Source organism: Pinus tabuliformis, chromosome 3_2 (genome assembly GCF_031772625.1).
Source record: "Pinus tabuliformis cultivar Carrire ecotype Pingquan chromosome 3_2, CPIR1, whole genome shotgun sequence".
NCBI classification, from domain to species: Eukaryota; Viridiplantae; Streptophyta; class Pinopsida; order Pinales; family Pinaceae; genus Pinus; species Pinus tabuliformis.
In genome coordinates, this window is record NC_142302.1 from 636028636 (window position 1) to 636172814 (window position 144179).

Sequence of the window (144179 nt, forward strand, 5' to 3'; positions counted from 1 at the left end):
GATCAATTTCAGAGTATCTTATCAAGTGGAAGAACTTATCCGCTGAAGATTCCACATGGGAGGATGAGAATTTTATGCAGAAGTATCTAGAACTACTCAAGCGTTGAGGACAACACTTTTTTGAAGGCGAGGGCATGTTGGGTCCCTATAATATTAGTGATTACCCCATTAATATTTTAGTTATACCCCTTATTTATATTGTTGTGCCCCTATTGCCCCCATATTGTTATTAATGTGCCCCACGGAATCCCTCTATTGTTATTTTTGTGGCTTTATATTATTATTGTTAGGTCAGCTGGATTATATTGTGACTCCTTAGACTCCTATATATAGAGAGGAGGTTTTGTCATTTGAATCATCGAAGAATTGTTCATTTATGTAATGTAAAGGAGGTTGCCCCCTCGAAGAGGCTGAATTCTAAGGCATTGATCTATCTTTTCTATCTTTTCTTGAGCTGGTTTCATAACACAACTTCGTCAGAAGTTGTGCCACCCATCATTACTGAACTAACAATAAAGCCGCCAAAGGGAGTAGTAAATAAATCAACATTTAATCTTTGTGCTTGAGTAGCATAGAATTATAACATAGTAGAGGATATAGCTCAATCGCCATCCACTATATCAAAGCTTGAAGTACTGCAGAATTGCCCCTCCCAAGAGCAAGCTTTATTATCAGCAATAGGTGGGATTGATCCAACGGATTCTAACCTTGTGGCCTTTAACCACAAAGGATATGAACCTTAGTTACCAACCCAACTCGCTTTCCTTATATAGGTAAAAGCCCTCAACAAAAATGTTCATCGGACAATCATTGACAAGGGCACATCTACCTGTATTATGTCAATGAGCTACTGGAAAACTTTAGGCACCACCCTTGTCATGATCATCAATGACATTAAAAGTGTTTGATGGAAGAACATACATGTCGTATGGAATATTAACTAACTTTCAAGTTGAACTGGGGGGAAAGACAATAGAAATTAAAGTCGAAGTTATCAATGGAAACCTTGATTACAATATCCTACCAGGAAGGCCCTAGATTTATGCTCTGGCTACTGTTGTGTCAACATATTTTGGAATGATTGCATTTCCCTTCCAAGGCAGAATTACAATCATTTACAAACTAACCTTTTTTTCAACAGTTCACAAGCTACGGGAAGCATTCCAATGATCCATTGAAGCTCTCAATTACTTCAAAATGTCGGAGTGGGCCTCCTAAAAGACCCTGCCTTAATGGGTACTTTTTCCCTCCCACCTCTAAGTAATTTGGTGGAAGTGGCCGCGGTGGAAACCTGTCATATGGTATCTTCTACATCATCAAAGATTAAGAAGATTTCCAAACATTTTGTTAGCATGGATCATCACCAAGTATTGCCCCCAAGCCCCATAGAAATTTTGTAGCAATCAATTTTTTGAGCCTGGGTGGAAAAACCAAATCAATGCTAATTGAGTGTTTGGATAGACAAGTCTCTAGAGTATGGCACCTCTTCCGATCCTTGGTCTCGTATACATTCTATAGATGAAGGAATCATTCAGTCAATGATGATAGAAGATACACCATGGGAAGATTACCACCGTCGTTCCCATCTTCAAGATAACAACGAAGATTATTCCAGTGACCTTAATGATCCTTCAGTTTTTATTTTCTATCACATACTGTAAATACAGTGGATTTGGAGCGAAATCAACATATCTTGAACCTTCATTCTATCCACCTAATTGCCATGAGTAGTGTGGTGAATGCAACAAAGTTTAGGGGGCATGCACCTTTGTCTATTCTGCAGACGAAGCCAAGGAAGTGTTTTGTATATTCTACCAGTGAAATCGTCCTACCTAACTTTAGTAGTTTCCATATGGTTACAAGAGACTCTACTTTTCATCATGCTAGGGGCATGCAAACATATTTCAATTTCATCTTAATGAGAAAATTTTCGCATGGTGCAAGCTCACTAAAAAATGAACCTACCAATGAGAGACATCTTTAAAATGATTGGCATGAGCAATGTTTCTGCAACGTTCAAGCTCATTAAAAACTAAACCCGCCAATGAGAAATGTTTCCGCAAGGTTCAAGCTCTTTAAAAAATAAACTCACCACTAAGTATAGTTTGTTCCGATTCAAGCTCACTAAAAAATGAATCCACCAGCTCATTCATGAAAGCAAACTGATCATCCGCAACATTTGAGAGCTACATTTCTTTGTTGCCGAGACTACAAAATATGACTCAATCCACACAAATGTGTGTTTTGTGTCAGTTCTGGTCGTTTACTTGGTTTCGTAGTTTCTAAGGACGGGATTCAACTTGACCCATGCAAGGTTCAGGCAATCATCGACATGCCTCCACCTTTAGATTTGCTACAGATTCAAAAACTCCAAGGGAAAGAAAGCTTTCTAAGGAGGTTCATTCCAAATTATGCCAAACTTGCTAAATGTTATACACGTTTTTTGAAAAAAGAAGTGCCCTTAAACTGGGATCAGGTTGTGCAAGCTTCCTTCGACGCTTTAAAGGATTACCTAATAAAAGAATCATTAATGTACGCTCCTGACTATCAGAAAGACTTTAACATGTATCTCTTTGCAACAGATACAACCATCACAATGGTTTTAGTACAAGAAGATGGTGGAATTGAACATCTAATCTATTAGTTAAGCCAAAACTTAAATGATACAAACAACAAGTACTCCTATGTTGAAAAGCTAACTCTAACAGTTGTTCAAGTAGTACAAAGATTTCAACACTATATCCTCTTTCACAAAACTACCATTCTGTCACATTCCAACCCTATGACCCACATTTTATCGCATTAATTACTAGGGGGAAAATATTCAAAATGGATAGCCATTTTACAAGAGTTTGATTTGGAATTCACAAAATCAAAATCAAAGAAATCTCTATTTTTTGCGGAGTTACTATGCGACCTCCCATCGTCATCCAAAAATTCAACATCTGAAGCATCAATCATGGATGAATCACTGTTTTTGATATCGTCAAGCGATCCATGGTATGGAGACGTACTGATCTACCTCCAAACACACAAACCTTTAGGCCTAACACCTCTCTCTCTGAATAATGGCGCACTTGATACCAAGCTAAAGACTACATGTTCGTCGGTGATACACTTTACCATCGTGCTGTCGATACAGTTCTGCAAAGGTGCCTCATGCATGAGGAGGCTGAAAAAGTTGTGAATGATTGTCATTCAAGTGTGTGGGGGGGGCATAAATTTGGTTACGCTATGACAAAAAATATCTTATTAGTGGGTTACTTCTGGCCTAATATATTCAAAGATTACATAATCGCAGTCAGAAGTTTCCATGCTTGTCAGATCTTTGACCGCAAAACCCGACTACCACCCACACTGCTGCATCTAGTAGTTGTTGTTGGGCCATTCACCAAATAGGGCATAGATTTCATGACATGTAACCCCACCTTAGCGGGGGGGCATGAGTACATCATAGTAGCAGTCAACTGTTTTACAAAATGGGTCGAGGCAATGCCTACATTAAACAACAATGGCGAAACGGCTGCTATTTTCTTTTGCAATCATGTAGGGGCCTAACACTAATGGACAAGTTAAAGGCATCAACAAAGTCCTGAAGTGCATGCTGCAAAGGATGATTAGAGTCAAAAAACAGAATGGGCACTTAATTTTGTACTCAGTTTTGTGGGCATATAGTACATCGGTGAGAAATAAGACCGAATTTACACCCTTTCAGTTGGTGTATGGCCTAGAAGCGGTCTTACCAATTCAGTGTGAAATTTCATCTCTCAAGCTCGCAGTCGATCTACTCCCCGAAACTTCAGAGGAAGAGGCTCATTTCTTGGAACTAATCTAATTATGTGAAACCCATCGTGATGCTTCTTTGGCTAATGAAGCTCATAAGAAATGTGTCAAGGTGAAATTTGACAAAAATGTCAAACCCCGTGTCTTCTCAGAAGGTGACTTGGTCTTGCTATATGATCAGGACTTTGATAAATTGGGAGCAGGTAAGTTTGAACCATTGTGGATGGGCCCTTAAATTTTTAAACGAGTATTATAAAAATAACCCTACATGCTAGTAGATTATGATGGGATTCCACTATCGCAACCCCGAAACGGGTTGTATCTTAAGCGTTACTATGCTTGATTAAGTGTAGTAATCTCTTTATAAATATTCTTTTGTTACATTTTTGTTTTCATTAAGAGTCATCATTTTGTTTAGGTAATATACTTTGCATTTGTTTCAGATGTCAGACCTGTCGGAGTCAGTCGTTGGATATGCCAACGGAACTAGTCGTAGTATGAGAAATCTATCTTCTGTAGCCTGGGCCATTTTTTATCCAAGCGGCGAGTTACTGAGTTTTAGAGGGATATGCATTGCTCAATCAATGAACAACATCGCTGAGTATAACACTTTGATGGAGCTTCTCTCTGATGCCATCAGACGTGGCATACACTGACTTGTTGTCAGGCTAGATTCACAACTCATCATCCTACAAGTTTACTAGCGTCTATTCCATTCGGAATACAGCTATCTATCGTATGTTCCTAAGGGTCAAGATTTTGGAAAGACAATTTGATCCTATTCAATATCAACTCATTTCCAGAAACTTAAACACATTAACTGATTCATTAGCAAATTATGTGTTAGATAGATATTTGTTGCAATTATAAAGGAAAAAGCATTTCAATTAACATTTGCATTAGGATCACATCACTTAACCAAAATAAAACTTTGAAAATAAAAAATACATATAACTGTTTGTAGTTTTTACAAATTGTTCTGTGTCCAGGACAAAATTGGTCATACGACCCGAAAACTCAAAAAGGAAGAAAATCACCCTAAGCTAATGGTGCTGGTGATAGCAAGTCATCGCCTGAATGATCATACGTAATAGCTTAGTCCATCGACTCAGCATGCCAGTGGTATGGCACTGTAATCTCAGAGGTAACTCATCAGTCCTCAAATCCTGAATACCAATGGTAAGACCCTCGATCTGATCCTGCAACACTGCAAGGGTTTCTGCTATTTCTAGATCATGAAGGACAACCCTCCCTATAGCCTCTCCTACTGGAACGACAACTGCTACCCTCGGGCGTGTTGTTGGTCACACTGGTCCAACATCTGCACACATATATGAGTTTGATTAGTCTTGATAACATTTTAAAAAACACAAGAACATTATAAAAACTAATAAACAAAGATATGGTAAGATCATTTTACCCATAACACTCCACTACTCGATAGCCGGTAACACCAAATTTGGGTCACCTCGGAAATCCATCCCAACGTATGGATACTTGGTGAAGACCATCTCCTGACGATCAAACCACTCAAAGAAGGCATCAGAGAATGAAATCTCTGACTGGCCGGCATGTTTGGCCATGAGGTCAACCCATCTCTGCATCTGTGGTTCCCTCAGTGCTGGCAATCCTAGTGAAATGTACTGTGGCTGCATCAGTGGAATCCTCTCCAAGGTGAAAGCAATTAGAATGGAACCGTAACCAAAGTTAATGGACCTTCCATTCTTCACCTAGGAAATTTGTTCTTTTATAACCAGAAGTACTGCCTCACACCAGTTGAATACCTTTGGTTCAAGGCATTCCAAGGCGTACTGCATATAATATCTTTTGGCCAAATGAAGAGCTGCGCTACCAGCCAATCTAGAAAAGGTGAATAAAATGGTCGTCAAGGACCAATCAATGACATCTTGGATATTGATATTTCCGTCCCTACTTGGCTAAGATCCATCTCTACAAAACTGGAGAATATAATCCCTCACAGATTCACCCCCACGGGTGGATCCAAATAGTGAGAGAGGGGCACCATGCCTCGATAAACCAGTCAAAACGTAGATATCCTCGACTGTCAAAGGAATGGATTTGCCTATAATCTGGAACACCTGGTTGATTGGATCCCATTCATCGAGAAGATATTGCAAAAAATTGATTTGTTGCCTCATGCTGGATATGCGGAAGAATTTGAGCAAGCCACAGTTTCGCAAAGCAGTAATTGTACCCAGATCATGCAAGGAAATCATGTTCTCTTCTTCATGCTCACATTCATGCCATATAATGACCATATTGATCCGATGAATCTCTGAAACAAAAGTAAAAGATGAATTAGGATCCTGATCTAGGCAAAAACAGGCAAAATTTCATGAAAAAACACTGCACAAACTTTCCCTTCTATTCCCATTGCACCCTGCATGTGTACAGGGTGAGATGCATACTAACTGGACAATGTCCAGCTCAGTATGCATTGCACCTTTCGATGCAAGACAAGTGCGATGGGGAGAGAAAGAATTCTTAAAACCCCTGGGGCCCAGAAAAAGAGGAAAGCTTGCTCAAAATCAGAAAAGGATGGAATGCAATTGAAGAGCTTAGGGTTAGCTCCTACCTAGTCCTGACGGTGCGAAGAATAGTCCACGAGATCTCTAGAAATTAGCTGACGAAATTTGAGGGGGAAAACACCTCCAGAGTTCCAAGAATCCCAAATTTGAATGAAATAGTAAAAATGTGAGGTAAAACTACTTTTATGTTACTATTCACGTAATTCAAGTAAAATGTATGTTTTTAACTCATTTTTTAGGAATGTATTTGTATTTCTAATCAATTTGATGGAGAAATTGAACAGGTGGTATGACCATCAAAAGAATATAGTGTTATTGGTAAATTGAACATCTCTGACTATTATCATGAGCAAAGTTTTGGATGGGGCAAGCTCACTAAAAAATGAACCTACTAATAAGAGACATCTTTAAAATGACTGGATGAGCAATGTTTCTGTAGGGTTTGAGATCGTTAAAAGATAAACTAGCAACTGAACATAGTCTCTTTCGATTCAAGTGCATTAAAAAATGAATCCACCCTCGGTAAATAACCTTTGTGATTGCCTTGCTATCAGCCTTTTTAAGCCTTGGTTGTGTTCTTACAGTCACCTCCATTCTTTTGGCTGATCATACACTTCCACTTGATTGTTACCCTTTTGAGGAATAGCTACGACGAGTGATTCTATTAGCCACCCTCTTTACACTGTCGTGTTTTAGAAGTTCCAAACTTACTTGGAACCAGTTGCTACCTGAAAACATAACTAGTTACTAAAAAATGAGTCTCTTTTAAGCTCTTTTTAGACTCATAAAATATTAAAATATTGCCGAGCTACTGACCTTGACAGCTCGTTAAAGTAAGGGGAAGCACCATCCCTCTACATTTTAATCTTTCTGGACCTGAGGGATCATTCCACAAAAAGATCGAGCGCTTGTCTTATTGGGCTTGCTAAAGCAATCAAAAAGTCATCCATTTCATATTATTTTATACTTTTTCGGAATTAAGGGATTATGCCACGAAGAAGGACTGTTGGAGTTTCCTTTCCATCCCTTTTCAAACTCTCTAAACATGAAAAGGACTGAGTTATCCTTGTCATTAAACTCGTTAAAACAATAGCGACAAACTTGTCCATCCAAACAAGAGCAAGTTTCACTGTCACTAGGCTCGCTAAAACATACCGACAGGTTTGCCTGAAGGGAAAATTATAGAACAATCATATGTTATCCTCGTCAAGCTTGAAAAAAATAAAGAGGTACTGGTCAGCAATGACTGGGGAAAAAGGGAAGAAAACCCGAAGAAATTCATTGGTAGCAGGTCGCTCTTGAACATGACACTTTCACTCCATCACCATGATTGAGTCAGGTTGGGTTATTCCGTTCACATCACCATTGGTCCTCCGTACCATCCATTTCTGGGGTTAACACTACCAATCCATCTTAGTGTCACTGATATGTTCAAGAGAAGTCATTCATAAAATTCACCACCCAGCTAATGCCTCATCCACTGCAATACTTTCACCCTCCATTTTTCATGACTGCCATTCCTGAACCTTGTATCATCAGATCGTTTTCACCTCTAGAAAATCATTCGCTTCGTTTCATGTCATAGATGTTGAATTCATTAAGGCCCTCCTATGACGGGTCACTTCTTGTCGACATTAGCTCATTGTCCAAGAAGTTAACTTAGGAACAACCCTTTTAGTACTTTGAAGCTTGCATGCCTCATGGAAAGTCTTTCACTTCCAGCGATAGGTTTACATCAATGGCCTTCGATCAAAAGATTTTGCATGGTGTTCGACATCAGATCATATGTTCACACCACGTGAATTGTACTGCAGTACCTTGACGGTCATTATCATTATCGGTGTTTCATATTGTGCCTATTAAGAATTTACATCATTGGCTGGTAATCAAGAGATGTCTTTCCGTGTTCTACTTTAGAACATATTTTCACATGGATTGACTTGTACATTGGGAAAAGATTGAATTCCTGCTTGTTTCATGAATGAATTCCTTACTTCCTCCTTCCAGAAGGCCCAGCCCGACCGGCTTACCCATCGTCAGGACCTTTGCGTAATTACATATATAATATATGCTTTGAATCTCCCTCATTCATCCGGCTCTACAAGAATCACCAGTCTACAACAACAGACAATTATTTGTCCTATTTACATGAAATGAATTTATAAAGTTGAGCATGGGAATTCCTGCCTCAGCTAGACCATGAAAATAACATGAAGATGATGTATTGTATTATATTTTATACAAGTCACCTTCTAGTTTGAATACCTCAGATCCTCATGATAAAGCATTTCACCCGACATCAGAAGATTTACAACCTCATGCTTTAGGGGGCAACTATTATAGATATATTTGGGCACTGCAACCCCAATCACATATGTCAATAAACCAAGGGCTCTTAAACCCCTAAAAGTGTTGTTTCACACCCTAAAGTATCATGGTCAGCTGATTACATCATTTCCTAGAAATTCCACTTGAAAAAACACTCAAAATTGGCCAAAACTGGACCATATAAACTACTCCATGCTTAGGGCACGATGCATACTGGCTATTACACCAGTCAAGTGTGATGCATACTTAAAGAGCCTTCTTTGGGGTGAAATGGGCGAGAGTAGACAAATGGCAAAGATAGTTTTCTAAGTGGAAACCCAGAGAATCTTCTAGAAAATTCTCATATGACACTTGCCTCTCTGAATTTGCCCAGAGATGAGTAAGAGATCATGAAATCTCCAAGTGGAACCAAGAACTATCACTGAAATGACACTAATCAAAAGCCCATAAGCTAACTCACCCCTCTACAAATATCTATAAATGGATCCCTCATCTGAGAGGTATAGAGGCTCAAATTTTGTAATTTGTAAGGAAGTAATGTTGGTTTCTCTCTACTAGTCCCACTAAGATGGGTTGCTATCTCAGAAACAAAAAATTCAAAGCACTTCAAGATTTCCTTTATCTATGATAGATAAAAGAGAAGCAAAGGGGACCAACCTGTATCTTTCGCTTGGCTCCTTGCTTGTTTCCTCTCTCCCTTGATAGAGTTTGCCACTCTTCTCCTACTTGTCCTTCTTTAGAGAATACCTATAGAGGAAAATCAACAACACACTATCAAAGCATATCGATCTATTATATCATAAACAATGCAGAATCAGAAATATATTAACCATACAATTGCATCCACAAATAATAAGATTCACAAATACATGATTATATGGAGGAAAACTCAAAGAACATTATTGATAGTAGAAGTATAAGAGAAGATTACAACCCAGTTGTCTGATCCAGCATCATCCTCCCAACATGAAAGCCCTCTTCACCTCATGAAAAGCAAGATCACCCAACAATACAATGTTTCTTCTCAAAGAGAAACCAATAGCACTTCCTTACAAATTACAAAATTCCAGCCTCTAGATCTCTTAGATGAGGGATCCATTTATAGATATTTGCAGAGGGGTGAGTTAGCTTCTGGATTTTTTATTAGTGTCATTTCTCTGATAGTTCTCGGTTCCACTTGGAGATTTCATGATCTCTTACTCATCCCTGGGAAAATTTAGAGAGGCAAGAGTCATATGAGAAGTTTCTAGAAGATTCTATGGGTTTCCACTTAGCAAAGTGTCTCTGCCTTTTGTGTACTCTCGCCCATCACACCCCACATAAGTATATTTTAGTATGCATTGCCCTTGGCCAGTGTAATAGCCAGTATGCATTGCACCCTAAGCATGGAGTAGTCTGTATGGTCTAGTTTTGGCCAGTTCTGAGTGGTTTTTCAGGTGGAACTTCTGGGAAATGATTTAATCAGCTAACCATGATCCTTTAGGGTGTGAAACAACACTTTTATGGGTTTAAGAGCCCTTGGTTTATCGACATATGTGATTGGAGTTGCAGTGCCCAAATATGTCTATAACAGTTGCCCCCTAAAGCATGAGGTCGTAAATCTTCTGATATCGGGTGAAATGCTTTATCATGAGGATCTGAGGTATTCAAACTACAAGGTGACCTATATAAAATACAATAAAATACATCATCTTCATATTATTTTCATGGTCTAGCTGAGGCGGGCATTCCTATGCTCAGCTTTATAAATTTATTTTCATGTGCATAGGATAGATAATCGTCCATTGTTGTAGACTGGTGATTCTTGTAGAGCCATCATCCTTTAGCTTCGATGATCATCTATGAAACTATTGTGTACATTTGATGTCTTTATCTTCCTAAATATATTGCAGCCCAGATGGATGAAACTAGATCCAGGGTCTTCAAATTCATTCAATATTCGCTCGGTGTACAATTCAATCCATGTGAAAAGATGTTTTGAAGTCGAACATGGAAACACATCACCTAATTACCAGCCAATGATGTAATTTGTTAATAGACGTGAGAGGAATCACCAATAATGATAATGACCCTCACGATACTACAGTACAATTCCATGGTGTGATGATAGGATCTGATTTCTAACACCATGTAAAATATTTTGGTCGAAGGCCATTGATGTAAATCTGTCATCAGAAGTGAGAAACTTGCCATTGAGACATGCAAGCTTCAAAGTACTAAAATGGTTGTTCCTAAGGCAACTTCTTGGATAATGAGCTGATGTTGACAAGAAATGGCCCATCGTAGGAGGGCCTTAATGAGTCCCACATCTATGACACATAATGAAGAAAATGATTTTCTGGAGGTGAAAATGATCTGATGATACAAGGTTCAGGAATGGCGGTCATGAAAAATGGAGGGTGAAGGTATTGTAGTGGATGAGGCGTTAGCTGGGGTGGTGAATTCTCTGAATGAATTCTCTTGAACATATCAGCAACACTGAGATGGATTGGTAGCATTAACCCCAAAAATGGATGGTACAGAGGACCAATGGTGATGTGACCGGTGAACGGAATAACCCAACTTGACTCAATCTTGGTGATGGAGTGAAAGTGTCATGTTCAAGAGCGACCTGCTACCAATGAAGTTCTTCAAGTTTTATTCCTTTTTTCCCCAATCTTTGCTAACTATTACCTCTTTATTTTTGTCAAGATTTAGGAGGATAACATATGCTTGTTCTATAATTTTCCCTTCAGGCAAACCTCTCACTATGTTTCAGCGAGCCTAGATACAGTGAAACTTGCTCTTATCTGGATGGACAATTTTGTCACTATTGTTTTAACGAGTTTAACGACAAAGATAACTCGCTCCTTTTCATGTTTAAAGAGTTTGGAAGGGATGGAAAGGAAACTCCAACAGTTCTTTTTCGTGGCATAATCCCTTAAGTCTGAAAAAGTATAAAATAATATGAAAGGGATGGCTTTTCGATCACTTTAGTGAGCAGAATAAGACAAGCGCTCGATCTTTTTGTGGAATGATCCCTCAGGTCCAAAAAGATTAAAATGTAGTGGAGGGATGGAGCTTCCCCTTACTTTAATGAGCTGGAATGGCTAGTATCTTGGCAATATTTTCATATTTTACGAGTCTAAAAATAGATTAAAAGAGACTCATTTTTTAGGAGCAAGTGATGTTTTCAGGTAGCAACTGGTTCTGTGTAAGTTTGGAACTTCTCAAACACGGTAGTGTAAAGAGGGTGGCTAATAGAATCACTCGTCGCAGTTGTTCCTCAAAAGGGTAAAAAATCAAGTGGAAGTATATGATCAACCAAAAGAATGGAGGTGATGGTAAGAACACAACCAACGCTCAAAAAGGTTGATTGCAAGGAAATCACAAAGGTTATTTACCGAGGGTGGATTGATTTTTTAATGAGCTTGAATCAATAGAAACTATGCTCTGTGGCTAGTTTATCTTTTAGCGATCTTGAACCCTGTGGAATCATTGCTCATCCAGTCATTTTAAAGATGTCTCTTATTAGTAGGTTCATTTTTTAGTGAGCTTGCTCCTTGTGAAACTTTGCTCATCAACGGGTTTATTTTTTAACGAGCTTGAACCCTGTGTGAACATTGCTCATCCAGTCATTTTTAAGATGTCTCTTATTAGTAGGTTCATTTTTTAGTGAGCTTGCCCCATGCGAAACTTTTCTCATTGCCTTTTTATGTAGGCTAGAAATGACCAAACTACAGAGATAACTACACTAAATGTTAAAGAACTACTGAGGTTAGGTAGGATAGTTTTGTCTTTTGCCTATATAAAACATTTCCTTTGATTTTCCTGTGTGTTATCGGCAAAGGTGAATGGTAGATCAGACCAATTCACCTAACGTAAGCAGTTGAACTAAAAGTTAAGACAAAACAGTATGAGGTTAGAGTTAAAATCATCACTTTTCACTTGCATAAAAGGGTTTGCATGCCCCCGAGTGTTGAGAAAAGGAGAATTTCTAGGTTACCTTATGGAATTTCCTATATTTAAGCATGATTATTTCATCTGCAGAGTAGACAAAAAACTTACTTGGCTCTGTCCATCGAAATAGACAAAGGTCAATGGTGTGAGCTTCCAATCACATAACGTGTGAGGAGATAAATGTTTCATATTGATCACATATCCTACATGGAGATGGCGTTTCAGAACAATCATATAACCTACAAGGAATTTTTTTTATTTTTTTTTCGATTGGGTTCACCTGCTGAAGCAGACTAGGGTGCATGCCCCCAAGCTTCATTACATTCAACAAATTACTCACAGTAATTAGGTGGATGAAATGGAGGTTGAAGAGACATTCTTGATGCAAAACAACCATTTACGGATGGCGTTTGACTTGTAGTTGTGTTCGAACTGGGAATTGAAAGTTGGTTGACAAGTTGCACCATTCTGCTTTCATGTGGGAAACACATCACTCGAAAGAGTGTGGAAACAATAGCTCCCATGCTATAAACTTAGTCATGCCCAAGGAGTACATTGTAATCTAGTGGCCCTTGGACTACCATCACGTTCAAGTGAATGGTTTTCCTTCCCAAAGTTATAGGCAAATTTGGAAGGATCCCTAACGATCAACTGGTTCCTTTGTTGAAGCCCGACAAATTTAGATTCTCAAGAAGAAGTGATGGCAAACAAAGCTCTTTTCAAGCAGTTGAGGAAAGGATACTCACGGAAGCCCCTTCATCTATGATAGTGCCAGACATGATCATTTTGTAAGCTTGTACTATGATTCATAATGGTACATTAGATGGAAGGCGAGGACCCACTAGTAGATTCCAATCAAAGGAAATGACTAGATTTCTTGGAGGGGGGACCAAATAAATGACTAGATGAATCTCTTGAAATGGGGAACTTCCCTCCTGCCATAAAGGAATGGGTAGATTTCCCCCATGTTCATCGGACTCTGTGTTAACAAAAATAATTTGAATGGTGTCGTTCTCATTCTCTTTGCAAATTGTATCATCTGAAGGTGGACCTTTTGAAGGCAAGACTGGGTTTGTTGCCATCTCAACCTGTTGAATTTAGTCTGGTATGGACTCAGAGGGTTTATCTTCATTGAAGGTGTTTTTATTGACAACTAAGGTATGTTAGTCGAATTTTTAACTAGTGATGGACTAGGCAAGAGTTTCTTGTATCCAAGCAGGAGTCACTACGGTGAGGTAGGACGGTTATCCAAGACACTTTTAGCTTCATCCAGAAAAGGAAAATGGTGAAGGGCATGATTGCCTTCAAACAACCTACAAGGAAATCTAAATCTTCTTTTTTATCCATTGACTTCATTTTCACTAGTCGATGGTGTGTTCTCAACATGATCGACAGAGGTTGATGACACTGGATGGTGCAAGCAGGGAGACCAGTCTCTCAAGATCTACGGAATGCAAGGAAATCTCGATGAAAGTGGTTTGCTTTACAAATTGTGCATGGAGATTTGGGTTTGGAAGGTTCTATGTGCATATTTTCACTGGATGATGCATGGTTGCCCCCTTGCTTGACTTACTTCTTCTCCCTTTCTTCTTCTTCTCAATTACTTGGTTTTTAGTATCATTAGTTTCACCAAGTGTAGAGGAAGAAGGAGAGGGAGAAGCAAATGAAGCATAAGGTGAGGGAGAAACTCCATTATCATCCGGTTTCTGATTCGATTGTTGAGGAATTATAGTGTTTTGAATGACAGAGGTTGAGAATAGCCATACTGGCAGACCAATTGTGATTCCTAGAAGGGGCAATGTAGCCATATATGGAGCACCAATATCTCTCCAAGAAGAGAAAGGACTAGGATTCCCCCCAAGGGGAAATCCTTGATTGGTGGACTCCATTACCTCAACCTAAGATCAACGAAGGAACAGGGATGTTATTCTGAATTAAATAAATTTTCTGATGCTTTGACACAACTATGCTTTTTCAACTTTTAAGAGTCGAGAGAAAGCTAAATATGACTCTAGTCGCCTTCGATTTTTAATGAGCCTAAAGTGACAAGTGCTCAGATGGACCTTTTCTTTTATGGAGTCAAAAAGGAACGAAAGTGACTACTCTGGAAATCTAGACAGAGGGATTACCAAACCAATTGCAAAACTGCAATATACACCTTGGTGGTAAATTAAAAAGAAATTACCAAGGATTTTACTTATAGCAGTCAATCTTCCCAAATGTTGTGTTCAGTGCATTGCGATCGATAGGGAGGCAGGCATGGCTTCCTAAGGATAAAGGATATCAGCCTATTGTGGTCTCCCAATATATGCTCGACGGTATAGGGAGCACAAGCCTCAACTGGCACTTATCGTATGAAAAAGGAGGAATCACCCAACCTTCGATGAAAATGATAGTTACCAGGTTTTATGACGCCAAAATATGTATCTAGCCTAGACTTCTAGATGTTGTGTCTTAGGTTCCAAAGAATTCTTATGTTCATTGAGGTTTATTTTAGAGTTGATCCTTTTTAGAAGCTTGTCTTTCAAGGTTCACCGCATGATGTAGATGTAAAATTCCTAAATATGAAATCTAAAATGATAAACAGTCATTTGTTTTCTTTTAGCAATGAAAATCCTACCTACTAAGGAAAGAAGAGTACGATTCATTCAACAGAGAGAAGAGAGCACACACTAAGTGCACTTTCCCTAAATCATTTTCCACATGCAGTCTAAATGCAAATGCACATGCATGTATTTGTTTTTCTATTCCCTTAATATGAGAATTCCAAAAAGAAAACTAAGTACAGATCTAAACTATTTTCTTCAAAGTGACGCTTTAACGATTTCTTTTCAAAACAAAAGGAAGAGTAAGATGACACTTTCAATTTCAAATGGAAAACTACTTTCGACACTTCAAATATTGATAATTCAAATCAAATGCAATGGCAAAAGTACAATCGATTATCTAGAAGAGGAAGAGTTTATGAAAATCTTCTTTTCGACTCAAAATGACAGCTACGACACTTCCTTTCATAAAAAACGACAGTTCGATTAAGCTACTTTTGACAAAGGAGGACTGTAAATGACGAAAAATAAATAAAAAAACATTCACAAATCCTAATCAATGGAGGCTAAATAATGTAAAATAAGAAGGCTCCAGTAATGATATACTAATCATAAGCAGCAAAACTACTAAATAAAGCTGAAAAAAAGGAAGAAAAAACCAAATTCCATAGAAGGAAGCAGTATCATTTAGTCATCGCACCTGTCCTTAAGGGAGACATGGATGCATCTTACCTGCAACACATGGGAGGTGTGATGCATCCAGGCTACCAGTTACAAATAAGGTGATGGACCAGGGAACGAAACTGAGCTTGGTTTTTCCTCAAAATTTACAAGTAAGTTCAGTGATTTAGGCTGAGCTATGATAGACAATAAACACAAAAGTATAGGGTTATGATCTTATGAGGTTATTGAGCTACCACAAGGGCACTTAGGATGTTTCAAGTCAGATGTTTAGTTCATAAACCAACCCAGAGATTGACTGAAGTAGCATTGATCTACTTTGCACTTGCATAGCAAGGACAGTTGGAAGGCTAGTTGGCTTAACTTCAGGCTTCGTCTGTACTTTATAACGCAAACAACAGTAAAAAATAAACAAACTATTCGCTCCCCAGTGGAGTCACCATTTTGTTTCTAGGAAAACTAGTGTCTTTTTGGTCTGCTAGTCCCAATAAGGCAAGTAGCTATCTTAGAAAAAACAATTCAAAGCACTTCAAGATTTCATTTATGTATGATAGATAAGAGAGAAGCAAAGGGGACCAACCTGTATCTTCTTCTTGGCTTCTTGCTTGTGTCCTCTCTCCCTTGATAGAGCTTGCCACTCTTCTCCTACTTTTCCTTCTTTAGAGAATACCTGTAGAGGCAAAGCAACAACACACTATCAAAGCATCTCGATCTATGATATCATAAGCAATGTAGAATCTGAAATACATTAACCATACAATTGCATCCACAAATAACAAGATTCACAAATACACGATTATATGGAGGAAAACTCAAAGAAATTTATTGATAGTAGAAGTAGAATAGAGGATTACAACCCAACTGTTTGATCTAGCATCATCCTCCAAGCATGAAAGCCCTCTTTACCTCATGAATAGCAATATCACCCAACAATATAATTTTTCTTCTCAAAGATATCTCAGATGACGGATCCATTTATAGATATTTGTACAGGGGTGAGTCAACATCTGAGCTTTTGATTAGTGTCATTTCAGTGATAGTTCTTGGTTCCACTTGGATATTTCATGATCTCTTACTCATCCCTGGGTGACTTCAGAGAGGCAAGTGTCATATGAGAAGTTTCTAGAAGATTATCTGGGTTTCCACTTAGAAAATTGTCTCTGCCATTTGTCTACTCTCACCCATTGCACCCCACAGAAGGCTCCTTTAGTATGCATCACACCTTGCTAGTGTAACAGCCAGTATGCATCGCACCCTAAGCATGGAGTAGTCTGTATGGTCTAGGTTTGGCTAGTTCTAATTGGTTTTTCAGGTGGAACTTCTAGGAAATGATGTAATCTGCTGACCATGATCCTTTAGGGTGTGAAACAACACTTTTATGGGTTTAAGAGCCCTTGGTTTATCGACATATGTGATTAGGGTTGCAATGCCAAAATATGTCTATAACAGTTGCCCCCTAAAGCATGAGGTCATAAATCTTCTAATGTCAGGTGAAATGCTTTATCATGAGGATCTGAGGTATTCGAACTAGAGGTGACCTATATAAAATACAATACAATACATCATCTTAATATTATTTTCAAGATCTAGCGGAGGCAGGCATTCCCATGCTCAACTTTATAAATTCATTTTCATGTACATAGGACAGATAATCATCTGATGTTGCAGACTGGTGATTCTTGTAGAACCATCATCCTTTAGCTTGGATGATCATCTGTGCAGCTACTGTGTAGATTTGATGTCTTTAACTTTCCTAAATATATCATAGCCCAGATGGATGAAACTAGATCCTGGGTCTTCAAACTCTTTCAATCTTCACCCGATGTACCAGTTGATCCATGTGAAAAGATGTTCTGAAGTAAAACATGGAAAGGCATTGCCTGATTACTAGCTAATGATGTAAACTGTTAACGGGCACGAGAGGAATCACTGATAATGATAATGACCCTCAAGGTACTGTAGTAAAATTCACGTGGTGTGAATATAGGATCTAATGTAGAACACCACGTAAAATCTTTCGGTCAAAGGCCATCGATGTAAACCTATCACCGGAAGTGAGAAACTTGCCATTGAGGCGTGAAAGCTTCAAAGTATTGAAAGGGTTGTTCCTAAACCAAATTCTTGGATAATTAGTTGATGTCGATAAGAAGTGGCCTGTCATAGGAGGGCCTTAATGAATCCTACATCTATGACACAAAACAAAGAAAATGATTTTCTAGAGGTGAAAACGATACGATGATACAAGGTTTAGGAATGGTGGTCATGAAAAATGGAGGGTGAAGGTATTGCAATGGATGAGGCATTAGCTAGGGTGGTGAATTCTCTGAATGAATTATCTTGAACATATCAGTGACACTAAGATGGATTAGTAGCGTTAACCCCAAAAATGGATGGTAGAGAGGACCAATGGTGATGTGATCGGTGAACGGAATAACCCAACTCGACTCAGTCATGGTGATGGAGTGAAAGTTTCATGTTCAACAACAACCTACTACCACTGAAGTTATTCAAGTTTTCTTCCCTTTTCCACTAGTCATTGCTAACCAATACCTCTTTATTTTTTCAAGCTTGACGAGGATAACATACGCTTGTTCTATAATTTTCCCTTTGGGCAAACCTATCACTATGTTTTAGCGAGCCTATCGACAGTGAAACTCGCTCTTGTCTGGATGGACAAGTTTATCCCTATTGTTTTAACAAGTTTAATGAAAAAGATAACTCTATCCTTTTCATGTTTAGAGATATTGAAAAGGGATGAAAAGTAAACTCCAGAAGTCCTTTTTTGTGCCATAATCCCTTAAGTCCGAAAAAGTATAAAATAATACAAAAGGGATGACTTTTCGATTGCTTTAGCGAGCCGAAAGACACAAGTGCCCAATATTTTTGTAGAACGATCCCTCAGGTCCAAAAAGATTAAAATGTAGAGGAGGGATTGTGCTTCCCCTTACTTTAGCGAGTTGGAAAGGCCAATAGCTTGGCAATATTTTCATATTTTATGAGTCTAAAAAGAGCTTAAAAGAGACTCGTTTCTGAGGAACGAGTGATGTTTCTGGGTAGCAACTGGTTCCAGGTAAGTTTGGAACTTTCCAAACACAACAGTGTAAAGAGGGTGGCTAATATATTCACTCGTCACAGCTATTCCTCAAAAGGGTAAACAGTCAAGTGGAAGTGTATGATCAGCCAAAAGGTTGGAGGTGATAGTAAAAACACAACCAAGGCTCAAAAAGCTGATAGCAAAGCAATCATAAAGGTTATTTACCAAAGGTGGATTCATTTTTTAATGAGCTTGAATCGAAAGAAACTATGCTCAGTGGCGGGCTTATTTTCTAATGAGCTTGAACCCTACAGAAACATTGCTCATTGGTGGGTGTATTTTTTAACGAGCTTGAACCCTGTGGAAACATTGCTCATGCCATTTCTTATAAAGATGTCTCTCATTAGTAGGTTCATTTTTCAGTGAGCTTGCACCATGCGAAAATTTGCTCATTAAGATGAAATTGAAAGAGGCTTGCATGACCCCAGCATGATGAGAAGGAGAGTCTCCTGTAGCCATATGGAAGCTAGTGAGGTTAGGTAGGATGGTTTCATCCGCAGAATAGACAAAACACTTCCTTGGCTTCATCCGTAAAATAGACAAAGGTGCATGCCCCCTAAGTTTCTTTGCATTCACCAGACTACTCATGGCAATTAGGTGGATGGAATGAAGGTTCAAAAGATACCGATTTCGCTCCAAATCCATTGTATTTACTGTATTTGATAGAAAATCAAAACGGAAGGATGAGTAAGGTCGGTGGATTAATCTTCATTTTTATCCTGAAGATGGGAATGATGTTTGTAATCTTCCCATGGTGTCTCTTCTATCATCATTGACTAAATGATTCCTTCGTCTGTAGAATGTATACAAGACTAAGGATCGGAAGAGGTGCCATACTCTAGAGACCTGTCTATCCAAACATTCGATGATCGTTGATATGGGTTTTCCACCAAGGGTAGAAATTTGATTGCTACAAAATTTCTATGGGGTTTGGGGGCAATACCTGGCGATGACCCATGCTAACAAAATTTTCAAAAATATTCTTAATCTTTGATGATGTAGAAGATACCATATGATAGGATTCCACCATGGCCACTTCCGCCAGATTACTCAGAGGTGGGAGGGCAAAAGTAACCATTAAGGCAGGGTCTTTTAGGACGCCTACTACGACATTTTGAAGTGATTGAGAGCTTACATGGATCATTCGAATGCTTCCCATAGCTTGTGAACTGTTGGGGAAAAAGGTTAGTTGGTCAACAATTGTAATTATGCCTTGGACGGGAAATGCAATCTTTCTAAAATATGTCGACACAATAGCAGCCATAGCATAAATCCAGGGCCTTCCCAGTAGGATATTGTAATCAAGGTTTCCATCGATAACTTCGACTTCAATTTCTATTGTCTTGCCCCCCAGTTCAACTTGCAAGTTACTTAATATCCCATACAGCCTATACGTTCTTCCATCAAATTCTTTTAATGTCGTTGATGATCACGAAAAGAGTGGTGAGCCTAAATTTTCTTAGCAAGTCATTGACATAATACAGGTCGATGCACCCTCTCAATGATTATTCAATGAACAATTTTGTTGAGGGATTTTACCTGTATAAGGAAAGTGAGTTGGGCAAGTAACTGAGGTTCATATCCTTTGCTTTTAAAGGCCACAAGTTTGGAATCCGTTGGTTCAATCCCACCTATTGCTGATAATAAAGATTGCTTTTGGGAGGGCCAATTCTGCAGTACTTCAAGTGTCGACATAGCAGATGGCGATTGAGCTAGATCCTCTAATATGTTATAATTTTGTGCTACTCGAGCACGAGGATTAAATGTCGATTTATGTACTACTCCCTTTGGTGGATTTATTGTTAGTTCAGGAATGATGGGTGGAAAAACTTTTGACGAAGTTGTTGTCAAACTATTAGGTTGATCTGTAGCCTTGTTGTTCGACATCTATGGATTCCTATAATCTTTATTCCTTGTAGATATCAAAGCATCATTTTGCTGCTTAGAGATGGATGAAATAAGCACTTGGGATGGGGAAGCATGATCGATAGGAACCAGATTAGTTTCTGGGTTTGGAAACAGATCAATCAATACTGTTGAGGTGCCTGAAGTTTTTAAAAATTTCTTAACCTCTGCTTGATGTGGAATTTTTTTTGTATAATGGTCCTCATTACATACGAAACATGGATGATTAGGTTTCTTCTGCCTAGCAAGGTTTTCAGAATATTTTTCAGGAGTTGAATCTTCCTATTTCTTCTTTTTGTTTTTCCCTTTCCTCTTGCCCCTTGGTTGCTTCAGTTCTTTGCCTTTGTCAAATGACATGGCATTAACCTCTGAGGCAGGAAGTTTTTCATTTGCTTTTTTACTAGAAAATACAATGGCTTTACTATTTTGAGCCTTTGCATTTTGTGTACTTGAGGTACCAATCACGCCATCACCAGCATGAGAGTCCCTATTTGATTTAGGAGGTGGAGGAATGGAAAATTATCATCTAGGAGCATCAGGGATTTTATCATAGAGCGTGCCAGACTGAGTATAGATCAAGTCTAAATATTGTACATGAGCAATGACTTGCTCTTCAGTGACAACTCCTCCTTTCATCACATCTTTTGTACTAGAAGGTAATAATGACTTAATAAACCACTCAGCTAGATGCTGATCAGGAACATATGTCTTTACCATTCGATGACGACATTTCCACTCATGAATATGATCAGATATGTGAGTGGTTGTTGTTTGTTTAAAGTTGGTAAGGAGTTTTGTCCCAGTTTCATACCTTATGAGTAACTAAAAGTGGGTTAAGAAGGTAATGGCAAGGGTGCTGAAGTTGTCAAATGAAGCTCTAGGCAATTCGATGTACCATTTCGCTGCCAAAACAATTAGCATTCGCTGAAAAGGGAAAAGCCTAATTGAATCATCATTCAGGGTGTTGGATGAACACCACAAATGAAAGGTCATTACGTGATTTGATGGATCTTCACCTAGATTTCCATTGAATTTAGCAATATCAAAGGGAAGTTTATGAGGAATCACTGGCCAGAAAGGGGTGTAAGCAATTGGATCATTTTTTAACCGGTCAAAATCTGGTAATTTCAGAGTTGCTATGAAGGGAAATTCTTGATTTAGGTTTGGCGAAAGATACCCAAGATAAGATGGGATCGCCTGAGCAGCGGGTCTTTGCATGCCATCATAATGTATCTAATGCTGGTAACCTTGATAAGGTTGATGGACATAACTAGTATAGAATGGTTTTTGATAACCATTTTGAAAATGTGGTTGTCCATTACCTAAAGTGCCTTGTTGCTCAGGTACTCAGTAAACTTGTTGTAATTTGGGTTCTTGATATTGCACTAGCCATGGTTGTTGAGCCATTTGTTGTTGCCGAATACTGGATGATTGACGAATATGCAGAGTGATAACACCTATTTGAGCCTGAGTCATTCCAGTTAAGGAAGCACTAATATAAGATTGTAACAGAGCCGTAGAGAGAAAAGGTTGTTTTATTGCAACCTGAGAAATTTGAGGTTGACATACAACAGGCTATGCTTGTACTTGTGACATAGTCACAATAGTAGGTGTAGTAGTAATATTCGACACAGGTTGGTTGGTTGCATTGAATATACAACCCTTGGTTGTTGAGGAAGTATTGTTATCCAACCACCGGATGTAATTCCAGTTTGTCTTGGATTTTGTTGTGAGCTCTCATACGGTTGTTTTCCAGGAGGGAACAATGAAAAAACATACTGCCCCCCGTATGGTGGTAATCCAATGCTGAAAGGATAAATGGGTCTTTGAAGACTAGGCTACCCAAATTGAAACTAGTATGCAGGATCAATTTGCTGAGCTTCAACATAAGAAATGCTAGACAGGGTTCCGGAGGAACCAATGGGAACAGACTATGTCGTCGAAACAGTCTTTGGGTGGACTCCATCTAGTGATTGATAACTAGTTGGGATAGACGGTATACGGGCAAACATTGTATGAGTGGTAGTAGGAAGCTCTACTATGACTATATCGGATGACACAGTCCTAGATGTTGATAGTTGTTCAGACATATTTAGTCTATCCAAAATATTTCCTAGCGATTCGATAGGAACTTGCAATGAAGGATGATTGAAAGAAATAACAACAGGAATAGAAGGACATAAGTGGATCCCAATTCCAAAATGCAATGGAGTACTGGATGGAAGATCCTCTACAACTTGTTCTATATCAATCGGTCCAGGTGGAAGTGGTAGACCGTCAGGTCCGTAAAATATTTTTGGGGCTGAAGAAGGTATAGTTTCTCTAGTGACAGATACTAGAGGGGTGACAGCTTCTGAATTCTGGAATTCAACTCCCAGATGTTTAGGTGAGTGAACTTCAGTTTCTAGATCAGCTCTAGATGGAGCTATTTCAGGTATAGAGGCATCTACTATTACACTAGGATCAGTTCTAATGTCCTCTTGTAACCACATAACATCTTCTGTAAAGGCATATGTACCAAAAATGATCGAAGTAACTGTAGTCTCTGAAGATGTTGAAACAAAAGTTTCAAAGAAACCAGAAGAGGTGGACTCAGTTAAACAAGACCGTTTTACCCCGAATGGTTTCGTTTCCAGAGTCAAAGACGGTTGACTCACTAGCCTCTGTGAATGACAAGGTTTTGATTGACTTTATTCCAAGGTGGAATTATAATCGTTTACCAACTAACCCTTTTTCCCAATAGTTCACAAGCTATGAGAAGCATTCCAATGATCCATGGAAGCTCTAAATCGCTTCAAAATGTCATAGTAGGCCTCCTAAAAGACCCTACATTAATGGGTACTTTTTCCCTCCCGCCTCTGAGTAATCTGGCGGAAGTGGCCGCGGTGGAAACCTGTCATATGGTATCTTCTACATCAGCAATGATTAAGAAGAGTTTCGAACATTTTGTTAGCATGGATCATCGCCAGGTATTGCCCCTAAGCCCCATAGAAATTTTGTAGCAATCAATTTTCTTGGCCTGGGCGGGAAACCCAAATAAACACTCATCAAGTGTTTGGATAGATAGGTATCTAGAATATGGCACCTCTTTAGATGCTTGGTCATGTATACATTCTACAGATGAAGGAATCATTCAATCAATGATGATATGAGAGGCACCATGAGAAGATTATCACCATCTTTCCCAGCTTCAAGATAATGACGAAGATTATTGCAGTGACCTTAATCATCCTTCAGTTTTTGATTTTTATCAAATACTGTAAATACAGTGGATTCCAAGTGAAATCTATCCAATATTGAAGAAACTATCGTCATAAATATCTCAACCAAACCTAATGTTGTAGAGAATATTCATGTTGGCAAATCTTGTTCTTCTTCGGAACTAGAAATATACTCCGCCCTCTTTCGCGAATTCAGAGATGTATTTGCGTGGTCATATGAAGAAATTCCAAGCATTGACTCGAGCATCATTGAACATGAAATCAAGATGTATCCAGATGTCAAACTAGCATGACAACATCTTTAATAGGTACACCCGAAGAAAGCCATTGCCATCAAGGTAGAAGTTGAAAAACGTTTACATGCTGGTTTCATTTACCCTATTCCTTTAACTGATTGGGTATCGAATGTTGTTCATGTGATGAAAAAGAAAGGAACGATTAGAGTGTGTGTCAATTATAGGGATGTAAATCAAGCTTGTCCAAAGGACAACTACCCTACACCCTTCATTGACTAGATAATTGATGAATGTTCCAGATGCAAAATCTTTTCATTCATGGATGGATTTTCCATACATAATCAAAGAAACATCAGCACACAGGACCAGTCGAAGACTGCATTTATATGTCTGTGGGGCACATTCACATACCGTAAACTACCTTTTGCTTTAAAGAATGTAGGGGAAACTTTTCAGAGGGTAATGAACTACGCCTTCCATGACATCAAACACATCGTTCAACCATATCTCGACAATCTACTGGCTCATTCGCGAAAGCAGAGTGATCATCGAAAGCATTCGAGAGCTATATTTCTCCATTAACGACACTACAAAATACGACTCAATCCACACAAATGTGTGTTTTGTGTTGGTTCTGGTTGTTTACTTGGTTTCGTATTTTTTAAGGATGGGATTCACCTCAACCCATGCAAGGTTCGGGCAATCATCGACATGCCTCCACCTTCAAATTTGCTTCAGATTCAGAAACTCCAAAGGAAATCAAACTTTATAAGGAGTTTCATTCCAAATTACATCGAACTTGCTAAAGCTTATACACGTCTTTTGAAAAAATAAGTGCCCTTCAATGGGGATCAGGTCGCGCAAGATTCATTTGATGCTTTAAAGGATTCCCTAATAAAAACAACATTAATGTATGCTTTTGACTATCAAAAAGACTTTAACCTATATCTCGCTATAGTAGATACAGCCATCGCAATGGTTTTAGTACAAGAAGACGATGGAATTGAACATCCAACCTATTATTTAAGCCAAAAATTAAATGACATAGAAAGCAAGTACTCCTATGTTGAAAATCTAGCTGTAGCAGCTGTTCAAGCAGTACAGAGATTTTGACACTATATCCTCTTTTGCAAAACTACCATTCTATCAGATTGCAACCCTATGACCTACATTCTCTTACGTCAATTACTAGGGGGGAAATATTCAAGATGGATAGCCATTTTCCAAGAGTTTGATCTGGAATTCACAAAATCCAAATAAAAAAAATCTCTAGTTTTTGCAAAGTTACTACGCAACCTCCCATCATCATCCAACAATTCAACATCTAAAGCATCAATCGTGGATGAATCTCTGTTTCTGATATCGTCAAGTGATCCTTGGTATGGATACATACTGATCTATCTCCAAACCCAAACCTTTAGGCCTAACACCTCTTGCTCCGAAAAAAGGCGTACTCGATACCAAGCCAAAGACTACATGATTGTCACGGATACACTTTACCATCATGGTATCGATACAGTTCTGTGAAGATGCCTCACGCTTGAGGAGGCTGAAAAAGTCCTAAATGATTGTCATTCAAGTGCGTGTGGGGGGCATCAATCTGGTTACACTATGATAAAAAAGATCTTACGAGCAGGTTACTTCTGGCATACTATATTCAAATATTGTATAATCACAGTCAAAGGTTACCATGCTTGCTAGATCTTCGACCGTAAAACCAGACTACCACCTGCACTGTTGCATCCAGTAGTTTTTGTTGGGTCATTCACCAAATAGGGCATAGATTTCATGACATGTAACCCCACCTCGGCTGGGGGGCATGGGTATATCATAGTCGTAGTTGAATATTTTACAAAATGGTCCAAGGCGATGCCTACATTAAACAACAACAGAAAAATGGTTGCTCTTTTCTATTTCAATCATGTAGTCTCTAGATTTGGTGTTCCACAATCTATATCACAAATCATGGATCGCATTTTCGCAACCACATGATGGTTGAATTGATTGCCAAATTAGGAATGTCCCACGACAGTTATACTCCATATTATCCACAAGCTAACAGACAAGTTGAGGCCATCAAGAAAGTCCTAAAGTGCATGCTGCAAAGGATGATTGGAGTCCACAAACAGAATGGGTAGTTAATTATGTACTTAGCTTTGTGGGCATATAGGACATCGGTGAGAAATTCAACCGGATTTACACCCTTCAGTTGTTGTATGGCCTGGAAGTGGTCTTACTGATTCAGTGTCAAATTTCATCTCTTAAGCTTGCAGTCAATATACTCCCCAAAACTTCAGAGGAAGAGGCTCGTTTCTTGGAACTAATCCAATTGGATGAAACCCGTTGTGATGCCACTTTGACTAACGAAGCTCATAAGAAATTTGTCAAGGCACAATTAGACAATAATGTCAAACCCATGTCTTCTCAGAAGGTGACTTAGTCTTGCTATACGATCAGGACTCCGATAAATTGGGGGTAGGTAAGTTTGAACCATTGTGGATGGGTCCCTACATTGTTAAACGAATATTAGCAAAAGGAGCCTATGAGCTAGTAGATTGCATTCTACTGTCGCAACCCCAAAACGGGTTGTATCTTAAACGTTATTATTCTTGATTAAGTGTAATAATCTCTTTATAGATATGCATTTGTTACATTTTTGTTTTCTTCAAGATTCATCATTTTGGTTATGTAATCCACTTTTCATTTATTGCAGATGTTAGACCTATTGGAATCATTCATTGGATACACCAACGAAGCCAGTCGTAGTATGTGGAATCTATCTTCTACAGCCTGGGCCATTTTTTATCCAAGCAGCAAGTTAGTGATTTTCAGAGGGATATGCATTGGTCGATCAACGAACAAGATCACTGAGTACAGTGCGTTGATGGAGCTTCCCTCTGATGCCATCGCACGTGGCATACACCGACTTGTTATCAGGCTATATTCAGAACTCATCATCCTACAACTTACTGGCATCTATTCCATTCAGAATCTAGCTATCTATCATGTGTTCTTAAGGGTCACGATTTTGGAAAGGCAGTTTGATTCTATTCAATATTAACACATTTCCAGAAACTTAAACACATTAACTAATTCATTAGCAAATTATGTGTTAGATAGACATTTGCAACATGTATATAGGAAAAAACATTTCAATTAACATTTGCATCTGGATCACATCACTTAACCAAAATAAAACTCTGAAAATAAAAAAATATATATAATTGTTTATAGTTTTTACAAAAAAATTTGTGTCCAGGACAAAATCGGTCATATGACTCGAAAACTAAAAAAGGCAGAAAATCACCCTAAGCTAATGGTGTTGGTGATATCAAGTCACTGTCTAGGCAATCATACGTAAGAGCATAGTACATCGACTCGGCATGCCAGTGGTATGGAGCTATAATCTCAGAGGTAACTCGTCGGTCCTCACATCATGAATACCAAGGGTGAGGCCCTCAATATAATCCTGCAACATTGCAAGGGTCTGTGCTATGTCGAGATCATAAAGGACAGCCCTCCCTACAGCCTCTCCTACTCGAAGGACAACTGCTACCCTTGGGTGTGCTGCTAGTCGCATTGGTCCAACATCTGCACACAGATATGAGTTCGATTAGTCTTGATAACATTTAAAAAAAATGCAAGAACATTATTAAAACCAATAAACAAAGATATGGTCAGATCATTTTACCCATGCAAATGTTAATTGAAATGCTAATCTAGAAAACCTGGTTGATTGGATCCCATGCATCGAGAAGATATTGCAACAAATTGATTTGTTACCTCAAGCTGGATATGTAGAAGAATTTGAGCAAGCCACAGTTTTGCAATGCAGTAACCATACCTGGATCATGCAAGGAAATCATGTCCTCTTCTTCATGCTCATTTTCACGCCATGTAACAACCATCTGGATCTGATGAATCTCTGAAACACAGGTAAAAGATGAATTAGGATCCTGATCTAGGCAAAAATAGGCAAAATTTCATGAAAAAACACTGCACAAAATTTCCCTTCTGCGCCCATTGCACCCTGCATGTGTACAGGGTGAGATGCATACTGACTAGACAATGTCCAACTTAGTATGCATCGCACCCTTCTATGTAGGACAAGTGCAATGGGGAGAGAACGAATTCTCCAAACCCCTGGGGCCCATAAAAAGAGGAAAGCTTGCTCAAAATCAAAAAAGGATGGAATGCAATTGAAGAGCTCAGGGTTAGCTCCTACCTGTTCCTGACGGCTTGAAGAATAGTCCACCGGATCTCCCGAAATCAGTCGATGAAATTTGAGGGGGAAAACACCTCCAAAGCTCCAAGAATCCCAAATTTGAATGAAATGGTAAAAATGAGAGGTAAAACTGCTTTTATGTTACTATTCACATAATTCAAGTAAAATGTTGGTTTTTAATTCAATTTTCAGGCATGTATTTGTATTTCTAATCAATTTGATGGAGTAATTGAATAGGTGGTACAGTCATCGAAAGAATATGGTGTTAATGTTAAATTGAACATCCCTGACTATTATCATGAGAAAAGTTTCGAATGGGGCAAGCTCACTAAAAAATGAAATTACTAATAAGAGAATCTTTAAAACAACTGGATAAGAAATGTTTCTGTAGGGTTCAAGCTCATTAAAAAATAAACTTTCTACTAAGCATAGTTTCTTTTTATTTGAAGCTCATTAAAAAATGAATCCACCCTCAGTAAATAACCTTTGTGATTTCCTAGCTATCAGCCTTTTTGAGCTTTGGTTGTGTTCTTACCTCACCTCCATTCTTTTGGCTGATCATACACTTCCACTTGATTGTTTACCATTTTTAGGAACAGCTATGACAAGTGATTCTATTAGCCACCCTCTTTTCCACTTCTACTATTAATAAAGTTCTTTGAGTTTTCCTCCATATAATCGTGTATTTGTGAATCTTGTTATTTGTGGATGCAATTGTAGTGTTAATATATTTTTGATTCTGCATTTTTTGTGATATCATTGATCGAGTTGCTTTGATAGTGTGTTTTTGCTTTTCCTCTACAAGTATTTTCTAAAGCAAGACAAGTAGGAGAAGAGTGGGAAGTTCTATCAAAGAAAAGAGGAAACAAATAAGGAGCCTAGAAGAAGATACAGGTTGGTCCTCTTTGCTTCTCTCTTATCTATCATACATAAAGTAAATCTTGAAGCACTTTGAATTGTGTGTTTCTAAGATAGCTACCCATCATAGTGGGACTAGCAGATCGAAAAAAGACTAGTTTTCCAGGAGACAAAAAGGTGACTCCACTGGGTAGTGAATAGTTTGTTTGTTTGTTACTATTGTTTGCTTTATAAACTACAAATGGAGCTTGAAGTTAAGCCAAAGAGCCTTTGAACTTCCCTTGCTATGCAAGTGCAAAGTAGATCAATATTTCTTTAGTCAATCTCTCAGTTGGTTTATGAACTGAACATCTGACTTGAAAACATCGTAAGCACCTTTGTGGTAGCTCAATAACCTCATAAGATCATACCCCTATACTTTGTTTTTATTATCTATCATAGGTTCACCTAAATCATTGAACTTAGCTGCAAATTTTGAGTGAAAACCAAACTGAGTTTCGTTCCCTAATCCATCGCACTTTCTGTAACTGGCAGCCTAGATGCATTGCACCTCCCATGTGTTGCAGGTGAGATGCATCCCTGTTTCCCTTAAGGAAAGGTCTAATGACTAAATGATACTGCTACCTTGTTCCTTTACATTATTCAGCCTCCATTGATTAAGATATCTAAATGTTTATTTATGTATTTTTTATCATTTACAGTCCTCCTTTGTCAAAAGTAGCTTAATTGAACCGTTGTTTTTTATGAAAGGAAGTGTTGTAACTGTCATTTTGATTCGAAAAGAAGAGTTTCGTAAAGTCTTCCTCTTCTAGATAGTTGATTGTAATTTTTCCATTTTATTTGATCTGAGTTATGAATATTTGAAGTTTCGAAAGCAGTTTTCCATTCGAAATTGAAAGTGTCGTCTTAGTCTTCCTTCCGTTTTGAAAAGAAATCATTAAAGTGTTGCTTAGAAGAAAATAGTTTAGATCTGTACTTAGTTTTATTTTTTGGCATTCTCACATTAAGAGAACAGAAAAAAAAAAATAGATGCATGTGCATTTTCATTTAGACTTCATGCAGAAAATGATTTAGGGAAAGTGCATTTAGTTTGTGCTCTCTGCTCTCTGTTGAAAGAATCGTACTCTTCTTTCCTTAGTAGCTAGGATTTTCATTGCTAAAATAAAATAAACGACTATTTATTAGTTTAGATTGCATATTTAGGAATTTTACATCTACATCATGCGGTGAACCTTGAAAGACAAACTTCTAAAACGGATCAACTCTAAAATAAACCTCAATGAACATAAAAATGCTTTGGAACCTAACGCACAACATCTAGAAGTCTAGGCTAGAGATGTATTCAGACGTCATAAAACCTGGTAACTATCGTTTTCATCGAACTTGTGCTCCCTGTAGCGTCGAGTATATATTGGGAGACCACAATAGGCTGATATCCTTTATCCTTAGGAAGCTGTGTCTGCTGCCCTATCGATCGCAATGCACTGAACACAACATTCAGGAAAATTGACTGTCGTACATAAAATCCTTGGTAATTTCTCTTTAATTTACCATAAAGGTGTATATTGTAGTTTTTCGATTGGTTTGGTAATCCCACTATTTAGATTTCCAGAGTAGTCACTTTCGTTCCTTTTCAACTTCTTAAAAGAAAAGGTCCATCTGAGCACTTGTCACTTTAGGCTCATTAAAAATCGAAGGTGACTAGAGTCATCTTTAGCTTTTTCTCGACTCGTAAAAATTGAAAAACAAAGGTGTGTCAAAGTGTCATAAAATTCATTTAATTCGGAATAACATTTTCCCCTTTTTTAATTTTGAATTGATCAAGTAATCCAAAATCATGGAAGAAAGCCAATCAAAACCTCGTCGTTCATAGATGCTAGCGAGTCAACCATCTTTGCTTCCAGAAACGAAACCATTCCAGGCAAAATGGTCTCGTTTGACTGAGTCCACCTCTCCTAGTTTATTTAAAACTTGTGTTTCAACATCATCAAAGACTAGAGTTACTCTGATCATTTCCATTACATCTACCTTTACAGAAGAAGTTCCACGGTTACAAGAGGACATTAGAACTGATCCTAGTGTAACAGTAGACAAATCTATACATGAAATAGCTCTATCTAGAGTTGATCCAGAAACTGAATTTCGCTCACCTGAACATCTGGGAGTTTAATTCCAGAATTTAGAAGGTGTCACCCCTCCAGAATCCATCGTTGTAGAAACTATAACTTCTTCAGCCCCAGAAATATTTTACGGACCTGATGGTCTACCTCTTCCACTTGGACTAATTGCTACAGAAGAACTTGTACAGGATCTTCCATCCAGTACTCCATTGTATTTTGGAACTGGGATCCACTTATATCCTTCTATTCCCGAAGTTATTTCTTTCAATCATCCTTCATCGCAAGTTCTTCTCAAATCACTAGGAAATATTTTGGATAGACTAAATATGTTTGAACAAGCATCAACATCTAGGACTGTGTCATTCGATACAGTCGCAATAGAACTTCTTGCTACCACTTCTACGATGTTTGCTGGTATACCATCTGTCCCAACTAGTTATCAATCACTACATGGAGTCCACCCAGAGACTGTTTCAACGACATGGTCTTTTCCCATTGGTTCCTCTGGAATCCCGTCTAGCATTTCTTTTGTTGAAGCTCAAAAAATTGATCCTGCATACCAGTTTCAATTTGGGTAGCCCAGTCTTCAAAGACCCATATATCCTTTGAGCATTGGATTACCACCATAAGGGGGGCAGTATGCTTTTTCATTGTTCCCTCCTGGGGAACAACTGTATGAGAGCTCACAACAAAATTCAGGACAAACTAGAATTACATCTGGTGGTTGGATACCAATACTGCCTCAACAAACAAGGGTTATATATTCAGTGCAACCAACCCAACCTGCGTTGAATATTACTAATACACCTGCTATTGTGACTGTGTCGCAAGTACAAGAACAACATGTTGTATATCAACCTCATATTTCTTAGGTTGCAGTACAACAGCCTCTTGTCTCTACAACCCCGTTACAATCTCTGATTAGTGCTCTCTTAACTGGAATGACTCATGCTCAAACAGGTGTTATCACTCCACATATTGGTCAATCATCTAGTATTGGGCAACAACAAATGTTTCAACAACCATGGCTAGTGTAATATCAACAACCCCAATTCCAGCAAGTTTACTGAGGACCTGAGAAACAAGGCACTTTAGGTAATGGACAATCACATTTTCAAAACGGTTATCAACAACCATTCTATACTAGTTATGTCCATCAACCTTATCAAAGTTACCAGAATTAGATACATTATGCTGGTATGCAAAGACCCACTGCACAAGTGATCCCATCTTATCCTGGGTATGCTTTGCCAAACCTAAATAAATAGTTGCCCTTTGTAGCAACTCTGGAATTACTAGTTTTGAACTGCTTAACGAATTATCCAATTTCTTACACCCCTTGGTGGCCAGGGATTCCTCATAAACTTCCCTTAGATATTCCTAAATTCCATGGAAATCCGGGTGAAGATCCTTCGAATCACGTAATGACCTTTCATTTGTGGTGTTCATCCAACACCCTCAATGATTATTCGATTAGGCTTCACCTTTTTCAGTGAACGCTAGTTGATCCGACAACGAAATCGAATGGTAAATACATATGTTCCTAATCAGCGTCTATCTAAGTGGTTTATTAAGTCATTATTACCTTCTATTAGAGAAGATGTGGCGAAAGGAGGAGTTGTCACTGAAGAGCAAGTCATTTCTCGTGCACAATGTTTAGAATTGATCTATACTCAGTCTGGCATGCTCTATGACAAAATCCCTGACGCTCCTAGACCATAATTTTCTATTCCTCCACCTCCTAAATCAAACAGGGACTCTCATGCCAACGATGATGTGATTGGTACCTCAAGTACGCAAACCACAAAGGCTCAAACTAGTAAATCCCTTGCAGATTCTAGTAAAAAAGAAAATGAAAAATTTCCTGCCTCGGAGGTTAATACCATGTCATCTGACAAGGAAAATAACCGAAGCAACCAGGGAACAAGAAGAAAGGGAAAAACAAAAAGAAGAAATAAGAAGATTCAACTCCTGAAAAATCTTCTAAAATCCTTGTTGGGCAGAATAAACCTAATCAACCATGTTTCATATGTAATGAGGACCATTATACAGAAAAATGTCCACATCGAGTAGAGGTCAAGAAATTTTTAAAAACTTCAATCACCTCAGCAGTATTCACTGATCCGTTTCCAAACCCAGAAACTAATCTGGTTGCTATCGATCATACTTCCCCATCCCATGTGCTTATGTTATCTGTCTCCAAGCAACAAAATGATGCTTTGATATCTACAAGAAATAAAGATTACGGGAATCCACAGATTTTGAACAACAAGGCTACAGATCAACCCAGTAGTTCGACAACAACTTCGTTAGAAGTTGTGCAACCCATCATTCTTGAACTAACAATAAAGCCGCCAAAGGGAGTAGTGCATAAATAGACATTTAATCCTCATGCTCAAGCAGCACATAATTATAACATAATAGAGGATCTGGCTCAGTCACCATCCCTATGTCGACACTTGAAGTATTGTAGAATTTCAAGTCCCAAAAGCAAGCTTTATTATCAGCAATAGGTGGGATTGACCCAACGGATTCCAAGCTTGTGGCCTTTAACCACAAAGGATGTGAACCTCAATTACCAGGCCAACTTGATTTCCTTATACAGGTAAAATCACTCAACAAAACTGTTCATCGAACAATCATTGACGAGGGTTCATCTACTTGTATTATTTCAATGAGCTGCTAGAAAACTTCAGTCTCACCACCCTTGTCGTGATCATCAATGACATTAAAAGTGTTCGATGGAAGAACATACTCACCGTATGGGATATTAAGTAACTTGCAAGTTGAACTGGGGAGCAGGACAGTAGAAATTGAAGTCAAAGTTATCAATGGAAATCTTGATTACAATATCCTACTGAGAATGCCATGGATTTATGCTATCACTGCTGCTGTGTCAACATATTTTAGAAATATTTCATTTCCATTACAAGGTGAAATTACAATCGTTGACCAACCAACCTTTTCCCCAATAGTTCACAAGCTACGGGAAGCATTCCAATGATCCATGGAAGCTCTAAATCGCTTCAAAATGTCAGAGTAGGCCTCCTAAAAGACCCTGCCTTAGTGGGTACTTTCTCCCTCCCGCCTCCAAGTAATCTGGTGGAAGTGGCCACGGCGGAAACCTGTCATATGGTATTTTCTACATCATCAAAGATTAAGAAGATTTCTGAACATTTTTTTAGCATGGATCATTGCCAGGTATTGCCCCCAAGCCCCATATAAATTTTGTAGCAATCAATTTTTTTGGCCTGGGCAGAAAAAACAAATCAACACTCATGAAGTGTTTAGATAGACAGGTCTCTAGAGTATGGCACCTCTTTCGATCCTTGGACTCGTATAAATTCTACAGATGAAGGAATCATTCAGTCAATGATGATAGAAGAGACACCATGGGAATATTACCACCATCATTCCCATATTCAAGATAACAACAAATATTATTCCATTGACCTTAATCATCCTTCAATTTTGATTTGCTATCAAATACTGTAAATACAGTGGATTCAGAGTGAAATCGATATCTCTTGAACCTTCATTCCATCCACCTAATTTCCATGAGTAGTCTGCTAAATGCAATGAAGCTTAGGGGGGATGCACCTTTGTCTATTCTACAGATGAAGCCAAGGAAGTGTTTTGTCTATTATGAAAATGAAACCGTCCTACCTAACATCACTAGCTTCCATATGGTTACAAGAGACTCTCCTTTTCATCATGTTGGGGGCATGCAAGCCTCTTTCAATTTCATCTTAATGAGAAAAGTTTCGCATGGTGCAAGCTCACTAAAAAATGAACCTACTAATGAGAGACATCTTTAAAACAAATGACATGAGCAATGTTTCCGCAGAGTTCAAGCCCGTTTGACCTCCATTATTTCGGCCGATCATATGCTTCCACTTGATTTTTTACCCTTTTTAGGAACAACTACGATGAATGATTCTATTAGCCACCCTCTTTACACTGCCATGTTTGAAAAGTTTCAAAGTTACCTGGAACCAGTTGCTACCCAAAAACATCACTCGTTCCTAGAAAACAAGTCTCTTTAAAGCTCTTTTTAGACTCATAAAATATGAAAAGATTGCCGAGCTACTGGCCTTTCCAACTCGTTAAAGTAAGGGAAAGTGCCATCCCTCCACTACATTTTAATCTTTTTGGACCCGAGGGATCATTCAACAAAAAGATCAAGTGCTTGTCTTATTCGGCTCGCTAAAGCGATCGAAAAGTCATCCATTTTGTATTATTTTATACTTGTTCGGACTTAAGGGATTATGCCACGAAAAAGGACTGTTGGAGTTTCCTTTCCCTCCCTTTCAAACTCTCTAAACATGAAAAGTACTGAGTTATCTTTAATTTTAAACTTGTTAAAACAATAGCGACAAACTTGTCCATCCGAACAAGAGATAGTTTCACTGTCGCTAGGCTCGCTAAAACATAGTGACAGATTTGCCCGAAAGGAAAATTATAGAACAAGCATATGTTATCCTCCTCAAGCTTGACAAAAACAAAGAGGTACTGGTCAACAATGACTGGGGAAAAATGGAATAAAACTTGAGAAACTTCATTGGTATTAGGTTGCTCTTGAACATGCCACTTTCACTCCATCACCATGATTGAGTTGGGTTGGGTTATTCCGTTCACCAGTCACATCACCATTGGTCCTCCGTACCATCCATTTTTGGGGTTAATGCTACAAATCCATCTTAGTGTCACTGATATGTTCAAGAGAAGTCATTCAGAGAATTCACCACCCCAGCTAATGCCTCATCCACTGCAATACCTTCACCCTCCATTTTTCATGACCACCATTCCTAAAACTTGTATCATCAGATCGATTTCACCTCCATAAAATCATTTGCTTTGTTTCATGTCGTAGATGTGCGATTCATTAAGTCCCTCCTACAATGGGCCACTTCTTGTTGACATCAACTCATTATCCAAGAAGTTGGCTTAGGAACAACCCTTTCAATACTTTAAAGCTTGCATGCCTCAATGGAAAGTTTCTCACTTTCGGCGACAGGTTTACATCAATGGCCTTCGACCGAAACATTTTACGTGGTGTTCGGCATCAAATCCTATATTCACACCATGTGAATTGTACTGCAGTACATTGATGGTCATTATCATTATCAGTGATTCCTCTCATGCCTGTTAACAGCTTATAGCATTGGTTGGCAATCAGGTGATGTCTTTCCGTATTTGACTTTAGAACATCTTTTCACATGGATCGACTTGTACATCGAGCAAAGATTGAATGAGTTTTAAGACCCTGGATCTAGTTTCATCCATCTGGGCTGCGATAAATTCAAGAAGATAAAGGCATCAAATGTACACAGTAGCCTCATAGATGATCATTGAAGCTAAAGGATGACGACTCTACAAGAATCACGAGTCTGCAAGAGTGGAAAATTATCTGTCCTATGTACATGAAAATGAATTTATAAAGTTGAGCATGGGAATGCACAGCTCAGCTAGATCATGAAAATAATATGAATATAATGTATTGTATTGTATTTTATATAGGTCACCTTCCAATTAAAATACGTCAGATCCTCATGATAAATCATTTCACCCGACATCAGAAGATTTATAACGTCATGCTTTAGGGGGCAACTTTTATAGACATATTTTTGAACTGCAACCCCAATCACATATGTCAATAAACCAAGGGCTCTTAAACCACTAAAAGTGTTGCTTCACACCCTAAAGGATCATGTATAGCTGATTACATCATTTCCCAGAAGTTCAACTTGAAAAACCACTCAGAATTGGCTAAAATTGGACCATATAGACTGCTCCATGCTTAGGGTGCAATGCATACTAGATGTTACACTGGTAAAGTGTGATGCATAATGAAAGAGCCTTCTGTGGTGTGTGATGGGCGAGATTAAACAAATGGTAGAGACAGTTTGCTAAGTGGAAACCCAGAGAATCTTCTAGAAACTTCTCATATGACACTTGCCTCCTGAATTCGCCCAGAGATGAGTAAGAGATCATGAAATCTCCAAGCGGAACCAAGAACTATCAGTGAAATGACACTAATCAGAAACCCATAAGCTGACTCACCCCTCTCGAAAATATCTATAAATGGATCCCTGATCTGAGAGATCTAGAGGCTGGAATTTTGTAATTTGTAAGAAAGTGATGTTGGTTTCTCTTTGAGAAGAAACATTTTATAGTTTGGTGATATTTCTTCTCATGAGGTGAAGAGGGCTTTCATGCTGGGAGGATGATGCTGGATTAGATAGCTGGGTTGTAATCCTCTCTTCTACTTCTACTATCAATAAATTTCTTTGTGTTTTCCTCCATATAATTGTGTATTTGTGAATCTTGTTATTTGTGGATGCAATTGTATTGTTAATGTATTTTTGATGCTGCATTGTTTATGATATCATAGATCGAGATGCTTTGATAGTGTGTTGCTGCTTTGCCTTTACAGGGATTCTCTAAAGCAGGACAAGTAGGAGAAGAGTGGCAAGCTCTTTCAAGGGAGAGAGGAACAATCAAGGAGCCAAGTGGAAGACATAGGTTGGTCCCCTTTGCTTCTCTCTTATCTATCATACATAAAGGAAATCTTGAAGCACTTTGAATTGTTTGTTTTTAAGATAGCTACCCGTCTTAGTGGGACTGGTAGATCAAAAAGACACTAGTTTTCCTGGAAACAAAATGGAAACTTCACTGGGGAGAAAATAGTTTGTTTGTTTGTTACTATTGTTTGCTTAATAAACTACAGATGGAGCCTGAAGTTAAGCTAGCAAGCCTTTGAAATTCCCTTGATATGGAAGTGAAAAGTAGATCAATGCTGCATCAGTCAATCTCCAGGTTGGTCTATGAACTAAACATCTGAACTGCAAACATCCTAAGCGCCCTTATGGTATCTCAATAACGTCATAAGATCATACCCCTATACTTTGTTTTTACTGTCTATCATAGCTCAACCTAAATCACTGAACTTAGCTACAAATTTTGAGTGAAAACCAAACTCAATTTCGTTCCCTGGTCCATCGCATTGTCTATAACTGGCAGTCTGGATGCATCACACCTCCCATGTGTTGCAGGTGATATGCATCCATGTTTCCCTTAACGACAGGTGCGATGACTGAATGTTACTGCTCCCTTCTCTAGAATTTAGTTTTTTTCTTCCTTCTTTTAGCTCTATTCAGTAGTTTTGTTGCTTATGATCAATATCATTGCTAAAGCTTTCTTCCTTTACATTATTCAGCCTCCTTTGATCAGGATCTAGTGAATGCTTTATGTATTTTTGATCATTTACAATTCTCCTTTGACAAAAGTAGCTTAATTGAATTGTCTTTTTTGATGAAAAGGTGTCGTAACTATCATTTTGAGTCGAAAAGAAGAGTGTCGTAAAGTCTTCCTCTTCTAGATAGTCGATTGTACTTTTGCCATTGTATTTGATTTGAATTATCAATATTTGAAGTGTCAAAAGTAGTTTTCCATTCGAAATTGAAAGTGTCGTGTTGGTCTTCCTTCCATTTTGAAAATAAATTGTTAAAGTGTCGCTTTGAACAATATAGTTCATATCTGTACTTAGTTTTCTTTTTTGGCATTCTCACGAACAGAAAGACCAATAAATGCATGTGCATTTTCATTTATACTACATGATGAAAATGATTTAGGGAAAGTGCATTTATTGTGTGTTCTCTGCTCTCTGTTGAAAGAATCATACTCTCCTTTCCTTAGTAGCTAGGATTTTCATTGCTAAAGGAAAACAAACGACAGTTTATCATTTTAGATTGCATATTTAGGAATTTTACATCTACATCACACGGTGAACCTTGAAAGACAAACTTATAAAAAAGATCAACTCTAAATTAAATTTCAATGGACATAAAAATGATTTGGAACCTAATGTACAACATCTAGAAGTCTAGGCTAGAGATGTATTCCGACATTGTAAAACCTAGTAACTATTGTTTTCATCGAAGGTGGGGTGTTTCCTCCTCTTTGATACGACAAGTGCCAGTACAAACTTGTGCTCCCCATACTGTCAAGTATATATTGGGAGACCATAATAGGCTGATACCCTTTATCCTTAGGAAGTTGTGTCTGTAGCTCTATCGATTGCAATGCACTGAACACAACATTCGGGAAGATTGACTGTCGTACGTAAAATCCTTGCTAATTTTTCTTTAATTTACCACCAAGGTGTATATTGCAGTTTTGTGATTGGCTTGGTAATCCCTCTGTCTAGATTTCCAAAGTAGTCACTTTCATTCCTTTTTGACTCCTTAAAAGAAAAGGTCCATCTGAGCACTTGTCACTTCAGGCTCATTAAAAATCGAAGGCGACCAGAGTCATCTTTAGCTTTTTCTCGACTCTTAAAAATTGAAAAATCGAAGTTGTGTCGAAGCATCATAAAATTTATCTAATTCAGAATAACATCCCTATTCCTTCGTTGATCTTAGGTTGAGGTAATGGATTCCACCAACCAAGGAGGGGAATCCTAGTCCTTTCTCTTCTTGGGGAGATATTGGTGCTCCATACATGGCTACATTGTCCCTTCCAGGAATCACAATTTTCCTACCAGTATGGCTATTCTCAACCCCTGTCGTTCAAAACATCGTAATTCCTCAGTAATCAAATCAGCAATCAAATGATACTAGAGTTTCTCGCTCACCTTCTACTTCGTTTGTTTCTCCCTCTCCTTCTTCCTCTTTTCTTGGTGAAACTAGTGATACTAAAAACCAAGTAACTGAGATGAAGAAGAAAGGGAAGAAGAAGAAGAAGAAGAATTCAGTCAAGCAAGGGGGAAACCATGCATCATCCAATGAAAATCCACACACCAAACCTTCCAAACCCAAATCTCCATGAATAATTTGTAAAGGAAACCACTTTCATTGAGATTGTCCTTGCATTTTAGGGATCTTGAGAGACTGGTCTCCCCTCTTGCACCATCTAGTGTCATCAACCTCTATCGATCATGTTGAGAACACAACATCGACTAGTGAAAATGAAGTCAATGGAAAAAAAGGAAGATTCAGATTTCCTTGTAGGTTGTGTGAAGGCGATCATGCCCTTCACCGTTGTCCTTTTCTAGATGAAGCTAAAAGTGTCATGGATAACCGTCCTGCTTCACCGCAACAACTTCTACCTGGATACAAGAAACTCTTGCCAAGTCCATCACTAGTTGAAAATCCAATTGACATACCTCAGTTGTCAGTCGAAATGCCTATAATTGAAGATAAACCCTCTAAGTCCATACTGGACCAAAATAAACAGGTCGAGATGGCAGCCAACCCAGTATTGCGTTCAGAAGATCAACCTTCAAATGATACAATTTCCAAAGAGAATGAGAATGACACCGTTCAAATTATTTTTGTTAACACAGAGTTTAATGAACATGGGGGTAATCTACCCATTCCTTTACGACAGAGAGGGAAGTTCCCCATTTCAAGAGATTCATCCAGTCGTTTATTCCACCCCCCTCGAAGCAATCTAGTCGTTTCCTTCGATTGGAATCTACTAGTAGGTTCGTACCTTCCATCTAATGTACCATTCTGAATCATAGTATAAGTTTACAAAGTGATCATTTCTGGTAGTATCATAGATGAAGGGTCTTCCATGAGTATCCTTTCCTCAACTTCTTGGAAAGGGCTTCGTTTTCCATTGCTTCTACTTGAGAATCGAAATTTGTCAGGCTTGAACAAAGGAACCAGTCAACCGTTAGGGATCCTTCCAATTTTGCCTATAACTTTGAGAAGGAAAATCATTCACTTGAACGTGATGGTAGCCCAAGGGCCACTAGATTAAAATCTATTCCTTGGGCGTGACTACGTTTACAGCATGGGAGCTATTGTTTCCACACTCTTTTGGGTGATGTGTTTCCCACATGAAGGTAGAATGGTGCAACTTGTCGATCAACTTTCATTTCCCAGTTCGAACACAACTATGAGTCAAATGCTATCCCTAAATGGTCTCTTTGTCTCAAGAATGTCTCTTCAACCTCCAATTCATCCACCTAATCACCGCAAGTAATTAGGTGAATGTAACAAAGCTTAGGGGGCATGCACCTTGGTCTACTTCCGTAGGTGAACCCAGCTAAAAAAACAAATTTCCTTGTAGGTTATATGACCAATCTAAAACACCATCTCCGTATAGGATATGCGATTAGTCTAAAACATTTATCTCCTCGTATGTTATGTGATTGGAAGCTCACACCATTCACCTAAGTTGTCTATTTCGATGGAAAGAGCCAATGAAGTGTTTTGACTACTCTGCAAACGAAATAATCCTGCTTAAATGTAGGAACTTCCATAAGGTAACTTTGAAATTCTCATTTTCTCAACACCTGGGGGCATGAAAACCTTTTTATGCAAGTGAAAAGTGACCAGTTTAACTCTAACCTCGTAGTGTTTTAGCTTAACTTTTAGTTCAACTACTTAGGTTAGGTGAATGGTCTAATCCACCATTCACCTTTATCGGTGATGAGCAGGCAAAGCAAAGGAAATGTTTTATCTAGGCAAAAGACAAAACTATCCTACCTAACCTTAGTAGCTCTTTAACATTTAGTGTAGTTAGCTCTATAGTTTGGTCGTTTCTAGCCTACATAAAAAGGCAATGAGAAAAGTTTCGCATGGGGCAAGCTCACTAAAAAATGAACCTACTAATAAGAGACATCTTTAAAATGACTGGATGAGAAATGTTCCTACAGGGCTCAAGCTCGTTAAAAAATAAACCTACCGAGGAGCAATTTTTTGCATGGGGCAAGCTCACTAAAAAATGAACCTACTAATAAGAGACATCTTTAAATTGACTGGATGAGCAATGTTTCTGCAGGGTTGAAGCTCGTTAAAAAATAAACCTGCCATTGAGCATAGTTTCTTTCGATTCAAGCTCCTTAAAAAATGAAGCCACCCTCGGTAAATAACCTTTGTGATTGCCTTACTATCAGCCTTTTTGAGCCTTGGTTGTGCTTTTACTATCACCTCCATTATTTTGGCCAATCATACACTTCCACTTGATTGTTTACCCTTTTGAGGAACATCTGCGATGAGGGATTCCATTAGCCACCCTCTTTACACTGCCGTGTTTGAGAAGTTCCAAACTTACCTCAAACTAGTTGCTACTCGAAAACATCACTCATTCCTCAAAAACAAGTCTCTTTTAAGCTATTTTTAGACTCGTAAAATTTGAAAATATTGCCAAGCTACTAGCCTTTGCAGCTCGTTAAAGTAAGGGGAAGCGCCATCCCTCCACTACATTTTAATCTTTTTGGACCTAAGGGATCATTCCACAAAAGGATCGAGTGCTTTTCTTATTCGGCTCGCTAAAATGATCAAAGAGTCATCCCTTTTGTATTAATTTATACTTTTTTGGACTTAAAGGATTATGCCATGGAAAAGGATTGCTGGAGTTTCCTTTCCATCCCTTTAAAACTCTCTAAACATGAAAAGGATCGAGTTATCTTTATCGTTAATCTCGTTAAAACAATAGCGAAAAAATTGTCCATCCGGACAAGAGTGGGTTTCACTGTCGCTAGGCTCGCTAAAACATAGCGACAGGTTTGCCCAAAGGGAAAATTATAGAACAAGCATATGTTATCCTCCTCAACCTTGACAAAAATAAAGAGGTACTGGTCAGCAATGACTGGGGAAAAAGGGAAGAAAACTTGAAGAACTTCATTGGTAGCAGGTCGCTCTTGAACATGACGCTCTCACTCTATCACTGTGATTGAGTCGGGTTGGGTTATTCCATTCACCGGTCACATCACAATTGGTCCTCTGTACCATCCATTTTTGGGGATAATGTACCAATCCATCTCAGTGTCACCAATATGTTCAAGAGAAGTCATTCAGAGAATTCACCACCCCAGCTAACACCTCATCCAATGCAATACCTTCACCCTCCATTTTTCATGACCGACATTCCTGAACCTTATATGATCAAATTGTTTTCACCTCCAGAAAATCATTTTCTTTGTTTCATTTCGTAGATGTGGGGTTCATCCAGGCCCTCCTATGATAGGCCACTTCTTGTCGACATCAACTCATTACCAAAGAAGTTGGCTTAGGAACAACCCTTTCAGTACTTTGAATCTTGCATGCCTCAGTGGAAAATTTCTCACTTCTGGCGACAAGTTTACATCAATGGCCTTCGACCGAAATATTTTACGTGGTGTTTGACATCAGATCCTATCACCACGTGAATTGTACTGCAGTACCTTGAGGGTAATTATCATTATTAGTGATTCCTCTCATGCATGTTAACAACTTACATCATTTTCTCGTAATCAAGCGATGTCTTTCCATGTTTGACTTTAGAACATCTTTTCACATGGATCGACTTGTACATGGGGCGAAAATTGAACGAGTTTGAAGACCCCAAATCTAGTTTCATCCATCTGGGCTGCGATATATTTAGGAATATAAAGACATCGAATGCACACAGTAGCTACACAGATGATCATCCAAGCTAAAGTTTGATGGCTCTACAAGAATCACCAGTCCGCAACAGCGAACGGTTATCTGTCCTATGTACATGAAAATGAATTTATAAATCTAAGCATGGGAATACCCACCTCAGCTAGATCATGAAAATAATATGAATATGATGTATTGTATTATATTTTATACAGGTCACCTTCCAGTTTGAATACCTCAGATCCTCATGATAAAGCATTTCACTCGACAGTAGAAGATTTACGACCTCATGCTGTAGGGGGCAACCGTTATAGACATATTTGGGTATTGCAACCCCAATCAAATATGTCAACAAAATAAGGGCTCTTAAACCCCTAAAAGTGTTGTTTCACACCCTAAATGATCATGGTCAGCTGATTACATCATTTCCCAGAAGTTCCACCTGAAAAACCACTCAGAACTAGCCAAAACTAGACCATACAGACTACTCCATGCTTAGGGTGCGATGCATACAGGTTGTAAAACTGGTCAGGTGTGATGCATACTAAAAGAGCCTTCTATGGGGTGTGATGTGCAAGAGTATACAAATGGTAGAGACAGTTTACTAAGTGGAAACCCAAAGAATCTTCTAGAAACTTCTCATATGACACTTGCATCTCTGAACTCGCCCAGAGATGAGTAAGAGATCATGAAATCTCAAAGTGGAACCAAGAACTATCAGTGAAAAGACACTAATCAAAAACCCATAAGCTGACTCACCCCTCTACAAATATCTATAAATGGATCCCTCATCTAAGAGATCTAGAGGCTGGTTTTGTAATTTGTAAGGAATTGTTGTTGGTTTCTCTTTGAGAAGAAACATTTTATTGTTGGGTGATCTTGCTTCTCATGAGGTGAAGAGGGCTTTCATTCTGGAGTATGATGCTAGATCAGACAACTGGATTGTAATCCTATCTTCTACTTCTACAATCAATAAAGTTCTTTGAGTTTTCCTCCATATAATCATGTATTTGTGAATCTTGTTATTTATGGATGCAATTGTATGGTTAATGTATTTCTGATTCTTCATTGTTTATGATATCATAGATTGAGATGCTTTGATAATGTGTTGTTGCTTTGCCTCTATAGGTATTCTCTAAAGCAGGACAAGTAGGAGAAGAGTGGCAAGCTTTATCAAGGAAGAGAGGAAACAAGCAAGGAGCCAAGTGGAAGATACAGGTTGGTCCCCTTTGCTTCTCTCTTATGTATCATACATAAAGGAAATCTTGAAGCACTTTGAATTGTTTGCTTCTAAGATAGCTACCCATCTTGGTGGGACTAGCAGATCCAAAAGACACTAGTTTTCTCGGAAACAATAATAATTTGTATTTTTGTCACTAAAATATTCATATAAAATTATTATAAATAACCACATTATAGAACAAAATTTTGAGCTATGAATTCATTGAAAACTAATCCTTGGAAAAAGAGACTAAAAATCACAACCAAGTTCATTCTATGCTACTAAGTTGACAAATACTAGAGACAACAAGACAAATATAATGTAGAAATGGAGACAAGTCATTGAAACTCATAAAAGAATCTAAAACAAAATAGAGATATAAAGGCCATAAAAGTGCTACAACATCCTACCCTTTAAGGACCTATTAAATCTTCCATACATCAATGATTGAACAACATAACATCCAAAATTTCTACAAAATTCAAACTCTAAAATGAGGAACAAAATAAGGGTGTTACGAAACGAAAATCAAAATGGATAAATTCATCCAAAAGATAGATAATTGACAAAGAAAAAATAAAATCTTGCAAGTTATGTACATGATTTTTTTTTAATTCTAAAGCCCCTAAGTTATAGAAAATACTAAAGATTCATTTCATAGAGATCATGGAGCTTCATAGGAGTTGTTGAGAAGCAAAAGGACGAATAAAGGATGGAAAGTCGCTCAATTCTTTGAAGCTTCTAATATGTCTAAAAAAGAAAGGTTTTACAAGAAACAAAGATTGAAATAGTAAAAATATTTAAAGAATGAATAAAAATCCAAAGATTTGAATATAAAATTATGAATGGCTACAAAATTTCCAATCTTTGCAAGATTGTTATTATAATCCAAATCATCTTACAAAATTCCCCTAAATTATACTGAGATCCGTAACAGTCAATTGATATTGTCAATATCTTATCAAAAATTCACTGATCCATCAAAATGTACTTTAGCTTCCATATAGACTGTAAAATTCCATTCACTTTATGAATAAGAAATAGCATAATACTCTCTCACGGTAGTCTCACCTTAGATGAATTTTGTATTTAGGAAAGCTGAACAGGGAATCCATTAGGCTAGTATAGTTTTGCTACAATCTTCCTCAACCAAAACATTGTTTCCTTCAAAATATTATTTCCAATGAAATTCTGAAGCTTCTCAATGCTTCAAAAGTGCTATGTGGGTGTCAAAATTTAAATAATTCAAAATATTTCACGACATTTGAGAGAAGAAATGTTCCTTATGGATCTCAATAGATTGCATGTGACCATCCTATACCTAAAGCCAACTATGTATGTTTATCTTGCTACAGAAGAACCAATGATAATAGGAAGTAACCCGAACTAGGTCTCAAGAGGAGCTTAAAGCTATATAAATCATGAGTTCCATGTGACCATAAAACATGAATTCCAAACCCAACCATGCTATAAATCCTACGGTCCATGGTTGTGATCTATTGCATTTGAATTTTTCATATGGTTCATTAGCTATAAAACCATCTAGCCTTAAAACCTATTTTTTGGCTCCACATTTTCTCAAACCCTTTGTTTTGTTAGTCATTATAGGTCATGGGTTTGAGATAAATAGATGTTTCTTCAATGGGATGAAACTTGAACTACCAAATCGACCTAGGAAGAACATGGAAGTTAAACATAAAACCTGAATTTAGTAGCTAATTGATTGTTGAAGCATGCTAATAGGATAATAGTTATGTATTCAATTTAATATTTGAGTGAGTACTTACCCACAAAAGATGCATGGGATATTTTTAATAACATTAAGTTTATATTTATAATTCTACTCTAATTTATGAGGGATATAACATGAATTGAACTATCAATATGGAAGGTTCCAAATATTACAGTAGTTAATTATTGACGTGTTAATAAAATATATGAGTGCCAAATATGGGTTTCAAGAGTAAATATGTGTTGCAATCCATCAAATTCCAAGCCTAAGTCTCATGTATTTAGTAAATACCATGCACGATATTCATTTTGTATTCTAAATAATAAGTGAGTACATGTTCCATCCCAAGCATTTATAATGCATGTGTTAGTACTTGAAGGGCATATTGTAAGGTAATGTAGCAGCTAAACTATATCGATAGTTAATATTGTAAATTAATGCATCACATAAGCTATATGCTTTGGTGGCCTCATATTTTCATTACAGGGTGGAAATGCACTTTCACATGGATCACCCACATAAGTCTCTACTTGTCAATGGATAGTTCGAGGATAGTTTGTTTTGTTAATAAATTTGGGCTATTAGTTGGAGTTCTTCTTCTCACATCAATCAAACATTACACATGCTTTCGATCCTTGGTACCAATCAATCAAGATCAAATTTGTAGGAAAGTGATTCATTAAATGGATTTGTCAAGTGTTTACAAGGGAACCAAGTAGAATGAAAGCATGAGAGAATTGATTCATTAGAGAAGCAAGCATGTAGTATACCTAGGGGGGATAATATGGGGTGCAAAGGGAGGTACCCAAGGGAATAATGTAATAATGGGATGGGCCATAGTAATAAATCAAGTGGTTAACCTGTATCATGTAAGGGACCAGAAGTAGTTAACAATAATGTAATAAACCCATGGTATTAGATAGATGGTATTGAGGGAACCATGGTAATGACCTATGGTATTGTATGTATGAGGCCTATATCGAGGCTAGAGACTTCCCATTGAGAGATGTCAAGGATTATTGTATGAACATGCATATGGCTTGTGGAGTGTTCTCCTTCCCTATGGAGTGAATGTATGGTGTTTCCTTACCTTAAGGGTTTTGATCAATAAAGAAGCATTTCTATATTCTGATCTTGTTATTTCTAGGGTTTATTTGCATTGTCTTATATTTTCATATCAAATCTATAACAATTGGTATCAGAGAACTTTCTTAGGCAAAGTGGAGATTTTTTTTTAAATTTTTGTAGGAATTTTTTGGGGCGGTGAGTTTGCATATCAAATATATATGTTTTGGTACAAAATCTAGAAAATCTAATTTCAAATCTGGATTGTTTGTGAAAAAATAGCCAAGTTCAAAAAAAAAAAATCGGTCGAATCAGACTCTGGATCAGGGAGATATTGTTGATTTAAAATTCAATTAGGTTGTAGACATCTTTCAGGATGGTGAGATTGTGGAGAAGATCTGTATGTTATGGTGCAAAAACTACAGAATATAATTGTAGATATGGAGTTTTTTTGAAAAAATACCCAAGTTCAAAAAAAATGAGTCGAATTGGAGTCCGGATGAGGGAGATATCGCTGATTTAAAATCAGTTATTTTCTTAGAAATTTTTTGTGATGGTGGGACAAGTGAAGCTCAAATAGGAAATTCCAGTGACTAAATCAGGATTTCTATCACATTTGGTGGCTGGGAGTTCAACTGTCCCTGCTCTCTTTTGAGTGATATTTTTAGTTCTTGCTCGATCTCCTTCAGTTGTTCATTAAGCTTTAGGAGCAAGTCCATAAACTTCTCTTCAGACTTCTTCTGAACAATTTCTACAGTTTGTGGATGTCTCGATGGTGGTAATTTTAGCTTCTTTCTCAAGGCACCTATGTCTTCATATTTTTTATTTTTTAAGGCTTCTACAGCCTTCACATCCTTTGGATTATGTCCCAATCCAATCACTAACTCTTCTAAGGATTTAATTCTGTTATCTTTAGTCTGTGAGGAGGCTCTCTCCAGTTGTAATTAGGCAGTTGTATTATTTAAAGAATTCTTTAATCTTTGTGTCATCATGGCCTTACCAGTAAAATTTGAATATATCATTTCTCTTGTTTACCTGTGTAGCTCAATTTGATCCAAGGGATGAATATCTTTTGTCATGACCTCAAAATTTGTTTGAAGGTAATCTGCAGCTGTTTGAGGTTTCTATACTTTAGGCTTGAAGAGGCTCATTTCCATTTTGCCCTCCTTGATGTCATAGGCTGACATCAACCTATTTTGATTGGTGGGAGCCATTTTTAAATATTGATTGTAGACCTGGATTCTTAATGGCTCATTCCTATCTTTTATTTCCTTGAATTTCTTTTTAAAATCCAGGTTCTCACTTCTTGGAAGCTTAAAGGATGATAATTCAGTGCTCTATTGTCTCTCTAGCTCCTGTCTCTCTGAGCTAGAAGGTGTCCCACCTGTTGGGAAAGTCTGGTGACTCCCTACACCTTCTTTTCTTTAGTTGTATGTGGTTTCTTCAAAAAATTCCTATTCTGAATTAGGATTTAGCCTGTGCCTTTTAGCACCAGGCTACTCTAATTGGCGATTAGCAGGGGTAGCTACTTCCCTATCTCACTTTTTTTTCTTTTCCTCATCCAGAGGAGTCTACAAAATTTGAGGCTCTTCTACATTAACTTGAGTTGGGTGAGCCTGTGTTTGAGCTTTCTCTTGAGAAGTTTCAAGTTGTTTAGACATGATTGAATGTTCTACTGCTTGGGTGCTAGTCTCTGGTCCCTTTCCCTTGGATATCGTTGTAAGTGGTGTGTTGGCATCCTGCGAGTGCTTCTGAGAAGTTTCAGCTGTAGAGGCACTAATCTCTGATGCTGATCTTTGAGAAGTTTCAAACTATACCTACCCAAAAGAATCCAAGTCAAGTGTTTTTTCAAGATCCTTCATTACATTTTCTATATTGACCTATTCAACATCAGTTTCCACTAAGGTACCTTCCCTCCATTCATCCATATTGGCAAATTATTCAATCTATGGAATTCTATCATATATGTAAGGTGATAATATATTTTTTTTCCTTCTATCACAGATGAAACCATGGGGATCATAAGGAAACAAACTAAAACTTTTGTGTAGTTTAAGCTAATCTTCTAGAATTTTCTCTACTTCTCTCCATGCTTCTCTAGTGTTGTAGATGAAAGGGCCTAATTGACTCTTGATTCTGAGTTGTGCTTTCTTTTTGGCTTTGTGAAAATGAATCAAGTCTAAATTTATCATTTGTTTATAATATTCCAATGCAAACAGTCTCATTTGAATGGGGAAAGCTCACATCCATATACTCTAATTTTTGTATGGTCCTGGTATAAATACCAGTCAACCATTGTATATTGTTTAGAGACCTGGAGGATCTTCTTGATATCATCACTAATTCTGGGAGATTAAATCCCTGTCAGCAAGGTGGTTGTTGGGTGTACAAACCAATCAATGAACTCATTATAAGAATAAGGGTTGGCGTAAGATCTATAGAAGATGGAGGTCCAAAAGATGAAAAACCTTGGATTACCCTTAGTATCTAGTTTCATGACAGAAAATGGGAATTTTTCTGATTGGTAGTAGAGAATGAGATGATATATAAAGGTGGAAAACTTGAAAACCCTTTCATTCTCCAGCCTTGTGAACTGGTCATGAATTTTGTCAGTAATGAAAGAGGCATAGTCATACTTGACAGCAGAGGGTTGTCTAGGAGTAAAGATAGACATCAACACTAGGGTTAGTTCATCTACATACTCACTAGTGTTGAATCCCATGACTGTAGATATCATATCGACTATGATTTTACCCATATCCGTGAAGAAAACTTTCATATAAGGAGTGGATCCTTGGTTTGATATTGTTTGAATATTAAGGTCTGGCAGAGGTGGTCAAGTTCATATTGGGACAATTTAATTGATTTCTAAAGTAAATGTCTAATGGAAATGGGGGTGAGGGATTGGTTGGAGTGAAGTTACAACATCTCATTGATTGATTCAATGGTTATTAGGAAAAGGATTGTGTGGTTGGGAGACATAACTTCTCTGTAGTTTGGGTCATAATTGGCATGGAAATGATGGATTATGTCAAGGAAAACATAGACAGAGGGAAGAAAGTATATGGGAAGATTGGATTCCCACAGTCTTATGACATCACGACCATTCAAGTAGTTATCTCTACATTGGCAAAAGACTTTGAGGTGATTTTATCAGTGGCTAAGCCTTTTATCTGGAATTCATTATTTTTGAGAGGAAAATAATCTAAATCTCAACGAGGACCATTAATGGGTGCAACATTCAAAGCTACCGGGAATTCCATTTCTGGTTCTTGTGGATTCAGAAACGGGACTTAGGTTTTCTATAAAAAAGTGGGCAAAATAGAGGGTCTAGAGGACTTGAATGGTAATGATAACAACAGGATGATGGTAAATTTGGGCCTTTTAAGTCAATTTACAGTGGAAAACAAGAACTTGTTGTTAGAAAATTATATATTACGGAGCAATGGAACACATAAAATATTGTAGAAATATAAACACAAAAAACGCACAAAACAAGAGAGACACAGATATACGTGGTTCAGCCAGTTTGGGCTACGTCCACCCCAAACAGTCAGTCCTTCCTTTCTATTATCCAGCAAAATGAAGAGACACAACCTACAGCAAATCCGCTGTAATATCCTCTGTTTTCTCTCACAGTCTCACCACTCTGTTTCTCGCTCACACAATACACATCTATCACACAGCCTCAAATACAATACCCTCATACAAAGAGAGGGGTTGCCTTCTAGGGCAAAAAACCCTAAACTAAACATAAGTTCTACCGTCAGATCATCTGCCTAATGAACGGCCCAGATTGACTAGAAATCACTATACTTTTACAAGGAAATTTTACAGCTGTTTTTGGCTTTGGACCCCCCTAGACCCCCCCTGTAGCGAATATTTTACGGGCGGCGTTGCCGCCCCCATTTCGAACTGGGGTCCTATGTGACGATACCTTTGAATATAGAAGATAATCAGGCTCCACACCCAACAATCTCCCACTTGGAGACTGATTGTATTAACTCCACCGCTGCCCCATTTGTTGGACAATGACTCCTCTTTGGATCTGGTTGTTTCTCATCTCCATCATCATCCATGAACACCAACTGAAACTGAGCATATTTTCAATTTCTCCCTGGTTACAACTTTTGTTAGCATATCTGCAGGATTCTGGCTAGCGTGTATCTTTTCCAACTTCAACTCTCCATCTTCCAACACTGATCGTATGAAATGGTACTTGAGATGTATGTGTTTAGTCCTGGAATGAAATGTTGAGTTCTTTGCAAGATGAATGGCACTTTGGCTATCACTGTATAATGTGCCCATATCATGCTACTTACCCAATTCACCCATAAACCTTTGTAACCAAATCATTTCTTTACTAACCTCTCTAGCAGCAACATATTCTGCTTCTGTTGTTGAAAGTGCAACAACACTTTGGATTTTTGAAACCCAACTGACAGTTGTTCCTCCAACAATAAATACATATCCTGTAGTGCTCCTCCTGTTATCTCTGTCACCTACCATATTCGCATCAACATATCCTTGTAGTCAGATGTTTGAACCACCAAAGCATAATGCTTGATTTTTGGTACCTTTCAAATATCTGAGAATCCATTTCACCGCCATCCAATGTTCCTTTCCTGGATTGTTCATGTACCTGCTTACAACTCCCACTTCATGTGCAATATCAGGCCTTGTGCAGACCATTGCATACATTAAGCTTCCAACTGCTGATGCATATGGAACTTTAGACATATAATCCATGTCTTCTTGGGTCTTTGGGCACATTCCTTGCTAAGTTTGTAATGGCTAGCAAAAGGTGTACTAACTGGTTTTGCATTGTGCATGTTAAATCTTTTCAACGTCTTTTGTATGGACTCATTCTGAGACAATGTTAATTTACGATTTTTTCTGTCTCTAGTTATTCTCATACCAAGGATTTTTTTTGCAGCTCCCAAATCCTTCATTGCAAATGAATTTGCCAATTTTCTTTTGAGCACATTTATTTCTTGCATGTTAGATCTTGCAACAAGCATGTCATCTAAATACAATAACAATATAATATAGCTGCCATCATTTTGCGTTTTCAAATAAACACAATGATCAGATTGACATCTAGTATAACCTTGTTCAGACGTAAACTTGTCAAATTTTAGATACCACTGCCTTGGAGCCTGTTTTAAGCCATACAAGCTCTTCTTCAACCTGCACACTAGTTTCTCCTTCCCTTTCACCTCATATCGTTGTGGCTGCTACATATATATCTCTTCCTCCAAATCCCCATGGAGAAAGGTTGTCTTTACATCTAACTTCTCAAGATGAAAATATTCAGCTGCTACAAGACTTAAAATAGTTCTGATTGAAGTCATTTTAACAACAGGAGAAAATATTTCATCAAAATCAATACCTTTATTCTGTGCAAACCCCTTCACCACAAGTCTAGCTTTATACCTCTGTTTTCCTCCATCTTCTTCCTTCAGCCTGTAAACCCATTTATTCTTCAATGTAGTTTTTCCTACAGGCAACCTGACTAAATCCCAATTCTGGTTATGCATTAAAGAGTCCATCTCTTCTTCCATGGCTACCTCCCACTTCTTCCTTCTTTCAACCTGCATTGCTTCTTCATAACATTCGGGTTCACCGAAATCAGTCAACAATAAATAATATAATGAAGGAGAGTATCGTTCAGGGGGTCTACTTATCCTGGTAGATCTTCTAACACTACTTTCAGGTGTTTGGGGTGCCTGTTGTTGTTGTGGTGGTTGTTGTTTTTGTGGTTGTTGATTATTATTATTTTCAGACACCTTTACTTTTTCAGTGATTTCATCAAGAAATGCATATTCCTTGTTTTCCTTTTCCTGTTTCTTTTCCTGCAACTGATTCTTATACAAGACCTTTTCATTGAATATTACATCTCTGCTCCTAATGATTTTGTGATTTTCGTAGTCATATAAGCGATAACCAAAATCATTAACACCATATCCAATAAAGGTACATTTCTTTGACTTTGCCTCAATCTTTGTTCTATTTTCTTTATCAATATGGACAAAGGCCTCACAACCAAAAGGCTTTAAAATAGAGTAGTTTACCTTTTTACCTGTCCATGCTTCCTCTGGAACACCACCATCCAAGGCACTTGAAGGCCCTCTGTTTATTAGATAAACAACAGTATCTACAACATCTGCCCAAAACTGTGCATGCAATCTCATGCACCTTGCACGATCCATGATTGTTCTGTTCATCCTTTCTGACACACCATTTTCTTGTGGTGTTCTTGGAACTGTCTTCTCTCTGTGAATTCCATGCTCTGAACAGTACCTATCAAAATCTTTGCTGCAATATTCACCTCCATTGTCTGATCTAAGACACTTCAATTTATTTCCTGTCTCAATCTCAACCAAAGCTTTCCATTTATTGAAAGTATCAAATACATCAGATTTATTCTTAATACAATAAATCCAAGTTTTTCTAGTTGCATCATCAATAAAAGTAACATAATAACGAGAGCCACCGAGAGATGATACCTGAGCAGGTCCCCATACATCTGTATGCACAAGCTCTAATTTTTCATTCTTCTTTTCTTTCCCAACTCTGAGAAATCTGACTCTCTTCTGTTTTCCATAAATGCAATTCTCACAGAAGTCCAAATCAACATTCTTCAAACCTGGCAACAAATTCCTTAAGTGAAGAATCTTCATCCCCTTTTTACTCATGTGTCCGAGCCTATGATGCCATAATGCTGCATCTGGTCCTTTGGAAGTTAAAGCATTAACAGATTTATAAATACCATTGCATAAATATAATGTACCAACCTTTTCGCCTTTTGCTATTACCAAGGCTCCTTTGGTGACCTTCCAAGCTTTATCTATGAAAGTTATCACACAACCTTCACCGCCTAACTGCCCTGTTGAAATCAGATTTTTCTTTAGATCTGGAACATGCCTTACCTCCTTTAGTAGCCATTGGTTTCCATTCTGCTGTCTTACAAGAACCTTACCCATTCCAACGATTTTACAGGGTTTATCATCACCGAGACGAACTTGTCCAAAATAGCCTTGAACATAGTCATGAAAGTATTTCTTATCAGGTGTGGCATGGAATGAAGCCCCTGAATCTACCACCCAGGAATCAGTAATATTTTCGAAGAAAGAATCAAAGCATATTGTAACACCTCACCTGTCACATTTGCTTCATGATTGTTTTCTTGATGTGCATCTCCTTCTTTTCCCTTCCGAGATCTACAATCTTTCTTTAGGTGTCCTTTCTTTCCACATTTCCAGCACACTATCCCTGATCTGGACTTGGATCTGCCTTTCCTTGAATTACTGCGATATCCTAAGCTCTTTCCCCTTTCCATTTTTCTTCCCCTAGACTCTGCACTCAAAGCATTTCCCGATGTCTCACCGGAGCTTTTTTGTCGCATTTCCTCGCTAAGGATAGCACCGAAAACATCATCAAACTTTAAAGTACTAGATCCAGAAATGGAGTTACTAATGGCCATTACCAAACCATTCCAACTTTCGGGTAACGAGCACAAGAATAACAGAGCTCTAACTTCATCATCAAAGTTTATCCCTACAGAACTTAACTGACTTGTAACTGTATTAAAATCATTTAAATGGTTTGCAACAGATCCACCTTCCGACATATTCATATTAAATAAATGTTTCATAAGAAATACCTTGTTTGAGGGCGAGGGTTTTTCATATAGTTTCGACAATGTCTGCATCAAACCCTCTTTTATGGTTTCCTTCGAAATGTTGAAGGTGACTGACGCAGCAAGGCACAACCGTATTGTCCCGAGTGCCTTTCTATCGAGAAGGATCCATTCTTCGTCTTTCATACCCGTCGGCATCTTTGTTTTTCCACCCAATGGTAGGTATAGATCTTTCTCATACAGATAATCTTCCATCTGCATCTTCCACAGCGAGAATTTTTGGCCGTTAAATTTCTCGACCCTAAACTTACCATCTTCCACCATTTCTCCCACTCGAACCAGGAACCCTTCTTTCCTACGAGTTTATCAGCCAAATAGACCTTCGGCTCTAATACAAATTGTTAGAAAATTATATATTACGGAGCAATGGAACACATAAAATATTGGAGAAATATAAACACAGAAAACACACAAAACAAGAGAGACACAGATATACGTGGTTCACCCAGTTTGGGCTATGTCCACCCCGAATAGTCAGTCCTTCCTTTCTATTATCCAGCAAAATGAAGAGACACAACCTACAGCAAATCCGTTGTAATATCCTCTGTTTTCTCTCACAGTCTCACCTCTCTGTTTCTCGCTCACACAATACACATCTATCACACAACCTCAAATACAATACCCTCATACAAAGAGAGGGGTTGCCTTCTAGGGCAAAAAACCCTAAACTAAACATAAGTTCTACCGTCAGATCATCCGCCTAATGAACGACCCAGATTGACTAGAAATTACTATACTTTTACAAGGAAATTTTACAGTTGTTTTTAGCTTCGGGGGCGCTGCCCCCGAAACGCCCCGCCAGGGGGGGCTCCCAAAGGTCGCAGCCGCCCCCCATGGACCCCCCCTGTAGTGAATATTTTACGGGCGACGTTGCCGCCCCCATTTCGAACTGGGGTCCTATGTGGCGATACCTTTGAATATAGAAGATAATCAGGCTCCACACCCAATACTTGTAGGGTTTTTGTTAGGACTTTGATAAATACCTGCTTTTTGGGGAATCAACAATGAAATGCAGGTACTAGGTGTGGTTGGAGGGCTTTGGGCTATGTTGGCTGTGAAGTTTGGAGTAGTTTGGTGGTTGAAAGCTCAAACTGGTTGACCTTGACGCCTTTGCATGGGCGTATAGTTTTGTAGAATAATACAATGAAAATGACTTGTTTGTTTTATGTACAAAGTCAAGGGTTGGCGGGTTTTAGAATTTGGATGGGTGTCATCAGCGGAAAATGACATGATTTTTTCTCTTTTGTGGGAGGGTGGTAAACCAATTCATATCGCACCACTTATAGGGAGGGGTGGTATTTTTCATTAGGCCGAAAATTCCATAGAAAAAATGACGCGTGACAAGGTACTGTGCACAAAACGCTTTGCGATCGCACACTAACATGCAGTTGCAAAGGTCATGCGATATGCACATCAGCCATTGGACATGGGAGATGTGATTGGATGGTGGTCGGGGGTATGAAGTGACATGGGTTTAGTGCAGGTGGGCCTCGATAGAATTAAGGATTATATAATCATATCGGGAGCAGAGGGATTGGCTAGTGAGGCTATTAATTAAACATGAGGGTTAATTAATACCATTTAATGTAGTGAAGGGGTTAGGCTTCTTAATGCGCTATTGATTAATTCATTAATCCCTCTTTAAAATGTATTATGGTTATAATTTTAACTGGGGCGGGATATATAGTATTTTCGGGATTTTTACATAATTAAAGTAATACGGGAGCAGGTAAACCTTATAAGGGATTTATAAATTAATAAGTTAAAAGTTAATGTGACATTATGAAATGGAAATTGCTAAGTATAAAACATTTGAAGTGTGTATTTAAACTTAGTCTAAAGTGAAAACAAGGGTTTTTTGTGGAAAATTTGTAATTTTCCTAAGTAAAATCGAATTTTACTTAGGAAAAGCTTATAAATGGGTATGATGATTTAATGAATGGTTTAAGTACTTATTCTTTGTAAATTATTTGGCCGAGGGTTTGGTCCCTCCAGAAGTTAAAGAAATGCTCTGAGCCCCTTTAACTTTGTAAATGCCTTTAGTACTTAGGGGAAGTTAGTGAAGCTTAAGGGGAAAACCAATAGGGAAATTAATTAATTTGACTTTTTTTCTTTGTTGTTCTATCTTCAATGTGAGTTGTGCTTTTTCCAAGTGATGAAAGCAAAATATTTAAACATTAAACTTAACCATTCATCACACATTTATTCTGCAACCATCATCCACTTACCCTACCTACTTTATCCTAGCATTTTCACTTCTTTATTAGGGTGCACTTAGACTGGCAAACCCCTTTCTCACTTTCTTTTATTTTACATAGTGATATCTATCTAAATATACACTTATTACATCCAAGGGCTTAAAATAAACTATTGAGCTCCTTCTATTTACTCTAGCTATCTACTTATCTTCCAAGATTACATTGTTTGGTCAGATATTTATTCTCTATTTCTACAACATGAAATTGAAAAATGAGTTAGCCAAGTTTAAATTGTTTGACTACTCATTAATTGTGGCATAAGTGACAAACTGCACACAATTGTTTATTACACAAAAGTAAAAAGTAGTGGCATTTAGAATTTCACACTTTCCTGGTCTTCCTTTTTTGGGGTTCATTTTATTTCATTTTTTAACCATCTTTTATTCCTTTTACCCTTTGATTTTTCTTTTAAGGTATACCCTCTTTAAAATTTTTTAATTTTTTTTGTTTTTTGAAAATATGGAAAACCTTTGAAATAAGAAAATGTATGAACATATTACATAGCTCATCAAGTCAACCATGAGATATGATACCTATTGGTATAGGGCCCTAATAGTGGCTCCACTTGGGGATGGCTTTCCCTAGTGGAAAGTCAAGAATAGTAGATCAAATGGACTTTGAATGACTTTGACTGTGCTCTGCAATCTTCTTCTTCTTGTTGCTTTATTGTATGTATGATAATGATACTTCTGAAGCTTAAGGCCTTTTCTTCGAGGTTCAACTCCAAAAGTTACTATCCAATCAAAACTGTGACATTACAAAGGATATAGTATGTACATGTTAAACATCATGGTAAACCTTAATAGGTAGGATCAAAGTAATTTTTTAACATTCGACCATTGACTGGTCCCTCTTCTGCTTCCCATCCAAGTTTTTGAGAAAATATGTATTGTTTCCTTGTAGGGCATAGATAATGTATGGTCCGTTTCATAGGAAGCCAAACTTCCTATGTTTCCCCTTATCTTCTTTTCTGGAGTCCCATCTTAGCACTTTATTTCCAGGGTGGAAATCTTCTGCCTTGGTTCTTCTGTCAAATATCTTCTTGAGCTTTTCCTACCATATTTGGAATCTTTAGTGCACCTCATCTCTAGTTTGCTGTAAATTGATGGTCTGATTTATCCTTCTTTGAATATCATTAGGTTCCACTTGAGCTTCTTGGAGTAGTTTCATAACAGGAACTCCTAATGATGAAGGAAATACAACCTCCATGCCATATACTAACTCATAAGGACTGGTGCCAATGGATTCTTCGGTGTAAGCCTGTCTGCCCAAGGTTCATTTATCGATTTCTTATGCCAAGTCTTTTTGTTTTCTTCCAATAGTTTTTTGATGATATTAATCAGGCTCTTGTTGGAAGATTCAACTAGTACATTCCCTTTCAGATAATAGGCTATGGAATGGCCTAAGATAATGTGGTACTTGTTGCAAAAATTGATCATATTTTTCTATTTAAAAGCTACAGCATTATCAGTTATGATTTTAGTAAGGCAGTCAAACCTGGACAATATATTGGTTTCTAGGAAACCTATGATCATTGTATCATTGGCCTGTATGGAAGGGATGGCCTCTATCCATTTAGTAAAATATTCAGTGGCAATGAGTATCCATTTGTGTTGGCCAGAGGAGGGAGGATGGATTTCAACAATGAAGTCAAGACCCCATTGTTGAAAAGGCTTCTCGGTAGAAATGGGTTTCAAGGGTAAAGGCAATAGTTTTCTCTTGCCCTCAAACATTTGACATTTATGGCAAGAAGTCACAAATTTATTCACATCAAAAAACAAGGTTGGCCAATAGAAGCTAGACCTTAAGATCTTATCTAGATTTGATTTCCAGTAGAGGTGTCCACCATAGTCTCCTGCATGAAATTCTTGGAGAGCCTTGTCAACTTTATTTTTTAACAAACAATTTAATAAAATTCGTTCACTATTTTTCCAAAAAAGAGCATTATCTAGAATGCAAAATTTTGAATCTTTCATCTTTATAAACCTATTTTTTTTTCTAGATAACCCTGGAGGAGCTTGTAGGTTTTATAACACATAAATTGCATCAGCATACCAAGGTGAGTCTGAAAAGGCCTGGCTGATTTGTGGAGTTGCCATCTCCTGTTCGTCATCCAGCTCATTTATGTCTAGGGCTTGACAATTGGTTTCTGCCATAAGTTTGGCCAACCCCTGTCCTTTTATCAATTTTGTAGCTTTTATTTCAATATCATACTCTAAGATGGTAGCAATCCATTTACCCCTTTTGCCCTCAATTCCATCCTGAGTTAGGATGTCCTTGACAACTGTATTTGGTACATAGGCTATCACATGAGAGTATAACATATAAACTCTGAAGTCTTTAATGGATTTAACAAGTGCAAAAGCTTGCTTTTCCATGATCTTGTATTTCAGTGATGCATCTCTGAGTGCTTTACTAAAAAAGGCGATAGGTTTTTCACATCCTTGGTCATCCTTTTGTAATAAAACAACTGCTATAGTGTGTTCCGAGGCAAAAGAAAAAATTATGAAGTCTCTATCAAATTGGGGACTTATAAGGACCAGTGTTATGGTTAAAGCCATTTTGATTTCTTCAAATGCTTGTTTGGCTTCTATTGCCCATTTTATACTTGAATCCTTTTTTAACATATTATTAAGTATTCTAATCAGTTCTGTTAAGTTAGATATGAATCTTCTCAGAAAGTTTATCTTCCCTAAGAGAGCTTGAAGTTCTTTGATACTTCTCGGATGAGGTATTTGTAAAATTGCTTTTATTCTGGCAAGGTCAATTCGAATGCCATCCTTTGAAATGATGTGACCTAAAAGTTTACCTTCTTCCAGGCCAAACAAGGACTTCTTGGGATTTAAAGAAATACCATATTTTCTGCATTTAATAAATACTTGTCTGAGATGGTCCAATGCTACTGATCTGATTTAGAAAAATAGTAAGATCATCCAGATATATAACAAGAAAACATGAATCTCTTTAGCAAATGCATTGTCCATTTCCCTTTGGAAGGTAGCTCCCGCGTTTTTAAGTCCAAATGGAATTTTGATATACATAAATGTGCCCCACAGTGTTGTAAAGGAAGTTGTTTCATGGTCATCAGGATGAACCAAAATCTGGTTATATCCTGAAAATCCATCTAAAAGAGAGATTCTAGAAGAACCTACTACCATTTGCAAAATATGGTCCATCTTGGGTAAAGGATAGTTATCTTTAAGGGAGTCCTTATTCACATTTATCAGATATACACATAATCTTATTTCACTAGTTTTCTTCCTGGTAGGTACTAAGTTAGATACCCACTTTGAAAATTTTATAGGTGCAATAATCCTTGCTTCATACATACATTTAATTTCTTTTTCAATCGGTGGTAGTAATACAATGTTGATTCTCTTGAGTTTTTGTTTGAAGGGCTTTTGGTCTTCTTTTAGTGGTATAGTATGTTGAATTATTGAGGTGTCATATGATTTCAAATCCTCATAACTCCAGGAAAAAACATCCTCGACTTCTCTCATAAGTTCAGCATATTTTATCTTCTGATCAGGTGGTAAAGACTTTGATAGTTTTATCATATTTGGATTGTCTTCCATTCCTAGATTATATTCTTCAATGTCTGCCTTTAATGGTTCCATCTTAGGTTTCTTAGGAATATCATTGGAATCAAAAAGGTATTCTAGAGCAGTTAATCCTTTGGGCAGATGATTGTCTTTTATGTCAATAACCTCTGTTTCTTCTTCAATTATCTCATCAAGGTCCATTTGTTTTAGGTCTTGGACTTCTTTCTAGTTAATTTTGTATGATGAATCATTTGAATTGAAATTTCTTCTAAAATGTTGGTTTCTAGCTCATCCATATGTTTAGAGTTACTGTGTGTATCAACATCTATGTAACTGTGAGAAAATTCTTCATCTAAAGTTAAAAAGTTATTAATCTGCTCATCACTTTCGAAAACTTTCCAGTTCTTCATATTGTTAGGGATAGCTAGTCTATGCCTAATTTTAGTAGTAAACTGATGATTAGGTTCAAAAGGTAATTTGCAGGTGCTAGCAAACATGGCCAGAATGTGAGCCTATAAGTTGTGTTTTCTAGGCACTACAGCAAGCTTGGTTTCCATAAAAGTATTAAGAATCTCTATGACTATTCCTCTATAGTATCCTAATCTAGGATCCCTTGTCAAATAGTTCCCTTTGATCTGTTTAATGATTAATTCTGAATCGTTGATGACAAATACCCTAATTGCTCCTAATCTTTTGACAAGTTTAATTCCTAGCAAAAGAGCTTCATACTCTGCCATATTATTGGTGCACTTGAAATTTAATCTGTAGGCATGGCCTTCAGCATGGTCGTTTTCTAAGTTATGCACCCAAACTTATACCCCTACCCCTAATTTATTGACTGAACCATGAAATTCTAAATGCCAAAGAATTTCATGCACATAATCAATGTCAGGGGTGGTGGGAATTTGTTTAACAAGGGAATTTGGTTTTTTGTTTTCATCTGATTTTCCTTTGTTGTCTAACTTGTCATTGGTGTCTGAGATTTCCTGAATCTGAACACTTGATTTTTGATTTTTAATTTCTTTTGTTTCTACTGCTAAAACTTTTTGAGTGTTGGCAGGATTGATTTTAGCATTGTAAAGAATGAATGAATCCATATCAGAATGTACTGAGTAGATAGGGAAATTTTGTGGTTTTTCCTGGCTACTTACTATGTATTTCATCAATGTTTCTCTGTATATCTTCTTAGGTTGGCCGAAGACTGAGATAGTAGCATAAGACATGAATAATTGAAGTGATCCCTCGAGCTTAGCACCCTAGGACCTAGATAATAACATTCCATATTTTGGTGGTATGTTTGCTACCACTATATCCACTAAGATTGTTTTTGTAGGGTGTTGAACTAAAGAAACACACAAGTCTTTTATCAATCCTAAGCATCTCACCTGACTGGAATCAAAAGAAAATAGGTCTTTGTATGGTCTAGTGATGTCTAGGTCTAATTTCTCCATAACAGACTTGGGCATTAGGTTATGAGATCCCTGAGAGTCAAACATGGCATTGTGAAGGATTTTATCATGTATATTCAAGCTCGCATAGAAGGGAGGAATACTTCCTTCTAAATGTTTCCCATTCACTTCAGGGCCAAAGATTAATTCTAGTTGGTCATCAAAAACATTAACGAAGTCTTCAGTTCTAGTGATTTTTAACTGATCTTTTGATTTGACTACAGTAGTCATCATGTTTAACTAATTTAGACAATGGAATAACAGTCTTTAGTTTTCCTACTTCAGTTTCCAGTTTTTCTCCTTTTCAGGATTGGGGTTAAGATTAGCAGTTTCCCCTAAATCAACTTTTGGAGGTTCCTCCATAGTTCCCTTAGAAGGAAGGGGAGTAGAAGATTGTCTATTATTTGGTTGATTGTCAAAAACATCTTCTTGTTTGGATTAGGGGGGTTATTATTTGATCTAAACAAAATTTGTACATGGGTAGTAACTACTTTACCTCTGATAGGTTGTTTTAGAGCTTCTTGTTTGTTGGCTTCAGGAACATCAATTCTTCTACCCCTTAAGTTATACTGCTTGTGAACTTCGTAGATGGTTGTGTCGTATCCCTCCCTAAAGTCAAACGATTCACTTGATTGAGTTTGAAATTGTTTGAGAATGTGGGCCTCTTGATCATCTTGAATTAGGAAAACTTCTCCTTAATTGTTAAGTCCCATCAGATTTATCTGAATATCTTCTTGGAAACCTTTAGAGTTGGAAGCTTCTACATAATTCTTGTGGAAAGGGGATCTAATGTTTTGATCTAGACCAATCTTCCTAGGGTTCTGATTTTGGTTTTTTCAGAAATTAGGATTCCTACCTGTGTTGGTTGGCTGACCATTCCAAGGGGCTTTTCTTTCTATTGTTTCTACTTTGTCTCCTAGTCTTTCCATCCCTTTAATTATAGCATCGAATTTCTATTCAACAGGTGAAGCTTCTTCTTTCAATGGTATCCTTCTTTCACTCCTAACCTTGGCTCGTTTAGACATTACGTTAGCTTCAACACTAATAGCTATATGTTGCATCTCTTCCAAAGTTCTAGGAGCTCGTTCCCTTAGTTGAAAAGCCATATCAGAATCAAATCCATTTGGGAATTTGATTAGGGCCAAATCAGGTGGGGGTCTAAGATTTTGAGAGACAATGTTGAACCTAGTGCAATAATCCTACACAGTTTCTTACATTCATCTCTTGAGGTTTTCATACTCAGATACACGATTCAAGAATTGTGTATAAAGGGTTTCTAGGCTATCTATGCTATTTTCTCTTAGAGCCCTAAACTAGGTTCTAGCTTTCCCAGTTAGACTCTGAACAAATATCCACATTCTTACATCATCAGCATTTATCTAATATATTTCAAAGTAGTCAGTCATTTTTTTTGTTTTTTGCTGCACTGTGTAGGTACCAGTACCATCGAATATAGTGATTTTACTTTGGTAGTCTTGAGGCATGGCACCTAAATTGGCTAGTGAAACCAAGGGGGTATACATTTTTTCCATGGCTATAGGTAATTATGGAACAATAGCTAGGGTAGGGGTAACAATGGGAATTTGGGTTGTTGATGGATGGGTAGAAGGAGGGGTCTGTGGTTGGGTGGTTTGGGGTTGAGATGTATGAGGAAATGGTGAGGAACTTGTAGAAACAATAGTGATTGTAGAGGGATTGGGTGCCCCTTCAGAGGTGAGTTCAGATTGTATTTAATTCTGCAAATGTCTGTCAATTGAGGAACTGACAGCTTCAAACTGTAACTCTTCAATGAATACTGGGTCTAGGAAAAAATCAATCAATTCAAAGTCAGAAGATGTTATAAACAAAGAGGTCTCAAATTTCCCATCAAAGGGTTCGTCCTCAAGATAAATCCACCTAACAGGGTGGGATCTTGATCTATAGATGGGGCGAGAACTGCCAGTCCTTTCTTGACTTTCTTGCCTCCTAAGAATTCTGGGGATCAGATTGGGGTTCTCAAACACTGGTGGGGGATTTGGATTAGGATTTTCTCTAGTGTGGCGAGTCCTTTCTGAAGCCAGATTTCTTGGTTTGATTTTATAAATTAAAATCAACAACAACTTCTGTGATTTCTTTAAGATTCTTTAGATTTGAATTTAAACTTTCCTAAAGATTTATACAATTGAGGAAGTGGTTCATGTTATGCTCATAAACTAAACCAGAGATTGATTGAAGCAACATTGATCTACCTATGCACTTGCATAGCAAGAGTAGTTCAAAGGCTACATGGCTAACATCAGGGTCCATTTGTAGTTTATAAAGTAAATAGAAACGACAACAAATTTTCATTCCCTAATGGAGTCGCCACTATGTAATCACTCAGATTTTCCTAGAAGTTGTAAGAAGAGGAAAGGGGTCTGAGGTAACCACAAACCAACTTTTGGGTATGGAATCTAGCCAATCTGTACCTAGAGATGGCTCTCTCTTTAATTTTTAGCTTTTTTTTATAAGGTTTTAGGCTAGTTATGAAAGCTTTGGGGATTATTGGTTGTATTTGGTGGTGAAATTCAATAGCAGATGGGTAGAACTAAATATTTTAGACCATTGGGCTAATGAAGTCAAAGGAAAATGGCTCAACTGGATTTGGTTTTTCAACAAATGATGGCTTCATAGGGCAAGATAGCTAAATACGGAGCAAATGATAAGTTGAAAAGACGGGATGGGTTCAAAAGGGAAGAAGGGCAATTAAGAATCCTTCCACATGTTTTGAGAAGAGGGAATTTAGATGATCACCAATAAAAGGAAATTAAGGATTTTTTACTAAATTATCAAAATGATAAACTAAGAAGCAGGAGAAACTAATAATTCTTTGGCTATGATAGTTTATAGGAAAACATGAAGAATAAAAATGATTGAAAATAGATTGCACTTAAGCACTTTCTGAATTATTCTTTTTCATTTTAATATTTAGATATGGAACATAATTGAGATATTAAACAAGATAAAAATAACACATGAGTTATAGAATACTTATTTGTTCTGGTGTTTTACACATGAATCTTGTGAAAAGTCCTTTCTATCAATTCTTCATCCAGCCAGCCATGCAAGATTTGGTCCAACAACACTTTATTCCAAAGTAATCAGTTTTATATAAATGTCTAAGAATCCACCCTCAATACTCTGAATGAGGGAGTATTTATACAAAATTTTTACAATAATATATCTCATAACACAAGATACATATTCTAGGGCGACTAACTATAAGTTACATGAAAATAGAGACAAATGGTTTCGTAGATAGAAGATAAAGTAAACTGATGGCTTGTTGTCCTTATTTTTGTGAATGAGCTGGAGGCAGGCCCTATGATGAGGCATCTTGCTGTCTTCCTCGTAAATTAGTGTTGGCTATTCTGCTTTTCACTTTCTTACTGATACACTTTGATCTGTTCTGATACTCTTTACCTGTTTGATCCCTGTCTATCCTCTTTTACCGTCTTTGTTTGTAGTAAATAATCAAAATTTAATTTTACGAGGGATAAATTACAAGATGTCTAGCATTTCTTCCCACCATTTTTCCTATGGTATCCTAGTCCTTTGAATTTTCCTGAGAATTTCATTAGCCTCGGCGTATTTGAAAAAAGTAGGCTGAACTAGAAACAAATTCTTTAACTCATGTTCAACATAGAAAACGTTCTCTAGAATGTCATAGAGAGCTCTACCCGTAGGCAGTGCTTTTAGTGCTGATGTGTTGATTGATGAACTTGCCTGGTTATCTACATATTGATCCAATTTTTCAACATAATCTATATGCCTCATTAATTTATCATTGATAACCAAAGGACTAGGGAGTTCTTTGCTCTGCAAAATATCAAATTTCTCCATAAAAACATTAATTTCCTCTTGCATGTTTTGGCATCTTATTTCCAAATTTTGCATCAGAGACCTTTTAGTCAATACCTTCTTGACCTCCAGAATAGTCCCTATTCTATCTTCAATGCCTAGTTCTTCAAGCTGGTACTTATTCTTGCTATTCAAAAAATTTATGAGCCTGGTGGCTTCCTTAGGCATCCTTCTTAATTCTTCCTTTGTCCTCTAAATTTCTTCCAGGCCTACTTTTACTAAATCAATCTATTCACATATTATTTGTATTGATGGACAAACATCATTTATTGACTGAGTGGTGTTAGTCCAAATAATATTCTTAATGTCTACCAAGGGCTTGTCAAATTTGAGGTCTTTTTCTAATGATTTCACCTTTTGTTCTAACCCTTTATTTTCCCTCACCTTTTCTACAAAATTTATCTTTGAAAGATCATATCTCTGTTCTAAGATAACATATTTTTCTTTTACCTTTTGTAACTCTGAAACTTGGAGCTTCATCTCCTCCATTGATTTTATCAATTACTCTATACTTAAGCCTAAAGTTCCTGCTGGTGCTGTTCCTGTACTTGTACTTGTGACTACTTCAGCCATGGCCAAAGGGACATTTGGGTGCTAGAGCTATTGGAAATGTTGAAGGGACTGCAGTGGAGACCACTGGTATCACATTTGGTGGCTAGGAGGTCGACTCTCCCTGCTTGCTTTTGAGTCATCTTTCTAACTCTTGCTTGGTCTCCTTCAATTGTTCATTAAACTTTAGGACCAAGTCCATAGGCTCCTCTTCAGACTTCTTCTGAAAAATTTCTGCAGTTTGTGGATGTCTCGATTTTGGTAATTTTAGCTGCTTTCTCAAGGCAGCTATGTCTTCATCTTTTTTCTTTATTAAGGCTTCTGCAGCCTTCACATCCTTTGGATTATGTCCCAATCCAATCACTAAATCTTCTAAAGTTTTAAGTCCATTATCTTTAGCCTGTGAGGAGACTCTCTCCAGTTATAATTGGGCAGTTGTATTATTTAAAGAATTCTCTAATATTTGGGCCATCATGGCCTTACCAATCAAAGTCGAATTTATCATTTCTCCTGTTTTCCTGTGTAGCTCAATTTGATCCAAGCGATGAATATCTTTTGTCATGACCTCAAAATTTGTTTGAAGGTAATCTGCAGCTATTTGAGGTTAATGTACTTTAGGCTTGAAGAGGCCCATTTCCATTTTTCCCTCCTTGATGTCATAGGCTGACATCAACCTATTCTGATTGGCTGGAGCCATTTTAACTATTGATTGTAGACCTAGATTCTTAATGGCTCATTTCTAGCTTTTATTTCCTTGAATTTCCTTTTAAAATCCAGGTTCTCACTTCCTAGGGGCTTAAAGGATGATACTTTATTGCTCTATTGTCTCTCTAGCTCCTGTCTCTGTGAGCTAGAATGTGTCCCATTGGGAACGTTTGGCGACTATCTACACCTTCTTTTCTTTGGCTATTGTCACACGGAATAAGTCGATCTTGCGGACAAGATAGACCTTCCTAGAATCTAAAGAAGATCTAATGACAAGCAAACCAACCAGACACTATCTTTCTCTAAATATGCTTTTATAAACAATAGCAAACAAGTGTTTTTAGGGCCTACCATAGGTCCAACGCTAGCTTGTGGATGCCCTTGCTCATTCGATCCAAATGAGCTCCTTTTCGCGAATCTACAAACACAAACAAGGCAAACAAATTAAATAGCACCTGAAAAGCCAATTGCATTGAAACATATTTAACATGAAAGTCAAGGAGTCCATGAAACAAATAACATAAGATACTTGTTGAGAAAAATGAGTTTGATTGTATTAATTCAAAAGAAGAATAACCTTACAACCTTTTCCTTGACGTTGTAAAAGCTCCTCCCAGGGTCCATCAAGAAGTCTCCTCTACTTTGACAAGTTTCACTCACTCCCTAATGAAACCAAAAAGGTATGTGATCTCTCCTCTTTAGGCTTAACTAGGAAGTCTTGATTTTGTTGGAAATAATACTGAGAGGGGGGGTGAATCAGTATTATCTAATTCTCTTTCAATATATTTATACTTTGAATTATTGTATGTCAGTACCATAAAATAATGATCATGAACAAGAAAAACAGATAGTCACACCAAAGAACACCAGATATAAGGTGGAAACCCAATGTGGGTGAAAACCACCTGCTATAATATGTCTCTATCTTCTTTCAATTAGAAATTCCTTTTACAATGATTTTGTACTGGTGCAATCCTTGACCAGTACACAGTCTGCAACCTGCAGAGAGCTACAACTCTCTCTCCTGGAAGGGAGTTACAACCCCCTACTTCTTTTCTTTCAAGGGCGACTTTTCATAAATTTTCAAACTGGATCCATGAACATCAATCAATCATCAAGTATATCTGCATCAAACAATCTCCTTTTCCCAATTAGCACTGAATCAAGTAAACACTTCTCTGACAGTTGTACCTAGAACACAGTAACAGTAACCACACACCAAATTCTGAACCCAGAATACTACAGCAATAGACATAGGCAGCTAGATCATAATTTAAAGATATACGCTACTTCAACAACCTGAAACCTGCGTGCAGATCTATAAAGGATAATTCCTTCTTTCAAATATTCAGACACTAATTTACCCAGATTGTCAAATTTATAGATCAAGCATGCGCCTCATATAACAGATCAAAATCATACAAAGATACTATTATTCAAGCATAAAGATTATGACCCATCAATAGGACTTATCCTTCTTTATGCGCTAAGGTTCCTACTTCATTCAAATCCAGATCTGCACCATAACCCAATCACAAATATTTCAGATCTAGCACTTATTAGATATTCAATTCATTCGATGATACTTTGCCAAATGATCTCCTTCCTCTTTTATAGTCATAGGCCTTCCACAATACCATGGTCCAAAACCATAGGATCAAAAACCTGTTGGACTAATACCATGAACCAACCATGAAAGTGCGTGAGATCAACACTTTTGGATGCAATACCATAGACCAAAACCATAATAAACCAATACCACGAACCCAATACTTGGGATCAACACTTCTGACGAGGTACCATGGTCCAAAACCATAGGTTCAAATACCAAGGACTAACTACCATGGACCAAAGGTAAGTTCTCCAACATATACACGCTTTTCCTTGCATGAAAGTGCGTGAACTTTTTCTCTACATGCAATACCACGGACCAAAACCATAATAAACCAATACCACGAACCCAATACTTGGGATCAACACTTCTGATGAGGTACCATGGTCCAAAACCATAGGTTCAAATACCAAGGACTAACTACCATGGACCAAAGGTAAGTTCTCCAACATATACGCGCTTTTCCTTGCATGAAAGTGCGTGAACTTTTTCTCTACATGAAATAAACTTTTCTCTGCATAAAAGTGCGTGAACTTTTCTCTACATGAAATAAACTTTTCTCTGCAGAAAAGTGCGTGAACTTTTCTCTACATGAAATAAAATTTTCTCTGCATAAAAGTGCGTGAACTTTTCTCTACATGAAATAAACTTTTCTCTGCATATGAGTGTGTGAAATTTTCTCTACATTATAATTTATTATCTGAGATGAGTGGGTTGCCATCAAGTACAACATATGTATCATAATGCCAAAAATGTCCCCCTTTGGACTTGATGGCAACAAAAACCAATCACTCTCCCCCTTTGACATCAAGGGCAAAGGGTTATGCTCCCCCTAAGAACATGCTCCCCTTGACTAAAAACCAGATCTGCAAAGAAGAACCATAATCCATGACCATGAAAGAGATAGAGACATATTGCAGCAATATTCAAACAAGCATCCATGATCTCCTTCTGTACTTTCTCCATAATGCCAACAATGCATGATATGCTCCCCCTGAACCTGTGCCATCCAATCTTTGACCAATCCGCAACCCAGCACATGTATGCATATACTTCAGATGAACCTTGCGTACAACCAACAATCAGAAGAGATTCAACAACAAGATGATGCATCAACAACCCCCAGCTTTTTCCTGAGGTATTCAAAGGTCTCCCTAGGCAATGGTTTGGTGAGTATATCAGCAACCTGTTCCTTAGAAGGAACATACTCCAACTTGACCTTCTGTTCAAGCACTTGTTCCCGGAGAAAGTGATACTTGATTGGTATGTGCTTGGTTTTTGAATGCATGACTAGTTTCTTTGAAATGCTGATTGCACTTGTATTATCACATAAGATGGAGATGGGTGGTGTACAAGTGATTTGAAAATCCTGCAAGGTCTGCATCGTCCAAAGGAGTTGAGTGCAGCAAGATACAGCAGCAACATATTCTGCTTCAGTTGTAGACAAGGAAATTGAACTCTGTTTCTTGCTGAACCAAGATACTAATCTGGAACCCATAAAGAATGCACCACCACTTGTGCTCTTCCTGTCATCCATGCTTCCGGCCCAATCTGCATCTGTATAAGCATAAAGTGTGAGATCTGTATCTCTAGGATACCATAAGTCATAGTTTTGAGTCCCTTGAAGATATTTGAAGATTCTCTTCACTGCCTGAAGATGAGTTTCCTTTGGATTTGCCTGAAATCTTCCAACTATGTCCACTGCATGCATGATGTCTGGTCGGGTACCTGTCAAATAAAGTATACTTCCAATCATAGATTTGTAAGTTGGTTGATGCACTGTTGTTGATTCATCATTTGCACTGAGGTTACATCCTGTGACCATGGGTGTACATACTGGTTTTGCTTCTTCCATACCATATTTCTTCAAAATCTGCTTGAGATACTTGGTTTGAGACAAGAAGATCCCTCCTTCATTTTCTTGGATTTGCAAACCAAGAAAATATGTCAATTCTCCAAGCAAGGACATTTCGAATTCTTTTTGCATCACCAAGGCAAAGCTTTGACTCATAGATTCTTCATTGTTGCCAAAGATAATGTCATCTACATACACAACAAGTATTAGCAATTTGTCATTTTCAATTTTATATAAAGATTACTATCTGCTGATCCTTTTGAAAAACCTTGTTGATGAAGATATTTATCCAAACGATAGTACCAAGCCCTTGGAGCTTGTTTAAGACCATAGAGAGCCTTTTTCAATCTGCATACAAGATTTGGATCATTTCCAAGAATGAAACCATCTGGCTGCTCAATGTATACTTCTTCTTCTAAGTCTCCATTCAGAAAGGCTGATTTCAGGTCCATTTGAAATACTTTGAACTTTTGAAAGCTTGAGAGAGCAAGGAACATTCGGATGGCCTCAAGTCTTGCAACAGGAGCAAAAGTTTCTTCAAAATCTATTCCTTCTTGCTACGCATACCCTTTAAAAACAAGTCTGGCCTTGTTTCTAATTACTTCCCCATTTTCATTCAACTTATTTTTGAAGACCCATTTTGTCCCTATAACATTCTTATCCTTTGGTCTAGGAACCAACTCCCAAGTGTTGTTCTTTTCGATTTGCTCAATTTCTTCATCCATTGCTTTGACCCAACATTCATCTTTGCATGCCTCTTTTATATTTTGTGGTTCAGTGGATGAGAGTAATGCCAAATAGCTTGACGCTTTTGCAATTGTTCTTCTTGTTTGTACACCTACTTTTTTTTGCCCCAAAATCTAAGATTCTGGATGATTCTTCTGAACGTACCTGGATGGAGCCTTCTCTTCTACCCTTATCTGTTCCTCTGGTGCTTCTTGAGGTTCTTCTTCTTCATCATTCTGTCTTTGAGGGTAGTCTTCATCTTCCTCAATATTTTCATGATTTACTTGCCTAGGAATGTATCCTTTTTCATCAACCACTACATCAACGCTGTCAACAATTCTTCCAAGTCTTTTATTGTAGCACTTATATGCTTTGCTGTGTGGAGAATAACCAAGAAGAATGCCTTCATCTGCTCTAGGTTCAAGTTTGCCAAGTTGCTCATCAGTATTCTTAATATAGCATTTGCTCCCAAAACCGAAGGAGTCTCACCATACCAGAGTTCATGAGGAGTTTGAGTGATGTTCACTCGGACATTTGTTTTATTGAGAATAACGACCGCAACATATGCAGCTTCACCCCATAAAGTTACGGGAGTTCCAGACTCATCAAGCATAGCACGGGCCATTTGTTGGATTGTTCTGTTCATCCTTTCCACCACTCCATTTTGCTGAGGAGTTCTAGTTGTAGAGAATTCCCTTCTTATCCCATGTTCTTCACAGAAATCGAAAAATTCATTTGAGGTAAACTCCCCACCTCTGTCAGACCTGAGGCACTTAATTTTGTAACCTGATTCATTTTCAACCAAGGCTTTGAAGGATTTGAATTTTTCGAATGCTTCGTATTTGTGCTTCAAAAGTCCTAACCAAACAAACCTGGAGAAATCGTCAATGAATAATATCAAGTATTCTTCTCCTCGAGGTGACCTCATCCTGAAAGGACCACATACATCTGTATGGACTAGTTCAAGAGGCCTGCTGGCTGATCCTTACTTCTCCGGGAAGTTGGTTCTGGTTTGCTTACCAAACTGACATGATTTTCATATAGTGTTGTCTGGAATTTCGATATCTGGAAGACCACGAACTACCTGATATTTGCATGCCTTCCTTATTTGTGAAAAGCTTAGATGCCCCAACCTCCGGTGCCATAACCAATGTTCATCATCCTTGCTCAAATAGCATTGTTGTTGTCCTTCTTCAAATATGTATAGATTATTTGGAGTTCTTCTACCTTTGATCATTGTTTTCCCTATATCAAGATCACGAATGCTACATCCATTTGATCGAAATATTACCTCGGTTCCTTGATCACACATTTGACTGACACTCAGAAGGTTATGCTTCAAGCCATCAACATACAAAACATTTCCAGCTTTGACCTTTTCTTTTAACTGAGCTGTGCCTTTTCCTTTTGTAGCTGCTGGAGTATCATTTCCAAAAGAAACTTTATTTCCCTTTTTTAAAGTAGAATATGATTCAAGTTTTTCTTTATCACCTATCATATGCTTTGAACATCCACTGTTGATGTACCATAGATTTTCCTGTCCCTCTGCATAAAAGGCTATCCCACATCTTTCTTATTGTGGTTCCTTTATTCTCCATGTTCCGGTGCTTGAGGTTTGTTCCTTTGTCTGCTGAAATCTGCTCCTGCATTCAGAATCTTCATGACCGAAGTTATTACAAATAGAACATTCAATTTCATTTTCAAGAGCCAAAAAGTTGTTATAGGTCCTTTTTGTAATCCCAGTCATACTTCTTTGTTTTTGAGCTTCTCTAGTCATGATTGTTTCATATGCCACACATTGAACTGCTTTGTGACCAAAGTTATGGCAAGAGAAACATTGGCCATTGAAGAAACTTCTGCGGTTATCAAATCTACCACCGAAATGATTGTAATTCTTATTTTCATCCATTCTTGAAGCAAATTGAGAAGATTTTACTTGTGGCTAGTTGTAGCTTTTGTTCACCCTTAAGACAGATTTCCCCTGGTTTACCTTGTAGTCTTTGTTAGTTCTTGATGTAATTCGTCCCTGCTTTACCTGGTGATCTCCATTGTGCTTTTGCTCATTCCTTCTTGTTGCATCAAGATAACTCTTTGAGGTGGATGCTTGAGATGTTTCTCCATTATACCCCATACCTATCTTGTTTAGTGGAGAACGCTGTACATTGATGATCTCATCCAGAGTTTCAGATCCTTTGACAAACTTGAGATTAATAGCCTTTGTTTTCTCAATTTCTTTTCTAAGGCCAACAATTTCACCTTCTAACTTTTCAAGATATTTTTCTTTTTCATCAATTTGAAATTGTGGAGTATCAATGATCATATTCTTTTCTTCTATACATGTCTTAAGTCTAGAAATCTCTTCATCAAAACTATCCACATCTATAGCATCCATGTAATCATCATCTTCAAATGCCATTAAAAGTTTATAGTCATTACCTCGTTCATCTTCATCACTATTTGATAGACCATCACAGGCTTCATGAGTGTAGTAGCTTTTCTTATTTGCATTATGTTTCTTGTTCCATCTGGCAGGTTCCTTTCCTTTGTCAATCTTATCCTTATGAGGACATTTGGCAGCATAATGACCTACGCTTCCACAAGCAAAACATTTAAAAGGTGGCTTACCTTTGAACCTTCCAGTACCCCGTTGAAGATTTCTAACAAAATTTGATTCTTCTTCTTCTTCTGGCACGTGACTTGATTCATAGTAGTCTCCTTTGCCTAAAGCCTTAAAAGAAGCTTCTCTCCTGTCTGATGGACCTCCTTTTCTCATTTCATAAGCAGTTAGAATTCCGTGTAGCTGAGACATAGTAAGAGTTCGTAGATTTTCCTTTTCTTCTATTGCAGACACTTTAGATTCAAACTTGGGGGACAATGATCTTAGGACTTTTTCAACCACAACAGCCTCTTTTATTTCTTCACCCAAGTTTTTCATACAATTAACAATCTCATCTACCCGAAGGAAACAGTTAGCCACACTTTCATCATTATACATTCTGAGATTCTCATACTGAATCCTGAGGGTTTGAAGTTTTGCACGTTTTACCTGTTCATCTCCTTTGTAGCCCAAAACAATCTTGTCCCATATTTCTTTTGCGGATTTATATTGCATAAACTTCACGAATTCAGATTGAGATAGACATCCTAGAAGAGTATTAACCACCTTTGCATTTGTTTCATATTTCTTCTTCTCAGTTGAATCTGTAGGAGTAGCTGATGGAAAATTATACCCTGTTTCTATAATGTCCCATACCTCTGTACCCAAAGATTGAAGATAGGCAGTAACTCTTACCTTCCAATATACGAAGTTTGTTCCATCAAACATCGATGGCCTAATTGATTCTTCCCTCTCGTAGTTGCTCATGATGTTAGATCTTCCTTCAAGAAATCAAGCTTCTTCAGAAGGACCTGCTTTGATACCAATTGTTGGAAATAATACTGAGAGGGGGGGTGAATCAATATTATCTAATTCTTTTTCAATATATTTATACTTTGAATTATTGTATGTCAGTACCATAAAATAATGAGCATGAACAAGAAAAACAGATAGTCACACCAAAGAACACTAGAAATAAGGTGGAAACCCAATGTGGGTGAAAACCACTTGCTGCAATATGTCTCTATCTTCTTTCAATTAGAAATTCCTTTTACAATGATTTTGTACTGGTGCAATCCTTTACCAGTACGCAGGCTGCAACCTGCAGAGAGCTACAACTCTCTCTCCTGGAAGGGAGTTACAACCCCCTACTTCTTTTCTTTCAAGGACCACTTTTCATAAATTTTCAAACTGGATCCATGAACATCAATCAATCATAAAGTATATCTGCATCAAACAATCTCCTTTTCCCAATTAGCACTGAATCAAGTAAACACTTCTCTGACAGTTGTACCTACAACACAGTAACAGTAACCACACACCAAATTCTGAACCCAGAATACTGCAGCAATAGAGAGAGGCAGCTAGATCATAATTTAAAGATATACGCCACTTCAACAACCTGAAACATGCGTGCAGATCTATAAAGGATAATTCCTTCTTTCAAATATTCAGACACTAATTTACCCAGATTGTCAGATTTTATAGATGAAGCATGCGCCTCATATAACAGATCAAAATCATACAAAGATACTATTATTCAACCATAAATATTATGACCCATCAATATAACTTATCCTTCTTTATGTGCTAAGGTTCCTCCTTCATTCAGATCTAGATCTGCACCATAACCCAATCACAAATATTTCAGATCTAGCACTTATTAGATATTCAATTCATTCGATGATACTTTGCCAAATGATCTCCTTCCTCTTTTATAGTCTTAGGCCTTCCACAATACCACGGTCCAAAACCATAGGATCAAAAAACTGTTGGACTAATACCATGAACCAACCATGAAAGTGCATGAGATCAACACTTTTGGATGCAATACAACGGACCAAAACCATAATAAACCAATACCACGAACCCAATACTTGGGATCAACACTTCTGATGAGGTACCATGGTCCAAAGCCAGAGGTTCAAATACCAAGGAATAACTACCATGGACCAAAGGTAAGTTCTCCAACATATACGCGCTTTTCCTTGCATGAAAGTGCGTGAACTTTTTCTCTACATGCAATACCACAGACCAAAACCATAATAAACCAATACCACGAACCCAATACTTGGGATCAACACTTCTGACGAGGTACCATGGTCCAAAACCATAGGTTCAAATACCAAGGACTAACTACCATGGACCAAAGGTAAGTTCTCCAACATATACGCGCTTTTCCTTGCATGAAAGTGCGTGAGCTTTTTCTCTACATGAAATAAACTTTTCTCTGCATAATAGTGCGTGAACTTTTCTCTGCATAAAATTGCATGAACTTTTATCTACATGAAATAAACGTTTCTCTGCATAAAAGTGCGTGAACTTTTCTCTATATGAAATAAACTTTTCTTTGCATATGAGTGCGTGAAATTTTCTCTACATTATAATTTATTATCTGAGATGAGTGGGTTGCCATCAAGTACAACATATGTATCATAATGCCAATAGATTTCACCAGCATTTACCCTAAAAAATGTTCAGCTTCTAACCTCCCTAGCAACCAGCCCAATGCCTGTATTTATAGTGCAATGGAGGGAGGTTACTAAGTCCTCCTTCAAAGGGATAAAGCCCTCCTTCAAAGGGATAGCTCCTCTCCTTAAGGGATTAGCTCCTTCTCTTTTGGGATGCATGAACCACCTCAGAGCGAACAATCCACGTCCAAATTCCTTCTAGAAACCTCTAGAATTAACCCAAAGTGAGTTTTTTAAGATAAAACTTGTGCCTTTTGACTTTCACAGGGGTCCGCACCTACACAGTTAGGGACAGAGCGAGCAAGTCCAAAGTTTTTGTACATAGAAGGTGCGGGACCGCATGTGACCATGAGAGAAAGTGCGGAACAAGAGTTACATTGATTTTTAATGTCTTTCTCTCATTTCCAAACCTTGATTTGAAGAACTGAGGTCTGAGACTTGCTTAGGAGGACAGTACAAGGGATGATAGACCCACACTGACTGCAAATAATCATGATGACGATATTTTTGTGTAACAGATTGCCCCCTAAAGTGTGAAGTCTGTAGTAGATGAGGATTTTTTATCATTTGGGAAGAGTGAAGTACTTTATCATTTCGAGGATCATCTTGTGGGGAACCCAGTTGGAACCTGTAAAAACATTCAATGCAAAATATATATATGAGATCATATCATCGCGGAGGTAGGCATTCCCATACTCAGATCAAAACTGACTAGAAAAACTAACTACTGCTCTGATACAGGAATGATCTTGTAAAACATCACAAGTAAAGACTCATGTGGACACAGTATGGACGCAACCATCTTTTTATGAACAGTCATTTATATAATGAATACAAAATTCCTCACAGCCTGGATTGTGGAAACTAGATCCAGGGTCTTCATTTCTACTTCCCGAAATAGTACGATTCTATCCATGCAAATGAATGTATTGATGTCGAACATGGTAGAAGCCACTTGATTACCAGTCAATGATGTAAACTGTTAACAAGTGTGAGAGAAACCACAAGCGATGTCAATGGCTCTCAAAGTATCCAGTACAATCTATGAGATGCGAATAAATGTGTTGATGTCGAGGATGTCACGGAATCCTTTGATCGAAAGTCAATGATGTAAACTATCGTCAAAGGCAAGAAACCTGCCATTGATGCATGTAGATCTCAAGGTACTGACGATTCCTAGATCCTCTTTCTAGATAAAGAGCTGATGTCGATAGAAAGAGATTCGTCATAGGCATGCCCACAACACGAAATCATAGATCAAGTTGAAGAAATTTAGTTGCAAGAAATGAATCAGGGATGGTCAAGATGGATGACAGATATTTTGCAGATGAATGGCTTATTGGCAGTGACCTCTTGAACACATAACGACACGATAGATGGTTTGGTGACAATTGACCCAAATTTAATACCCAGAAACTGGATGAAGACTTTCAATGTGGTTTGATCAATTGTTAGGCAAAGGATTTCCCAACCTAGGTGAATAAAAGTGTCGTGTTCAAGAGCGGTTACAAAGTATGACAAACAGGCTCATTTTTCTCTCTTTTCCCCCACCATTTCCGGCAAGTACCTCTTTATTTTTGACAAGCTTGAGGAGGATAACATTTGCTTGATTATAAGCTCATCCTTCGGATGAGTCCAACTTAGTTTAAATTCAAACCCTAAGAAGGAGTGGTTCGTTCCTGTTTGTAATTGAACAAGTCCTTTACTGTGAAATTTTAACGAGTCCAGTATAGGAGAAACTCGACGTTTTTCAATTTTAGAGAGTCTGAAAAAACTTAAGAAGACTCTAGGGTTGACCTTTTTCGTAAATTTGTGTCTCCCAAGCCCGAAAAAGTATAAAATAATACTTGAGAGAACCGCTTGATCTTTTACCACCAAGGAGTACTTTTCGTCATTAGTGCCTTTGACCCGAAAAAGTAAAAAAGCGATCAATGACACGTCGTTTTATAACCAATATCGAATTTGAAACGACAAAAAATCGGCAATCTTTTCATGTTTTTACGGGCGGAAAAGAGTTGTAAGTGGACCGTCTTTTAATTCCGTTTTAACGAGATTAAAAGAAACACTCGACAATCTTTTCATGTTTTAGGAGTCAGAAAGAGCTTAAAGATTACTCTACATGTTTTTCTGTCGAAAATGATAGATTTCGCCTGAATAATCTTTTATTCTACACAAAAACACAAACATTACTCATACTTGTTTGAAATGGATAAAAACGTCGCAAAATACATTTTCAAAGTGAAACATAAAAAAATTGCGATTTATTTACTCAAAAAACTTATAAAAAGGGCCTTTGCCAATTCATTTTAACCGTTTGAATTTGGGTGAGAAAATAGTGCTTTTGCTTAGAAAACTTCTCGTGAAGATTGCAGAAAATCCAACTATCGGAATCGAGCGCCGTCTTCTCCAGGTAATCCACATCATCCTACTCTTCATTTTCAACCATTTAGTTTTGTTTTAGTCCTTCATTTCATTTTTGGGAGGCTTTTTAGGCACAAAACCCGCGCGCCGGGGCCCGCAGGTTTACCATTGCGGGCCTGCGGACCCCAACTTCTTCTCCATTTGGAAAAAGCGCGGGGTCCGCACCTTCCATGTAGAAAAAGTGCGGTCCCACGCACTGTTTCTAACCGAGAGGGTGCGTACCCCACCGCAAGGGTTTTGAACCCAAAAATTCTCAAAAATGGACCAACCAAAATATTTTCTAGCAATTTAATTAATCTTTATACTTGATGCAGAGAGCACATCATGCTATATTGGCGTGAATGAGAGCATGAGGACATGGATGTTGTCGCATGGAATCATTAGCCTTCACCTGATGCTTTGAGGGCATGCGGACTGTACAAATTCTGGGCCATTCCTGGCATGAGGGCTCAGGTGGATTTCTTATAGTGGCTGGTTGACAGATGGAGCATACAGGACCAGTGCTTCTTCATTGGCGGCCACCAGCTCGAAATCGAGCCGGCGGACATATATTTCTTGACTGGTTTTCCCAAGAGAGGTGAAGACTTGACTCTGCACGAGACTAGGCTAGGTGGCTAGTCTGTCGATAGCCTTCAGCTCAAGTACTGCAACAGCCATGATAGAGACAAAGGGATAGACATAAAGACGATATCCCGTCCTGAACTCATGGTGATTGCGTTTACTGTCACCAGACTTTGTGGAGCTGCCACATTACATATTGCCATCGGATCCCAGATGCGTATGGCAGTTGATTGCTTTCGAGGCACCATCTTCAACTGGTGCGATGTCGTGTTGGCCAATGTGAAAGGCCAACTAACCAGGGCCAAGAACGGACGACTAAATACCTTTGGTTATGGGGCTTTGGTCATGAGTTTTGGCCTGGAGAGGGTTCCTATGCTGATCCCACAACACCTTACTGTTGGAGTTGGGCTTCCTCTAGAGCCCAAACTGATGCGATGGGTCGCAGTCATGGCCCGTCGCCTGGATGAGAGGACAGAGGTTGCTCGGTTCAAACCTGAGTATTTCCAATGGCTGGAAAACCAGGTCTTTTCCATTCAGGACTTTCCTTACACTGGGATAGATTTTCATGGTGACCCAGACATGGCTCTTCCACCAGGAGAGCAGTGGGACGAGTCAGGTAAAATCCTTTCCAACATTTTCCTATTTTAATTTTTTTTTATTTTTCCATCGTCTCAAAACTGATAGTAAAAATTTTAAAATGCAGATGTGGGTCCACAGCGACCAGCCGCTCTCCGCCTTTTGAGAGGAAACAACCAGTTGCACCAGCGCTAGCCCCACAGGACGAATCAACAGAGGTTTTGGCCGAGTTGGATGGTCATCTCGAGCGCTTGAGAGGAGATATTCCTGAGACCACTATAGACGACATTCCTCGTCGACTTCAGCGCTATGTGATTGGAGTCCCAGGACCTTTTAGGAGGTTCCTTTGCAAGGTGGCCTATGCAGTGGTTTCTTATAGAGATCATCACCAGTGATAGGATGGTCGCCTATTGTGGGCACATGTGACATTTTTGTTTTTTTTACTTATCATTTTTGCCGATCATAAGGTGTTTTTCAACCTATGATCGAAGACGATGTATTTTTTGACACACTCCTATATATATATATATATATATATATATATCACTATTACCGGCTTATCTTGTTAATCATGTTATGGAATGATTTTAAATTTACATGTATGATTATTGCAAATGTCTATTTAACATTCGAGAATCAATTGCATCTGCTAATGTATTTAAAGACCTTGGAATATGCTGATATTCAATGTAATCAAACTCACGTTCCAAGAGATGCACTCTCAAAAATAATCCTAATAACATTGGATTTCTAATGGCATATACTCTATTAAGCTGTAATACAACGAGTTCAGAATCTAACCTCACTATCAAACTCTGAATCCTAAATGAAATAGATTCAGACAATAACTCAATCACTGCACTATACTCGGCAATGTTGTTTGTTGTTTGACCAAGGCTTACCCCATGCATAGATACTAACTCGTCGTAGGGCAAATAGATAACCCAAGCTGCGGAAGAAATGTTCCGTGTATTACGACAAGCACCATCAGAGAAACCAATGTATGTTTGGAGAGGCATCGACATCTACAATATCAAGAGTAAAAACAAGATAAGCAGGAATAATTACGAAAAACACTCTTTAAGCTAAGCACACTGTTTAAACTAAAACACACCAGCTAGAAAGAAAACCTATCCTAACTAAAAATCTCCATACCCATTCTTTTAAGCATAATACCTCTTCAAGTAAAGGCCATTTCTGGGTTTACCCAAAGAGTCCCCATCAAAGTCTACCAATTCATAAGCCCCTTTGGCTAGCTTTCGCTTGACAACATAGGGACCATGCCACATAGGAACGAATTTTCCAGCGCCTAATTTATCATTAGCTTGATCATACACTAAGACTAGATCTCCTACCGAAAAATTTCGAGGGGTCACAGTTCGATCATATTGAGCTTTCATTCGTTTTGCGTGAGTCTCGATTGCCAATGCAACATCACGTCAATTCTCATCTAATTGAGCTAGGTATAAAAACACTTTTCCTCTTTGGAAGTGGCTGGAAGTAACTCGATGGCCATTTGCAGTGACGGGATTTCACATTCAATGGGTAACACAGCTTCTAAACCATAGACTAGCTGGAAAGGAGTGAACCCTATTGATGTTTTTACTGAAGTTCGGTACGCCCAAAGCGCTGAAAATAGCATGTTGTGCCAATTCGACCGATGAATCCCAATGATTCGTCGGATCATGATAACTAAAACTTTGTTGATGGATTCAACCAGACCATTCGCTTGTGGATAATAAAGGTTTGAACTATCGTGACGTAAATCAAGCTGGCCTGTAAGCTCGGTCATCATAACGTTTCGAAAATTACACCCATGATCAGTGATTATCACCTACGGGACACCAAACCTAGCAATTATATGATTGAACATGAAAATTGCAGCTGTCTTGCCATCTGCCTCGAATGTAGGCATCAACTCGGCCCACTTAGTAAAATAATCTACCGCAAGGATGATATACGCATGCCCCCCGGCCGAGTGATGGTTACATGTAATAAAATCGATACCCCATTTGGCAAAAGGATGAGCAGAAATTATAGGGTGGAGAGGAGTAGGTGGAGCGTGCATCTTACGATAAAAAATCTGGCAGTTGTGGCATTTTCGAACCGCCGTAATACAATCTTTAAATAAAGACGGCCAGAAGTAGCCAGCGCGCAATATCTTTTGGGCTGTACCCAGACATATGACCACCACAGGCTCCAGAGTGACAATCATTTAGAACCCTTTCAACTTCCTCGTGACTTAAGCAATGTCGAAAAACAGAATCCGCCCCACGGCGATAAAGAGTACCTCCAATAATTCTGAATTGTTGGTACTGGAATCAAATTTTCCGATGTTCTGACCTTGAAATTTCTGGCCGAAAGGATTGGGTCTGGAGATAAACGATGATATCCCCATACCACAGATCTAAAGTGCTGATTAGAAACAAGGATTCGTCCGCAATGGGCTCCTCCACCACAGTTTCCGTGTCAGCACGCGGGAAGTCACACATTAACTCTGCAAAAACTAAATATTTCTTAGACTTAGATTTCTCAAATTCCAAGTCGAACTCTTGCAGGATAACGATCCATTTAGAGTGCTTTCCCCCTAGCAATTGCTTTGTCAAAATGTAGATCATAGGGTTGCAATCCGAAATTACCGTAGTTTTACATAGTAGAATGTAGTGACGAAAACGTTGGATAGCTTGGACGACTGCCAATGCCAATTTCTCCACATGTGAGTATTTTAGCTCAGTGGGATTTAACGTTCGACTAAGGTAATATATCACATGTTCTGTTCCTGATTCATCTTCCTGAACTAAGACCATTCCAATGGTGGAATGAGAGGCGACGAGATATAAGAAGTAATCCTGGTTGTAGTTGGGAGGATGCAACAATGGTGCATGGGTCAACGCGTGTTTGAGTGCATCAAAACATTTCTGAGCTATCTCATCCCAATAGAATTGAGTGTTTATCTTCAACAACCGGGTAAAACCCTTTGTAACCTCGGATTAGTTAGGAATGAATCGTCGTAAAATGTTTGCTTTCCCCTGCAAACTTTGGAGTTGGTGAAGACTCGAAGGAGGAGGCAATTTGATGATAGCTTCGACCTTTGAGGGATCAACGCGAATGCCAACTTTCGAAACTACAAACCCTAGCAATCGACCTATTTCTATACAGAAGACACATTTGTGTGGATTCAACTGAATCCGATAATGCCTACACCTCATAAATATTGCTCGTAAACAGACGGGTGATCAGCTCGATGTAATGAATGAGCAGGAAAGTCATCGAGATAGGGTTGCACAATGTGCTTGATGTCATGAAGCGCATAAGACATCGCCCTTTGGAAAGTTGCTCCGACATTCTTAAGCCCAAAAGGTAATTGCAATAAGCAAATGTCCCCCATGGACAAATGAAAGCCGTTTTTGGTTGATCAGTAGGTAGAATGTTGATTTGATTGTATCCGGAAAAACCGTCCATAAAGGAAAACATTTCGCTGTCGGCACAATCATCAATGATTTGATCGATATAGGGAGTTGGGTAATTGTCCTTTGGACAGGCTCGATTAATGTCCCTATAATCGATGCATATTCTTACTGTTCCGTACTTTTTGTTAAGTGGAACAATATTCGTTACCCAATCCGTTAACGGGATCCGATAAATGAAACTTGCTTTCAATAGTTTTTCAACTTCTACTTTAATTGCAACAACTTTTCGTGGGTGAATCTGACGCAAATGTTTCTGGACGGGTTTAGAGTCTGGGTAAGTCTTGATCTCATGAACAACAATCACGGGATCAATTCCTGGCATTTCCTCATGGGACTAGGAAAACATGTCGCGGAATTCTTGAAATAGGGCCTTATATAATTGAATTTCGTCATCAGTACATGAGGCACCTATATGAATGTTCTCAACAATTCCAGGCTTAAACGAAATGTCAATAGGAATAGTTCGAGAGATGTTTCCCAAATTTAACTTTGAATCGGGATGTTTCATTGGATTCTGAGGTTCCTTGACATATTCAGTTGTAAAAATTGATGAGAAATGATTTTCAAAACGATCATCCTTAGGTAAAAACGAAGATCTGTGATGGAGATCTTCCCATGGTAAATCATCTACACATAGGATTTCACGAATTTGCTCATCAGAGTGAACAAGTTTAGAAAACGTAGTTAAATCTGATGTTGATGTCAAAAGTGATTCCTCACGGACCACATTCATTAAGCCATTTTTGGTTGAACATGAGTTGGAAAAATACTGCACGGCTTCATAGGCAATTTCATATGGACTCAAAGGCATGGAATCACCAAATGAGTCTATCTCAGATTCAGAAGGAATGATCCAAGGATCATCATAAACAATGGTGTCTGATGTAATCATATGAATGGTTGCAAATGAAGATGATGCGTTGATTGGAGGAAAAGGAAAAGTTCCCAGTAAACTGGCATCTTTAACTAATCCTACTCCAACATCCTTATATGGGATAGTCGTTTTACCAACACGCTGAATACTTTCCGAAGAGGCTGGGTCAGATGAAAAGTAAGCCAACTGGTCTATTTTTACGATCTTTCCATTGTGTGGAAATTTTATACTCGAAAGATAGATGAAACGACCGCTGTCATAGTGTAAGACCAACTTCGACCCAAGAGAAGGTTGTAGTCTACAGGGGCATCAACCACCTCCACATCTAGACTAACGATTTTTCCTTCAACCCCTATAGGCAAATCCTGTAGAATGCCAAAAGGATGAAACCCACGGCCATCAAAGGCCTTTAGAATCGTCGGGGATTGATTTAGTGAAGGAGAACCAAGCGATCTCCAACAATGTATCGACATAATACACGTTGAGGCTCCCTCATCAATTACAGTCTGATGAATAGGCCTGTTTTTTACTATCACTGGTATCTGGAAAGCCATTTGATGAGGCAAACACGGTGTACTATTTTCTAGATCGAAAACTATTAGGTTCGGGTCCTGAATATCAACAGCTCCTATAGCCGACAAAAGTAATTTGCGTTGTGCTAGGCATGATTGCAGCACTTCCAAAGCTGACATTGCTGAGGGTGAAACAGCTAAATCCTCAAAAATGTTATAATTCTGAGCCACTGTCGCATGTGGATTGAAAGCTGACTTTCGAAGTATACCCTTGGTGGGCGGTTTGATTACCAAGTCTGGATTAGGTTTCTCGATCTGTAGTGGATCGGAACCGGGAGCTGAGGTTGATGGATTAGAATGAGAAGATTCTGCTTCTTTACCATCAACAGGACTCTTACTACCATAATCTTGCGATCGAGTTGCAATCCTAACATGGGACATCATCAATATGGGTTCTTCATTGGCACTCGAGGATGAACCTATCATCTTGTTGTCTTGAGCCGGAAAAGGATCCTTCGAAACAGCAGGAGATTGGGAAACCTTGACAATCTTTGCAACCTCTACACGATGAGGGCAGTCTCTTGTAAAATGTTCATCGTCACAAATGAGACAAGGATAACGAGGTTTGCGCTTTTCGTCATTGGATTCCGCCTTTTCAGGTTTCTCCTTTGAATTTTTTTCTGTTTTATTCTTCTTCTTTCCTTTTTTCTTCCCAACGGATTTTGATTTGGCTGTAGATGACTCTACAACGTGAATATCGGCGTAAATCTCTGCAGAGGAATCTCTTATTGGGGAATCAGGCAAGCTTATAATAGGAGAAGAATTCTTAGAAGACTTCTTCTCACTTTTAGTGTTAAGCGTGCCAATCATACCATCGGCGGAATGAGATCCCGAAGGAGCTGCAGCGATTTGATTTGACTTGGGAAGATCGGGGATTTTTTCATGTAACGTACCTGACTGAGTATAGACCAAGTCAAGGTATTGTGCTTGAGCAATGACTTGCTCCTTAGTAACAACTCCGGCTTTAGCAACATCTTTAGTGATCTTTGGCAACAAAGATTTTACAAACCACTCAGCCAAGATTTGATCCGGAATAAATACCTTCACTAAACGACGTCGACGTCTCCACTCATGAATATGATCTGAAATGTACGTGGATGTCGATTGTTTTAGTGAAGTTATCAATTTCGTGCCATTGTCATACCGGATTAGCAACTGAAAATGAGTTAAAAACGAGGTAGCTAACTGACTAAAATTATAAAAAGTGCCTCCCGGTAACCCAATGTACCACTTGGCCGCGAACCCAATTAGAGTGCGCTGGAAAAGTCTAAGACGGATCGAATCATCTGTGATGGAGTTGGACGCACACCAAAGGTGGTAAGTCATCACATGGTTTGACGGGTCCTCTCCTGATTTACGTTCGAACTTGGGAATGTCACTGGGCAACTTATTCGGCATTGGCGGCCAAAACGGAAGATAATTAATGGGATCGTTCGTTAGGCGCGACAAGTCAGGTAAGTCCAAAGTTGCGATAAACGGTAACTGCCGATTAGGATCACTAAAACTCTGGGTCATGAGACCAGCCCCAGGAGGAGGATATCAAGGATAACTAGGAATAAGAATCGCGTTCGCGATATTGTATCCTCCCAGAAAACCAGGATTAATCGGACCGTACTGGGGTTGTTGAGGTTGTTGATAAGTGTACCCAGGATACGGTTGATACTGATAAATTGGCTGCTGGACAGCAGGACCGAATTGGTATTGTCCCTGGTACGGTTGATAGGTGAATTGTGGTTGACTTGTGACAACCGTACTTAAACCAGGTTTTCCTACAGGCATCTGAACCGAAGTTTGAATCATAGATCCAGACGGTGGTAAAGATGTCTGAGGAGTAGATACAAGAATAGTAGAAACCAAAGTTGTCGATACTCCAGAAGTAGGTGGGGTAGATTGAACAGATGTTGCAGCAGTTGTAGCAGTCATTTGAGGCGGAGTACGAGGTGTACTAGGCCCAGGTTGAGAAGCTAACGAAGGTACAAAAGTTTGAATGTTAGACTGGACTGGTTGCTAGGATGTACCGGAAACTAAGGGTTGTCCAGTTTGAGATGACAACTGTACACTTGGCTGCAACACCTGTTGAGTTTACGATGGATCCCACACTATATTCATTCCGGGGTACTGACCCATAACTGGTTGAGAATATTGAGGAACATAACCGGGTTGAGGGTAGGATATATAATTGAAAGGTACATTTCCCGTTCCTTGAACAAACGTTTGACCTTGGGGTGGTTGGAAACCTTGGTTCGAGTATTGACCTTGGGGTTGATACCCTTGAGGCACATACTAATATTGGGGTTGACCTTGAGGTATAAATTGATACTAGGGTTGACCTTGGGGTACATATTGAGTCTGGGGTTGACCTTGAGGAACGTACTGTCCCATAGGTATGTAGTGTCCTTGAGGTCGCCCCCCAGATGCAAATTGTGTACCTTGAGGTTTCCCCCCCAGGCGTTAATTGAGGCTTCCCCCTAGGAGGTAACTAGCCACCTTGAAGTTGAGGATTGGGAATAGAACCTGACATCATAAGAATGTCTTCTATGCTCAATGGTTTATTACCATTGTTTCCAGTTAATAACCCTTGCTCAATGGGTTGAGGAGGTGCTCCCAAAAAAGTACCAGAAAGAGACTGATACCGAGAGGGAACAGATGGACCACCGTAAAAAAAGGATTCGAGCGATTGAGTAAACATGGACGACTGTACTGACATATTGACGGGAGTATAAAAACCTCTAGGTGTTGAGTGATAAGGAACACGAGGTGGTGAAAAACCTAACCCTGAGTTTTCTAAATAATTAGTCAAAGAAAGATACTAAGAACTGCTCCTAGGTGGACTGTAAAAAATTGATTCACGCTCCCTTAGTTCAATGACAGGTTGATTTTCAAGGATAGGGATGCCTAATTCTTCTTCTTCTGGAGCAAGTTCTTCAATAGAAATAAGGTCAGAAGGAAGATCTTGAGTATTTACTCTTTCTACCCTAGGTGAACCGGGACCACTAAAAGTTGGAGAAACAAACCGCGATGTTGGAGTAGCAGCAAATTCACTTTTAGGCTTGGATATTTTGGGTTCTTCACCTATATCACTAGTAGACGAAAAGCTACTAGCAATTTCGGAGACAGACACTGACTGCGGATTATATTCTGCTACTGGCGTTTGAAAATCAGGATGTACAATCAAAGAAGATTCTCCTTCTTCCGGTGACCCATCTATACTGTCTCTAGGAGTTACGAGGACATTTAATCCTTCAAGTTGGCTCGGTACTTCCTCAGGAGGTTGGCCCCGAAGTCTACGGGACTTCCTCAGTAACTCAGCCATGTTTATAATCTCAGGAGATTGGCCCCAAATTCTACGGGACTGTCTTGGTAATTCAGCCACAGTTAAATACTTTTAACTACTTCACACACACACAAAGTAAAATCTCAATGAAAAGCACCTAAAGTCTCTAAAGAACCAAACAAATTTGAATCACACGTCTAAATAATCAAGGATATCAAACACACACAAACGATAACTTTCCGAACCGAAAACACTAGTTGGTGATGAAATCCAATGTCGCAGAGTTCAGTACAGAAATGGCGGTTGGAACAGTTACCCCGTCAACCTGCTTAATGAATAGACTGCACAAGTTCCTTCACTTAACCGTCTCGAGTGAAGTGAACCCCCCGAAAAATCCAAGTGAGTCTAGCCGACGTCTGCTCCAGGTACAGTTAGATCTTCCCACCACTGCCACCTCAGGAAGAGTCCTAAAGAATATGGCCACTAAGGTTACCAACTGAGACAAATACACCTGGGGGAACAGTCTATGATCCGACACGCACACAAGGCCAGAGTAGCAAGCTCAATCCCCTTGAAGGCTCCTAGACATAATCCAAGGTTTACCAACAAGTGACCCCAGGCTCCTCGACAATGGTTAATCTGAGGTTTACCATTTTTAATACGTGAATATCTGGCATCATTCCCAATGAGGAAGGATTGATTACCACACTGGTTCGGACATGATCTCGTGCTTCTCCTTTAAGAGGAGCTTTTCGAGAGCATAAATGCAACAATTGCATTTCTTCCTTACCACAAGATACAACTACTTGTTTGTTTTTACTGTCTTGGAGAGTTAATTACTCTCCTACTCCAAGACACTAGCCTAAGCTAAGTTGTTGTATCAGAGCCCTAGAAATAAAAATGTTACTAGGTGAATTTTACTTTAAGCGTTAATTTTAGTGGTTTTTGTTTAAGTCCAAAGGTGCAGAGATGACACTCGTGGTATGAAGACTCGACTCAAAATTACTAAAAATGCACCTAAGATGATTTAAACAATCTTTTTCTCTTCGATGAACTTCTAAACTATGAAAGAGTTTGAGAATGCAAATACTTTGTAAACACAAATCTTTCTCAATTAAACAAATTAAAAGAAGAGCTTTTCCTTTCCAAATCACTCAAAACGAGACAACTAATTATTTCACAAAAATTTCCCTTTTTCGTTTCAAAGCATTCAATCACTACAAAAAACAAACTTTTTCAAAAGATATTTTTTTTATATTTTGTAAATAAAACACTCAAAACTAATGAAAATGAGTAACTTTGAGAGCTACAAACTATAAAAACCTATTTGAAGTCAAAGCCTACTAAAAGTCTTTTTTAAGGATGTTTTACTCAACTAGATGCAAGCTAAGGACTAATTTATGCAGAATCACAAATCAGTCAAGAACAACAAATTTCGTTTTCTTTTTGAAAATGAAAATCCAAACTCTCAAACACAAGCTTTTCGAAGTTTTGTAAAGAGAAAACTCAAAGCGGATTCCTCAAACAAGGGGAGATTTCATTAATGGTTAGACTCATAAGAAAGTCGGTAGACACTAAGGTGATCTGAAGTCCCTACCTCTAAGCTTAGAGCCACTACACAACCAAAACGAAAAACAAACCCAACAAGCAAAACTCCTAGGAATTTCACCTAAAACCCTAACACTAGTGAAATTAAACCAAGGAAAGTTTTTGACAGGGTACACATAGGTCTGGGCAATGGCTAAAACCTATAAACAAATTCTAAGCTGATAAAAAAGAGAAAAAATTAAAATTTCTCAAAATTTTGACAGGGCACGCAGGCAGCCTGTTTACACAGGTGCGTTCACGCTCTGTGCACAAAGAAAAAGCGCGTACAGGTACGCACTGTGCTTAACTCGGAGGGTGCATACTTCTCCCAAAACTATGAAAAATAAAAACTAACTCAAAATTAAATAAATCACCCAATCCCACAATCATCAAGTCAAAAACAGAAACAAAAAATATAGTTTCTCAGGTCAAAGTATAAACAAGGAAAACAATCAAGTCCCCAGTGGAGTCGTCATTTTGTCACACGAAATAAGTCGATCTTGTGGACAAGATAGACCTTCCTAGAATCTAAAGAAGACCTAATGACAAGCAAACCAACCAGACACTATCTTTCTCTAAATATGCTTTTATAAACAATAGCAAACAAGTGTTTTTAGGGCCTACCATAGGTCCAACGCTAGCTTGTGGATGCCCTCGCTCCTTTGATCCAAATGAGCTCCTTTTCGCGAATTTGCAAACACAAACAAGGCAAACAAATTAAATAGCACCTGAAAAGCCAATTGCATTAAAAGATATTTAACATGAAAGTCAAGGAGTCCATGAAACAAATAACATAAGATACTTGTTGAGAAAAATGAGTTTGATTGTATTAATTCCAAAGAAGAATAACCTTACAACCTTTACCTTGATGCTGTACAAGCTCCTCCCAGGGTCCATCAAGAAGTCTCCTCTACTTTGACAAGTTTCACTCACTCCCCAATGAAACCAAAAAGGTATGTGATCTATCCTCTTTAGGCTTAACTAGGAAGTCTTGATTTCACCAGCATTTACCCTAAAAAATGTTCAGCTTCTAACCTCCCTAGCAACCAGCCCAATGCCTGCATTTATAGTGCAATGGAGGGAGGTTACTAGGTCCTCCTTCAAAGGGATAGCTCCTTCTCTTTTGGGATGCATGAACCACCTCAGAGCGAAAAATCCACGTCAAAATTCCTTCTAGAAACCTCTAGAATTAACCCAAAGTGAGTTTTTTAAGATAAAACTTGCGCCTTTTGACTTTCACAGGGGTCCACACCTACACCGTTAGGGACAGAGCGGGCAAGTCCGCAGTTTTTGTACATAGAAGGTGCGGGACCTCAAGTGACCATGAGAGAAAGTGCAGAACTAGATTTACATTGATTTTTAATGTCTTTCTCTCATTTCCAAAGCTTGATCTGAAGAACTGAGGTCTGAGACTTGCTTAGGAGGACAATACAAGTGATGATAGACCCATACTGACTGCAAATAATCATGACGATAATATTTTTTTGTAACAGCTGTCTATGGTTTCTTCAAAAATTTCCTCTCCTGAATGAGGATTTAGCCTGTTCCTTTTAGCACCATGCTAGTCTCATTGGCCACTGGTAGGGGTAGCTACTTCCTTGTCTCTCTTTTTATTCTTTTCCTCATTCAGAGGAGTCTGCAAAATTTGAGGCTCTTCTATATTAACTTGAGCTGGGTGAGCCTTTGTTTGAGCTTGCTCTTGAGAAGATTCAAGTTCTTTAGACATGACTGATTGTTATGTTGCTTGGGTGCTAGTCTCTGGTCCCTTTCCCTTGGATGTCCCTATAAGTGGTGTGCTGGTATCTTGCGAGTGCTTCTCAGAGGTTTCACCTATAGAGGCACTGATCTCTGATTGAGAAGTTCCAAAATGTACCTGCCCAAAAGAATCCAGGTCAAGTGTTTTTTCAAGATCCTTCATTACATTTTCTATATTGACCTGTTGAGAATTAGTTTTCAATAAGGTACCTTCCCTCCATTCATCCATATTGGAAAATTATTCAATCTCTGGAATTCTGTGATGTGTGTAAGGTGATAGTCTATTTTTTGTCCTTCTATCACAGATGAAACTATGGGGATCATAAGGAAACCAACTAAAACTTTTGTGTACTTTAAGCTGATTTTCTAGAATTTTCTCTGCTTCTCTCCATGCTTCCCTAGTGTTGTAGATGAAAGGGCCTAATTGACTCTTGATTCTGAGCTGTGATTTCTTTTTGGCTTTGTGAAAATGGATCAAGTCCGAACTTATCATTTGTGTGTAATATTCCAATGCAAATAGTCTCACTGGAACATATCTGGGCAGTTTGAATGGGGAAAGCTCACATCCATATACTCTGATTTTTGTATGGTTCTGGTATAAATGCCAGTCACCCACTCTGTATTGTTTAGAGAGTTGGAGGATCTTCTTGATATCATCACTGATTCTGGGAGGTGAAATCCCTGTCAGCAAGGTGGTTGTTGGGTGTACGAACTGATCAATGAGCTCATTATAAGAATAAAGGTTGGTGTAATATCTATGGAAGATGGAGGTTCAGAAGATGATAGACCTTGGATTACCCTTAGTATCCAGTTTCATGACAGAAAATGGGAATTTTTTTGATTGGTAGTAGAGAATGAGATGATATATAAAGGTGGAAAACTTGAAAACCCTTTCATTCTCCAGTCTTGTGAACTGGTCATTAATTTCGTCAATAATGAATGAGGCATAGTCATACTTGACAGCAGGAGGTCATCCAGGAGTAAAGATAGACATCAAAACTAGGCTCAGTTCATTTACATACTCACTAGTGTTGAATCCCATGACTGCAGATGTCATATCAACTATGATTTTACCCATATCAATGAAGAAAAATTTCATATAACGAGGTGGATCCTTGCTTTGATATTTTTTTAATAAGAAGGTCTAGTAGAGGCGATGAAGTCTAGATTGGGACAATTTAGTTGATTTCTCAAGTAAACGTCCAATGGAAATGGGGGTGAGGGCCTAGCTGGAGTGAAATTGTAACATATCATTGATTGATTCAGTAGTTATTTGGAAAGGGATTGTTTGGTTGGGAGACATAATTACTCTGTGGTTGGGGTCATAATTGGCGTGGAAATGATGGATTATCTCAGGGAAAACAAGGACAGAGGGAAGAAAGTATATGGGAAGATTGGATTCCCACAGTCCTATGACATCATAGCCCTTCAAGTAGTTATCTCTAGAATGGTAAAATACTTTGAGGTGATTTTTATCAGTGGTTAAGTCTTTTATCTGGAAGTTCTTATTTGCAAGAGGAAAATAGTCTAAATCTCGATGAGGAGAATTAATGGGTGCAACATTTAACGCTACCAGGGTTTCCGTTTCTGGTTCTTGTGGATTCAGAAAGGGGCTTAGGTTTTCTTTGCAAAAATGGGAAAAATAGAGGGTCTAGAGGACTTGAATGGTAATGATAGCAACAAAATTATGGTAAATTTAGGCCTGTTAAGTCAATTTACAGTGGAAAAAAGAACTTGCAGGGTTTTTATCGAGACTTTTATCAATACCTATTTTTTGGGGAATGAGCAATGAAATGTAGGTACTGGGTGTGGTTGGAGGGCTCTGGGTTGCGTCAGTTGTGATTTTTGGAGCAGGTTGGTGGCTGAAAGCTCAAACTAGTTGACCTCAACGTCTTTGCATGGGCGTACAAGTTTGCAGAATAATACAATGAAAATGACTTGTTTGTTTTATGTATGAATTCAAGTGTTGGCGGGCTTTAGAATTCAGACGAGTGTTGTCAGTGGCAAATGACATGATGTCTTTTTGTTTATCAGGGTGGTAAATGGTTTCATATCGCTGCTTATAAGGATGGGTAGTATTTTGCATTGAGCCAGCGATTCCATAGAAAAAATGATGTGTGGCAAGGTACTGTGCACAAAACCACTTTGTGATTGCGCGCTAACGTGCAATATAAAAGGGTCGTGTGATATGCACGTCAGTCGTTGGATATCAAAGATGTGATCAGACGGTAGCCAGGGGGTATGAAGTGATAGTGGTTTAGTGCAAATAGGCTTCAATAGAATTAAAGATTATATAATCATATCGGGAGCAGAGGGATTGGCTGGTGAGGTTATTAATTAACCATGAGGGTTAATTAATCCCATTTAATGTAGCGGAGGGGTTAGGATTCTTAATGCACCATTGATTAACTCAATAATCCCTGTTTAAAACGTATTATGGTTATAATTTTAACTGCAGTAGGATATATAGTATTTTTGGGATTTTTACATAATTAAAGTAATACGGGAGCGAGTAAACCTTATAAAGGATTTATAAATTAATACATTAAAAGCTAATGTGACATTATGAAATGGAAAGTGCTAAGTATAAAACATTTGAAGTGTGTATTTAAACTTAGGCTAAAGTGAAAACAAGGGTTCTTTGTGGAAAAATTTGTAATTTTCCTAAGTAAAATAGAATTTTACTTAGGAAAAGCTTATGAAGGGGCAGGGGTATGATGATTTAATGAATGGTTTAAGTACTCAGGCTTTATAAATTATTGGGCCGAGGGTTCGGTCCCTCCAGAAGTTAGAGAAATGCTCTGAGCCCCTTTAACTTTGTAAATGCCTTTAGTACTTGGGGGAAGTTAGTGAAGCTTAAGGGGAAAATGGATAGGGAAATTAATTAATTTGACTTTGTTTCTTTGTTGTACCATCTTCAATATGAGTTGTGTTTTATCCAAGTGATGAAAGAAAAATATTTAAGCATTAAAATTAACCATTCATCACACATTTATTCTGCAACCATCATCTACTTACCCTACCTACTTTATCCTAGCATTTTCACCTCTTTATTAGGGTGCACTTAGACTGGAAAACCCTTTTCTCACTTTCTTTCCTTCTAGATAGTGATATCTATCTAAATCTACACTTATTACATCCAACAGCTTAGATTAAACTACTGAGCTCCTCCTATTTACTCTACCTATCTACTTATTTGTCAAGATTACATTATTTGGTCAGATTATTATTCTTTATTTCTACAACATGAAATTGAAAAATGACTTAGCCAAGTTTAAACTGTTTGACTACTCATGAATTGTGGCATAAGTGAAAAACTGCACACAATTGTTTATTACACAAAAGTAAAAATTAGTGGCATTTAGACTTGCACACTTTCCTGATCTTCCTATTTGTTGGGGTTCATTTTCTTTCATTTTTTGACCTTCTTTTATTCTTTTTACCCTTTGATTTTTCTTTTAGGATATACCCTCTTTACATTTTTTAAATTTTTTGATTTTTTGAAAATATGGAAAACCTTTGCACCAAAAAAATGTTTGAACATATTACATAGCTCATCAAGTCAATCATGAAATATGATACCTATTGGTATAGGGGACATGGCCTTACCAACCCCGAAATGAAAAAGAACTGCTAGCACATCAATCAGACCACAGAAATGAAGACAGTCCACCGAATTGGGGAGAAGCAGGGAAATTTTAGGAAATCCCCAAGAAAACAATAGCCAACCAGTAGAGATATATGACTCACATGATGAGCAACCCCCACAACTTGAAGGAGGGGAAAAAAAAGAAGAATAATTAGAAGAAAATGCAGAGGAGGAAGTGGAAGAGGAAATTGAGCACTCCGACGAAGAAAAAGGGGAGGAATCAAAGCCACCCAGTAGAAGCCCATTACAAAACCCTCTGCAAGAAGATGAATTCGCCCAAATGTTGGCCAACATTGGTGAGTATATGTAAGCCCCATAGCCCACTTAACCTTGATATTGAGACATGACAATTATAGGAACACTCTGCTCACACTAAGAGTGCATCTAAGGAGATGAATGATGAAGAAGAAGTAGAAGCAGAAGCCACTCGAGGAATAGTGGATAAAACTAGGGTTTCCTCTCTTGAGAAACCTAATTAGGAGGACGAGAAAAATAAAGAAGTGTTCCAAGAAGAAACTATGGAAATAAGCCAGGGTGAGGGTACAATTCCTGAATAACAAAACCCAGGCCCAAGAAAATAAACAGATGTTCCTTCGAAGAAAACAAATGAAATCCAAAGGCTGTGAAAGGAATAACAAAGGATAGTAAATATAGTTAAACAACTGAGACAACAAATAAGGGTCCTAAAAATGGGGAGAATCTCAAAAGGAACCCATGGAACAAAGGATGCAACCACCTAGATGAAGACCCATAAAATGAAGACCAGAAGAACTCAAACTAAACCCATTATCATTCAAGACCACAAGGAACAGCATGTGACTGTTACAAACGCAGAGGCCAAAACAGAAGACACACCAGTCTGTAATAAGGACGTCCAGACAGAGGAATTGTCATCTAGGATCATGACCGACCAAACAGTTCATGAGAAGGAAACGCAGACTATAGGAAATAGATGTCGCAATAAGGAGATCTAGGTAGATCTCTAGCCCAAAAATGTTTTGATTGACAATGATCCTAGGATAGTGAGACTTCAACAGGATCTGGCACAGGTCCAACAAACGATAGAAAAGCTCACAGAAGAAATTGTTCCACAAAGGAAATATCAAAAGTTACAACAGTAAGTAAAGAACATCAATGCATTAGAGAGTGAGGCCTTTGATAGATGTTAGAGGGTAGAGGAAAGAGTTAAAAAGGTAACCAATAGACTAGACAAAGTTATGAGTCAAATGGATACTTTATGTTCTCTATATATTGATGTTCTAGCATGTAGGGCACCTGCCAAAACTTATGCTTTATTTTTATGGAAAGGTACTTACAATTAAAAATTAAGACTATCAAGGCAGGGAGGCCTATAGAGTTAAAAACTATTGATGATTTTATAAACTGTTGTAAACATTATGGGATGAAAGTCCAGTGATTGCTATGTGAGTTTTATTTGTATATTTTTGTGTTGGTATGTGAAATGGAGGAGAACCCCAGTCCTTTTGTAGGTGATATCCAGCTTCAGGCATTCATCTCTTTTGATGTTAACTAGATAAAGTGGCTTAAAGCCCATAATACCTTTCAGAGACAAGAAAACGGGTTAGATTTGTGGGTAAGGGGTGAACCAAGAAACCCATTACAACTGTGGGATAAGCATAGAAGCTTAATGAGAAAGAAGGGTGTGATCCAGACATTGGGATCCATTCACACAATAGTTTTCCAACAAGGGGTAGAATACTTCCTATCCATCAAAGACCTTGCCATAGCAGCAAATAAACTCCGATGGAAGACTTCCAATTGGAATGTTCAGGATAGAGAGCCATTCAATTAGGAAAATTTTAAGTTAGTTATTGATCGCTTGGTTACCTATAGTCACATCATCTTGAGAGAAGGTCCATATTGGCTAGGTTGCATGGAAATTACAATCTTTTCATGAATGCATGAAAAAGGGTAAGCAGGGGGTGTGTTGAGCATTGGAAAAGGTATGTATTTACCATTTATTTCTTTATCTTTTCCTTTGAATCATAACTTCTTTACATTCTAAGATGGTAATATGTTAAAGAATTATGATAGAATTAAGGAGATTTGTGATTGATTCAAAATGACTAATTATTGTCTTTTTCTATACAGAAAGTGAAGAAAATGGAAAATCACTATTCAGGAGGAAAAGAAAAAGCAGAAACAATTGTTGTCCCTTTGACAGGAAGCTGTATCCAAATGAGGAGATCAAGATTGGAGTGCATGATCCAAGAAAAGGAAGAGGAAACATGACATCAGCGGAAGAAGACAAAATGATAATTGTAGATCAAAGATATAGTGAATGCCTCAGGATCCTTTGATCCTGAGGGATCGCTGTTTCAAGGCTTATCAATACTCTTGATACTTCTGCCTAGCCATTATAAAAGGGGACAACGCTGGTAGCCCAGGGGGTGGATTTTATTGTCAATTTGTAGAACTTACTATTGTAATCTTAACTTTGATCATCGACTCTCTTTGAAGAGCGATCGCTGTAACTTTGCCATTTATGATTAATATATAACTAAGTTGCTGTTCCATTGTTGATTCTGGAGTAAACGTAGCAGTGCTTCCCTGGTGGCTAAAGCCCCGGCCCTAGTGGATCCACTTGCTTCTTGTATCATTATTTTACAATTACAATCATGGGTAGTTTGATTTCCTTTGCATTTCTTTAATTTTCTTTATTAAGTAATCCTTTGTTCTTGAACATTTCGTTGAATTGCTCTGTTATATCGAAATCATAGTTTGACAGTAAGATTATTATTCACAACTTGAAATGTCATGTTGTTCATTCCAAAACAATTTTGCACTGTCTAATTCAGATTATGTTGTTCATTTACAGATTGCTTTTCCAGTTCACTTACAATTGTGATTGTTGTTCATTTGACTGCTATTCCATTATAACCACAATTGCCATTCCTTTATATCTATGGTTAATAATATTACTGATTCAATTACTCTGCAACCACTGTGTGTTTACACTTAATTCGGTTTGTTGTTCCTTTCTTAAATTGTTGTTCAATCCCTTTATTAGTTGAAGGTTGTTGTTCAATTCATTTTGTTTAAGATTATTGCTCAATTCATTTCTATAGATTAAGCTTTGTTTTTTTACCTTTCCAATAGAATTAGTTGTTGTTCCTTTTCTGCTAATCAAATTGTTATTTCTAGAATTTGCTTTGGTGTGGATAGAAAGATATACAACTGTAATGGACATTAATTACTGATGTCTAAGTTCTCAGATCGGAGGTCTTGTCTGTGAATGATTTTCATTTACATCAGTTTACAGGGGAAGGAGTTATCATTACTGCATCCTTGACTGATGATTGTTGTAGTTTCTTGAGTAAATGATTTAGTTACAAAGCATTTAAGTTTCTTACCATTGCAATTAGATTTTGTTTCCACCATTTAATTACTTATGTAAGCACTATACTGCAAACATTACTCTTGAACAAGTGACTGCCTCAGATTGAGTACACTCTTGAGATAAAAAATCATGCTTGGATTGATAATTAATATAGGGTAGATAGGCGTTAAAAGACACCTTTTTATCGCTTAACATCAACAACCAAATTCAAATAATCCTAAGATCCTAAAAAGAATGGTCCTAAACCAAACAAGGGTCCTAAGTAATTTCAGTCTCAAAATAGAAAATCATTTCAACAAAATGATAAGGAAATAAAAACAAAGGGAAGAAGACTGATAGACATCGCCACTTTTGTAATCGAGATGGCCACTTAGGATCCAAATGCTTTAAGAAGATGGAAGCAGCAATGAAGAAGCATAACATCCATTTGGATCACTCTTGAACTTCAACTTCATCTTTAGGAATAACACTTTCTGCATGTGGTTGTCAAGCATCTTGGTCTGGATATGCACTAAATATATCTTGTTATTGTCATTCTCATGAGTGGCTCATTGATTATGGAGCTTCTTATCACATGGCCAAAAAAAAAAGCGTTGTTTTCTTCTTTAAATGATTGTAACACCAAAAATATATTTGTTGGTGATGATAGATCTCTTAGTGTTGTAGGGACTGGAACTATTCATATAGAAAATGGTCAATATAATGATGTATTATGTGTTCTAACCTTATCCTGCAACCTTCTATTTGTATATCAGATAACTCATTATGGTGAAGGTAAAATCGTTGAATTTTCATCTCACGATGTTGTAGTTAAGGACCTAAGAGATCCTAGACAGATTTTAGCTACTAGCATTGCTGATGATTCTACATGGTTGTATAAGTTTAGCAAATTTGGGTCATCAAATATTCCCTCGGTATTTGTTTCTCATAATGATGAAGTGAGAAAAATTTGGCATGAGAGATTTGGTCACTTAAACTATTGCTCCCTTCAGAATCTATTTGAAAAAAATATGGTGACACGTCTTCTATTGGTATCTTGCAGAGATGGTGTTCGTTCCGGACGTGTACTCGGAAAACATCATTGGGATGGTTTTGAAAAACGTGCCTCTTGGCACACCTCAACCCCTTTACAGCTTGTGCATAGTGATTTATGTGGTCCACTTCTAGTTGTTTCATTCTCTGGCTACAAGAATTTATTAACTTTCACTGATGATTTTTCTAGATGCACTTGGGTATACTTCTTAAAACTTGAGAGTGAAGTATTTAACATGTTCTTGGCCTTTAAGGCCTTTTCTTAAAACAATCTAGAAATCAAATTCTTCAACTAAGATATGAAAATGGAGGAGAATATGTTAACAAAAATTTCACCAACTTTTGCACTGAGAATGGAATTCAAATGCAACATACTATTCCATATACTCCACAACAAAATGGTGTAGCTGAAAGGAACAATAGCACCTTAAAGGAAATGGCTAATTTTATGCTTCAATCTAAAGGATTTAGTCTTAATTTTTGGGCAGAAGTAATTAACTATGCAAATGACATAATAAATCACACTCCTACTAAGATTTTAAATAATATCACTCCATAAGAAGCATGGAGCCCATTTAAACTAGATGTAAGTCACTTTCTTGTTTTTGGAAGTGAAGAATGGGCCCATATTCTAGATGAGAAAAATAAAGCTTTATAACCTAAGAGTGAAAAATGTATTTTTTTTTGGATATTTTGAAGATGTCAAAGGATACAGACTGATTCCACTTAAGTCCAAAAATTTTATCGTTAGAAGAGATGCAAAGTTTGCTGAAAATATATCAGCCTATGAGCTTAGTTCTGTGGATGTGCCACCTCTCTCTATCCCTTCTACTTCTGAAAATGTTTCTTCTTTAGATGATTACGTCAAGAATGACAATCCTCCCCCATGTTCTTAAGATCCCCCTTTATCTCCTCAGCTTCCAAAATGGGTCTGTGCTACTCGGGATGCAACAAGTTCTTTTGCTGGTGATGCTACATATCAGTGATGTACACATTCTCAATTCGATAGAGTCTCTTCTTTACTGGCTCAAGCTTTAGCTAATTATGATCCTAACACCTTTGTCACACGAAATGAGTCGTTCTTGCGGACAAAACCAACCTCCCTAGTATCTAACGATATCTAGCAACAAGCAAACCTATCAGATTCTATCCTTCTCTAAATATGAAATTTATAAACAAAGGCAAACAAGTGTTTTAGGCCTACCTTGGGTCCAATGCAAGTTTGTGGAAGCCTTGCTCCATTGATCCAAATGAGCTCCCTTGTAGAGAATCTGCAAACACAAACAAGCACACAAATTAAATAGCATATGAAAAGCCAAGATAATAAAGCATACTTATCATGATGATCAAGGAATTCATGAAACAAATCACATAAGGCAATTTGTTGAGAAAGATGAATTTGATTGTATTAATTTAATCAAAGAAGAACTTTACAACCTGTGCCTTGATGTTGTACAAGCTCCTCCCAGGGTTCATCAAGAAGTATCCTCTACTTTGACAAGTTTCATTGTCTTCCCAATGAATCCAAAAGGTATGTGATCTCTCCTCTCAAGCTTAAGTAGGAAGTCCCAATTCCACCAGCATTTACCCTAAAAAATGTTCAGCTTCTAACCTCCCTAGCAACCAGCCCAATGCCTTAATTTATAGTGCAATGGAGGGAAGTTACTAGGTCCACCTTCAAAGGGTTAAAGCCCTCCTTCAAAGGGATAGCTCCTCTCATCAAGGGATTAGCTCCTTCACTTTTGGGATGCATGAACCACCTAGAAGCGAATCATCCACATCAAAATTCCTTCTAGAATCATCTAGAATTAACCCAAAGTGAGTTTTTAAGAATAAACTTGTGCCTTTTTGACTTTCACAGGGGTCTGCACCCACTCCTTTAGAGACAGAGGGGGCAGGTCCGCAGGTAACATGAACAAAGGGTGCGGGACCGCAGGCAACAGTGAGAGAAAGTGTGGAGCCAGAGTTTTATTGATTTTTAAGGTCTTTCTCTCATTTTCAAAGCTTGACATGAAGAGCTGAGGTTTGAAACTTGCTTAGGAGGACAGTATGAATGATGATAGACCCATACTGACTGCAAATAGTCATGGTGACAATATTTTGTGTAACAATATTTGCAGAAGCTTCAAGCCATCTAAATTGGGATGCAACTATGAATTAAGAATATCATTCATTATTGGCAAATGATACATGGGATCTTGTTCCGCTTCCAAAGGGACGAAAACTTGTTAGATGCAAATGGGTTTACAGAACCAAGTATGGACCAGATGGAAAAGTTCATAAACATAAAGCTTGTCTTGTTGCTAAGGGTTTTTCACAAGTTGAAGGCATTGACTATATTGAAACCGTCTCCCCTGTTGCCAAAATGAACTCTATCTACGTTTTTCTTTCCCTTGCTGCCTCTTTCGAATGGGAAGTCCATCAGATGGATGTTAAATCTGCCTTCTTACATGGGACTTGCATAAAGAAATCTATATGGAACAACCTACTGGCTTTATACAAACAGACTCTAGTCCTGTATGTCAACTTAAGAAATCCCTTTATGGTCTCAAGCAAGCCCCTTGGGCTTGGTATGCCAACATGGATAGCTTTCTTTTAGAAACTGGATTTTCTAGGTGTCATTCTAAAAATATTTCTACACCAAGAAAGTGGGCAAGTCTCTTATCATTCTTGTTCTTTATGTTGATGATTTTATCCTTACTCGTAGTGATCCGAACCTTATAAACCATGTGAAGTCCAGCCTTGAAAAGAAGTTTGAAATGACAGACTTAGGACACTTGCATTATTTTCTTGGTCTTCAAGTCTTGCAATCCAAGGAAGGTATCTTCCTTTCCGAGTCCAAGTATGCATGTGATCTTCTACGCCATTTTCACATGGAAGACTGTAAGAAAACCCCTTCTCCCTTTCAGTCCAGAGACAAACTTTCAGTCACTTGTACTTCCCCTGAAGTTGATGCTACCTTATACCATCAACTTGTAGGAAAACTTTTGTATCTCACCCATACTCATCCTGACCTTTCCTTTTTTGTTGGACATATTGCTCGGTTTATGCAAAACCAACATGAACATCATTGGAAAGTAGCTAAAATAATACTTCATTATGTTTGAGGTATAGTTCAGTTTGGGATTCATTACAGTGCAGAAGCATCTCCTCTATTGGTTGGTTTCACTAATTCTGATTGGGATGGCGACCCTGATGATTGAAAGTCTACTGCAGGTTATGTGTTCACTCTTGGTTCAGGACCTATTACATGGGCTTGCAAGAAACAAAGTGCCATTTCTCTTTCTTTAGCGGAAGCAGAGTATCATGGTGCCATAGAAGCTAGTAAGGAAGCCATGTGGCTTGGTCAGATCCTGTCAGAGTTTGGCTTTCAGCAGCAGCATCTGACTACACTTTTGTGTGATAATCAAAGTGCCATTCAACTATGAAAAGGTACAGTCCAACATCAATGCAACAAACACATTGAAATTCACATGGACTTCATCATAAAGCTCATTCATGACCATGTTCTTGAAATGCAATATTGTTCAATAGATAATCAAGTTACAGACATCTTTACAAAGGCTCTCACAGAGGCGAAGTTTACTAATCTTCAATTTATGGTTGGTGTTCAGGAAGTTGTCACTAAGGGGGGATAGGCTCTAATGCCTCCTTCCTTCTCCTATTGTGTCATATTTGTACATCCTTAAATCCTATCCCAAGTTGTTCTTAAGGGGGGATGTTAGGATATTCTGACACATAGGATATAGTTAACTATAACTTTGTCTAGTGTAGAGTTAGGTAAAGTGTGTTTCGGCTGGATAAGTCATTCTTGCGGACAAGACCGACCTCCCTAGTATCTAATGATATCTAGAGACAAGCAAACCAAACAAATTATTTCTCTAAATATGCAATTTATAAATAAAAGCAAACATGCGTTTTAGGCCTACCTTGGGTCCAGTGCTAGTTTGTAGAAGCCACGCTCCGCTAATCCAAATGAGCTCCCTTGTAAAGAATCTGCAAACACAAACAAGCACACACATTAAATAACACTTGAAAAGCCAATATAATAAATCATATTTATCATGATGATCAAGGAATTCATGAAACAAACCATATAAGACAATTTATTGAGAAAAATGAATCTGATTGTATTAACTTTAATCAAAGAAGAACTTTACAACCTTGGTGCCTTGATGTTGTACAAGCTCCTCCTAGGGTCCAACAAGAATCTCCTCTATTTTGACAAGTTTCACTCTCTTCTTAATGGAGCCAAAAGTTATGTATTCTCTCCTCTCAAGCTTAACTAGGAAGTCTCAATTCCAACAACATTTACCCTCAAAAATGTTCAGCTTCTAACCTCTCTAGCAACTAACCCAATGCCTTAATTTGTAGTGCAATGGAGGGAAGTTACTAGGTCCACCTTGAAAGGGATAAAGCCCCCATTCAAATGGATAAGCTCCTCTCACCAAGGGATTAGATCCTTTAGTTATGGGATGCATGAACCACCTAGGAGCGAACCATCCACATCAAGATTCCTTGTAGAATCATCCAGAATTAACCACAAGCAAATTTTTAAGAATACACTTGCACCTTTTTGAATTTCACAGGGGTCCGCACCCACTCCTTTAGAGAGAGCGGGCAGGTCCGCAGGTAACATGACCAAGGGGTGCGGGATCGCAGGTAACAGTAAGAGAAAGTGCGGAACTAGAGCTTTATTGATTTTCAAGGACGTTCTCTCATTTTTAATGCTTGACATGAAGAGCTGAGGTTTGAGACTTGCTAAGGACGACAGTATGAATGATGATAGACCCATACTAACTGAAAATAGTCATGGTGACAATATTTTGTGTAACAGATTGCCCCATAAATTGCGAAGTTTGTAGTAGATGAGGATTTCATTTATCATCTAAGAAGAGTGAAGTACTTTATCATTTCAAAGATCATCTTGTGGAGAGCCCGGTTGGAACCTGTAAAAACATTCAATACAAAATATATATATGAGATTATATCATCGCTGAGGTATGCATTCCCATACTTAGATCAAAACTGACTAGAAAACTAACTACTGCTCTGATATAGGAATGATCTTGTAATACATCACAAGTATAGACACATTTAGACATAGTATGGACGCTGCCATGTGCATATCAATAGTTTACTGTATAATGAATACAAAATTCCTCGCAACCTAGATGGTGGAAACTAGATCCAGGGTCTTGATTTCTACTTCCCGAAATAGTACGATTCTATCCATGTGAATGAATGTGTCAAAGTCGAACATGGTAGAAACCACTTGATTACCAATCAATGATGTAAACTGTTAACAAGTGTGAGAGAAACCACCAGTAATGTCAATGGCTCTCAAAGTACTCAGTACAATCCATGAGATGTGAATAGATGTGTTGATGTCGAACATGTCAAGGAATCCTTTGATCGAAGGTCAATGATGCAACATATCGTCGAAGGCGAGAAACCTGTGATTGAGGCATGCATATCCCAAGGTACTGATGATTTCTAGATCATATTTCTAGATAATGAGTTGAAGTCGATAGAAAGTGATCCGTCGTAGGAAAGCCCACAACACGAAATCATAAATCAAGTTTGAAGAAATATAGTTGCAAGGAATGACTCAGGGATGGTCAAGATGGATGATAGATATTTTGCAGATGAATGGTTTATTTGCACTGACCTCTTGAACACATAACAACACAACAGATGGTTTGGTGAAAATTGACCCAAAGTTAATACCTAGAAACTAGCTGAAGACTTTCAATATGGTTTGCTCAACTATTAGGCAAAGGATTTCTCAACCCAGGTGAATAAAAATTGTCCTGTTCAAGAGTGGTTAAATCTTTTCTGAGACATAAAGTATGACAAACAGACTCATTTTTCTCTCTTTTCCCCCACCATTTCTGGCAAGTACCTCTTTATTTTTAACAAGCTTGAGGAGGATAACATTTGCTTGATTATAAGCTCATCCTTCAGTGAGTCCAACTTAGTTTGAATTCGAACCCTAAGAAGGAGTGGTCTATTCCTGTTTGTAATTGAACAGGTCCTTTACTGTTAAATTTTAACAAGTCCAGTATAGAAGAAACTCGGTGTTTTTCGATTTTAGGGAGTCTGGAAAAACTTAAGAAAACTCCATGGTTGTTCTTTTTCTTAAATTTGTGTCTCCCAAACCCGAAAAAGTATAAAATAATACTTGAGAGAACTGCTTGATCATTACGACCAAGGAGTAATTTTCATAATTAGTGTCTCTGATCTGAAAAAAGTAAAAAAGCGACCAATGACACGTCGTTTTATAACCAATATCGAATTTGAAACGACAAAAATCGACAATCTTTTCATGTTTTTACGGTCAGAAAAGGGTTGTAAGTGGACCGCCTTTTTAGTTCTGTTTTAACGAGCTTAAAAAGAAAAACTCGGCAATATTTTCATATTTTAGGAGTCGGAAAAGAGCTTAAAGGTGACTCTAATGTTTTTTGTCAAAAATGATCAATTTTGCCTGAAAAATCTGTTATCCTGCACAAAAACTCAAACATTACTCATACCTGTTTAAAATAGATATAAATGCTTCAAAAGATACTTCTTTAAAGTGAAAAATAAACAAATTAAAAATTCATTTATTCAAAAAATCTTATAAAAAGGGCTTTTGTAAATTATTTTTTACTGTTTGACTTCTCGTGGTGAGAAAATAGAGCTTTTGGTCAGAAACGTCTCGTGACGATTGCGGAAAATCCGTCTGCTGGAATCGAACGTCATCTCCTCCAGGTAATCCACATCATCTTACTCTTTGATTTCATCCATTTGAAATTTGTTTTTAGGGTTTTATTTTGTTTTTTAGGAAATTTTTAGGTTAAAAACCCGCGCGCGTGGGTCCTTAGGCATAGCATAGGAAACCTACAGGCCTCAACTTTTTTGTAAAAGGAAAAAAGTTAGGGGCCCGCACCTACCGTTAAGGCAGAGTGCAGACCTACACATTGTCTCTAACATAGAGGGTGCGGTCCCCGCAGCAAAGGTTTTCAAACTTAAATTTTTCAAATTCCACCCAAAAATTTTGATTTTAAATATTCTAATCCGCCTTTTTATTGAATGTAGGGTATAGATCATGCTTGACTGGAGGGAATGGCAGCAAGAGCATGTGGATATCACTGTGATTAATCATCAACCTTCAATTGATGCATTTAAGGCATGCAGTTTATACAAATGCTAGGCCATACTTGGCATGAGGGCCCAGGTGGACTTTTTGCAGTGGCTGGTAGACAGGTGGAATATACAGGACCAGTGTTTCTTTATTGGTGGCCACCAGCTCGAAATGTTACCGGAATACATTTACTTTTTGACTGGTTTGCCTAAGAGAGGTGAACCTTTGACTCTATTCGGGACTAGGCCAGGTGGCAAATCTGTCGATAGCCTCCGGCTAGAGTTTTGCAATGACCAAACTAGAGACAAAGGGATTGATATCAAAACCATCTCCCGTCCTGAACTCAAAGTGATCGCATTTACTGTTACCAAGCTCTGTGGAAGCACAACACTTCATGTGGCCACTGGATCCCAAATGCGGATGGCAGTAGACTACTTTTGAGACACCATCTTCAACTGATGCGAGGCTGTGTTGGCTAATGTAAAAGGCCAACTGACTAGAGAAAAGAACGGACAACTAAAGAACTTTGGATATGGTGCTTTAGTTGTGAGCTTTGGTCTAGAGAGGGTCCCAATGTTGGTCCCACAACATCTTACCGTTGGAGCTGGACTTCCCCGAGAGCCCAAACTGATGCATTAGGTTGTAGTTATGGCCTGTCATCCTGAGGAGGGAACAGAAGTCGTTCGATTTACTCCTGAGTATTTTCATTGGTTGGAGAACCAAGTATTTGCTATTCAGGATTTTCCTTATGATGAGATAGATTATCGTGGTGACCCAGACATGGCTCTTCCACCAGGAGAGCAACGGGATGACTCAGGTAAAATCATTTTCAACATTTTCTAATTTATTTTTTTTTGTTTTTAAACCATCCAAAAATTGATAGTAAAAAGTTTAAAATTCAGATGTAGGTCCACGGTGACCAGCCACTCTCCAGCCCTATGAGAGGAAACAGCCAGCTGCAGTAGCACCAGCTCCACAAGATGAATCTACAAAGACCTTGGCTGAATTGGAAACCATCTAGAGTGTTTTACAGCAGACATTCCAGAGACCAGCATAGATGAAATTCCAGAGACCAGCATAGATGACATTCCTCTTAGGCTACAATGTTATGTGATTGGGGTCCCAGGACCTTTCAGGAGGTTCCTTTGTAGGGTGGCCCGTACAATGGTTTCTTATCATGATCATCACCAGTAATAGGATGATCGCCTATTGTAGACTCATATGACATTTTTTGCTTTTTGTACTATCATTTTTGCCGATCATAAGGTGTTTTTCAACCTATGATAGAAGACGATGTATATTTGACACACTTATATGCTATACTATATCACTATTACTAGCTTATCTTGTAAAACATGTTATGGAATGTTTTTAAATTTAATTGTATGATTATTACAAATGTCTACTTAACATTCGAGAAGCAATTGCATCTGCTAATTGTAACAACCCAAAATAAACATGTAATTAATCAAATAATTGATATTCAACATGCAATTCAACTAATTAACTTCAAGTTCAAAACTACGATTAGAACACTTACCTGTGATTTCGGTTGAAGTCTGCTATCTGCAACAAGGTTTTGGGGACGACTCTCCACCCAACCGTAGGCTCAATTTTGCAACGTCTTGCTACAACTGGCCACCCCCGAGCCCTCAATCAACATACTACTGCCAGTGACTCCTAGGTCTTAGTATACAATTCTCCCAAGAGAATGAAACACAAAATCTCAGAAAGATGGAATGCAAGAATGCCTCTCATCTTCCTCACCATCTATTAAACAGAACAAAACATTGGAAGGGGAACCCCATGCACACACTCCATGTGTCTGCATGCAACTTTTTTTCTTGTTTTATTTCTTTACTTTTCTTTTGATTTTTAGCTTTCTTGTTTTATTTCCTTCTTTTTTTGATAGTTTTCTTGTTTTATTTTCATTTATTCTTATTTAGAGCTTTAATATGGTTATTACTATTTATTTCTTTTTATATAATATATATTATTTATTATTTAACATTTATGATTTATTATTTTTATTATTTATTATTAAGTGATTTATTTATTATTATTCATTATTTTTATTGTTAATTATTATTTTTGTATTATTTTTATTATTTATTATTTATTATTTATTATTTATTATTTATTATTATTTATTATTTATTATTATTTATTATTTATTATTTTTATTATTCATTATTTATTATTTATTAACTTCATGTTGCCAACACCCTCTGTTGAACTAATATAACCACCAGGCATCGAAAGTCCCCAACACCCCGGGAAATCTCAAGGAATCTTTGTCCTTTTTCCCACTTTCGGCACCAAGCTAAGCCTGACCCGGTCTGTATCCTAGTCCAAGGCTGGCCCCAAGGCGCGTGCCTAACTCAGACCTCATCTGCCCCAAGGCAGGCATCTGGTTTGGTACTCAATGACCCCGGGCATCTGGCAAGGCTGGCCCACTCACTCTACAACTACTAAGGCGCACAGCTCCAGGCATCGAAGTCCTTTACATCCCTTCCAGACTTCGGCATCCCAATCCAATAACAGGCACCAAGTCTAGAACATCAGGCACTTGGCCTCCTCAAGATGGTCCCATAGCTCTTCTAGAGCTATCCATCAAGAGCTATACACAAGACAAAGGAACCACTGGCATATGTAGTGTTGATTGAGTTTGTCCCCAGCCCATATGGTGTTACTTATTCTCCATCGTGCATATGGGCTCGCACAAGATCATCAAATAAACCGGCCCTCTCGGCCCATTTGTGGAGTCTTGTGAATCATCACACCTCAACATGCAACCAATGCATTAGCTATACCATCATAGTATCATAGAAAATAATCCACATGTCAAGTCTTGCATGTCATCATGTAACATTCATCATTGTTAATCGTGACATTATGAATAATAACAAACTACATGCTCATGCATGTCATAAATTTTAATGGAAGTATCACATGCTTCACCTCATGAAATACCATCATAAGTTATAACATCAACATATTTGCAATAAAAATATATCATGACTTCACATAATAAATGAACCACATGTCAATAAACCTCATATTATAGCATCATAAGTCCTATGCCACGTTATGCATATCATATCCATCATGAGTTTTCAACATTAAATACCTATCATCACGTAGTAAATGAATATGTCAATTTACCTTGACATAACATCATAATGCCTCATCATAAGTATACATCATCACTATTGTAACCAGTATATAAATATGAACCACGTGGGCATGATCACCCTCATACCATCATATTATGAAACATCTCAATACTTATCAAATATAGAATAATACTCTATAAGCATTCTTATCATGATTCATTAGAAAAATGAATTTTACTTTACAAACATTCAACTATGAACTAAGATTATTCAACATCCATCTAGGATTTATGTTATCTCATCAATGTTATTAGTGTGATGTTTTCATCAAGACACCAATTAGTTTTTTCAATAATCATTTCCACTTCTTTCAACTAAGAAGTTGACCATTTACACCATAGGTATAATTATCTAAATACATTGTTAAATTTCACATGAGCCTCATCATCTTGAGTCTTAATATCTCGTCATATTTTCTTCCTTCCCCAAGGAAATTCTGGTGAAATTCATTGTTAAGATATTACCATTTGTATAATCATTTAAATCATCAATATCAAGTTAAAATTCCATGATCACTATACATATTTTTCTTAACCAGATAGCGCACATACAAGAGGTCATCCCTATTTAAGTCTTATTTTATGCTTAATCTACCTGCATGAGGCTTGTTGCCCCCTCATGATTTATTTATTAGTTGCATAATTTTCATTGTTCATCCTAAAAATATTTGCTTTTCTCATCAAGTTTCCACTTGATCTCTATTATCGTAGATTCACCCATGTTCAAGTTGGAATAGGGATTTTTCCACTTTAATTTTCACTAATTAATTATTCAGTTTAGACTTTGAAATGATTGGAACCACTACCATCATTATCATCTATGAATGATTTGGTATGCCCATTGTATTTTGACCATAACTTCTTTCAATACTAATGACGCGCACTAATAAGTTGTTTTGTATGACGTAACAATATATGATCAATCCCCTCGTGAGTGAAATTTATTCAATTGCACCCTTATTAGTTGAATCTCACTTCTTTTGCCAATTTATATGTAATCCTTATCAAAGTCTCAATATAGAATTTCCAACTATATTTCCAACAATATTTCTTCCTACACTTCATGCTCAATGTTTTCTCATTAGTCTACATCATGTATTTTTTTTTCAAAAAGTTAAACAATTATCATCCTCGGAACATTTTCCTAGTTTATCATTTGTCATTTCTCACGGATTACAAGTGCTTAGAACTTCCTATAATGACACTTATATAGGCCATCACTTTGACCTTACCAATCATGTTGCTCGGTTCAATCATCAATATCATTAAGAGAATTTTCTTCTTGACATAAACATCCTTTACTTCCTCCTACCATATATTCATAGATACAATTTATTTTTCCCTTAGTCTCAATTTAAAACATGTTACACTTGAAATGTTGCTACTATTCTTCCAATATAATAACTTATCTTCCTTGAATTGCTCATTTTTATTATGGATTCTCTTCTTTAATCTAATGTTATCATACCCTTTAGGCCATTGAAATGATCTTCTTTATTATTCAAATTTATTAGTTGTTACACAAAGCAGTTGTATAGCAGTGTAGAGAGGTCATATCCTCCTACGATTATATCACGAAACCTCATGTAACATTATACTCAACATCATAACAATTAACTAAACTAAAATCATAGTGTACGATTTAGATGCATCATAAAGTTTGAACAATAAAACATGATTTAGATTGTCCATAAAGGTAACTGTCTTAGCTATGTAAGCACTCCTAGTTAGTTCATCACACAATTTGGATGCTACAATTCTGATGTAGTCTATTTATTTGCAAGTTTCAACATCTAGAGCCTTAACCTTTAATTAAGCTATTACTAGCCTTACCAACGTTCTATAAAACATTGTTTCACTCCCAATACTTTGACATATCCAATTACATAATTCATCAATGATACATCTACTAAGGAAATTTCAATACTTATTTGAAGGATGGAAGTTAGCTGACTGTTGGTACACTAACTATGTATTTTTCTGACCTCCAGACAACAAATTTTATGGAGTAATCACAACAAAGATTAAGGTACGGTCTCCTGTGGTAGAACTCAGTAATTTATGTGACTGTTGCAGAAGAAAATCCAAGTATAGGTCTGACAAAGGCAAGGAATACAAGGACAGTTGCACAAATTCCTAGAAGGCTGAGCTCTAACTTCAAGGGAGATAAGTACTTTGAAGTTTATTTATTTATTATTTTATTTTTTTTTGTAAAATATATCTCTGAGATTACAAATAAAATCCTTCTTTCACTGCTTTTCCCCTTGTGGGTTTTCCCAGGGTCATTAGACCAAATCACTGTGTAAAACTTCTGAGTGGGTGCTTGTATCTATCTTTCTCTCAAAACTTTCTACACTATGTCGGCTTTGCTTGTCCGAGCAGTGAAGATGAGTTGCAAACCAAAAACAATGACTTAAATGTCCCCCAATATAATCTACCTAAACAGTAAAAAGTTACAAAATCATAATTTTCCTAGACATGATCTTGCCTATACCACTAAGCAACAAGACCACATACATAAGATGGGTGCACAGCCAAAAGACACTAAGTGGCAATCATGCAAGGTAACTAGCTATCATGAATGGTTCCTAATGTGATAATATTTTCAATTTATCTGCTCTTGGTTACAGTCATACCTGCAATCTCAATGGCTGCCATTACAGGATATCATTGTAAGTAGAAGGTGATGACCCACTTACATATAAAACAAAGGCATAATTTCTTAAATACCATATAATAGAAACAACTTAATCAAGTATTGATCTAGGAGTTACCTACATTGAATATACTCTTTTATTGCTATTGACCTAGTTCTGCAGTTATTTGTTCAACACCAACTAAAATTTTCATATTGTATCTTATGAGTTAATGAATGCCGTGTTGAAACAGTAATACTTGTTGCACCTAAAATTGATATATGCTTCTAGTCCCACTGGCCTACTTTTATGGTCATTTGTCCAGACAATTATAAGATTATCCAATCCAGATTATCCAATCTAATCTGTTGATAAACGACATCGGCTCAGTAGTGTTGATTTATTACTACTTGGACCAACAGATAAGCCTCTTATCATTCAACCTTCTATACAAAAGGGTCTCAAAAATAAAACAGAGGATGGGGCTCTATTTGGACACAAACCACCCAATTTTTAGCCACATAAACATTAAAACTACCATGAAATGTCCTTTAGGGATTCTCAGTTGGAACCCATATAGGAATGGACTGATAAGATAAGATGAGCCTCTGCCTATATAATGTCCTACAAATGTTTGTGCAAAACGAGAAAAACGAAAAGAACTGAATCTTTGCCAGGATAAAGAAAAAATCGTCAACAATTATTTTAAGGGAGGCTTGGTATGATCCTTCACAACCACTCTTTAAAAAGAAAAAAAACACAATCCGTGATCTTATCCTAGACTCAAGGTTGACAATTTTAATGATTTTTCACTTAACAAGATAATAATAGTTTTACCAATGTGAAAATATCCCTGAAAATACCGTCCTCTTGCTTTTGTAATAGTTGGATTTTGAAAATTGAATGAAAAAATGTCAAAGAATTCTCAACTCGTCACTTGACTTCCTTATTTCTTATAGTTTCAGCTTTTCTCAGCCTATTTGATCTTTTTGCATGTACACAATCCTTATCCACATTATTACGATAGAGAATACCAGCAAATAAAAAAGATATGTTGCTTTAAAAATTGCATGTTGCTTTAAAGAGATGGCTGGAGTACATTATCACTTTACCCAACGTGGGGTTATGGAAATAGAAGTTTGGAGATTATCACTTTACCCATGCAGTAAACCCCAGGGAGATGATATTTATTATGATATTTATTTCTTCTGACATGATCCTTGGTGCCTATTTAATCGGCAATATGACATCATTGATAGTCAAAGGATCCAAGACAGAACGTTTCAGGGATAAAATGACAGATATTATCAAATTCATGAACAGAAACGGGCTAACGAAGGATATACAGGCACAAATAAAGAGTCACTTACGATTACAATATGAGAGTAGCTACAATGAAGTGAGCATTCTCCAAGATATTCCTGCATTTATACATGCAAAGGTTTCTCAAAAATTTGTACAGAAGGACAGTCAAACATGTCCCAATTTTTACAAGATGTAGTTCTGAGTTCCTAGATCAGATTGTGACAAAGTTGCATGAAGAGATTTTTCTTCCTGGTAATGTCATCATGGAGCAAGGAAGTGCAGTGGACCAACTTTATATAATCTCCCATGGTACCCTGAAGGAAGTCATCATAGGAAAGGATGGGTCAGTGGAAAATGTAGCTGAACTTCGGCCCAATAATATATTTGGCGAAGTTGCTGCCCTATGCAACATTCCTCAACCATATACTGTTCGTGTTTGTGAACTCTGTAGGGTCTTACGGCTAGAGAAGCAAGCTTTTGCAAATATTCTGCAACTTTATTTTGTAGATGGTCGGCAAATTTTAAACAATATCCTCGAGGAAACAGTTACAGATCTGAGAATTAAGCAATTAGAATCAGATATCACTTATCTTATCGCAAAGGAAGAAGCTGAGTTGGCTTTAAGGGTGAACAACGCTGCATGCAATGGTGATTTACATCATGTGAAAAATCTGATCAGGGCTCGGGGAGATCCAAGGAAGGTGGATTATAATGGAAGAACAACTTTGCATTTGGCCGCATCAAAAGGACATGAACTGTATAGATAAATTTGGAAACACCCCGTTGCTAGAGGCAGTCATGTCTGGACACAATCGGATTGCTACACTGCTTGTAAAGGAAGGTGCATATTTGAATCTACAAGATAGTGGAAGCTATCTGTGTAAAGTAGTAGCAAGCGGGGGAACTGCACTCCTAAAAAGGTTTCTGACCTATGGTATGGACCCAAATTCAAAGGACTATGATCAAAGAACACCACTTCACATGGCGGCTGCTGAGGGTTTACATTTTATGGTAAAGATACTACTACACTTTGGAGCAAGTGTTCTTTCAAAGGACAGGTGGGGAAACACACCACTTGATGAAGCACAAAGTGCGGGAGCAAGCCTCTGATTCAGATGCTAGAATAATATTAACAAACACGTCCCAACTTCTAATGGAACACGGGGAAGCTTGCATTTACAAAAACTTGCTCTATTTTTCAAAAATCTTCAAACCACCTCAAACAACCTAAAATTGTGAAGTTTGACTGTTTGAAAAAAAAAAATGCGTTTGGACTACTAATGATCGACGGATGCAGAGTATTAATGATTGATTTCAATTATCCAATTGTAATTTTAAAAATAGGAATGATGTGGTGCATTGAATGAATAACAATGAAGACTAAGAAAAGTAATTATAGGAGAAAATAAAGTAATAATAAGAAACTCTATAAAAACTGCAAAAACTCTAAAAAAAATTGCGCTTAAAGAATACTCCCATTGAAAATTGAAATTGGAATATGTGCACAGGTTTAAAGGCATGAAATTCAGACCTGATTGCTGCACTCCCATCATGAAAGGGTTTTAACATTTTATGATGCAGCAGATATAAGTGCGAGTGTGTGACAGAAGAAAAAGGCTCACAGAGCTCCTCAAATCATTGGCAATCTCTCTGTGCAGATATCTAAATCCTGTCAGCCTCAGCACATACGGAAAATATCTACTCTCCATTCAATAACAGTTGTCTTCCCGTGAAACGCTGAGACATTTGAGTCCTGAGGCCCGTTTTGTTTGACAATCCATCCCTTTCAATATTTATTAAACAAGAAATCTAAAACGTTGCTTTCGAAGAAAATTAAATAATTATAGTTTGCTGTGACAGACATTATTTAAAAGGCACGCCATGGAATACCAACCTGCAACTCGCCAATGATATGAAGGAACCAAAACTCTAAAATATAAAATCTATCGTATTTCAGAGCGGTTTTATTTTGAACTTATTGGCACGTATCAACGGAGAGAGGGCGCAACAAAGGCCGAGTGAACTAGTGGAAACTTCGGTCATCTTCTGGTAGGAAATCCCTATACTGGATGGGGCAGGAACTTTTGAAGTGCAACAAAATGCCCCACTGGAACGGTCATGTCTATATTCAGGACTGGGGTAAAGAGACGAGACAAAGGTTCCGAGAATCCATGTTCGCAGACCAGTGCAAGCATAGATACAAGCAGGAAAAGAGTTCAGACTCGCATTATTACCAAGTCAAAATATTAGATAAAAGGAAACTCAGAGAGAGTACGTGTATGGTTACTCACAAATTACAATAATAGCTGTCCAAAAAGACACAGAGATTGTCGTTACCTGGTCTAAACCCCACTGATTTTCTTGCAACCAAATCAGAAGGGAAAAATCGAAAATAAAATAGGTCATCAATGAAACGCATATAATAAGGAGGAAAAAAGGGCAATGCATCCATATTCTTCGATAGCTACAAGGAAAAGCAGTAGCTAGTGAGAGAAGAAAATTATAATAGACCCAGTATACGAAGAAACCCAGTCAGTTTGGAAACCCTCTTCAATAGACCAGAATCGAAAATAAAAGGAAATAACATGCAGGTTAATATATGGTTGGATTGCTACCTCTAAGAAGAATCAGACCCTAATACTCGGCTGGAAACCATTAAAATTCTGAAGTAACTCATGATTCAAGCAAATAGAAAAGGGACGAATATGATAAAAATAAATCAATAGATACCACAAATGGCAAGACCTAGCCCGAACCAGCAATTTTGAAAACTCGTGTAGAATAGAATAGCAGTAATAAAACTTGGCCACCAAAAATTACAATGAGTGAACAATCTGGTGTGGCCCCTAATATGTAGAAAAATCTGCGGCCTCAAATATACGGCCCCCTGGAAGTAATCCTCCTGTAACTTTAAAACAAGTCAAGTTAAAAATTCCAACAAAATAAATTTTTCGGATGCCCATAGGTCCTAAGGTTAAACTCGCTCTGATACCATATGTAACAGCCCAAAATAAACATGTAATTAATCAAATAATTGATATTCGGCATGCAATTCAACTAATTAACTTCAAGTTCAAAACTATGATTAAAACAGTTACCTGTGATTTCGGTTGAAGTCTGCTATCTGCAACAAGGTTTTGGGGACGACTCACCACCCAACCGTAGGCTCAATTGTGCAACGTCTTGCTACAACTGGCCACCCCCGAGCCCTCAATCAACATACTACTCCTAGTGACTCCTAGGTCTTAGTATACCATTCTCCCAAGAGAATGAAACACAGAATCTCAGAAAGATGGAATGCAAGAATGCCTCTCATCTTCCTCACCATCTATTAAATAGAACAAAACATTGGAAGGGGAACCCCATGCACACACTCCATGTGTCTGCATGCAACTTTTTTTCTTATTTTATTTCTTTACTTTTCTTTTGATTTTTAGCTTTCTTGTTTTATTTCCTTCTTTTTTTGATAGTTTTCTTGTTTTATTTTTATTTATTCTTATTTAGAGCTTTAATATGGTTATTACTATTTATTTCTTTTTATATAATATATATTATTTATTATTTAACATTTATTATTTATTATTTTTATTATTTATTATTAAGTGATTTATTTATTATTATTCATTATTTTTATTGTTAATTATTATTTTTGTATTATTTTTATTATTTATTATTATTTATTATTTATTATTATTTATTATTATTTATTATTTATTATTTTTATTATTTATTATTTATTATTAAGGGGAGGGATATTACACTAATGTATTTAAATATCTTGGAATATGTTGATATTCAATATAGTCAAATTCACATTCCAAGAGACGAACTCTAAAAAATAATCTCAATAACACTGGATTTCTAATGGCATATACTCTATTAAGCTGTAACACAACGAGTTCAGAATCTAACCTCACAATCAAACTCTGAATCCCAAATGAGATGGATTCAGATAATAACTCAATCACTCAACTATACTCTGCAATGTTGTTCGTTGTTTGACTGAGGCTTACCCCATGCATAGATACCAACTCATAAGAGGGCGAATAGATGACCCAAGCTGCAGAAGAAATGTTCCATGTATTACGACAAGCACCATCAGCAAAACCAATGTATGTTTGGAGAGACGTCGACATCTGAAATATCCAGAGTAAAATCAAGATAAGGAGGAATAATGACAAAAACACTCTCTAAACTAAGCACACTTTTTAATCTGAAACGCACCAGCTAGAAAGAAAACTAACCTAACTAAAAATCTCCACACCCAAATTTAAGCATAATATCTCTTCAGGTAAATGTCATTTCTAGGTTTACCTAAAGAGACCTCGTCAAAGTCTACCAATTCATAGGCCCCTTTTGCCAGCTTTCACTTAACAACATAAGGACCATGCCACATGGGTACAAATTTTCCAGTGCCTAATTTATCATTTGATTGATCGTACAGCAAGACTAGGTCTCCTTCCGAAAAATTACGAGGGGTAACATTTCGATCATACTGAGCTTTGATACGTTTGGCATGAGTTTCGATTGCTAATGCAGCATCACATTGATTCTCATATAGCTGAGCCAAGTACAACAAACATTTTTCCTCTTCGTAAGTGGCTGGAAGTAATTCTATGGCCATTTGCAATGACGGGATTTCGCATTCAATGGGTAACACAACTTCTAGACCGTAAACTAGTTGGAAAGGAGTGAAACCGGTTGACATTTTTACTGAGGTTCGATACGGCAAAAGTGCTGAAAATAAAATGTTATGCTAATTCGACCTATGAATGCCAATTATTTGTCGGATCATGATGACTAGAACTTTGTTGATGGCTTCAACCAGAGCATTAGCCTGTGGATAATATGGAGTTGAACTATCATGATGCAAGCCAAGTTGGTCTGTAAGTTCAGTCATCATAATATTTCGAAAGTGACGCCCATGATCAGTGATAATAGCTTGTGGAACACCAAACCCAGCAATTATATGATTGAACACGAAGATCACAACATTTTTGTTGTCTGCCTCAAATGTAGGCATCGCCTCGGCCCACTTGGTAAAATAATCTACCGCAAGGATGATATACGCATGCCCCCTAGACGAGTGAGGGTTACATGTAATAAAATCATACCCCATTTCACAAAAGGAACAACAGCAATTATAGGGTGGAGAGGAGCAGGTGGAGAGCACATATTTCGATCAAAAATTTGGCAGTTGTGGAATTTTCGGACCGCGTTAGTACAGTCTTTAAACAAAGACGACTAGAAATAGCTAGCGTGCAATATATTTTGGGCTATGGAAAACCCATACATATGACCGCCACATGCTCTAGAGTGATAGTCATTTAGAACCCTTTCAGCTTCCTCATGAGTTAAACGACGTCAAAAAACAGAGTCCGCCCCATGATGATAAAGTGTATCTCCAATAATTTTGAATTGTTGGGACTGGAATCGTATTTTTCGACGCTCTGATCTTGAAATTTCTAGCCGAAAGGATTGGGTTTGGAGATAAACGATGATATCTCCATACCATGGATCTAAAGTGATGATTAGAAACAAGGATTCATCCACAATGGGCTCCTCCGCCACAGTTTCAGTGTCAGCACGCGGGAAGTCTCACATCAAATCCGCAAAAACTAAAGATTTCTTTGACTTATACTTTTCAAATTCCAAGTCAAACTCCTACAGGATCACAATCCATTTGAAGTACTTTCCCCCTAGCAATTGTTTGGTCAAAATATAGATCATAGGGTTGCAATCGGAAATTACTGTAGTTTTGCGTAGTAAAATGTAATAACGAAAACGTTGGACAGCTTGAACAGCGGCCAATGCCAATTTCTCCACATGTGAATATTTTAGCTCAGTTGGATTTAAGGTTCGACTAAGATAATATATCACATGTTCACTACCGAATTCATCTTCCTGAACTAACACCATTCCAATGGTGGAATGCGAGGCGACGAGATATAAGAAGTAGTCTTGGTTGTAGTTGGGACGATGCAATAATGGTGCATGGGTCAACGCATGTTTTAGTGCATCAAAATATTTGTCAACTATCTCATCCCAAAAGAATGGAGTATTCTGTTTCAACAACCGGGTAAAACCCTTTGTGATCTCGGCGTAGTTAGGAATGAATTGACGTAAAAAGTTTGCTTTCCCTTGCAAACTTTAGAGTTGGCGAAGACTCGAAGGAGGAGGCAATTTGACAATAACTTCAACCTTTGAGGGATCGACGTGAATGCCGGATTTCGAAACAATAAACCCCAGTAACCAACCCGTTTCTATACAGAAAACACACTTGTGTGGATTCAACCTAATTCGATAATGCCTACACCTCATAAATATTGCTCGTAAATGGATGAGATGATCAGCTTGATGTAATGAATGAGCAGGTAAATCATTGAGATAGGGTTGCACAATGTGCTTTATGTCATGAAACGCGTAAGACATGGCTCTTTGAAAAGTTTCCCTGGCGTTATTGAGCCCAAAATGTAATTTTCAATAAGCAAATGTCCCCCATGGACAAATGAAAGCCGTTTTTGGTTGATCAGCAAGTAGAATATTTATTTGATTGTATCCGGAAAAACCATCCATGAAGGAGAATATTTCACTGCTGGCACAATCATCATGATTTGATCGATATAGGGAGTTGGGTAATTATCTTTTGGACAGGCTTGATTAATATCCCTATAATCTATACATATTCTTGTTGTTCCTTGCTTTTGTTAACAGGAACAATATTCGATACCCAATCCGTTAATGGAATTGGATAAATGAAACCTACTTTAAGTAATTTTTCAACTTCTGCCTTAATAGCAGCAGCTTTTCGTGGGTGGATTTGATGCAAACGTTGCTGGATGGGTTTAACATTCGGGTAAGTTTTGATTTCATGAACAAAAATTGTTGGGTCAATTCTTGGCATTTCCTCACATGACCAGGCAAACACGTCGCGGAATTCTTGAAAGAGCGCCTTAAATGTTTGAATTTCATCTTCCGTACAAGAGGCACCTATATGAATGTTTTCAACAATTTCGGGCTAAACCGAAATGTCAATAGGAATAGTTCGAGAAACGTTTCCCAAATTCAACTCAGAATCAGGGTTTTTCATTGGATTCTGAGGTTCCTTGACATAATTGGTCGTAAAAATAGATGAAAATTCATTTTCAAAGCGATCAATCTTAGGTAAAAACAAAGACCTATGATGAAGATCTCCCCACAGTAAATCATCAACACACAGGATTTCACGAATTTTCTCATCAATGTGAACAAGTTCGGAAAATGTTGTTGAATCTGAGATTGATGTTGAAAGTGATTCTTCATGGACTACATTCATTAAGTCAATTTCGGTTGAAGAAGAGTCGCAAACGGCTGTACGACCTGATACACAATTTCATATGGACTCAAAGGCATATCATCACCAAATGAATCTATCTCAGATTCGGAAGGTACAATCCAAGTATCATCATCAACAATAGTGTCTGATGAAATCATATGAATGGTTGTAGTAGAAGGCGATACATTAGGACGAGGAAAGGAAAAAGTTCCCAGTAAACCAGAATCTTTAACTAGTCCTACTCCAACATCCTTATAAGGGATAGTTGTTTTGCCGACATGCTGGATACTTTCAGAAGAGGCTAGGTCGGATGAAAAGTAAGTTATCTGGTCTATAGTTACGATCTTTCCATTATGAGGGAACTTTATAAGCCTAAAGACCGATGAAACAACAACTGTCATAGCGTAAGACCAACTACGACCCAAGAGAAGGTTGTAATCTAGAGGGGCATCAACCACCTCCACATCTAGATTAACAATTTTTCCTTCAACCCATATAGGTAAATCCTGTAGAATGCTAAAAGGATGGAACCCACGGCCATCAAAGGCCTTTAGAATCGTCGAGGATTGATTAAGTGTAGGAGAACCAAGCGATCTCCAACACTAGATCGACATAATACACATTGAGGCTCCCTCATCAATCACAGTCCTATAGCAAGGTTTGTTTTTGACTAACACTAGAATCTGGAAAGCCATTTGATGAGGTAAGCGAGGTGTACTATTTTCTAGATCGAAAATTATAAGGTTCGGGTCCTGAATGTCAACAGCTCCTATATCCGACAATAGAAATTTACACTGTGCTGGACATGATTGCAACACCTCCAAAGCCGACATTGCTAAAGGTGAAATAGCCAAATCTTCAATAATGTTATAGTTCTGAGCTGCTCTCGCATGTGGATTGAAAGCTAACTTTCAAAGTGTACCCTTGGCGGGCGGTTTGATTACTAAGTCTGGGTTAGGTTTCTCGATCTGTAGTGGATCGGAATCGGGAGATGAAGTTGATGGGTTCGAATTAGAAGATTCTGCTTCCTTACCACCAACAAGACTTTTACTTCCATAATCTTGCAATCGTGTCGCAATCCGAACATGGGACATCATCATTATGGGTTCTTTGGAGGCATTTGAGGAAGAACCTATCATCTTACTGTCTTGACTAGGAAAAGGATCCTTCAAAACAACAGGCGTTTGGGAACCTTTGACGATTTTTGCAACCTCAGTGCGATGAGGGCAGTCTCTTGTAAAATGTTCTTCATCACAAATGAGACAAGGATAACGAGGTTTGCGTTTCTCATCAGTAGATTCCGTTTTTTCTGTTTTCTCTTTCGTATTTTTGTCTGTTTTATTTTTCTTCTTCCCTTTCTTTGTACCGCCAGATTTTGATTTGGCTGTAGATGACTCTACAACATGAATATCGGTGGAAATTTCCATGGAAGAATCTCCTGTCGGGGAATCTGGTAAAGTTATGATAGGATAAGAATTCTTGGAATATTTCTTCTTACTTTTGGTATTAACCGCACCAATCATACCATCAGCGGCATGAGACCCTAAAGGAGATGCAGTTATTTGATTTTGTTTAGGAAGGTCGGGGATTTTCTCGTGCAACGTACCTAACTACGTATAAACTAGGTCAAGGTACCGAGCTTGAGCAATTACTTTCTCTTCAGTAACAACTCCTACCTTAGCTACATCCTCAGTGATTTTCGATAATAAAGATTTGACAAACCATTCTACTAAGATATCATCCGGAATAAAAACTTTCACTAAACGTCATCGATGTCTCCATTCATGAATGTGATCTGAAATGTAAGTGGACGTTGACTGTTTTAATGAAGTTAATAATTTCGTGTCATTGTCATATCTGACTAGCAACTGAAAATGAGTTAAAAACAAAGTAGCTAACTGACTAAAGTTATAAAAAGTGGCTCGCGGTAACTCAATGTACCACTTGGCCACAAGACCAATTAGAGTGCATTGAAAAAGCCTTAAACAGATTGAATCATCTAAAATGGAGTTAGATGCACACCAGAGGTGATAAATCATCACATGGTTCGACGGGTCCTCTCCTAATTTTCCTTCAAACTTAGGAATATCACTAGGGAACTTATTTGGCATTGGCAGCCAAAACGGAAGATAGTTAATTGGATCGTTCGTAAGGCGCGACAAAGCAGGCAAGTCCAAAGTTGCAATGAACGGTAACTAACGATTAGGGTTCTTGAAACCCTGGTACGATTGATAAGTAAATTGAGGTTGACTTGTGAAAACCATACTTGGACCAGGTTGTCCTACAGGCATTTGAACTGAATTCTGAATTATGGGTCCAGACTGAGGTAAAGATGCTTGAGGAGTTGATACATGAACAGTAGAAACCGAAGTTGTCGATACTTCAGAAGTAGGTGGGGTAGATGGAACAGATGTTGCAGCAGTCGTTTGAGGTGGAGTTCGAGGCGAACTAGGCCAAGGCTGAGAAACTACAGAAGGTGCAGAAGTTTGAATAGCAGACTGGACAGGTTGCTGGGCTAAACCAGAAACCAAGGGTTGTCCAGATTGAGATGACAACTGTATATTCGGTTGCAAGACCTGTTGAGATTGAGATGGATCCCACACTAAGTTCATTCTGGGGTACGGACCCATAGCAGGTTGAGCATATTGAGGACCATAATCGCGTTGAGTGTAGGGTTGATATGTTATGAAACCAACTCAAGAAAAGATAGAAAAGATAGATCAACGCCTTAGAATTCAGCCTCTTCGAGGGGGCAACCTCCTTTACATTACATAAATGAACAATTCTTGGATGATACAAATGAAAATACCTCCTTTCTATATATAGGAGTCTAAGTGGTCCCAATACAATAAAAGCCTACATAACAATAATATTGTAGGGCACAACAATAACAATAGTGGGCTTCTATGTGGCACAATAGTAACAATATGGGCACTACATGGGTACATCAATATAAATAAGGGGTATAACTACAATAGTAATGGGGTAATCACTAGTATTATAGGGACCCAACATGCCCCTCTCCTTCAAAAAAGTGTTGTCCTCAACGCTTGAGTAGTTCAGGATACTTCTGCATAAAATTCTCGTCCTCCCATGTGGAATCTTCAGCAGATAAGTTCTTCCACTTGATAAGGTACTTTGAAATTGATCGATTTCGTAGCTGTCGAGTTCTTGTTTCTATAACTGCTTCCGGTTCCAATATAATTTTTCCTTCTTCGTCAAGTTCTGGCAATATTGTTTGAACTGGGAGCTTGTCGCCTATAACCTTCTTTAAGCATGAAACATGGAAAACTGGGTGCAATCGAGAAGCTGCAGGAAGCTCCAATTTGTATGCCATAGTACCAATCTTTTGCAACACCTTGTACGGACCATAATACTTTGGTGATAATTTATTATCCTTCTTAGCTTGCTTGAGGGACATTTGCTTATATGGTTGTAGCCGTAGGAATACCCAATCACCTACATCAAAACTTCTTTCACTGCGATGTTGATCTGCCTGTTGTTTCATTCTATTTTGTGCCAACACTAGGTTATCCTTTAAGAGTTGGAGGACTTATTGTTGATGTTCGATGTGATGTTCCACTGCCTGAACCTTAGAATTTTCTCTTAAATATGATGTGATGGATGGTGGTTGATACCCATAAAGTGCCATAAATGGGGTCATTTTTGTTGCTGTATGGAAGGAAGTGTTATACCACCATTCAGCCAAAGGCAACCATTTGACCCATTGTGTCTGTTTATCGGATACAAAGCAACGAAGATATCCTTCCAAACATTTGTTTACTATCTCAGTTTGCCCATCAGATTGAGGATGATAAGATGAGCTATGAGCTAACTGAGTACCAAGACAAGAAAATAATTCTGTCCAAAAATTTCCAGTGAAAATGGGATCTCTATCACTTACAATAATCTTTGGGTTTCCATGTAGCTTTTGAACTGTTTCTATAAATGCAGTAGAAACTGTACTGGCTTTAAATGGATGTGATAATGCACAAAAGTGTGCATACTTGGTAAGTCTGTCAACTACCACCATGATGACACTCTTTCCCTCAGACCTGGGTAAACCTGTGATAAAATCCATTGAAACCTCCTCCCAACGTTGGCTTGGAATGGATAAAGGTTGTAATAGACCCGGTGTCTTAATTGTTTCAACTTTATTTTGCTGGCAAACCAAACATTCCGCCACAAACTTTTGAATATCTGATTTAAGGCCATCCCAAAAAAAATCCTTCTTAACCCTGTGGTAAGTTTTTAAAAATCTTGAGTGCCCTCCTAAGGGAGAAGTGTGCAATTCCATAAGAATCTTTTGTTTTAGCTGGGAATCCTTACAGAGGTATAAGCGATCTTTGTACCATAACGAATCATTTTGCCAGCTAAATGTATCAGAAGTACTGGAATCTTGTTGTAACTTTCGAATAAGTGCCCACACTTCTTCGTCATTCTTCCATTCCTCCCTTGCTTCGTTTATCCAATCTGGTTGGATAATAGAAATGGCACACAACAATGCTTCCACATCCTCATCCTTTCTTGAGAGTGCATCTGCCACAACATTTTCTTCCCTTTTTTGTAGATGATTTCAAAGTCATAACCCAACATCTTTGTGACCCACTTTTGTTGCTCTTCAGAGGATAATCTTTGTTCTAAAAAGTATTTAAGGCTATCATGATCCGTTTTTACCTTGAAGTGTCTTCCCATTAGGTAGGGTCGCCATTTCTTAAGTGCATGGAGTATTGCCAACATTTCCTTCTCATAAATAGCTTTGCTTAAAAACTTTCCCTTGATTGGACGACTTTCAAAAGCAATGGGTCTTTCATCTTGCATTAGAACAACACCAATTCCATTTCCTGAAGCATCACATTCCACAATAAAGGTTTTTGTGAAGTCTGGTGTAGCTAAGACCGGTGCTTGGCACATTGCCTCTTTAAGATGTTCAAAGGCCTTTGTTGCTTCCGGAGTCCATGAAAATGAATCTTTCTTCAATAATGTTGTTAGAGGTGCTGCTATTCTCCCATAATTCTTAACAAACTTGCGATAATACCCTGTCAACCCAAGAAATCCTCGCAGATGCTTTATGGATGTGGGGATTTTCCATTCCTTAATGGCTTTAATTTTGCTAGGGTCTACCTTAACTCCTTCATGAGATACAATATGACCCAAATATTCCACCTCCTGGACTCCAAAGAAACATTTGGATCTTTTTGCATATAATTGTTTCTCCTCCAATAGTTGTAGCACCCTGTCAACATGTTCAACATGATCCTTCCAAGACTTGCTGTAGATTAGTATATCATCAAAAAATACTAACACAAATTTTCTAAGGAATGGTTTGAAAATTGAATTCATCAAACCTTGAAATGTTGAAGGTGCATTGGTAAGGCCAAAAGGCATGACCAAAAATTCATAATGACCCTCATGAGTTCTAAATGCCGTTTTCGGAATGTCTTCAATCTTCATTCTGATTTGATGATATCCCGAACGAAGATCCAACTTGGTGAAGTAAATTGATCCATGCAATTCATCCAGTAATTCATCAATAACAGGAATGGGGAACTTATCTTTAATAGTGAGCTTGTTGAGCTCCCTATAATCCGGACACATGCGCCATGATCCATCCTTCTTGTGCACCAATACTACTGGAGCTGAGAAAGAACTTTGACTCGGTTGAATTATACCAGCCTCTAGCATTTCTGCAACCATACGTTCAATTTCACTTTTTTGGACATAGGGATATCTGTACGGCCTGATGTTTGGAGGAACACTTCCTGGAATCAGATGAATAGCATGATCATGATCACGCATAGGTGGGAGACCTTTGGGAGTCTCAAATACCTTGGAATGATTGTCCAGGACTTTTTGGAGATCTGGAGAAATAGATGATTCCAATGTGGAAACATCTAGCGAACATAATTGTGCAATTACACCTCTTTGCTCCTTTTTTAGAAGCTTTGTCATGCCATTAGAGCTGATTATCTTTCCTGGTTTCCCTGCAATACCCCTTAATTCAACTTCCTTTCCTTCCACAGAAAATTTCATGAAAAGTTCTTGAAAATTAAAAGCTATTGTACCCAAGGATTGTAGCCATTGGACTCCTAGTACAACATCAGCACCTCCCATTGGAATGGAAAGCATTGGGCTAGTCAATACATATTCTCCCATGGATAGCTTGATATTATGGCACTTTCCAGAACAATTTATTGTTCCTCCATTTGCAATCATCACTTGACACTCTGGTGCTGGATATAGGAAGCAATTCAATTCTTTTGCTACCCTACAATGAATAAAATTGTGGGTGCTTCCTGAATCAATCAACACTATTACCTTTTTCTTCTTGATTTGTCCTTCTATCTTGATGGTTTGAGGAGTGGTAATTCCTGCCAATGCATTACAAGATATGGTCGGATTTATTTGTTCTTCATCTAGGCTTTGTTCCTGGAATATATCCTCTTCTTTTGACCTTTCTTGCTCCTTTTCTTCTTCCTCTTCACAATCTATGTAGAATAATTTCTTCTCAGCACACTTATGACCTTTTGTGTATTTGCTATCACAATTGTAACAAAGCCCTTTTGCTCTTTTTTCTTCCAATTGTTGTGGTGTCAACCTTGTAGGTTGTGGAAGACTATGGGCAACAACACTTCCGTCTTTATAGTTGTGAACGGTATGCTTCCTAGTTGCCATAATTTTGCTTTCCATTTTTCTTGCTAACCTGAATGCCTTCTCTAATGAATCAGGTTCCCAAAGGCGCACATCATGTTGGATATTATCCTTTAAAGACCCTATGAACACATCAATCCTATGCTCCTCTGGAATATCTTTTACCCTTATGTTCAATTTTTGGAACTCATCAATGTGCTCCATTATTGAACCCTTTTGTTTGAGACTTATCAATTGGCTAAAAAAAGTGTTGCTTTTTGTATCCTCATAATGTGCTATCAATTCTTCCGTAAAAATTGCCCAAGTGATAAATTGTTTACGAGAACAAAGCCATTGATACCATACAAACTGATTTGGTTCCAAATATAAAGTTGCCATACGTACCTTTTGTGTGTTTTGCACATTATTGAGATCGAAGAATTGCTCCATCTGTAATATCCATGTGGCAGGATCCTTGCCATCAAACTTCCTCACATCGATTTTTGGAACATGGTGAGTCTTCGATCCAACATTAGAGTCTATGGAATCATGATTAACATCTCTTTTATTCTCATCATGAGTTTCCTTTACTACCTTTTCACCATTAGTGACCCTTTCTTGTAGCAACTTCTTCAATTCATCCATCTTATCATCCATGCCATCAAATTTAGCGTCAATCTTAGCTTCCATGCCATCCATCTTAGCTTCCATTCCCTTTATCTTAGATTCCACGCCATTTACCTTAGATTCCACGCCACTTATCTTAGCTTCTGTGAGCTTTTGTGAGCGTGACATTTGTTGCACTTGTTCTTGTAATTTTGATATATCATGTAGCATTTCTTCCTCTTCTTCATGAGTCATGCTAGAGCTTTCAGGTTCCTTACTAGGTGTTTGCATTTTCTTTCCTCGGGGCATTAGTTACCGATAATAAAGTTTTACTATGCCCTTTGAATTCCGTTAAACCAAGCTTACACAAAAATTAAAAAAAAACTACACACCTTTTTTCACTTTATAGAAGCCTGATATTGAATCTGATGTATCTCTGTAATTTCGGATCCTCCAATTCTGAAATTGCTACCTGTAGTAGCCTTCTGCGTCCTCTTTCCAATGCCACAAGTCTGAGCCAAATTGGATTCTCCAAGGAAGAGTTATGTGAAATCTCCCACAGTGACTTGCTTTTAGACTGGTTCAATAAAGCGAACTTGTACGACATGCCACGAGTCACTGTTTCAACCTTTGAATCTGAAACACACACACAAGAAACTACAGTCCGTCCTCTTTCTGTAACTTTTTACGAAATTTCAATCCGATCCTCAGAGAGAGAGTTATGACGATTTTCCCCAGGTCACCTGTTTTGAATGTAATTCAGGAGTCTGCAAAAAGACCAACTTCCTCAGATCATATCTCCGAAACTATCGCGAGAAAAGCTCTGAAATTCAGACCCAAGGTTCAGCGCCAATTCTTCTCAAATGGGTTTTTTTTGCGACTTCTGAAACGTCACAGAACAAAAGTTATAGCAAAAATGCCACGATGACCTGTTTGGAGCAGCGAAACCCTAGAATCCAAAGCTCTGATACCAAATGTTATGAAACCAGCTCAAGAAAAGATAGAAAAGATAGATCAACGCCTTAGAATTCAGCCTCTTCGAGGGGGAAACCTCCTTTACATTACATAAATGAACAATTCTTGGATGATACAAATGAAAATACCTCCTTTCTATATATAGGAGTCTAAGTGGTCCCAATACAATCAAAGCCTACATAACAATAATATTGTAGGGCACAACAATAACAATAGTGGGCTTCTATGTGGCACAATAGTAACAATAGGGGCACTACATGGGTACATCAATATAAATAAGGGGTATAACTACAATAGTAATGGGGTAATCACTAGTATTATAGGGACCCAACATGATAATTCAAAGGTACATTTCCAGTTCCTTGGACAAATGATTGACCGGAAGGTGGTTGGAAACCTTGGGTTGGGTACTGACCTTGAGGTTGATAACCTTGAGTCACGTACTGATACTAGGATTGACCTTGAAGTACATATTGATAATGGGGTTGACCTTGAGGTACATACTAAGTCTGGGGTTGACCTTGAGTAATGTACTGTCCCATAGGTATGTACTGTCCTTGAGGTTGCTCCCCAGGTGGTAATTGGATAGCTTGAGGTTGCCCCCAAGGCAATAATTGAGGACCTTGAGGCTGCCCCCCAGGCGGTAACTGGCCACCTTGAGGTTGTGGATTTGGAATGGTACCTGACATCATAAGAATATCTTCTACACTCAACGACTTAGTTCCGGTATTACCAGTTAATAACCCTTATTCAATAGGTTGAGGAGATGCTCCCAAAAAAGTACCAGTAAGTGACTGATACCCAAAGGGAACAGAAGGATCACCATATAAAAAGGTTTCTGGAGATTGAGAAAACATGGACGACTACCTCGACATATTTAACGGAGGACAATAAACCCTAGGTGTTGGATGAAAAGAAATGCGAGGTGGTGAAAAACTTAGTCCTGGGTTTTCCAAAAAATTGGTCAATGAAAGATACCAAGCATCCCTCCTAGGTGGACTGTAAAAGATCGATTCACGCTCCCTAAGTTCTATAGCTGGTTGATTTTCAGGGATAGGTATACCTTCTTCAGGAGTAACAAGTTCTTCAATAACAATAAGTCGAGAAGGAAAATTTTGGGTAGTGACGCTTTCTACCCTGGGTGAACGAGGACCACTAGAAGTTGGAGAGGAAAATCCTGATGTTGGAGTAGCAGCAGGTTTAGTTTTAGGTTCAGATATTTCAGGTTCCTCGGCTAAATCACTAGTAGAAGAAAAACTACCAGTAACTTCGGAAAAAGAAACAGGTTCTAAAATATACTCTGGTGCTTGAACTTGGTAATCAAGATGTAGAACTAAAGAAGACTCTCCTTCTTCAGGTGACCCAACTCTACTGTCACTAAGAGTTACAAGGGCTCGTAGCCCTTCAAGCTGGCTCAATGAAAACTCAGGAGGTTGGCCCCGAAGTCTACGGGACTTCCTCGGTAATTCAGCCACGATTAAATATTTTAACTACTTCGCATGCAAACAAAGAAAAATCTCAATGAAAACCACCTAAAGTCTCTAAAGAACCAAACAATTTTGAATCACATGCCTAAAGAATCTAGGAGGTCAAACCACACACAAACAATAACTTTCTTTACTGAAAACACTAGTTGGTGATGAAATCCAACATCGCAGAATTCAATACAGAAATAGTGGTTGGAACAGTTACCCCAGCAATCTGCTTAATGAATAGACTGGCACAAGTTTCTCCACTAAACCATCTCGAGTGAAGAGAACCCCCCAGAAAATCCAAGTGAGTCTAGCCAACGTCTGCTCCAGGTATAGTGGGATCTTCCCTCCACCATCACCTTAGGAAAGAATCCTATAGAATATGGTCACTATGGTTACCAACAGAAACGAATATACCTGGGGGAACAATGTGTGATCTGATACACACGCAAGGGCAGAGTAGCAAGCTCAATCGCCTTGAAGGCTCCTTGAGATAATCCAAGGTTTACCAACAAGTGACCCCAGGCTCCTCGACAATAGTTAATCTGAGGTTTACCATTTTTAATACGTGTATATCTAGTATCGTTCCCAATGAGGAAGGATTGATTACCCCACTGGTTCGGACACGATCTCATGCTTGACTCCTATAAGAGGAGCTTCCCAGAGCATAGATGTAACAACTGGAATTTATCTCCTACCACAAGATACACCTACTTGTTTGTTTTACTATCTTGGAGAGTTAATTACTCTCTACTCCAAGATACTAGCCTAAGCTATGTTGGTGATAAAGAGCCCTAGAAATAAAAATATTACTACATAGATTTTACTTTAAGCGTTATTTTTATTGGTTTTTTCTTAAGTCAAAAGGTGCGGAGATGAAACTTATGGTATGAAGACTCGACTCCAAATCACTAAAAATGCACTTAAAATGAAAAACAATCATTTTTATTCAATGAATTTCTAGCTAGAGAAAGAGTTGAGAATGCAAATGCTTGTAAAAACAAATCTTTCCTTTACAAACAAATAAAAAGAAGAACATTTTGTCTTTTCCAATGAACTAAAAAACGAGACAACTAGTCATGATCACGAAAATTTCCCTTTCTTTTCAAACACTCAAATACTACTAAAACAAACTTTTTCAAAAGATATTTTTTTTTATTTTTTGTAAAACACTCAAAACTATTGAAAAATCTAATCTTGAGATCTATAAATTCTAAAAATCTAATTGAAGTAAAATCTTCCAAGATTTCTTTTCAAGGATGTTTTACCTAGTTATAAGTAAACTAGGGAATAATTTGTTCAGAATCAAAAATCAGTCAAAAAACAACCAGCTCTTGTTTTCTTTTCTAAAAATGAAACCCAAAACTTTCAACAGAAGTTCTTTTGAAGTTTCACTAAGAGAAAAACAAGATGGATTCCTCAACAAAGAAAGATTTTACAAAACGGTCAGACTCATAAGAAGGCCAGCAAAAACCAAGGTGATCCGAGGTTTCTAAGGCTTCTAGGCTCCGAGTTACTACAAAGACCAAAACGAAAATCAAGCCCGGCACACAAAACTTCTAGGAATTTCGCCTAAAACCCTAATGCCATTGGAATTAACCTACGAAAAGTTCCTGACAAGATACGTGCAGATCTAGGCAGAGGCTAAAAACACATAAACAAATTCTAAGCTAACTGAATGAGAAAATTTCAAGTTTTTCAAAGTTTTGGTAGGGTTCGCGGGCCCCCAGTATACCCAGGTGCAGTACCTCTCTATGTGTAAAACAAAAGTGCGGGGATGTCCACATTGTGTTACAAGCAGAGGGTGTGGTCCTCTTCCAAAAGTATGAAAAACAAAAAATAATTCAAGATCTACTCAACCTACCCAATCCCACACACATCAAGCCAAAAACCAGAAACAAAGATAATGTTTCTCAAGTCAAAGTAAAAGCAAAGGAAAAAAATCAAAAATTCAAGTCTCCAGTGAAGTCGCCATTTTGTCGGCCGGATAAGTCGTTCTTGTGGACAATACCAACCTCCCTAGTATCTAATGATATCTAGTGACAAACAAACTAAACAAATTCTATCTTTCTCTAAATATGCAATTTATAAATAAAGGCAAACAGGTGTTTTAGGCCTACCTCGGGTCAAGTGCTAGTTTGTGGAAGTCACGCTCCACTGATCCAAATGAGCTCCCTTGTAAAGAATCTGAAAACACAAACAAGAACACACAATAAATAGCACTTGAAAAGCCAATATAATAAAGCATATTTATCATGATGATCAAGGAATTCATGAAACAAACCATATAAGACAATTTATTGAGAAAAATGAATCTGATTGTATTAACTTTAATCAAAGAAGAACTTTACAACCTTGGTGCCTTGATGTTGTATAAGCTCCTCCCAGGGTCCAACAAGAATCTCCTCTACTTTGACAAGTTTCACTCTCTTCCCAATGAAGCCAAAAGGTATGTAATCTCTCCTCTCAAGCTTAACTAGGAAGTCTCAATTCCAACAGCATTTACCCTAAAAAATGTTCAGCTTCTAATCTCTCTAGCAACCAACCCAATGCCTTAATTTATAGTGCAATGGAGGGAAGTTACTAGGTCCACCTTCAAAGGGATAAGCTCCTCTCATGAAGGGATTAGCTCCTTTAGTTATGGGATGCATGAACCACCTAGGAGCGAACCATCCACGTCAAAATTCCTTTTAGAATCATCCAGAATTAACCACAAGTGAGTTTTTAAGAATACACTTGCGCCCTTTTGACTTTCACAGGGGTCTGCACCCACTCCTTTAGGGACAGAGCGGGCAGGTCCGCAGGTAACATGACCAAGGGGTGCGGGACCGCAGGTAACAATAAGAAAAAGTGCAGAACTACAGATTTATTGATTTTCAAGGACTTTCTCTCATTTTTAAAGCTTGACATGAAGAGCTGAAGTTTGAGACTTGCTAAGGAGGACAGTATGAATGATGATAGACCCATACTGACTGAAAATAGTCATGGTGACAATATTTTGTGTAACAGTGTGTTTCTTTACTATGTACTCTTGTAACTTACAATCTGACGGTCACGATATGTAGTGATCCAACAGTTCAATCTCTCTACGGTATTACCGATACTTGATATGTGGCTTAACATCCAATTGGTCCATGATCTCTATTTAAATAGCATGGAGGGCCATTTGTAGGGTAACCATTCATTAGAGAAGCATATGTAAATTTTCATTCTTTTATTAATAAATTGCCTGAAGTGGCCATGGCTTAGGCCATGGACTGTTTCCCTCTTTGAGGATTTTAACCATGTCAAGAATACTGGTGTATTGATCTGTGATCTGTTTGTGAGCGGTGTCCTTTGGTGTTCTGTTTGAGGAACTTACCCTATAAATACGTACAGATAATCTTTTTGAATGTGACTAAAACCAGGGCGCAATCCAATCGCAATGAGTTTTTCTCCTAAATAAAGACACTTAAAAAATAAAAATAAAACGAATCAAAACAAAGAATATAAAATATATTAACAAAGTATTTTAAATTAAATTAATTTATATCCTAACCTATCCAACTTGTTACAAAGGTAGCCATTTCTTTCATGTATTTGGATAATGGAAAATAAATAATACTTGCGCCAACCATAAGTTGAACAAAAGCTCGCAATGGAAACTTAGCTCTGAGAAAAGATGAGATACTCAATTAATTGAATACACTTCTAAAATCAAAAGAATCCAAATACATAGCGATGGATCCATTTCGAAGTGTGACATGTGCATGAACAATAAAATTTAATGGGAATTTGCAGATATTGATCTGAACCAAAGAGTCACTATAAAGTAGTGTGCAATGTTATGGAAAGGTAATTTTAGAGGGTTAAAATTTCTTTGTATAACCTGTAATTTTATGCATATATATTTAACATAATTATATGTATAGAAACAGAGACACAATGAATTAGATTGCAAGGATAGCTCTAGTGAGAAACTCATTTATAATAACATAATCATGAATGAAAATCCAGAATTCAAGATAGAATAGTGTTGAGACAATTGTCTTCGTATGCCTTAATTGATCACAGTTCAAGGCTCGACATAGAAAGACTTCGAACAACAACGGTACTAGGTCATTTCCTCAGATTTTGGGCTCCTCCTTTCCTGGTTAACGCTTAGTTTATATAGATATATGAGATCTGCGATCCCCTTTGTCAGAGATTCCCTTAAAACAAATTAAAAACTAATTTCTCAGCATCACTGAAAATTCATTTTGTATTTCTAGAAAATCTAGATCAATGTAGGGCATTTTTAACAACTGTACACATTTTCCAAGAGGATCTGAAATTTGTTTGATTCTCCTTATTATGGATGTTTCCCAACTTGCAAATGTGCACCATAAGAACTGAAATCAACATATATTCTCCACTTCTAGAGCATGCAATAGGAATATTCCTGCAAATAACGTGAACATAAAAATCTATTAGGAAATATGGCCTATCTTAAAGATTCATCATCATATTTATCCATCGTTTAAGCCATATCTTATAGATTGTTTCAGAATTCATCGCAATTAACCTTCACACACCTCGAATTTTTTAAGATTGTTCATTATCACAAATTGTAATGTAGTAACTGTGATGAGAAGTTTGATTTATTATCTTCGTGGTTTGGTAATCATAACATTTATTTTTTATCACGTGTTAACATGTGGTAACTGTGATGTATGATTGCACCTTATCGCAGTTTCGAATATGAGAAGTGTGATGTGGAAAGGTAAGTATGGATTCATAAAATAAAATATATTGGTGAGTATTAAAGGCTTCATTATTATCCATCGCATGTGGTAGGATTAAATTTGCGATGATGTTTTTTTGGGTGTACATTTTGAATGAGACAAGGCGTGTTTCTTCCTTGATGAATCTGCGGATTCATAAAATGCCTAAGTTTCGATGTCATATTTTCAAAGGATGTCATCAACGATGTATGGATATAGCCCTCGTGTTAGAAAAATTCAAAGTTGTGAGAATTTCATGGCATGGAAAGAGATTAGATTTCACTTTGGTACATAATTATTGTGAAACCTCATAGGAATTTATTAATACTTTGTTTTGTATTACTCCTCCCAATGTGCATTAACCTATACTCTTTGGTTTATGGTGTTTCATGTTTATATTATAAAGTTCTTATGATAAGTCTTATATACTGGTGTGTCATTTATGTTTATTTCCTTTTAATATTTTATGCATTATTACATTTCCCTCCTACATGGCTTATTAATTTCCTTGTGATTATGAATATATCTAAATTTATTTAGCTTATCTATCATATAATGACATATGTATAAAGTAATAAATATATGTTATATATGTGCATTATTATTAGACAGATCATTTGATATGAGTTAAAAAAATTCAAGATAAGATGTTTCTGTGGTGTTGTATTACATATATTATATAATACAAATTATGAATTGCATATATTATAGAATATGAATAAGACATTTTTCTATATATAATATATGATAGTCGAATGATTTTATACATCATTATAAAATATTTATAAATATATTTTATAATAAAATCTATTTATCTTAATATATGTACACTTATATCTACTCATTTTTAAAAGGGCATATATTAAGAAAATTTCATGTGTGAAACATGTCAAACCACCTTTCATTAAAAAATTCGAAGGAGGATCTAATTATATGAGGTGTGGAAATATGAAAATGTTTACAACCTCCTAGACTTAGGTATTGAAACTAAACAAATTACGAGTTACTGAAAGTATCTTAGGATGGAGGAGTCAGACAAGGAGATAGAGGTTGAAGAACAAGAAAAAACCTAAACGAAGTAATGAGAGAGGAATCATCAAGCACCAAAAATGTCAATAAAGAAAGTTTTCCAAAATGGAGTGTCCCCATATTTGTGTAGAAAATTATTGGGTTGTTGTGGCCACAACAACTAGTGACACACATGGAAGTAGTTATATTTGGTTTAAGATAATATCATTCGATAGAATTTAACCAAAATATTTTTATAATATACCATTCCCAAGGGTCCCACATAAAACTAGAAAGAAATAGAGTGAGTGAAATATTATAGGACTACTAAAATGTCTCATTCCAAAACAATGAATCCAAACAAAGGGGAACTCTATTTTGAATTTAGAACACTATTGATGGATAGTGAAAATAGCTAGGAAGTCATTTAAATATTAGAAAACATCAGATATAATGTTATCCCTTTAAATGACATTGCTTCTCTACAACAAAGCTTGGACAGTGCCCTATTGAAGTTGTCATGGTACCATACAAGTATGGCCTTGCTACCAACGAGAATCCATAGCCCCGATGGATTTACTTGTACTTCCTACACATGTGTGCTTTAAACTCTCTTTTGACCACCCTTTTGATTATAATTTATAGAATTTCTTTTAGTATTTCTTGTTTTTCAATTGGGTGAAAAGAGAGGGGTGGTACACAACAATATTTATTGAAATTCAGATGGAAAGCTATTAAAGAGTGACCTCACTATGCCTATCCTCATCTGCCAAAGAAGAGTAATGTATATATGTGGAGGGGGTGAGAGGGATTCAAAATTTGGATTGATGAACATTCATTCATCTATTTGAATGGGCTCAAACTACTTGAACTAGGAATCTATGTTCCTCATGGCAAATGATTAAGATATGAGGAGTAGTTAACTTATATCCACTTATAGATAAAGAGTAAGGATCTCTCAATTCCCATTTGAAATAAGGTTCCTCCATATAAAAGGTTGAAAACAAATCACAAAATGAAATGTACACAACCAAAAAGAGAATAAAAACAAAAGGAAACAAAACTAATTAAAATTAAAATTAAACGGTTAAGATTTAAAAGGGAAATAGGAAAAAATATAGCAACAAAATCTCAAAATCATGTTTTGATAGGCTGAGATGGTGATACAGGCGTCTTGAAGGGTTGTGATTAATAAGGCCTTTCCAAATCCTAACTAGGGTGCAATCATGTTTACAAAAGTATTTATGGTGACATCCCCAATATATGTATATTCATTGATTATAAATAGATAAGCTTGTTAAAGATAATATCTAAAGATAAGTGTGAAATAAAATTAAAATAATTATCTTTATGATGATTAAAGTCCTAATTCCTCATGATTACTTTGTTCAAAACGTGAAATTTAAGAAAATCAAACTATTCTAAAACTAATTCTAATCCTGCTATATACGCTATATACAATAAATATAAATTGTGACATTTATGCATATGTTTATTTTCAAGAATTTTAGACTTTCAAAATTTATATTTTTCTATATATATCTATGGGATGTTTCATTGAAAATTATTTGAAACATTATCAAGCTATCATAGAATGTTTTTTTTTACATCCCTGGTGGGTGGCATATTGTTTTTTTGGTTTTAAGCTTTTTAGTGGCCACAATAGGATACGGGAAGATCTTAGTGAATGTGTATTGTTTTTGTGCATACACAAAACGTATCCTTATATCGAATTTTAATGAAAATATGGGGCTTTTTTCTAGGAAAAAAATAGTATAAATTTTATACAGATCTTTCATGTTCATTAATTAGTAGTTTGACGTTTTCTTGTAACATATATTCATGTTCAAGACTAATGAAAAATAATGACATTTTTTGGCAAACAACTATTAAGTATGGTTATCTTTTTTCTATGGTTTATGTTTATAAGTTCTATCATATATTACGAGGATTAAATCTTAGTAGGTGGTAACTCACAATGTGGGCATTATGTGTTATATTCGTTATGGTGTTTCAATAATATATTTCTTACTTTCTAAGTTACTAGCATGATTTCTTTGCATAATTGAGTGTAATTGATTTAAAGGGGACTTATAATACCATGTTTTCTCAAGAAAATTTACATCATATAGTTCAGGATGTACTAGAAACAAGGAGTCTCTCTTCATTCCTTGAATGGTGAAAAACAACACCTCCAGTCATTTAAACTACTATGGTTTTGATAAAATATTAACAATGCAACCCTGGAAATCCATTGATTTTATTAAATCCGAGAAAGGATGTTTTCTTGAAAAGCTTTTGGGAACATATTAAAGATGTTGTAGAGATTGTTGATTTTGTTTGGAGACATTTTTACTCTGAAATTGTCTTAATAGATGTTCTAGTGAGTCATGTTCCATTTGGTAGGTAGGGGGTAAAAGCATGTTAATGTGTATCACTTTTTCCCTTTTTGTGGCAAAGAAGTTTTATAAAAATAAATGGAGTTGGAATGTTTAGTCTTAAATTTACAAAATCATCAAAAATTAGGTGGTGGAAAAAGAAGATAAAACATGTCAATTTAAATTCAACTTCATGTCATATTTTTTCTAAAATTTAATATATAATTTTTATCTAATTTATTCATTTTCTTTAAAAGATATCATTAATATTTTACATAAAATTTAAGTAGTTACAAAACCGCAACCCCCCATTTCTCTATTGATTTATGTTTTTTAATTCCAATTTCTTTAAGGGATGTGTTGTACACATTCTAAAGATTGCTAAACAAACTTAAAAATAAAAAGTAAGCATATTTTTTTAATTATTATTAAAATACTAGTAAAAATGTTCATATTTTCGTATATATAAAACCGCGACCCGAGAAACTACCCTTTCAAGTTTATAAAATCAATTTTTTTTAATAGAAATTTGAAAATAACATATAACAAAATGTTAAAATTATTTTTTGAAAAATTTTAAAATATATTTTATATTTTTTATAATAAATTTTTTAATTATGATTATAATAACGTATTTTATATTATTCAAAATATAATATATAAAATTATTTGTTTAGAAATTCTACTTCTATTTTTATATATATTTTTAAAGAGTTTTAGCATTTCATTTAACTTTACATAAAGTTATTTATATTTTGTGAGTGATTAACCATAGTTTTTACCAATATTTACTATCAGTTGACTTATTTGCAAATTTAGTATTTACTTTTTATAACATTATTTATATTTTATAAACCCATTAAATAGGTTCACTATGGCTTTTACCAAAATTTATTGTGAGTTAGCTTTGTTACAAATTTAGCATTTATTTTTTATAATTAACAAGTATGAAACTCAACTCATTTAATTGATATTTTTATATTATTTTTTTATCTTTTTTCATTTGAGTACTTTTTTGCTTTTGCCATATAATGAGACACATTAACATGCTTTTACCCAGGGGGTTCATTCTGATGTAAAATATATCTTGAATGTCAATCAATTTTGAAGAGGTATAGTTAGTTACTTCATGGTTTAGCTTAAATTATTAAATTCTTCTTGACAAATTCAAATGGCAGCCCATTTTTTATTTGATTTCCTTTAGCTCAAATATTTAGCACAACAATTGGTTACTTTATGGTTTAGCTCGAATTCTTCAATTCTTCTTGAAAAATTAAAATGGAAGTTTTTCTTTTATCTTTTTTCCTCTACCTCAAATCACTTGCTGATATGATAATAACTTTTAAATTTTCCTTGGTGTAGTTGTGATATTCTGGCATGGTATACCAATCATTGTAGTTTAGGAAATGTGTGTTAACATGCACACAAAAACAATCGCTAGGATCCTCCATATCAAAATCAAAGGAAACATAGAGTAATCCTTTTTAGGAAGATTATGAATTTTAAGAAATATTGAATCATTCCTTCAAAGGTGGTTGCTATTGTTTTCACTTAATAATTCAGGTCTAGGAAGATTTTGGTTTGTATTAGTATTCCCCATTAGTAATGTGAATAGAGTTACAATATAGTTGTTCAAGTTAATTTCTCAATACGAGCACACATATTCATGCCATGTATTAAACTATTTTCCTTTTTCATTTTTGTTTAAGATGGATTTGTGATTAATTTAGGAAAGGTACTCAAGTGAGCATGTCGCAACTTGAAATTAGATTATATCTACAAGATGTGATGCTCATGTTACATCATTCTTTTTGCTTCTGAGTTCAAGACACTTAAGCTTGCATTTGGATAATGCATTAACAATTGGAATTTAATTTTGGAATATCACATTTTCTCTTCTACATGAAAGACATGATTCATCTCCATAAAGAGAATCCTTTCAAATCTTTCACATGAATCCTTCATACAAAGGGTCACTTTCAAACTTATATTTGGAATGCTTGGAATTTGATGGTTAATTGGCTCAGCGGTTCCCAATTTTAATACATCTCACAAATGCAAATCTTTTCAACGTCATATCTTATATTCCTTTAAATTAAATAACCTTACATTTTATCAAGGGTTTTAGTAATTTAATCCTCTCAGAAATATAAATTAGTGATGAAAATAATAGATAGATATTGGTTGTAAACATGAACACATTTTTTGAAGGCACAAAGAACAACCATTATTTTCTCATTTTATTTTAACTATATATATATATATATATATATATATATATATATAGATATATAGATATATAGATATATGTATATGTATATGTATATGTATGTATTATGGAAATACAAGTGCAGTTTTTTGAATTTAATAGTAAAACTATTTCAATTTAAGAATCCTATCAGTGTTCTTCATGATAAGGGTATATTGCAATTGGCATATACTAATTCTCCTGATTATTCTTACATTTGGGTTCAAGGATGGTTGCTTGTAGAGGATATTTATCTTCGAGAACTTTATTAGGTGGAACTGGATCACTTTTAGGGGCCTTGAGACAATCTCACATCAAGCTTTTAATCATGACGATGAATTGATATGAGCTTTGACTACTCATGGTTACTATATGCCTAAGTTAGGTTATCTCCATCTTATTTCTTACTTCTAGAATGTCCATTTATCTTGGTGGTGGTTGGCACTATGGAAAAAAAAATGCATGTCGAAGGCTTGACTCTTGGTTTTGTGTATAATTTCAAAGAAAGTTCCTACCTGAGACATAATCCAATGTTCGTTACAGATTAGTCATGGGTGATGTTATTTGAGTAAAGACCATGAAGAAATCATCAATCATCTCTTTATATATTTCTCTTTTACTTCTCATGTGTACGAGGCTTAAGGACTGGGGCTAGCCTTTTATTGGGTTGGTCAATATTTCGTAGAGTTCTAGGAATTCTAGCATGTGAATTGGGTGACTAAGGCATCTTGTTCTCTTCCTCTTATTCTAAGCTGGGGTATTTGGATTCCTAGGAATAAGGAGATATTTCAAAACCATAAATCATATCGAAAGAAGATTACTATTGATCGATTGGTTATTATGTTTCCCTACCCTCAATCTAAACAACTGCAAGGGGGTTGTACTCTAATCTTAAAAGCTTGGGAAGATATTGTTCCATGGGGTTCTTTTGATGGTGAAGATTAGGGTTAAGAATCCACCTATGGGGGGGTTTTGTTCTTCACATCCACTCATCATTATTTTGATGTTAAAATGGGATGAGGTAGTGGAAAAAGCAATAGGGATGAAGTTAATGGGTGAAAATATCTCATTACTTTTGCATCCAGAAAGGGTTGTAGTCAACTTCAATGCTTTGGTGACTCTTTGCTTGTTTTTAATTGGGTCAATATGACTCAAAGATGCAAGAATATTTCACTTGAAAATTTAGTGGAGGATATATATGGAATAAAAATTTATTTTTCATCCTTAGAATGATGCCATGTATATAGGGACAACAATAGGGTCACTGATAGTATTTCTAAGGTTGGCTTGCTCTTGTATCCATGATTATTGCAGGTAAAATAATTTCCAATAACTAATCACTTTGAGTATTATCATCGACAATACTCAGATGGACTCCCTCTTGGGGTCCCTCTTATTTAGTTTTCAATTTTATTTTTTATTTTTTATTTCATATCATTTTGTCGACATCATACTGGAGTCTTATTTGGTGAAAATAATGATATTACAATAATGTCATGAGCAATGTTTTTTTTTGAAGCACGTAGATTTTTAAAATTTTGATATATGTAATGATGTAATAATTGAGGCAAAAAGATGGTTTCCTATTTAGAATTTAAATCCTTAATTTTGGATTAGGGAAGATCACGAAGAAATACATGTTTTGTTTCATATGCAAAATTTATTTCCTATCCATACATGAAAGTACATTTTCTTTTCTTAGGTCAGAAAAGGAATCCTATTGGCATTTCTTTGCACCTTCTCAGGCAATTGCTAGTAATACTAAGTATTATTTAATTACTGGTATAAGTCATTATATTAATTGGTTTGATACTAAGGTTTCCAACTGTTAGAGATCAAGATCCATACAATTTGAACCTAGAAGCACAATGCTTGATCAATGGGCAGTGATCGTTGAGGTTAGCATAAGATTCTAACTAAGACACTCATTACCATCATATAACTTTTGATCAATATTTTTAATTTCACATCAAATATAATATGCTCCAATGGCTTAATACAAGCATTTGAATGTTGTTCTTTTGAACTAGTTTGACAATATAATGGGATCATTTGAATAATATTCTTTTGAGTTGACTTGATGGCTTGTTAGGTTGTTCAAATGTTGCTATTTTGAACTACCCAATTGAAGGTAAACAAAATATGTTATTTTGAGTTGCCTCAATGGCTTGTCAGGGGTGCTTAGATATTTTTCTTTAAAAAGTGGT

The 144179-nt window shown here is 37.3% G+C and overlaps 1 pseudogene; it reads left to right on the plus strand.

Annotated features, from left to right (window-relative positions):
* Nucleotides 1-50893: 50893 nt before the first annotated feature.
* LOC149182229 (potassium channel KOR1-like) lies at nucleotides 50894-115725 on the plus strand (annotated as a pseudogene).
* Nucleotides 115726-144179: the final 28454 nt, after the last annotated feature.